Consider the following 121896-nt stretch of genomic DNA (forward strand, 5'->3'; position numbering starts at 1 on the left):
AGCAGAATTGATTTTCATTCAAAGGTTTAGTAAAGATATCTGCTAACTGCTTTTCTGTAGGAACGAACTCAATCACTATGTTGCCTTTATGTACATGATCACGTATGAAGTGATGTCTGAGTTCTATGTGCTTGGTTCTAAAATGCTGAACTGGATTTTTAGATAAATTGATGGCGCTTATCTTGTCACACTTTATTGGCACTGTTTCTAATTTCAGTCCATAGTCTGCCAGCTGTTGCTTGATCCATAGAACTTGTGCAACACAGCTTCCAGCAGCAACATATTCTGCTTCTGCAATAGAGAGAGCAACGGATATCTGTTTCTTGCTAAACCATGATACAAGGGTGCTACCTAGAAACTGGCAAGTTCCAGACGTGCTTTTTGTATCTATTCTACTTCCTGCAAAATTAGAATCACTATACCCAACAAGATCAAATGTATCTCCTTTAGAATACCACAGACCCAGATTAGAAGTTCCACAAAGATATCTCAAAATTCTTTTTACAGCAATTAAATGAGATTCTTTGGGACATGATTGAAATCTAGCACATAGACAAACACTAAAGTGTATGTCTGGTCTGCTTGCCGTTAGATATAGTAAAGAACCAATCATACTTCTAAACAATTTGATATCCACATTCTTACCTTTTTCGTCTTTTTCTAATTTTGAGGATGGACTCATTGGTGTACTACATACCTTGGCATTTTCCATTTTGAATTGCTTCAACAGTTCTCTAGTATATTTTTCTTGATTTATGAAAATTCCATTTTCACACTGTTTGTTTTGAAGTCCAAGGAAGAAGTATTCTCCCATCATACTCATTTCGGACTCACCCTGCATAATCTTAGAAAATTCCTTACAAATGAGATTATTAGTAGATCCAAAGATTATGTCATCAACATAAATTTGTACAACTAGAATGTCATATGCTTTATTTTTGATAGATAGTTTTGTATCAACCTTTCCTCTTGAAAAACCATTTTCTAATAGAAACTTACTTAATCTTTCATACCAAGCTCTAGGAGCTTGCTTCAAACCATAAAGAGCTTTAGTAAGTTTGTAAACATGATTAGGTTTATCAAAAATTTCAAAACCAGGAGGTTGTTCTACATACACTTCTTCATTTAGAAAACCATTTAGAAAAGCACTTTTCACATCCATTTGATACAACATGAAGTTTTTAAAACATGCAAATGCACAAAGCATTCTAATGGCCTTAAGTCTAGCAACCGAGGCAAAGGTCTCATCAAAATCGATGCCTTCCTCTTGGTTGTACCCTTGAGCCACTAATCTTGCTTTATTTCTCACAACATTACCTTGTTCATCAAGCTTATTTCTAAACACCCATTTTGTTCTAATAACAAAATGATTTTTAGGTCTAGAAACAAGTTTCCAAACTTGGTTTATCTCAAATTGATTTAGTTCTTCTTGCATAGCAAGAATCCAACTTTCATCTTCTAAATTTTTGGGTTCTAATTGAGAAACGAAAGGAACATTACAAAAATATCTTTTATATTGAGTTCTAGTCATCATCCTTTCCGAAGGATTATCCATAATGTCTTCTTGGGGATGATACTTATGGAATCGCCATTCTTTTGGTAATTGAGAATCTTCATTTTCTGTTTCTAGCATTTGATTTTCAACAATATTCTGATCTTCATGTTCAACTTTTGGTTCAGCCTGATTTTCAATATTCTGCTCACTTTCTGGCCATTCTAGTTGTTCTGATTGTTCATTCTGCTTTTCTTGATTAGAATCTATAACATCATCACTTTCTAAAGTTCTAGATGTAGAGTCAGATTCATCAAACACAACATGAATAGATTCTTCTACAACTAGAGTCTTTTTATTAAATACTCTATATGCTTTACTATTATTAGAATATCCCAGAAAAATATCTTCATAAGATTTAGCATCAAATTTAGCAAGATGATTTTTCTTGTTATCTAGAATAAAGCATTTACACCCAAAAATGTGAAAATAACCAATATTTGGTTTTCTACCTTTGTATAGCTCATATGGAGTCTTTTTAAGTTTAGATCTTACCAAAGCCCTGTTTAGAATAGAACAAGTAATGTTAACTGCTTCTGCCCAGAAATACTTTGGTAGTTTAGAATCACTTAGCATAGTTCTGGCCATTTCTTGAAGTGTTCTATTATTGCGTTCCACTACTCCATTTTGTTGAGGTGCTCTAGTTGCTGAGAAGTTATGGAAGATTCCTGACTCGTTGCAAAAAGCATCGAATTTCTGATTTTCAAATTCTCCTCCATGATCACTTTTAATTGCTGAGATGTTGTATCCTTTCTCATTTTGTATTCTCTTGCAAAGATGAACAAACATGTCATATGACTCATCTTTATTTCTAAGGAAGAGTGTCCAGGTGAATCTAGAGTAATCATCTACAATAACAAAAGCATAGAATTTTCCTCCAAGACTAGAAGGGGTAATTGGACCGAATAGATCAAGGTGTAGCAATTCTAAAGGTCTAGAAGTAGAAACCATGCCCTTGGATTTAAAAGATGTTCTGGTTTGTTTCCCCATTTGACAAGGATCACACATGTGATCTTTTTCAAATTTCAATTTTGGCAAACCTCGAACCAAATCTTTCTTAGACAGTTTAGAAATAAGGTGCATGCTTGCATGACCAAGTCTTCTATGCCATAACCAACTAGAATTATCAATAGAAACTAAACAGATATCTTGGTTATGCATATTAGAGAGATCTACTAGGTATATATTTCCAAACCTTTTTCCAACAAATAAAGTTCTATTATCATGCATGTTCTGAACTTCACAATGAGAAGGTTCAAAGATCACTCTTCTATTTTTATCACAAATCTGACTAACACTTAACAAATTATAATATAATCCTTCTACTAAGCATATATCTTCTAATGAAGGATTAGAACCTATGACACCAATACCAATGATTTTACCTTTTGCTTTGTCTCCAAAGCTTACTGTACCTCCCTTTTTCTTTTCTAATCTGGTAAACTTCTTTCTATCACCAGTCATATGCCTAGAGCAAGCGCTATCCATGTACCACATTTCTGTTTTCAGCTCACTCCTTAGGCACATCTAAAAAGATCAAGCAGATTTAGGTACCCAACTCATATTGGGTCCTGGAGGGTTAGTGGTTACCCAACTCATATTGGGTCCTGGAGGGTTAGTGGTAACAAGTGCATTTAGCTTACTATGATTTTTCTTTCTGTTGAAACTTTGATGTTCTAAAGTCACAACATTAGAAACAACATTTTTCTTATTAGAAACATGATTCAGTTTAGAAATGCCATCATAGTTAGAACTTGTCTTTTCTTTAGAAAACGATTCTGAAATTGATTTTAGAATTCTATTCTCAGTTTTTAAAGATTCATTTTCAGAATTCAGATTTTTACATTTTTCTTCAAGATGCGTCAGATTTTCAGAAAATCTATTATTACAATTTTTAAGATCTTTGATCTCTGTGATAAGATCTTTGCATGTAACTTCTTAATAAAAAGCATCTTTTAAATGATTACTTTTAGATTTTAATTTTCTGAAATCTTTCTTTAGAACTTTATGCTTTCTAACAAGCTTTTCAAACTCATTGCAAAGGTTATTATAAGTATCTAGAAGATCATTTTCTGATTCAGGTTCAGAAATACTTACAATACTTTCTTCATGCTTCTGGACCGTTACATCTGTTTCATCAATTTCAACTTTCTGTGGTGAAGTCAGAGTGTTAATTTCTTTAGAGTCAGTATCGATAGTAGCCATTAAACAAAGATTAGCTATTTCTTCTTGATCACTTTGGCTATCAGAATTAGAATTATTTGAATCACCCCAAGCAGCTACAAATGCCTGCTTCAGCTTCTCTTTTGTTGACTTCTTTTTCAATTTAGGACAATTGGGTTTGATATGTCCGGGTTTGTTGCATTCATAACAAACCACCTCAAAAGGTTCTTTCTTAGGCAAGTTGCTATTTTTAGGTGGAAAATTCTTTTTGATAAACTTTTTCTGTGGCCTTCCACTCTTTCTATAGAACTTTTTAAATCTTTTAGCAACAAGTGCTAAATCATCACTATCAAGATCGGAAGAACTTTCTTCACTTGAAACTACTTTTAAAGCTAGTCCTTTCTTTTTCTTAACTTCTACAGTCAAAGAAGATTTCATTTCTTCTGAAACAAGAGCTCTTATAAGATAATCATGAGTGACGGGAGTCTCTTTGTAATTCATAACAGTTCCTATAGAATCCCATTTTTTAGGTAGAATTCTAAGGATTTTCTTGACAAGCTCATCTTCTGAAATTTCCTTTCCGAGAGTTCTCAAAGGATATAACTATATTAGTAAATCTAGAATTTAACTCTGCAATAGTTTCACATTCCTTCATACTAAACATTTCACATTCTCTCCAAAGGATATTTATTCTGGATTCCTTTACTCTATCTGTACCTTCATAGGTAACTCTAAGTTTTTTATAAACTTCTATTGCAGATTTACATCCAAACACTTTGTTGTATTCTATTGCGTCTAAAGCACAATGAAGAATATTAATAGCTTTTGCATTTATAGAAATATCATTCCAATCAGCATCTGTATATTCTTCTTCTGTTTTTCTAATACTCTCATTTTCTACAATTTTCATAGGAATATGACGACCAGTAATAACATTTCTCCAGCAGTTTATATCAACTGATTTCATGAAATTTTCCATTCTGGTTTTCCAATAAGAGTAATTAGAACCATTGAACAAAAGAGGTCTAGAAACAGATTGACCTTTGAAAGAAGTAAGAGGAAGTGGGGTTGCCATGGGATCTTATCTCTCAAATTGTTAAGCTTTGGTAAGTCAAGAGCCAATGCTCTGACACCAGATTGTGGGTCCCATATATCTATGGCACAACCCAAGAGGGGGGTGAATTGGGTTTTTTTTAAAAAATTAAAAATTTTAGAATTAAAAACAAAACTCAGAATTCTAAGTGCAGCGGAAAAATTAATGAACTTGTGAAAATAAGTTATGGATTAGAACTTCCTCACAATGTACTATTTAGGAAAAGTAAAAAGACTACAAAGTGCAGCTATTAGTTAGAACTGCTTCACAATGTCTTATTGAGTATCAGAACTACTTTATGACGAAAAACTATTATAATTAGAACTTACTCATAAAGTTTAGCAAATCAGAAAAGACTGTGTGAGAGACAGTTATCGAAATCAGAACTGCTTCACAAAGCTTTAATCAAGTTTAAAAGACTAATTAGAAACCCAAATAGTGAATTATACTGAATATAAAAGAACTGTTTAGAACTTGGTATATTCACTTTAGCTGAATTCCAAAGTTCTAATGTTCAGAGAAGATAAGACTTATTTCAGTTTTAGAACATCAAAACCATTCACAACTTTGGCATTTCTAGAGTATAAATAGAAGTGTGAGTAAAATAGTATCAAGCAAAATTTCAGGATTTAAAAAGATCAACACAGTGATTTATAGTGGTTCGGCACTAACTCGCCTACATCCACTCCCCAAGACTCATCTTGAGATCCTCAACTATGTTATCTCTTTTCAAGGGTAAGAGACAAACCAACAGTACAAGTCAATAGATCAACACCTAGATCTACCCTTTTTCCCACTAGATTTACCAAAGGTTCTAGTTAACCTCAACCCTTTCTGTTTTTGGCAGAGTACAGAAACTCAATTCAAGACATTAGAATCTCTCTCACGGAGAAGGTTGCTTGATAACCTCTTTCACAATAGCTTCTCATCTAAGCTATTACACAAATGTTTATCAAATAAAAACTTGTCTACTAAAGATTACAGAATCTAAATAGACAGACAGAAATGCAAATATAAGCACAGGAAAAACAGTTTTTTAGATTAGAAAATCGTTTAGAAAACAGAACTGTTTTTCAAAAGAAGCTGTTAAAAAAATTCTTTTCTCTTTTAAAGATAAAAGCGTAAAGTATAAAGATGAAAAGAGATAAGGGGGTAGAGAGTAAGTTTTGAGAGATAAAAGATATGATCAATAGATAAATACTCTTAAAACGAAAAATCTTTCTTCCACATTTTTCAAGAATGAAAACACCTTTTTAAAGAGAGGTCTGTGACTCTCGTTTTTAGAAAGTGAAAATTTCTTTTCCAAATCAGAATATTTGCTTTCCTTATATAGAAGATACGGAAATCTTAGTTACTAAAAAGTCAATCATTTTATCCTTTTGGTAAGTAAATAAGAGACGATCTTTCTTTCCTTTAAAATAAAGATTTTCGAAAGCAATTATTCGAAAAATATTTTTCAAAAAGATTCTACTTACTAAAACGAATTAAAATAAGATCTTTCTTCCTTTTAGGTACGAAAATAAATCAAGATTCTTAGATCTTCAAAAAGGTTTTGTTTCCAAAATTGAAATGTATTAGGTCTTCATTCGATTTATTCTTATTACCAAAATTGTTAGAGACAAGGTCTCTTTAATTTAGGTAATTCGAATATTTCGAATCTTTAAGAGAATTCGAAAAGTAATTTTTAACGAAAAGATTTATTTTGAAGAATCTATTTTTTGAAAAATAATTTTGATGAGAGAGAAATTGGTTTTTGTGCTTATAATTGAATTTTCTCTCTATCCTACAATGAATCCTAAAAGTCTAACCACTAGGGTCTTCGGATGTCTTCATAAACTTTGGATTTGTAGGACTTGCCTTGTTTATTACTTTCCATATGTATTCTGCATAAAATTTTGTTAGCACAAATAATATAATTTAAATTTATTTATTTTGTTTTAATCATCAAAATTTCGAGATTAGAATTTGACCCTTGAGCCAACAACAACAGTAGCAAATGACTGCCGGACACAGCTGCAATAGAATCACAGCAAACAAACCTATTGAATAAGCCCAAGAATGACGATGCAACTCACTGGGTTGGACGTCTCTCTTGAGCCAATGTCGGAGAGAGGAACCGAAGTGAAAAAGACCATTGGACATGCGCCAGCGCGTAAACTAGAGCACGAAGAAAGAGGGGGCGAGTGGTGGCCATTCGCTTGGAATCCGGCGACCGGATTTTGGGGAGTCACTGATCGGCGGCTGGAGAATATCCTGGGGTGTGAGGCAAAATACTAACCCTAGAAAGGCTTCCTAGGGTGGCAGTGGCTTCTCATAAGGGAAGTTTCGGGAAATTTCATTTTTTTTTTTTTTTTTGAATGGAAGGCTCTGATACCATGTTAAGAGATTATATTGTAATTGTATTTCTTGTATCTCATCAATCAATTACATAGGTGTATATATAAGGAATTCCTATGCTACCTAGCTATTTAGGAATACAAATCATAAACTAATTAGGAATCTAACTCCTAATAGAACTCTATTTACAACTAATTCTTAACCATTACTAACAAAGGAATCTACTGCTATCAGGTAATGCCCTTTAGACTAAAAAATACATAAGCCATATACCAGAGTTTGGTCAATAGCATGTTCCGACACGAGATAGGGCGAACAATAGAGGTGTATGTGGAAGATATGATCATTAAGAGTACTCAAGTCGCTAACCACCCAAACACTTACAAGAAACATTTGAAATTTTAAATAAGTTCAATAGGAAGCTCAACACAGACAAGTGTACATTCAGGGTAAAAGCAAGCAAGTTCCTAGGCTTCATGATATCACAAAGGGGAATTGGGGCGAACCCTGAAAAGATTAAAGCAATTTTAGATATGCAAGCACCTACCAACATCCATGAAGTCCAATAGTTGAACGGCCGAATCACAGCTTTGGGATGGTTCATCTCATCCTCGGCTAAGAGATGCATGCCTTTCTATCGAGCCTTGAAACAATTGAAGAGCTTTCAATAGGAGAACGCATGCCAGAACGCCTTTGACAAAATAAAAGATTTCATGTCTTCAGCGCCTCTCCTAAGCAGGCCCAAGAAGGATGAGCCCCTTTACTTATACCTAGCTACTATTGAAAGCACAGTTGCATCTGCCCTAGTTAAAGAAGAGGTTGGAGAGCAGTACCCCATTTATTACACCAGCAAAGTCCCCCGAGGACTCGAGCTATGATACCCAAACATAAAAAAACTGGCATTCGCCGTCCTCACACCAGCGAACAGGCTATACCATTATTTCTAATCTCATCCAATACTTATTCGGACTAACCATCCCTTGAAGAAGATCTTATACTGAGTAGAAACCTTCAGAAGGATTAGTGGAATGGTCAATCAGGCTGGGCGAGCTCGACATAAGGTATGTCTTGCGTACAACCATGAAAGCACAAGTACTTGCAGATTTTGTAGCTAAGTTCTCCAATGAACACAAAGAGGGTGAACCGGAAGGCCAAACACAAAACCCAGATAGCAATATGTGGCAGCTACATACTGATGGGGCCTCAGGAGGTTCCAGAGCTACTATAGGGGTCATATTGTAAGGACTAAGAAAGCTAAGGATATAATATGTTGTATGCCTAGACTTTACTACGACAAAATAATGGTGCAGAGTACGAGGGTCTAATTACAGGACTTAATCTAGCCCTTGAAGTACGAGCTACAGTACTTCATATCTTCCTATATTCACAACCGGTGGTCAATCAGATAACAGGTGCATTAATAACTAAGGAGATGAGCTTAACTAGGTATCATTCTTTAGCCTTATCACTATTACACAAGTTAGGTGAAGAGGGCTGCATTTGTAAGATAACCTATATAGATCAGACGGATAATAAAGAAGCAGATGCCATAGCCAAAACCACAGCTCAGAAAGAAGAATTACCTAAAGAAGTATTGTTCGAACAGCAGAGACAGCCGAGCTATGAACTGTATGAAATCCTTATGTCTTAGCCTAATAATAGTTGGATGGCCCAATCATTGACTTCATAAACAATGATGTCCAACCAAACAATAGGCAAAGACTGATTAAACTTAGCAAAAAAGCTGCAAACTATGCACTTGAAAATGGAGAACTCTACAAGAGGTCAAAATCACATCCTTGGGCGAAGTGCCTCACAAAAGAAGTGATAGACTTTTTCGCAAGTGTACGAAATCGCAAACAAGTAATAACGAGTAACCAGAGTATCATCCCACAGAGATTATGTACCAAGTACCAAAATTGTGTTAACCTACTATTATTTAAACGATAATAAAGAGAATATATTTAAAAATAAAAGAGTTAAAGTAAAAATAATAGGTACGAGATCAAGCAAGTTGTTGAAAAGAAATCAAGGTTTAAAAGTTACTAGGAATTTTGACTTCACTTAATTCTATTCAGTTTATCCTATTAGTTCGATAATCAATTTTAACTATTCAAGAAGGAGAAATAATCCTAAATTTGCTAATAAGCTCTCTCAATGTTTTTATTAGCTATTTTAACCTACTTCAATTACCCATCTCTCAATGTCGCAACCAAATATAGATTAAATCATTAAGTTCTTGTGATTATTCAGGAATTCATAAATTAAGACTTTTAATTTTATGAAAACCTCCCATGAGTCAAACCGTCTAACTCTAGCATCAAGTTGTTATTCCCATAAAATTTATTATCCTGTTCATTTCAAAAACCCTTCTCTCGACAGTGATTAACGAAATAAATCAATCCAGGGGAGAAACTCTGTCTGGAAACATTAAGATCAATAATAAATTTTACTTGAATAAAGAAAATCAAATCTAATATTATGAACTGGAGTTGAATTTAAGCTACATCATATCTCTAGTAAAGAGATTTAGTTCGACATAGTGAATAAATCAAACTCAATTAAATTTGTAATGAATCCCATAAAGAATAATACACTAAAAAAGAGTTTAGAAATAAAAACTAGTCAACGATTGGCTCGAATGGCTTCCTTGAATTTTGACACTAACTAGAGTACTTGAAGTCTTAAAGAGAGAGAAAACTATCTAGAGAACAAGAGAATCAGAGATCAAAAGATGATCATATCCTAGCTAATCTCTCTCTTATTATAAACTCCTTGGGAAATCTCCAAACTTGATTAGGAAATAGAATCTTTAATGAGGAAGAAATTGATTTGATGTAGGAAACTTTTTAGGCTTTGTATTTCTTCCAATTTAGGATTCTTCTAGCGGTGATAGGATTAAAACTTGATTGACACGTTAGAAAAACATCTTATATGGGTCCATGCAAGCGGCACGGGTAGAATTATCATTTTCAGCCCAATATAAAGTTAGGCAATCAGCACAGGCGTGCTAGAAAGCACGGTCTGGGAGTGATAGGCTTTGAGTCTCCAGGGTGGATGCAGCACAGGCCGTGCTCAGGTGAGCACACCCCTGGATCGACATTCTCTTGAGGCACAAGCGTGACAGATGGCGTGGATGGGGCATGCTAAGCTCTGAGTCTCCATGATAATTTCCTTGAATTTAGCACGGGTGTGCTAGATTGCACGCCCAGGGCATGTTAGACTTTGAGAGTTTTGCTTAACTTCACTCTTTTCTATATTTTTTACTGGTTTCCTATCAAAATCCTATAAAATTTCTCAAGATCAAGTGATATTTGATTCAAGGAAGCTTTATTGAAAAACATAAATAAATTAGCTGAAATAAAATAAAAATTAACAAAAACTAAATGAAAACCTAAATAAAATTGCTAAAAGTAACTATAAAAATAAAACCTATCAAGAAAAAGGCAACTACATCATAAGAGAGACCTATGAAGGTGTGTGTGGAGCAATGAAGGTTCAGACACAATGCTAAGGAAGATAATGCTTCTGTGATGTTACTGGCCAACGATGAAAAGGGATGTTTGCCAATATGTTTGCAACTACATCACTTGCCAAAAATATGATCGAGTACCCAAAAAACCTTGCTCAGAACTACAACCGTTGAGCTCGGCCTGGCCTTTTGCTCAATGGAGGATAGACATATTAGGACCTTTCCCTGTAACAACTAGGCAGAGAAAGTTTGTAATAGCAGCAATCGATCACTTCTCCAAGTGGGTAGAAGCCAAGGCACTTAGCACCATTACTCCAGCTCAGATTATTAGCTTTGTTAGGAATAATGTAATATTCAAATATGGCATACCCCATAAGATTGTTACTAATAATGGTAAGTAATTCAACTCAGAAGCCTTCATATCCTTTTGTGAAGATTGGCACATTGGACTCTATTTCCTTCAGTGGCTCGTCCCCAAACTAATGGCCTGACTCAAGTTACAAATAGAACCATACTACAAGGGTTAAAGAAGAGGTTAGATGGGGGAAAAGCTAATTGGGCAAAAGAACTAAATAGTGTGCTATGGGCTTACAAGACCACACCTCGACAAGCAGTAAGCCAAACCCCCTTTTCCCTTGTATATAGGACCGAAGCATTAGTACCAGTAGAAATAGGCATCCCCAGCAAAAGAAAAGTCGAACACGAAGAGCTCGGTAGCAATGAGAGCTTGAAAATCAACTTGGACTTAGTAGAAGAGCTTAGAGAAGATGTTGCAGTCCGAGCTAAGCAAACAAAGGATGTGAAGGTACTTAAACAAGTATGTTCAAAGCAGGCAGTTCAATGAGGGAGACAGGGTATTGCGGAAAGCAGAAGTAACAAAAGGCTCGACAGGAATAGGCAAGCTGAGACAGAGCTGGCAAGGACCGTATGAAATAACCAAGAAGCTGAGCCCAAGTATATAAAAGCTGAGGAAAATAGATGGGTCTGAGCTACCCCCGTATATGGAATGAAGATAATCTAAAGAGAGCATATTGTGTTTTCACCCAGTAAGATGTAAAGTAACTTTAAGTTAAAAACAGAACATGGTTGTTTTTAAAACTTAACTACGAGCAACATATATTCGTTCCTGACGTTAACGGTTGTGGCCAAATTTACAATGATAAGAGTGGACATATATTCATCAAACACACAAATAAGGGTTATCTATGTATTTATATGGCCATTATTTTGACTTTTAATATCAAAACTTTAATTTTGTGGCCAAATTTATAAAAACGACTACTATTACTATAAAACGAAATAATAAAATTAGTTGATATCTTGTCTCTTGAAACACACGTACATTAAATGCTGAGCATATTTGTGTTTGTCACTTTCCTTAATTGTTAAGCTTCAATCTTAAAACAAATACATACACTCCAAGAGCTTTCTAGTCTTTTTAATTTGGCTTGCATCCTAAAGTTACTATTTAGAGTAAAATTCTCTATATAAAAAAATATACCCAAAAAGGAAATTTTCTCTAAATAAAAAGGACAAAGGGAGTCTAATAATTTATTCAAAACAAAATCACCTTAATTGTGTTTAAATATTTTTTAATTGATTTACACAATTCTTCATGTTTATAATTGGGTTTATATTGGATTTTCTAACAAACTTATTTGCACAGCTAAAAAAATTGGAACACTTTTTCAGATTTCAAGCTTTGGAATTTCTATTTGAAAAGAGAGTAGTGAACTGCTTAAATGCAAATGGGAGAAGACTACGGATTATGATTGGTGTCCAAATTTTTAAAAAAAAAAAAAAATTTATAGAAAAAGAATTTTAGGAATAATATTTCATCATGTTATGGTGTGGACTAATCATCTAGAAATGTCATATATTGCAACTCATAAGTCTAGCAATCTTTCCGAAAAAAAGTCTAGCAATAGTCATTCTCTTATCAATAAACATGCTAATAAGTCTTCCATTTCTAATATAAAAAGAATCATTTTGGTCTTTAATGTATTTAAAACATAACTTTCATTGACCAATTTACAAAAACAAAAACTTCCTAATGGACATAAACTTATATATACATTATTATTATTATTATTATTATTATTATTATTTATATAACTTTACAATAAAATTAAAAATAGTAATTCACTATCTTTAGGTAAATTACTATTTGATCCTTATAGTTTGGCGAAATAGACTATTTAATTTTAATTTTAAAAATACATGAACAAGTCCTTGTACTTTTACTCACTTTGAGTAAAAATACATTGCCTCCAAAATTTGTTTTTTTTTTTAAGAAAGCACAAACAGTCGGTTTGGTTCAAAATTGAACTGAATCAATGTAAATCAAGCAAAACAGAACCTGTTAAAGAAAATTTGTTTTTTAATCGAAATTGAGTTCAAAAATGAATTGGTTTAATCAATTTTTGTAGTCATTTTTAGAGTTGGTTTGATTTTAAGTATTTTTTAGTTTCATCAAATCGAAACTGAACCAAAGAAAACTTCATTTCATCCATTTAAATTGCAAATCAAACTTCTTGAAGTCAAATCAACCAATCGAAGCTGATTCGACTTTGTCGGTTTAGTTAGTTAAACTCAAATTTTGCTCGACCCTATTTTTTGCCTTTAAATGCTAAGTGAAAAGATAATAATAATCTTTAATATAAGAAAACTGAAAAATATAAATGTTTTTTTTTTGTTTGTTTGTGAATTTTTGTATCGTGGATTTTTTTGTAGTATCTAATTAAGACTTTTTTTTTTTTTTTTTTTTTTTTGTATCTTCATGTGACAGAGAGAGTTTTAGCAAAAGTACACATTGGAAATATTTTGATATTTTTGTTAGGCATTTAACATAAAATAAATAAATATAAATAAATAAAATGTTCAAAGTAAGGATTAAATAAGGTGGAATTTTATATGCAATAATATTTTTAGCATATATTGGAGGCCAAATGAGCCAGAATATTATTACGGATTACAATAATAGAAAGTAGTTTTTCCCCGTATATAATATCCTCCAAACTCAAGACTTCTTCCTCTACACATCTATTAGAGAACGTGAAAAGATAAGTCATACATTATTGACTCATTTACATTAATATTTCAATTAGTCTTGGTCAAACGTACGTATACATGACTAGAAAAATTTTTAGCTAACAAATCAGATACTTGTTAGCCCTTCTAAACGAATGTAATCATACATTGCGCCATGAAAAAGTGCGGCAACTCTTGTCTGAATCAAATAAATTGTATTTTTTCCATCGACAATTACATCATTAGGCACATCAACGGTGTAAAATCAGTACATCCCTTGGTTTGTACCTAACAATGTCCCAGTTTGAGTATTAACTATTCAAAAAAAAATTTCAAATTTTACATCCTTGGCCTTATATTTAGAGAGCCTAGACAATGGTATAGGGAAAACAAACAATATTTTGTTAATGTTAGGACATATATTGAACGTGGTCTAAAATTTTTAATGTTTCATCTTTCAATTTCAACTCTTTTTTTTTTTTTTTTTTTGTTTGATCAAATTCTTCAATTCCCACAAGCCAACCACAATTTCAGGCCAATGATAAATACTACCCAGACTCACTCATGAAACGGCTTAGGTTTGGGCAGATGTAGTTTGATCAAATCCAATAATCAAAGTGAAAAGGAAAAGGTAATATCAACTTGGTTGCATCTTGTTTGGTAAATATATTGATTAGCTATGTTAAACCATTTAGTTCTCGTTCTAAAAAATGTTATTTTAGTTGTTAAATAAGAGACCAAATAATAGCAACATGATATTAAAAGCGAAGAATTAAATAGTTACATATTGGGACATGTAACCTCTAAAAATATACTTTTTGGACGATATGACTAAATAGTTTAATAAGATTAAATCTTAAAAATTAATCCGTAAATCTTATCTATCTTTGGAGAATTATGCCATTGTTGATGGAAATATCCAATTTTTTATTGAAAGAAACTTTCACTTGGTTTTCATTTTCCATTATCACACTAAATTTTGCTCATTGTAACCTGTAACTATGCCCAGTTCAAAATCCAACACAATGGAACCATTCCCATTGTCTGGATACACAGGAAACTATTTATACGAGGAAAACGAAGTACACACATTCAACTATTTACATGGAGCTTATTTGATATGAAATTATGAAAATTGATAATCATATGAACATGAATAGGGATATGGATAAACCTGCTGGATCCAATAGTTTCTCCTAAAAGGTAGAACTAGGGGGTGGTTACAGTGGGCCGCCCTCTAATTTTTTTTTTTTTTTTGAAGTTACGTCGTAAAATATAGAAAAATATACCATTTACCTATAATATAATAATTTTTTTTGATATCACCCCTTCTAAATATTGAAAAAAAAATTTCTCCCCTCTAATTACTTTTTCTGATTCCGCCACTACTGAACCTAAAAAAAATAGTTGGCGGATATGAATGCTAAACTCAGTGAATAATATTAGAAAAATACATATATACAATATCATATGAACCCTAATGTCATGGAATACGCAGAGACATGTAAACTAGTTGGTTTTTAGAAGTTAATTTTAAATTAAATTAATAAAAATCATTAATAAGCACTCTATTCTCAGCCTCTGTCTTGATCAATTGTCTCTCACTCTTTCTATAATAACAATTATTCATCACTAAAAGCAAATGCCTACTGAAAATCTTAAGAAATAAAAAAAATATCAAACATCACAAAGCCATAGACACCACATCAGATAAATAGAAAAACTAGCAATCCCAAATTGATTCTTCTATTTAATCTGTTGATTATTAAAGGATGTGAATTTTTGCAGACGATCGAAGATGGAGATTAAGATAAAAGGAAGGAGATGCTTGATTGATTAAAGTAAAAAATTTCAAAAATGAATGTGTTCAGGAACCCTCACTTGAGAGAGGAAAATTTGTGAAATAGAAATTTCGATAAAAATGGGACTTTGTGAGCCCCCTTTCAAGCGCCATGGGAAAGAGCCGAAAGACGAAGTCAATCCGGACGGGCCCTTTGGTTGGTTCGTCACGGAAACTGGGAGGAACTCCTTACGGTTCCTTAGTTTGTTTGATTAGTCATGGCTCGATTTAACGCTTATGTGATATCGGGTTAGCTCTTTGGAGCGATTTAACAAGTTTGTGTTGTGTTAGATTCACCACCTTAATTTTTTTTTTTTTTTTTGAGGAAAAGATTAAGGAAAAAATCCTATGATTGACTCCATTTTGAGTTTCCCTTTTGGATAAAATGCACTAACCTCGAATCATTAGGTTTGGAGACTAGGTTTTCAGCTTGATTTGAATTAATAGTTTGGGTCATAAGTGAGAAATCAAAATATTGTTTTGCATGAACATCAGTTTATCAATGCATGGAGATACTTATAATGCATGGCAATATCAAAAATATAGTGCATTAAAAGTAATAAATAGATAAATGGTGTAATTTGAAAGGGAGTCCAACTCTAGCCTCGTTTATCGAGAATTCTAAATCGTGCGACACATTTCCCTAAGTTCCGACCAGTCAGTTTGGTCGGGGGGTCTGCTACCTAGGCTGAAATCCATAGGTATGCCTTCACACCTTATTTGTATGAGGATCAGGGCGCACGAAGTTCTACTATCAATTAGGTTGGTAGGCCTTTTCAGATGCTACTCGAGGAGTGGGCTTTAAAGGGGTTTGCCGAGCAGATTGAGCTTAATTTGGAAAACTAATTTTATGGTTTTGCCAGACAGACCCTGCTTCAGAACTTGTTATGTGCCGGACAGATCGGGCTTAACAGTTTATAAGGTGCTGGATGGACCGGGATGAATTAACAAAGTTTGAGTTGAGTGATTATACCCTAGAGTGCATGATACGGCCGGATCGGAGTTCCACGGTTGTTAACAACCAAAGAGGTGGAGTCTTCCTCCAAATCAAGCAAAGGTTGGGCACGAGAACCCTATTATAGTCTTATAATATTGTTAATTAACAAATTATTAATTAATCCTCGGATTAAATAATAATGAATTAGTTAACTAGTAGCTTTAGTTTAAGGAAGACCAAAGTGTTAATTAAAGTCGAAAGGATTGACTTTTAAGAACCAAGTCGGGCCTTAACTCAACTAAAGAAGAAGAGCAAGGTCGGACTATATAGCCTTAAAATCATTCACAAGGGAGAAACAGAGTCACTGATGTTGAGAAGCGCTCGATCAAGCAACAAGAGGTGTGTAAAAATGAAGGGGAGAGTGCCCTTTTATAGGTCAAGGAGCTATTGGGCCAAGGACATGACAATATCGAGATCCTCCTTTTTGGTATCGCCATGCTCTTTTTCGATACTGATTAAGGCCTTCGACATGCCATAAGTCGGCATCAAAAAGGGGATATTAGCGCAGGCTAGGGGCTGGTCAGCACCGATCGAGGCAAATTATTGCCCTACCCCTTCCATTTGTTTTTAGGGTTTTCGGGCTTTCGGAGGTCCTTCGAGACACAAACGACATCCGATCAAGCTAATTTTTGAGCTAATGGAACCATAATGGAATTTCCTAAAACTCAGTTCATGGTCAACAGACTTGCGAGCAAAAGTTTTAGGATAAGATTTAATTTCAGTCACAAACAACCATCAATGACGAAAAAAATTTTCAACAAAGATGGATTCAATCGTTGGAAGATGTCGTGATTCAAAGAGGGATGGGAGATGTAAGGAGAGAGAGAAATTTTATTATTTTTGGTTTATGCGTGATCGAAACGGAGCATTTGGTGTCTTGGGTTAAGTTAATGGAAGGTTGTGTAACGGGACCATTAAAATATTTTTGGAAAAATTATGATTTTATCCTTATTTTTTGTCAAAATTAACTAACATACCTCGTATTTTGAATATTATACTAAAATCTCCCTATGTTTTGCCTCCGTTAAACTCTCGTACCCTTTTATCTAATTTATATACTTTTTTCTCAAAATATGGGCCTCCTAAAACTTTAGCTACTGATTTTTTTAGTTTTTGAACCTCTTTATTTCTAAGCTCAAAGGCTTAATTTGTTAATTAAAACAACGAAATTGCCGAACTTTAAACTCAATTTGAAAGATATCTTAATTTTATGGTCAAGAAAATCTCTTTTGAAACAAGAGAATGCTAATAAAGTTTTAAGGTCTGACTAATTCTTTTGGTTCATGAGATTAGGTTTTTCTTTGAAATCAGCTACTTTGTTTATTTTAGATTATTGTTATAAGCAATTGATTAAAGATTTATTTCAGAAAATTTTTTTTTTCCTTTTTCCTTTTTGTATATCAGAATTAGAGTTTAGTGTTTGATGTTATATTATGATATCATAAATTAAACCGTCTCTCTTCACATAGTTTTTATATAATTAATAAATTGAATAACAAAAATGATAAATTTGATACATTATAACATTTTTTTAAAAAAAAAAAAAGAAGAAGAAGACTGAGTATTAATTATCTAAAAAATTTTGGAAATTTTACATCCTTGGTCTTATATTCAGAGAGCCTAGACAATGGTATGGAAAAAGAAAAATTTTATTAGTGTTAGGACATATTTTGAACGTGGTCTAAAATTTTTTATTTTTCATCTTTCAATTTTCAACTCATTTTTTTTTGGTTTGATTAAGTTCTTCAATTTCCACAAGCCTGTCAAATATTCAGGCTAGTGAAAAATACTACCCGGTCTCACTCATGAAACAGTTTAGGCTTGGACCAAATCCAATTTGATCAAGTCCAACAATCAAAGGGGCAAAAAAAAAAAAAAAAAAAAAAAAAAAAAAAAAAAAAAATGAGAAGGTAATATCAACTTGGTTCCGTCTTGTTTGGTAAATATACCAAGTATCTTTTAAAGTTTAGCTACATTAAACCATTCAGTCCTCGTTTTAAAGGTTGTTATTTCAATTGTTAAACAAGAGACTGAATAATAGTAATGCGAATAATTAAATAGTTACATATTGAGATACTTAATCTCTAAAAAGGTATTTTTTTGGGCGATATAACTAAATAGTTTAATGGGATTAGATCTTATAGATTAATCAATAAATCTTATTTATATTTGGGAAATTATGTCATTGTTAATGGAAGTATCAAATTTTTTATTGAAAGAAACTTCCACTTGATTTTCATTTTCTATTATCACACTACATTTTGTTCATTGTAACCTGTAAAACTATGCCCAATTCAAAATCCAACACAATGAAAACATTCCTGTTGTTTGGATATATAGGAAACTACTTATATGAGGAAAACTAAGGACTTACGTCCAATTATTTATACGGAGTTTATTTGATATGAAATTATAAAAGTTGATCATCATAAGAACATGAATAGAGATATAAATAAATCTGTTGGATTGAATGATTTCTCCTTCAACGGCGGAACTAGAGAATGATCTTAATTTAAATTTGTTTTTGAAAGTTACCTTATAAAATATAAAAAATTTTACTTTTTACCGATAAAATAATGATTTTTTTTATATTGCCTTTTATGAATATGGAAAAAAAAAAAATTCCCCCTCTCTAATTATTTTTTCTATTCCACCACAGAACATGAATATTCAAATTTTAGATAGAATGACTTATTAGTTGAAAGGGACCAAATCATAGGGATACATTCAATGTATTTTTCAAAAGACAAGTAATCGATTCCATCATATCATAGGGCCTAAATAATAATTTGTCTTTTATTTTCTTAAAAGGTTTTTGAATCACAACATATATATCATCATGACTTAGTTTTTAATATTTTAAATTAAGTTAACATTTTCAATTGTTGATATATCTCAATCTCAATTATTAAATTTTAAATCCACTCAAACTTGTATTTATTTTTTTCTTGGCTGATGGTAGTATAGGAGAATTGCTGATTTGGAAATAATAGCAACAATAATTATAATTAAAATTAGAAGAAAATTACATTTTTATCCTCATATTTTGATATAATTAATTATTTTGTTTTTATATTTTAAAAATTACAGTATCACTATAATTTGGATCCATTAAATGAAATTGTCATTCTATCCCATATTTGAGATTTAAATTGTTAAGTGCTAATAAAATTACAGGACAACTCTATACACATATAACTTTAAAGAGAAAAATTACAATTGTGTCCTTCTATTTTGACATAATTAATTAATTTGTCTTTATATTTTAAAAATTATACTATTTATTCTAGTTTGGATCCATTTATGAGTTATGAAAAGATAATTTTGTATAATGGAAAGAAATAAGATAAAATAGTTGACGTAGGGAAACCATTAGCTTAGCGTGGATATGGTATACTGTTGACGTAGGAACAGTGATGTGGCAAGTTGCGTACGATAAAGACAATATTGCCCTAACTTTAGTATTACTTTTTTTTTTCTTAATAAAATATTTAAAGAAAAATCAATTGCCTTCTTTTGACCACAAATCTGCTGTAATAACAGTGAAAACCTTTTCATCGATTTCTTGAAGGAGTCTTCTGTGAATTCAGAGGTAGTGTCTCGATTTGTTGATTTCTTCCTTCTGATTTTGATCCCTGATTTTCTTGTTTTCTTCCAGTTTAACCAACTGAAAATGTAATAAAGCGAGTTTTCTTTTAGATTTTCTTGGAAAGGATTTTCGCTGGAAACAGACAGGAAATGAGGTTCACTGAGCAAGGCAGTTTCCTTTTGAGCTAAGTTATGGGTTTGTTTAAGAGTTGTAAATTCTTTTTTATTTTGAGCTAATCATTCATTTTTCTGGTCTTAGCAGCTTTCAATTTATCATTTTTATTATGCTTTTTCTATTTCCTGAATAGTTGAGCCAGATTTTAATATTACTGGGCTTAATTTTGCTTATTTGGTAATGGGTATCTTTATTGTTACCCTTTCTCTACAGTTGGAGATTGGTTTATGTAATTTGTTTCTAGATTTCTAGATTGTGGTCTGTGGACTTTAGAAAATGCTTTGAATTCCAAGTGAAATTTCTGTTTGATTGCCAATAAAACTTTATAAATAGTGTGAACGGTTAATTTACGTGCCCTTTTACATGGACTTCATTTTAGAGAATGCTTTGACTTAGCAAGTAGATTGATACTGATAGTTCTCCTTGTTCTACACGTTCAGATGTGAAGTAGACTTAATAAGATAAAAGCTGGACAAGTACTATAGTTGGGTAGAAATCTGTAATGATCTGAAAGTTATCAATGGGCTCTCTATTAAGTGTGAATGGTTCCAAGACTGTAGCTGGCGAGGTTTTTGAGTTATTACAGAGTGAAGCTTGCAAGAGACAGAGGGTGTTATCGGCTTCTTGCGAGGGGAATCCAAGATTGATTCCTAGCCTTCCTGATGAGATATCAATTCAGATTCTTGCTAGACTTAATAGAATTTGTTACTTAAAAGTTAGATTAGTGTCTCGTGCTTGGAAATCAGCCATTATGAGTTCTGAACTGTTCAATGTGAGAAAAGAGCTTGGAACAACTGAGGAATGGCTTTATATATTAACAAAGGTCGAAGATGAAAAGTTTTTATGGTATGCCTTTGATCCATTGTCTAGAATATGGCAAAGGTTACCAACAATGCCCGGTGTTGTTTCTGAAGATGAGCCCAGAAAGGGTGTAGCAGCACTTCGAATGTTTGGTTCGAGTACCAAAATTGCTGACACAGTAAGAGGTTGGCTCAGGAAGAAAGGCACACTGGATCCATTACCCTTTCATGGCAGTGCCGTTGGAGCTGTTGATGGCTGCCTCTATGTGTTAGGGGGACTTTCTAAAGCTTCTGCTATGAGATGTGTGTGGCAATATAATCCAATACTAAATGTTTGGACTGAGATGAGCCCGATGTCCATTGGTAGAGCCTTTTGTAAGACAGGCATCTTAAACAACAAACTTTATGTTGTTGGAGGAGTTGCTAGAGACCGTGTTGGATTGACCTCGCTTCAATCTGCTGAAGTATTTGATCCTCAAACTGGTGTCTGGTCTGAAATTCCGAGTATGCCATTTTCGAAAGCTCAGGTGCTGCCTACTGCTTTTCTAGCTGATTTGCTCAAGCCTATTGCAACTGGAATGACATCATATCGTGGAAGGTTATTTGTAGCTCAGAGTTTATATTGTTGGCCTTTCTTTGTTGATGTTGGAGGAGAGGTTTATGATCCAGAGATAAATTCATGGGATCAAATGCCAACTGGCATGGGTGAGGGTTGGCCTGTAAAGCAGGCAGGAACAAAATTGAGTGTCACTGTTGAAGGCGAGTTGTATGCACTTGAACCATCTACTTCTCTTGATAGTGCTAGAATTAAGGTATATGATTACCAAAATGATACATGGAAAGTTCTGTTTGGAGATATTCCGATTTCTGACTGTAGTAACTCAGAATCTTCCTATTTACTAGCTAGTTTACTTGGACAGCTCCATATAATCACTAAAGATGCCAACAGTATCACAATTATGCAGACAGATACACGCAATCATTTAACTTCCTCTGTACCATCTTCATCATTTTCATGCAATGGCTCCTTTTGTGAACCAGCTGAGTCTTCGGCAGTATCAGAAACACATATTTGGAGGATCATTGCCACTAGGAATGGCCGGTCTACTGATCTGGTTAGTTGCCAGACCCTTGATCTTTAGTTTCCTACGTGGCTAGAACTTTCTTGTAATTTATTATGCCTATGAATGCTCTATTTATATTACTACATTCTTATTTCCACTATAAAGAGATTTTACTTGACAGAAAAGAAATAAATCATATATATATAATATTATCTTGGTATTGAAACCTTGGTTAAGAGATAGCACTTAACATTTTATACATTCCTATGTGGTTGTGTGTTGAAAAAATAAGGTAGTTTACTGAAAAGTAATAAGATAGATAGGGGATTTTTTTTTTTTTCTCCCTTTCATTTTTCCCTTTTGAGTGAATATACTTTATGCTTGCTACTTGAATGCTCTCTTCTTCGAGTACATTTGGTTTTTAATGGCTCATATTAGCAGCTAATGATGCTTGATTTGCTTATCTATTTGACTGGCAACATGTTTGATATTGAGGACTAGGATACAAGAAACATAGTTGAAAGTTACAATTGTAGAGTCATTTCTTATCAATAGAATGTTTCTATCCTATTCATCTGATGCTAGGGTTAAAGTTTGATGTCAAATCAGGCAATTCACATAAGAAAGTAGCCACAATCTCATTGAAAATAAAATGAGTGAAAAAAATTGTTAAAAAAAAAATTATTATAGCTCATAAACACAAGGTAAGGGTAACATTGTCATTTTAATTAGTGAAGAAAGGTTATCGAGTATATTTAAGAATTTTGGACTGGATTTTTAACCAATCCTAAACAGATGATGAACAGCAAGAACTATTATTATTATTATTTAAAGACTTGAGTTTCTAAAATCCAATTAAAATATGTGAAATTTTGTCATTTATCACAGCATTTCTGCAGCTGCCACAACCTCGATGGCTACTTTAGATTGTGATATGGCGATTCACCATTTCTATTATTTAGTTGAGAAATTTGTAGAACAAACAGTAAGGTTTTCTTTTTCCTAAGAGGAAAGGTTTTTAAGCCTCTTTGAAGCTTCCAGGATAGTTTCTGTGTCCAAAAGCACTAATTCTCAAAAACTCTTCACCACGGGGACCAAATCCAGAACCTGGTACAGTTATAATATTTGTCTTATCTAGAATCTCATCAAACAAATCCCATGATTTTGAACCAGGAAAATGCACCCAAACATATGGGGCATTTTCACCTCCATATGCCTTTGGACCAATAAAAGCAAGAGTGTCGAGTAATAATTTTGCATTCTCCATATAGTACTTAACCATGGAATGAACAGCCTGCAAGAAGTTTCCAAACTTTAGGTCAGTTACATAACTTTATTGTACTAGAAGGCATTCTTGTAGGAAACTAAGTGCTGTATCCAATCTTACCATAAAACCTTCTGAGGAAAGGCATGCCAGTCCCCCAGCCTGAGCTATATTTGATGCTCCATTGAAGCAAGTGCATACAACACGATTGAAGTCATTTATTACTGAAAAGTACAGTTCTTACGGAATATTTGTCCAACCCAGGCGAACACCGGTGAAGCCAGCAAATTTAGAGAAAGATGAGATTTCAATTGCAACCTGGAAGAGAAATAATAGGAAAAAAATGTGCTTTAATAACATAAATCTATTTCATAATAAGCTTCAAGCAGATTCATTATGTCTTATGTAGGCAGAATTGACATATTTAGTGTAGATAGATTTTGCACATAGCAATTAGTAAATAGAAACAACAATTCTGAAATTCAACGACTTAGAATAAACAGATGGATTAAGCATATAAATTGCTTTTTAATCAATACTCCAATAAACACAACCACAGTGTCGGCTCTTACCTCTTTAGCTCCCGGAATTTCGAAGATTGATCAAGATGAATCATTGCTACCATAAAGTGCATAAGCAGAGTCAAAAATTATAATCGAACCATTCTCCTTTGCGAACTTCACAAGATCCTCCAATTGCTGTCGCGTTGCTGCATGACCAGTGGGATTATTTGGAGAACAAAAGAAGATTAAATCTGTTCTTTTTGGATAATTCAGGAAAAAAGTTATTTTCCGGCTCACTTTTCATGTACTCAAATGTTCTTATACGTCCCACTTTTTTTTTCAAAATCACCAGCTTGACCAATTATGACACTTGTATCTATATAAGCCTGTCTCAGATCAATTTTACATTTAAAATATATATTTTATATATATATATATATATATATATATATATATATATATATATATATCAGCAAAGTTAACATGCCAATAAAAATGAAAATCGATAACTTAAAACTACCATCATCTGGAAATGCTAAAACAAAAAAAGAAATCATATTGAAAGGTAATAGAAAGGAAAAAAAAAAAATATCGCCGGAAATGATGGATCCTGCACTGCTATTGTCACGCTGGAACCAAAAAGCAGCTGTAAAGAAATTATAATTTAGTGTTTAAGTAAGCTGAGTTTAATAAAATCTACAGATTATTTCCAGTTGTAGGTTGGAGGTTGTAAAGCATATCAAATATAAAGGCCACTGTTCATACAGAAGAAGAAAAAGTTAAATGATTGGATACCTGAAGGCGAGCAATGTCACACTGTGAACCGTCTGATATAAAAATTTCTGCATCTTTTACCTGCACATCTTTGTAAAATGTTTCTGCAATTGCTTTTCTCAATGCCTGCCAATGACAAACATGTTTAACCTTTTGCAGACTTTGTTGCACACAGTACACGTAAAGAAATTGCAGGAAATAACAGATTGCTTATTGAAATATATAAGTTGCTACTTAAAGATCAACAGCATGGTAGACTTTAAAATTTTCCATTTATGCAAAAACTGTAGACAGCCATAAAATGTACTTGGATGCAGAAACAGAATGGTATTACCACCAACACTTGCAAAATTAAGAACCGAGCAAATACAATAGAATCAAGAAAAATACAGCACGCAAAAAACAGATAAATTTTCAAAAAGTAACAGTCATACTCCTACCTTATTCCCCTGCTCAGCTCCATATCCCCTATAACCTTCTACTGTAGAAAGGGCACGAGCATGCTGCAAAAGAAAATTTTTTCATTATCTGTCAGGATGAAAAAAAATTTCATTTTCTTCTATCCTGAAGCTATTATTCCACATCATTTAGAATCAACTCCTAACCTTCTTTTCTCGAGCAATTTAGAGATAAGAGCATGGAACAATAAGATAAGAGAGATACTGAACTTTAAATCATTAATAACATCAACAACTATATGCACATCGTATACTGTTTACCATTGGTCTTTGCTATTCAGCTCATTAACATGTCCAGAAAACTGATATTGATATGAGGATAGCTAAAGTAGGGCATGTTTCAAACAGTTTGCACTTGTTTGTTCAAGGTTAAGATTAGGAAATTTGCACCAGTGAATTTGAAAAAATTACAGGAGGCAGAAAATAAAAGCCAACTGTGAACAGTGCACACATATTCAATTCTGGTCTCAATTAATAATTGTTCTGTGAAGCTCTGGTTGCTAACTTCCAGAACTGCCTCCTGAGTTTGTCGAGGAATCCAGTTAAGCTTTTATTATTTAATATATATCACTCTCTTCACAGAAGAGTGGAAAAAGTTTTTACCAGTTCCTAGGGCCGTTAGTGGACCGGTTTGGTTCTGTTTGAGGTAAGAATCGAACCAAACCTAAAGTGGTGGTTTGAAAAAAATTAAAACTAAACCAAGCTAAACCATGAATATTTCAAATCAAACCAAACCTTTAATGGTGATTTGATTTTGTTTGGGCGGTTTAAAAGAAGAGAAATTAAACTTATTCATCTATTTAATAAGAAAAAAAATAAAAGATTAAGACTATACTAAATATAGAAAATGACTTTAAGTAGCTATTCAAAGTTTTCAAATTAATTTTTTTAAATGTTTATTGTAAGTTTGGTCTAAAAAAGATTATATATTCAATGAGACGTTGATTAAGCAACGACAACAACAACCAAAGCTTTAATCCCAAACTAGTGGGGGTCGACTATATAAATCTCTTTATTTCAAATATTCATTTTGATTAGGTTAAAGTCAATGCAAAGTAAAATATAAGTCAAGAAAAAAGTTTTAAAATACTTTTTGTAAAAATATTTTTGAAGAGAAATTTTAAAACAACAAGACATTGATTAAGCAATTTATAAATATAGAATTTAAATGTTAATTTATTTCTATATTTAGTACGAACAAAATTACAAAAAACTATAGTTTTGCTCATGTATAAATTGTCCACAATTTATACGAATCTATTTTCCATGAATCTTAACATTTGAATTTTTTATAAATAATTATATAATTTACTTAATTAATATGATATTAAGTTTTAATTATTATCCAATATAAACTAATCCCACAATTTACTATCCAATATAAATTAATCAATGAAAAGGAAATATATATATACAGTTTGATTTAGTTTGGGCGGTTTTGACTCCAAAACTGGAAACCATACTAAAAGCTCAGTTAAATTTCATAAACCAAAGTAAACTATCAATTTTTTAAAACCGCAGTTTTGGATCGATTTGGATCGGCTTGAGCGGTTTGGGTAGTTTAATGAACACCTCTACCAATTTCTATATGCAAACTAGACTTCTTCAACTCAAGCAGAATTGCTTTATTCCAGACTCTTCAAACCAAACACCAAATAAAATTAGGCATATTTCATATTTCAGCACTATTGGGAGTTAAGGAACAAAATTTGAATTTAAAAGGGCAGGAAGCAATGATTACTTCTGCCATGCTGACTGCTATGATGTCTGGTATAGGCTCTGTGGCGTCACCGATTCCTAGGCTTATCAACTTTGCATCTGGGTATTTCTCAACATGTTGAAGCTATCTGGTTCAAAGCCAAACAAAACCATTAGCATAAGGAATGTGAGTAGTCCACCAATTGCATTAAACTACAAACTAAGCAAAAATCTTGACATATTACTCTGGAAATAAGAAAGAAAAGCTAGAGAACTGTTTATAAGAGTAAAAAGAAAATCCAAAACTAATTAACGAGAGGGAAATATGAGATCTTATGAGGAACCTCAGGAAACAAATAGCCATTATGTAACTTCACCATGCTGTGGTACCTCGGTTTGAAAAGCTATGCTCACACAACGTTAGCTATTCATGGATTCATCTAAAGATCATTAAAAGAATATAGGCCTTAAGCAGTCATAATACAAGCACATACCAGCTCGCTCCTTCTGAATTTTCAATCTGTGTAACAATCCACACTCAAATGGAGAAGTACAATAAGCACAACAAAGGAATAAGTATGCACAAATGAAAAGGAAAGCAACACACTTTTCATTCATAGTCAAGAGATCATAGCAGTACCTGGCATGGGGAATCATAGGCCACAAAAAATTTCTATATGGCATAGAATTGCAAGTTGAAAAGTTGTACATTTTGAGTTCGAAATTTTACTTATGGAAAGACTTCTAAAATATTCACTGTGATGTGAGATGAGGAGTGGCAACAATTTTAGTCTCCCGCATTGACAGATATATATAGATGCTAACAGCAGTCAATTAACACTCAAAAAACTTTCATAAAAAAAGCATGTGATTCTTAACCTGGATTTAATTCAAATTTCAAAAAGGTGACAAATGCAGATTTATGCACTGGAAGATGACAACGTGTAAAAATCAGTCGGTTCACATGACATGTCAATATCTTATTTGTTGATAATAGTGGTTGAGATTGGAGTATTCATGTACACGGTTGTTTATTAGCAAACTACCATTATTCCACATATCCACCTACTTTGTTTCTTTTTCCAAGTTTTTATTGGTGTGATCATCTTGACTAGTATAATTGGAAAACTGACAAAAGTTCCTGCCTTCATACCACTAGTGTTAAGCCCTACAATTTCCTTGAAAAATACAAAGTGAATGATACCAGTTGAAAGAAGTATATTTACTTTCTACATTTTCAGTGCAAGTGCCCGTGATACCAGTTGCATCTTATACAATTCTGGGAACTCCAGAGTGCACACACACACATAAACAGGTAGTCCAATGGATATCATTCCCCATTCCACATTTCATAAAGCAAATTGTCAACAAAGAGTAAAATGCTTTGTTCCTTTATTAACACAATGCAGCCTTGCGGCTAGCATTTCTCGCACAACCCTCCAAACTATTATTAGACAACTCAACCCCTTGAATTTTGGCAATTAAGGAGAAAGCTTATCACCACTAGAAAAAAATGTTATAATGCAGCATGGGTTTCTTAACAATAAATTTGAAGTTCAAGCCAAAAAAAAAACAAAAGACAAGTCAAAAATCAGAATGAAATAAATATGTATGTCCCCTTCAATAAGGCAAGATAGTATTTCCTCTGTCAGGTCTTCCATCAGACAATGGAAAATTAAGGACAATTCTAACTTCAAAAGTCTTTGATGAACAGAATTAAACAATATCTGAAGTCAAAAACAATGAATTTCCACACATGATTCCAATATCAGCTCACCTAATCCTGAGTAATATGCATAGAATTTTCTGAAATTTTATGGCATTTATATGGGAATATCCTGAAAAGAAAAAAAGACATTCATAAAGGTGCAAATACAGCTACATACATGCAGGAACATTCAGAGTAACTAGTCTCATAATGTCAAGAATGCCAAATTGACTAATACCATTGCATAGAATTGAAGTTCAATCACATTTTAATGGGTAAAATAAGAAAAAGTTAAGCAAACAAAACCAATTTCACTTGGAAGCTGCAAAATAATTACAGTGAAAAAGACTACTGCCTATTGCCCAGTATGAAACATGAAAAAGCTTGTCATAAAAACAAAAAAGGCTAGCTAAAAGCTCAGCAATTAAAAAAGAACAGGATTTGACAAAATAAAAAACTCGGACCTTTCTCCTGAACTTAGTTTTGCAATACCTTGATAAAAAAACAAACAATAAAAACACAAGTCAAAGGAGACCCGTAACCATAAACAATATTCCATTAAAAGACATCTCTATGACCTTGACATTCACATTGGGTCAACAAAATCAAAGGTTCAATGAACACAAAACTTTTCTTTCTTCAATTTAAAAATCAAGCAAAAGCAGTCAAGAATCAAAATTTTAATATATGCCAAGAAGATGAGAATAATAACAATAAGCATACAGAACAGCTCAACACCTAACCTCAGACTTGGAATTGCAACAAAAAACCAAATTTCACAAAAAACAAAAAAAAAAAAAAAGGCAAAGAGTAGAAAGCAGAAAATAAAAATGCAGGGCTACCCTTTTCAGCACAGGTCACCAAAAGCAATGGAGAAAGAAAAAGATGTTGTGGAACGAAGGACACTACCATCCTCATTAATTACTCCACCTCCGTTCGGTAAAAGCCCAGTTTAGACTTTGGACAAGGGAGAAATAAAACGGAAGGTTAAACTGGAATAAGTGGTTGAATTTTGATATTTCAAAACTCATCTTAGAGACTTATAGTCTGTTTACTTATTGAAGAAACATTGCCCATTTGTCCTAGTGGAGAGGCCGGTGTTAGTTCTTTGTTTCTTAAAATGTAAAAATTTTTATTTTTATTTTTATTTTTAAATGTTTAAAAAAAATTTTCTATAATAAGGAAATAGCTTAAAAAGTAATTTTTATTTGTTTTTATATCGTTTTTTTTTTTTTTTTCGAAAGGTAATGTTTTTATATCGTGTTTGGTTTACTGTGTTTCTGGTTATTGATATCCATCGACTATTTGCAGATTTTTTTTTTTTTTTTTTTTTTTTTTTTGCCTATAACCACCGGTAATTTGTGGTTGTTGATATGGTAAAGTTTTTTTTTTTGCTTCCGGATCTATAACCACCATATTCAAAGTCCACAAGTGGCAATTTTTATATCAAAGATTTAAACTGGAAATTTATAATTAAAGGAAAAAAAAATTTCGAACATTCTATCTAGCCAATATTGATGACTCTTGCAAATTATTAGTAGTTAGTGATCGATAATTGTTATGAAATGGCTATTGCTAAAATGCAAAATGGCTATTTTAATAAATACGTATATGTGTATATATTAATGTATATATTATTTTTTTACTTTAATGTAGTAGATAAATAAAAATATTAATTTATAATTATATCTAATTTTTATTTATTATTTTTAAAAGTTATCATAAAATGATCACATAAAAATAAGTTTTCTTGTAAGTTTAAACTTATTATAAATAAATGATAGTGAAAATGGTGAACTTGTGAACTCTGAGATGGTTTCTGATGATAAGCAATTCAGGATTAAAACAATCAAAAAATTGTAATGATATTCGGGCTGATGGAAATGATCATTGTTTGGTTATAGGTATTGAATAATCAAATAGAAGAATAACGATAACTAACATTAGATTGTAAACACATTTGATGATTGCTTGGATATATGTACTTATTTTCACGATCCATCACGAATTGTCCCCTTGTTTGGAGGGGACTATTTGAAAAAAAAAAAAAAAGAAAATAACTATGAAAAACATTTATGAAAACATTTTCTCTTGTTTGGGAAAGCAGAGGAAAATATTAAAGGAAATAATATTTTTTTATTTTTTATCCACGTCCACATATTTTGGACCTCCCCAATTTGAAAAGAAAATAATGGAGGAAAGTTAAAATTTTATTCATTTTTATTGAATTACCCAAATGCTCCAATTAATTAATAAATTATAACTGTTTTTAAAATACCTTATTGTTTAAGTGAGGACATAATTGTCAATTTTCAATAATAATATTTTCTTTCCTGTAAAATTTTATTTTTGCAAATAAAGGAAAATAAATCTATTTTCTTGCTTCATTTTATCTACACACAAGGATGAAAAATAACTATAGGACGAAAATTAATAATTCCTCGTTATTTTTCTCTAATATTTTCCTTTCTCTCCTTTCCAAATAAAGGGTGAAAGTTTAGGGTTAACAGAGATGACGAGTGTTTGATTATAAATAATAATAATTATAAATAATAATTAACGTTAAATATAAACGAGGCTAAGTGTACAGATTAAAAAATTGAATTACAAACTGAATTAATTTTATTTAATTTAGTTCGACTCAAGTTAGTAATTTGTTTTGCTTTGACTTTACATATTCAAACATTTATTCTTCAATCTTAAAATTCATAAAAATGTAATTGAAATAATTAAATTTCTTCAAATGCCATAATTAAATCTTAAAACTCATAAAAATGAAAAGAAAATCATCATTTAATAATAAATTATGGGAGAGAAAAAAAAGTGATTAAAAAAAGAAGAAATGTTGAAAAATTTCTCAAAGTGAGATAAAAGCAAATGCTAAAATATTAGTCTTCCTCTCTTAAAGAAAGTGCCATATCAACATATTCTAAAAACAAGAACTGAATTCAAAGCAAATTTGTCTTATTTGTTTAATTTCAGCATTATTTTGCATTTTCAACTTATGTATATTCAATTCATTAGTAATATATTGGAAACGCAAGCCAAGATTTTCATAACCGAGTAGAAAAAGAAATTAATTTCATAATATTGAGGGCTCATTTTATTGTTACGGCCTCATAAAATTTGTCTTAAAAAAGAGGAGTTAATTGCATTTCAAATAACATGCAACTGTCATACACAACACAGAAGATATGTAGATGAAAACAGAGCAACAACAAATCATGATATAGCTTTAAGGATTTCATATATATATATATATATATATATATATATATATATATTAAAAAAAAAGTGAAAGAATAATAAAAGAAGAGCAATGGAGGGATATTAAAATCTTGCCAAACTCATGTAATATACAATCTCCAGATAGCAGGGGTGACTTCAGCCCTGGAATGGATTTAGTAGAATCATATTACTAGTTTTTGGAAGAAGAAGAGAGGTGGTCAGAGAGAAAGAGAACGAACATGAAGGGAAAGGGAAGATATAGGATAATTGACAAAAGGGTATCATAGTATTTTCTTTAAATTTAAAGACAAAAAATGAAAATATTGAGGGAAAGACAATATAGATGAACATAATCAAGATATGGGACAAAATAATTTATTTTAAAAACCAACAAATAAAGTAGTTATATTTTAACATAACCCAAAAATAAACTCTTTTGACTTGCCTTCTCTTTTTATTTTTGAGGCCATGGTTTGGAAACCTTTAACATCACCTGAGTATGGCAATAAAGTATGTAGAACACCAGAAATTATAATAAATACTTATATTCTGTTATATATAGGTTAAAAGAGAAGGCAAGTTCTATTCTGTAGTTGAAAATAAAAAGGGTAATACAGGCACTTGTTGACATCTCTATTTTCACGTGAATAATTTCCTTTTGCACTAGGATAATCACTCCAATACACTATACATCTCTCTCTCTCTCTCTCTCTCTCTCTCTCAATAATAAGAAAACTTTATTTGAGCTAATGCATTTCATAGGGCACAGTTTCACCTATTATCACAAAATTTGCCACACAGCCATGCACTTCATGTCCTACACAAATTCACAGTTCAATTAAACAAAATTAATTCTCTAGTCCCAATTACCTGTTGGCATTGAATAGAATGAGTCAATCACATGCAGCAAATTACAGAGACTACAGCATGAAAATTTCACTTGATCAGAAAAGGGAAAGTTAGATACAAGTCATGCAATTTCAAGATTAGATGAGAGCAACTCAGAGTTGAACAGCAAATTCCACAAGAAAAATGAAAAAAAAAAATCCGTAAGTATGCCAAATTATAGAAATTTCATAATAAAGCTTTCTAATTTAGCTCTTTGGTCAGTAGCTACATAGTAAACAATAAATGTCATTGTATCTTAAGCACATCAAACCAGTCACCTACTCTCAAGCTGATATTAATGTGAGAAAGTTTTAAAAGATTTTTAGGACTGCATGGAAATTCTCTTAAAGAGAATGAACCATAAAAAAGGGTGGTTGTTTGTTTCCATAATTTTTATCACAATATTTCCATGGGAAATAGTCTCTGTTCCCATGTTTGTGTGTCACAACCTAAAACATGTGGAAAAATTACGATCTTTACTAACTAGATGAAAGTAGCTTAAAAAAACCTGTTGCTTGCCGATTTAAGAAATGGGAAATACTGCCGGATAATTACAACAAACTCAAAAGTCATTAAATACCTCATAAATTCATGTCTTGGATCGATATATCTGCATAAGCAATCGCCAAATCCAGTAAAAGTTAATGATTACAATGAATTCTATTCTGGCTGCTGGAATTCAAGATCTAGTTTTCTCTTTAGATGTGATCTGTCAGCGCTGCATAAGGGTAATATAAGGATCACTAATATGAATAAAGCACTAAGGAGAGAGAGAGAGAAGAAATAATTAATCATGGAGAAAATGTATTAAAGAGCACCTATAAGATACTGACAGAAATTTTGATATTTTACATCTTTTATTGTAATTCTTCTGTGTTAAATTGTCTCCTATGTAAAATCGTCCTAATTAGAAACGTCGAATTTCAAATTTAACAAAAAACTTTTAGTTTCTTATCTAGGAGTACTAATCTTTATAGGTGTTAGCATTTGAGTTTCCATGACCTATATCATTTAGCTAATTTCATATGATTCTGAAAATAGATAATTTGGTGAAGGTATCCACATCTAGTGAAAACAATTACCATTCATAAGTATAAAAGGCCACCAAATTCCCCTACTATATTCAATCTAATCAGCCCCTAAAATTCACCTTATAACAAGGTCAGTAAATGTTTACTGTCCACCTCATTCATAACTATTAAACACTCTACAAAAACTATCTCAACCTTAAGTTTTTGAATTGGAGTCTCCTTTAATCATACCCAATTATTACAGTCACCATATAGCCATTATTTTTCCTTAACATCCATAAATTCAACCTCAGTTCAATTTAAGAACCCATAACCTTCTCAAATCTATACATCCAAACCCTGAAATTCATTATGATTTTCCTCAATAAAAGTGGTAGGAGGCCAATTACTCAATCTGTCCTCTTCATCCATTCTACCCTAACACAATGTTTAGAAATCATATGCGAATAAGAAAAGAATCCATAATATTTAATCCATTGCATACTAGAGAGAGTGAAAATGAGGGGATAAGCAACTAAATACATGATGTTTGAAAGGATAAAAAAGGAATTTAGGTATTAATGGTAAAATATCCTTATAGTTATTAAAATTATTAGTTAAGAATAACAGATAATCTCTTATTCAATCAATTTTGAAGGGAAATAAAAATGGGATTTGGAAGGATAACTAGTCCTCAGTATCCCTACCCGCGCTCGAGCGATAAAGTAATAAGAATCATATGCAAGAACCAAATACTTGCTTCCTCCTTACCTGCTCCCATGCCAATCAATAATATTTTTTCCCTCTAGTACCACTCGGTGCATAGATCTTAAACACGAATGATTTTTTATATCTAATATGCCCAAAATTTTTAACAGGAATTCTTCTTTACATGTTTTTTTTTTTTTCAACAGCTGTACAGGCCAACTTGCCGCCAGCAAAAGCACACAAAGAAGAGCAAGCACTGTTTAAATTCTCCCTCTACATTAAAAATTATCTAACTTTCCTTTTTATGCAAATGATTCAAAAAACAAGTTCATCTCTTTTCCACATTATCCTTAAAACACAATTTAAATTACATGCTATAATGAGCTTTTTATTTGTAAATCTGCAGGAAAACTTGAGGGCAAAGTTGGAAACCCAGTTGTGGAAGTATGCATTTGCATTTTCCTTGAACATCATCATCAATAAAATTTGCAAAGGGAAAGCTGCAAGAGAATTTACAAATATTTTCAAAAAGGGAAAAACTTGAGACAGTTTCTTTTCCACAACCAAGGCAAGATATGAGGATTGAAGTGCAAGGGGTAAGCCCCATAAAGTTTTAATAAAAGACATTTTCCCAAACAATGAAGTGCTTTGGGGAAAATTTTTTTTGACAATTATATGAATATGATCTATCTTGTATTAAATGTGAATCAAATGGATTTGTAATCTGATTCATTTATTTTTAATATAATGGTTAAAGTATAATGACGATCTACATCCCACTCCATTTATTATCAATTAAAAGTATGATGTAATCTGGCAATAATATGAACACGTTAAGCTATAGATATTATTTATTGTCAATATGTTTTTCATAGCAAATTATGATAAGTTAACTTCACTTGATATAATTGTAGCAGAACAGATAACTAGTCTGGATTTGTGGTTAAAATTTTTTTCCTTGAGATGCTTTAAAAAAGAAAAGCAGAAAATAACCATTGAAATAATTATAACCTAAGTGGTGAATATTTGATTTTCAGAACAACTTTTATGCAATGCATTATGCTTGAAAGCTAGAAGGAATATAGAAATAATAAGCCAATCAAAGAGATAATTGAAGAACAAAAGCAAACTGCAGAAGGTTACTAATTGTGGGTCCTTAATCTATTCATAGAAGCAACCTTCAAAGGAAAAACAAAAAAAAAAATGCTTCTGTAGCCTGTCATGGAAAATTCATAATACTTGTATGATAGGCAGTGAGATGATTGTTATTCACCAATGAAACTCATTTTCCAGTGTCAAATCAGTAACTTCGAAAACAAGCTTCAACGCTTTTTAAGATTATACTGAATTCAAGTAACAGGCCATATCCCATTCATCTACGAGCTATACGATGTTTTTTTCTAATTTTTAATTAACCCTTTCGGGTGCCACGGATATTCTCTTTTGCATTCCTACTGTCAATAAGTAAGGCCCTCTTAGCTTACACCAAAGCTTTATTTAATTATCATCTTCCCCTATCTCCTTGCACCAAGACCGACTCCTACCTCCATTCTAAAGTAAAAAAAGGTCAGTGCCAATAAAAATTATTCCTAGGTATGTGGTAATTTCATAAGGAGGCATGCTTCCATGGAACCATTTGTTCACATCAGGTCATTATTATGAAATATGCTTTATATTCTTGGCTCAGAACGAGAACCCCTCAAGTCCTTATCATGAAGTCAGCGCACGTATTTCTCCTCACCCTGGACAGTTGAATTTTGAGAAAGATAAGAACACGAGTTAATCAGGTGAAGTAGAAGTGATATGCTCTGTGTTAATTGTATCACACTAAAATTTTCACTGAATTTTCTTTTAAATGATATTTCAACTTCTGCAGCTTCTACAGGTATAATCTTCATCAAATATTTCAACTTTCCCCTGTTCAGGGTATTTTTGTTTGGTTTTTATATCCAGCAATGAATGGTCAGTGGTGAAATTTCTAACACATTTATGCAACTCGTTCAGTCCAAACTAGGCCTAAGCACTACAATATCTGCCAATTGCATTTGAAACCTGAAATTTTAATCAAACAAAGACTTTTTAAACTGAAAGCCACTGAAGATATCATATTAATGACATTAAAGTACAAAGAACTGATACTAAATTCCACTACAAATGCCCATAATCTGATTCACTTCAATGTGTTCTGAGAAGCTTGTCAGGTTTTAAACCATTATGATTAGAAGAGCAGTTGGTGAGGGCTCTGATCCTAATTTATTAGTTTCTATTCAAATTCCTGATTTTTATGAATATCTCACTGCTGAAATAGATCGGAAAAGTAGCAACTGGAAAAGAACGATATCGATAGATGTCGATGACCCTAAGAAGGGTCAAAAGGAGAAAGAAGTCTCTTATTTGAATGCTCAAAACAGTGAAGGCACCAACAAGGACTTTATGGAACCAATCTACAACAAGGATAATGGTGAGGTAGTTAAAGAAATTGACCCAGTACCTATCCAAGGAGAAAGTGTTGTTATTCAACAGGTTCTTACTACACCTAAAATAGAAGAAGAAAGATTGGAGCATTGAAATTGAGAAAACAACCATAACTAAGTTTTAGTCCCAAACTTGTTGAAGTCGACTATAGAATCCTTTGTTTCCAATATCTACTCTGATCAATATCAATGCAAAGCAAAGTTTAGTCAGAAACAAAAAGTTAAATAATTTTTGTAGAAAAGGTTTTTGAAGGAAAACTTAAAATCATTTCATATATTGAGAAAACAAAGGAAGATTATTGTTCTTCAATAAGTATTTGCTTATGGATATTTATAGCAATGAATTACCAAAAGAATAAGCAACAATAAGGAATGTCTGTCATGCAACTTATTCCTAGTGCAACTTTAGCTAACCAAGCAAATTGTTTGATGCAAGTAGCTCATGCAGTTGACATACATCTCATGCAAAATACCTAATTAATGGAAGGCTTAAAAAGTTTTTTGTTTAATCAACTTTCCTTGCCCAGAAAAAGTATACATTATTTCAATGGCTTATGATGTTGTTTGCTCTTTCAAAAGCTCTAAAGCATATAGATTTCTGGGAAGAGCTGAATCGAGTTGATCCAGCCATACATGAGGACTGGGTCAAGGTTTCTTTTCTGATCCAAGGAGAATGATGCAGGAGCATACAACATAATTAAGTAGGAGTTTCAATTTTTTTTTTTTTCCCTTTTTCTTCCCTTCCTTTAACATTCCTATTTAATGAAGTATGTGAATAGCTTTTAATCTTTTGTGTTTCCTAATTAATTATGTTAATTAATTAATGAGAAATAGTAAGAGTCCTTGATTTGCTAAGCTTCTAACTACAATAAATAGGACAATAGCAATCAGCCTATGTATTGTATTTTCTATTTCAATTCAGAATTTTAATTCTAAAGCTTTCTCTAAAACCAATTATTTTATATTGTTTCAACTTTCAACCACAATCATCCTATTCCACCCCTAATTGTTGAGAACTGCCTGGCCTAAGCTCTTCCCCAGCATCAAATATAACGGAACTGATTAAATGATATAGTTTTACCTGTTAATTGTGGGTCTGCCCATTGGTCTTGTTCCAAACACAGAAAAATCTATTGACATTGGCACCTGATCATTCCTGCCTGTGTAATTCCCAGCTGCCTGTCTGCTTTCACCATGTTCGTCAATCTTATCAGCTAGTTGTGCATTTCCATCAAATACCTCACGATCTGGCATCACTCTCCTAGCCTTCCTTGGGGGTGACAACACAGTGGGTCCATCTGGTGGATTAAAATCTGAAGCCCTAGGATTCAGAGATTCCCGCTTTGGGGCAGGTCTAGGGAGCTTAGCTGGCACGGTGGGCAAGGGCGCAGATGAGAAGTACCTAGAAGAAAATACATATGAGAAAAAGACAAACTGTAACGTAGATTTCCCCTTCACAATGTTCTTCATACCTGTGCTCTAATGCCTGTTCTACTGAAATTCTGGATTTTGGATCATAAGTGAACATCTTTGATAGCAGATCCAAAGCATCATCACTAGCCATTGGAAACAATTTACGCCAAGGTTGTGCAGGAACAGATTGGTATTCCACATAATCAGGGAGGTATACTAAATCTGGCCACTGAGAAGGTGTTGGAGTCCCAAAAGCTTGAAATATCTTTCCTAATTGGTCAATGTCACTTGTCCCCTGTTACATTTCAAATGAAATGTTATTCCATAAGAAAATGAGTCATAAATATAAAAATAATTAGCCAGATAAAGTGACAAAAAAAAAATGTGCTGTAATCATCAAAAACTTACCAGGCAAAAACATATTTCACAAAAAAAAAAAAAAAAAAAAAAAAAAAAGATATATTTACCAGCTACTTATATGTAATGACAAATTGTAGCACTAGTTAAGACTAAAAAGTAAAAGCTAAGTGAGATTGACAGCATTAGCTCTGAATTCTTCAATTAGAAAAATGTTTTCTTCACCAATGGTTAACCCAAAAATATGCCAGGAACACAACAGGTAGGAGATGCCAGCTATTTCAGTCACAATATTCTCACACATTTTGAGTGATGCCTCAAAAGCAACAAGATTATTGAAGCATTGAAAGATGTCCTTAAGAGTACAAAAGCCTAGATTTAAATCTCTTTCACATTAGAAAACATTAGTAGCCTAGATTTACCTAATACCTTCCTGTATGTTCTTGAAGTATAGGTTCCACCAAATACGGAATGATTCTATTCGTCTTGACCATATGTTGTCTCCATTGAAGATACTACCTAATTGTCAAAACGTTTCAGCAATCTTATCCAATTGGAAAAGGGTTGATACAATGATGCCAAACCATGTTTAACTTTTCTCCGTATCTAAGCCATACTTAGTTAAGTTGTTATCTACCTTTTTTTGCACTCTCTCTATTGTAACTCGAGCCATATAAAATCAAAATAAATCAATAAAAGTTACTACCCTATCAAGGTTCATTTTGCAGAAACTGAGTTGTGTTCTTTGCCTTACCATTTTGATTTTCGGTATAATAATGAATTCTAAATTATAATCATTGAAAATATGTATCACAATCAAATAAACATATACACATTGCAAGAAGTACAACACATAACACGGAGGAGTTGCACCTACAATCCACAGGGATGCTGCAACTCAGTTTGACAATCAGCTACAACTCCAGTCTACAGACACCGACAGCAGGAAATTAAGCACATTAACATACTGCAACTGGCCATCAACAGCACCATCAAGTTGGCCGTCAACATTTGCAAGAAAGATGATGTTGGAAAACCTGACGGTGTTGTTGATGATGCCCAAGTTGAGTACTATCAGTATATTGGTGTACTAGATGTGCAGTCTCTTCGTGGTGTTAATGGACTGGCGTTGCAACTGATTGGCAGACTGGAGTTTCTCATCTTAGTGAACTGCAGGTGCAATCTTTTCATACAATTAACAGCGTCTTTCTTAATAATGTGTAAGCCTATTTGAATGTGATACACATCCTTCAATGCAATGCAGGTTCTGTAAAATGAACCTCAATAAAGTTGCAACTCTTTTGATTCCTTTAGAGTTCATATAGCTCTAGTTACAAGAGATAGTACAAAAATTATAGATTATATTAATGTCTAAACATGCCAGCTTTTTTCCACGTCTAAGTCATACTTCGTTTGCTTTTAACACTCAAACTAACATATCTTCCCCATCTCAAAAATAATAATAATAATAATAATAATGATGATAATAATAATAAACTGGCTAATCCTGCAAGTTCTTAACATAAACCGAAAAACAAGATCTCTCCAAAAAATATCAAATAACTGAAGATCTAAGCAAATTCTCAAACCTTACAGTTATGAGGAACTTCAACTGAAATCCGATTAAAAAACTTCAACCAACTACAACAATCAAGATAAATGTGGATGTAGACACAAACTGAATAGATAATAGAAAAAAAAACCATCCTTCATAGAAATTATTATTCATCAACCACAAGATGACAAAGATATCGGTGCCCAACATTTACTCCCATATAGCATTGTCAGTCTCACCACTGTCCCATAGAACTTACCTTTAACCTTGTTAGATATCTTCCTGTCACAAAGTACACCTGTAGCACTTCTCCATTAGCGATTCATTAGTGATTCCCAAATATCTATCTTGAAACAGCCCATGGCATAATGACCGGCTAAAAATAACATAATGGCTGTTATGTAGAACCCACTATTAAAAAATCTAAGCCACAAGATCCCAAGTCAAACTTAACCTGGAATTTTCCACCCAACAAAACACCTAGAGGTGTCAAAGCTCAATTCTAAAACACACATCTAACCAAGGAAGTCAACCTAGAAACATCATCTATTACGATACATGTCGTCTCACTTCTTGAGAAGCTAATGCTTAAAGTAAGCACTGGCTCAAAAATCTTGACCTATCTAAAACATTAAAAAAATCTCCCCACAATCAAATTAGAAAATAATCATTGATGATCTATAGATGAAGCAAATGACTTCACCAAATTCCAACTCTGATGACCTGAGCCAAAACCTATAAACATCACGTCAATCATTTGGTTGGCCAATGCATAACGGGTAAACAAAGGTTTGCATTCACCATCAACAAAGATATAAACTGCAACCATTGTCGTAAAAAAATCACATAACAACTTGTACTAGTTATGTGTATAGTAGATAGAATCTAGCACTGTGAGTTAAAATTAGTAAATCACCTTGCGATGGAATCTGATATAAAGTTGAGTAAACACAGCAAAATCAATAAAAAGGCAAGTATACAAATGTGTTAATACATTCAAATTTCACATTTTCAAAGTCTAGTTTCACTTAACGTGTTGTTCAATGGATTTCTGAAGCGCCAGAGGGAAGGAAAAGGTAAAAATTCAGTCCACAACCTTACCAAAATATGTTGTTTAAACCTCCATGTTAAAAAGAAAAAACAAAATAAGCCACTGGAAATATAAATCCTGCCTTCAGCATCCATAGAGTAGCATGTACATATTAGTTGGAGAATGCATGCATGCATAATGATATCCAAATTGTCCATCTAATACTATCAATTCGATTCTATTTTACCCAAAACCTTTCAGAGAATTCAAAGTCTAGTTTCACTTAATGTAGAGGACTTCTGAAGCCCAAGGAAAAGGAAAAGGTAAAAGCTCAGTCCACAACGTTACAAAAAAATGTTGTTTAAACCTTAAAATGTTAAAAGGAAAATACAAAATAAGCCACTGGAATTATAAATCCTGCCTTCAGCATCCATACAGTAACGTGTACATAGTAGTTCGAGCATGCATGCGTAATGATGTTAAAATTTTTCCAACTATCAATCTGAATGTATTTCAAACAGTGATCTAATGCTACCATTATAGTTGCATTCTATCAAAACGTTTCAAAGAATATGCAGGCATGCTAAGGAGATGAGTTCCTTTTGGAATGAATGTCAAATCACAATAAAATATGTATAGAGCAATTCAAGAGCATTTGTTCTATTTTCCAATGGTTCAATAAGCCCTCAGAATTTAAAATAAGAAAAAAAAAGGACAAAGAGATATATATATATATATATATAATTTCGGAAGTGACAAAGCCTCAAAGCTTCAGTTCAGAAAATTTCCATTTAAATTGATGGGTTTTTTTTCTGTTTATTCTCTTTGTAATCATTATTCTCATGCACTGAATAATAATATTTGCATTGATTGTTAGGCTTGCAATAGTTCAATTATAAATCTAGCAATGACTAATTGTTTGAGAACTTTTATTTCATGTATTCTAAATAAGCAATTGGAAATCCGTTCTATATCTTATCATATGTATAAAATTTTACATAGAACTAAATCTAGAAGCCTGGTTTCCTGCCATATTAGGAACCGCATTCCAAACCTCTTACTTACCAAAAGATCTCTCTAACCACCACTACTCACAAAAACAGGAGACCCCTCTTATATCTAAATCAAGAGTCAACAACAATATCATTGAAGTAAAGATTTTGTATGGATGTTGTTTCATCTACAAACAAATAGGCTTTAGCCTATTCTAAAATCTAAGAATTCAACTAGGATCAGAGCGATAATACAACACGCATTCTCAAATTTAAAAGAGAAAGATCCAACCAAGCTATTCAGAAACTAATCAAATAGTACAATGATCAGACTCAAGTTTTTAAGAATATTCTCTACTAGGTCTAAGCAAACATTTCTCTGCTCAACAGGAAGCAAAAAGTATGATCTACAAAAACAGAAATAGAAACTGTACAAAGCAAGTTAAGAGACCAAATTCGAAGAAAAAGCACTAGTGAAAACACATGATGAAATTCTAAGAGAAGAACCAAACACAGAATATATACCTGCAGAAATGGTCGGCGCAGGAGAAGTTCAGCAAATATACAGGCTGCAGCCCAGACATCAACTCCAGCACCATATTGCTTGGTGCCAAACAATAGTTCCGGTGCTCTATACCATCGAGCAAAGACCTGTCCATTGGTGATTCAAGTTGCAAGTTTAATTTTCTAAATTATTAATGATTAATAAGTTAAATTAAGGTAAGTTAAGGCAACGAACTTTTTTTAGAAAATAACTACAATAGAATATGCAAAGTCAAGTCCATCTACAGAACAATAAACAATAAAAGGAATATAGTTTCTGCCTTCAAAGCTTAATCAACTAAAGTATGTAACAAAATAGTAAGATGAAGAAGAATGTCAGCGCTCCTGATTGAATAATACAATGAAGAAGAACTTTAGTGTTCCAGATTGAACATTTATTGTTAACATGAAGCTTTCAAAACAGATTATGCATTGTTCCACTATGTCAATAAGCAGCAGCATTTTCTGCTGCTAAGTATGTGAAGGAAAATATTAACTTGAGTCAGAATATGGGTTTTACTTATTAAAATCCTTTTAAATAAAAAAGCTTGCGCTTGCACACTGAAAAGGATAAGCAGAAACAACACAAGAAGAAGCAGACTTGGTGAGTGAACTTGCGATCTGGGCTTCCAAATATACGTGCTAAACCAAAGTCACCAAGTTTAAGCTGTCCATTAGAAGCTATCAACAAGTTGTTTGGTTTCATATCCCTGTAAATCACAATTACAAAATATCAAGATGATATCTAGCAACTATTAATCCCACAAACTAGCTTTTCAGAACAAAGCCAATACCTATGCAAGACCCATTTCCTATGGCAAAAAGCTAGTCCCTTCAATGTCATCTGAAAGTATGATTTTATATCAGCTGGTGAAAGAAATATGTTTCGATCACGAATAACTGCTTCAAGATCAGTCTCCATGAACTCGAACACAAGATGTAAGTTCCCCTTGTGAGGGAATGCATCAACCAACTCAATTATATTTGGGTCTTTAAGCTCTTTAAGCAGTTTAATTTCTCTAAGTGCTGTAAAATTAACTCCTTCCTTTTGCTTCCCGATCCGAATTTTCTTAATTGCCACTGTTTGTCCAGTCTGCACACTCACAAAACTTATCAATCAGATAAAATACATTGTCATACAACTTTTAATGGCTACTGGAGTTCTGAAAATTAGCATATATTAATACTTAGTATCTGAAATCCATATAAAACTTATTTAGTGCAATTAGATGAAACAAAAATATGTACAAATAACATTATACAGAGCGGAAGATGAAAATCCTGAAGAAGGCAATGAAAGATTGCATTTTGCGTCTTCAAAATCCATTTGAAGTCAAACTAGAAGTAAGTTGCAAAAGAGACATTTGAAATACACTGCTCTATTTGATGAATGAATAGAAGCAGCTAAAGATTCAAAAAATTCCACAATGAGCCTCTCGAAATAAACAAAAGTAGAATTACTACGCTTAGTTGATTGCCCAAAAGCACATTAATAACTTATTCCAATCTATTGCAATACTTAATGGCAATTTATTCTCAATACCCAGAAATAAAAATGAAAAAAGACCAGAGATTGAACAAATTGTAGTATCATCAGCCAAATTAAAGAGTAATTAAAACCTCTAGAGCTGACAAATTACGAATTATATGTTACAAATCTCTCCAACCTTAGCTGAAGTAATAACAATAACCATAATAGCAGATGCAAAAGCAAACACAAATACGGGTGCAGTGAAGAGAAACCATAGCGTTACCTTAGTATCAATAGCTTTGTAGACGACACCATAGGTACCTTCCCCAAGCACTTCACGCTTTAGATACCTATCGGCCACCTTCTTTTCTGTATCGTTTTCTGACATTGTCGCTTCTTTTTTCCTTTTCTTCTGTACTGTGATGTATCTTTATATTACAAATACCATTGCAATTGAAAATTCTATAATCAGATTTTAAGAATTTATGTTCTTGAATCCTGAAAATAGGGTTTGGTTCTTTTAGGCTGTGGTTCTATACACTGAAAATAGTTCAAAGAATTATACCAAAAAAAAAAAAGAAAAGAATAGTTCAAAGAATCTGAGAAGCTACTGTGAAAGAAACAGAGGGAGAGAAGATGCTTCAAGCGTGTGGAGAAAAACGGAAAGGAAATAAATCTGCTCGGTTGGAAGGAAGGAAATTTATAGCGAAAGAAAGAGATTAAGGTAGAAAGAATGGAAAGGCAAATGTCAGTTTAGCCCTTTAATTATTTCGGATGTTCAGTTAGAAGTGAAATTAAGTTTCAAATCAATTTTAACCCTTAATTATTTTTCTTGTCCAATTAAACAAAAAATTACTAAGCTTTAATCAATTTAGGATATAAATATTTATGCAAATCAATCCTATTTTAGATTTTCTTTTCATGTTACTGTTGTCTTCCCTTAATAAATAAAGAGTCAATTTAGAAAAGAGGAGTAGTTGTGAAGAAAAGAGGAGTGTTTGAGTGGAAAGAAAATGAGAGTAAGAAGTTGAATAAAAAGAAATAAGAGTAGATCAAAGGCAAAGGGACTAGTCCGGGAGTTTATGTTGTGAAGAATTAAATTCATAACTTAAGCTATAGTGATTAGCCTCACAAATACTCTTTGCTACTGAGCTACCTCATTCAGATTAAGTTGAAATCTTTTTACCATATTATATCAAAATTAAACATATAATTTAAATTTAATATAAGTTCAATGTATCAAACTGAACAATCTCTTAAGAGGAGGCCCAATAACCATGGATCGAACTTATCTAATGTTTTACTCATGAATTTACTCATGTATTTTATCAGAAAAAAAAAATTTATGACCTTCTCAATTTTTACTTTAACTAATTGAATGCTTCAATTTATAAAATTTCACTTATTGAACGCTCAATTTGCAAAATTATTTTATTGAATAATTCTATAAAAATAGATCTATTAAACACTTATTGGATTGTAAAAAAATGTGAAAATTATTATTTTAAAAGTTATATTAACTACGTACTAAATTAATATTTTATATATATAAGTCAAAAACACCTAAAAATTTTTGTTGTTAGTATGGAGAGATATAAAATGTTATTAAAGTTTGCAACTTATAAATCTTCTGTAAAGTGCAGAGTACTATAAGATTTTTTTTAATAAAGAACACGGATGGATTTATGCATTTAAATGATTATTTAAACTAAATTTGGAGCATACCACTAATCATTTTTTTTTAACATATGGTTGGCCATCCTATTTTCAGAATTTTGACATCATGAATTTTCAAATGTTGATTTAGCCAAAACTTGAAAGTTTGAATAAAATTAGCCTATGTTTCCAGAATTAGTTGCATGAGTAGATTTGAGTGCGAGGAAGATTTTAGGTAACACTTGTTATTTAAATACTTGCCAATTATCTATATACCTTACAAATATTCATTGTTCTACTCTTGTTACGTCACGACCCAAATCCAGGAGCATGTAGCTAGACCAAAATCTTTCCATATAAGCTTTCGTTAATCAAATAACTCTACTTGAAAAAACTATATGTACAAAAATATAAATCTGAAAATTCATTTTTTCCATATACAACATTACATACTCTACATTTAAATACTTCACTAAATTTAGGAGTTTAGACCTAAGCCTAATCCTACAAAAGTGAAAATCATTCAGGAGAATCGTTTCCGAGTCCTGTAATCCAACGATTTAAATGATTCAACTTAGAAGGAATGAAGAAGCCTCACCAAATACTTAGGAGAACTCACAAAATTGAGATGCTGGAGGGTTGAACAACCTAAAGATGCTCAATGGAAATTTTGCATAGCAGAGAACTCCTAACATCTTAATTCACATTACAATGAATAACAATATATGCATTAATATTGACAAGTATCATCGTATTGTATAGTTTTCATTGAAGTACTATTTTATATTATCATCGATCAAGGCTTAATTTCACCTGTCATTCCTCAATTATAGCCTATATTCCATTAGAGTATCTAGACAGTTAGGTAGAAATAACTAGTCATATCAATTAAATCACATTTATTTGCTTACCAAAAATAATCAACTTATATGGAGATGTTATGGCATAATAATACAATTGTCAATCAATAATTTTGTCTCCACAGCTTATGTAGACTCAATTTGAAGGACCATCAGTGTCTAATGTGCACATCTAGACCTGCTATCTACAATCTCAATCTGTGACATGATTTCAACATAAGAGGGAGCAATCTACAACCTCAACATGGAGGGAGAATTTCATTTCCATATCAATCACAATATCAACTTCAACAAATAAAGTGATATCGACAGGGCAATAACTATATCATAATATCAACTTTAACAAATGAAGTAATATCAGGTAATAACCATGTTATGCATTTAACTGTGAGACTTTTAAAACATCTCTATTACACATCAATCATTAGCCATAATGAGCAGTATTTCATTTTGCTCAAACATTTCTATGTCCATTTAAATGAATACTTTGAAATTCATTTCCAACTATTATAAAAAAATTTAACATTAGCTCTTTATTATTTTGTAATAATCACATTCGAATTCAATTTCTTTGATATAAACATTTGATATAATAAATCGACTTTTTCTCTTGTAAAAGCTTATAAAATAGTAAGCTTAGCATATTGCTTTTTTACCTTATAAATTTTCATAAAACATTTCTTTAAAACTATTTTATTTATCACTTTAACAACATAAATTATAGATATAGTGCACTAACCTGAATTGGAAGGCTCTCTTAGCCTTACTCTCTACTACTGACTTATCTTCCAATCATTTTCTTTCAAATATTGTACTATGAAATTAATATTCATATTAACTCCATGCTACTCAATAAACACACACATATTATCATAGAAATGTAAATTAAGTATTGAAATATAGTATTCATGTTTTCCTTCAATTTCACTATGCTTAACCAACTACCATATGACTTTAATTTAGGCATGAATTACTTTATTTCCACACTTAATCACATACTAGAAATATTAAAATAATAACTAAAATAATGGGACTTAATAACATATTAAAGTATGTTAAACTCTTTACAAACTAGTGGAATACAATGTTTCCATCATATGAGTAGTCTGCCTTCCTTTGGCTATATCTCTAGTTTCTTAAATTCATTTGTCCTAAAATTTTAACAGCATATTCTCCATATCTCAGGCTACTCCCATACAAAATTTCATGAATTTTAAAGCTCATTTGCATAGCTAAATAACCTAAACACAGTACCTAATTTTCAATCATTTGGTCCACTGAGCAGTCTGCATTCATTTAACTAAAACTCCATTTCTCTTCACCCATTGCACTAGCCTTTTTACCACAGCCTTCCTAACATCCTAAAATAGTTGTTTGTATTTCATAATTTTTGTAGCTCATTTACCTATTTAATCAAGTCCATTTTAGTGATTAAATTTCAGGATACTCAATTGTAAGCAATACTTTACATCCTTAAGCCTTCTTAACTTACCTCCATCACTAATTCTTGCATAACAACTCTTGTAACACTCAAATAATAAAATTAACTTTCATATATCAGAATATCTAATCCATAGATTATAAATAAAAAGACTAAAATTATCCAAGTTGATCAATTATGCAAACTTGATATCAAATTCATGCTTAACCATGCTCAACCACTTTAAATCACCTAAAAGTACTTTTAATCACTTCATTCTCACCATGTCAGCAATAATAAGCAAGCACCTTATACTAAAGTTTATGAAAATCAAAAATTAAATGATGGAAAAGAAAGAGGAAGAGAAGATAACCAAGCTTTCCTTAAGGATCACTTGAAAATTTCTAAATTTTCATGCACTTTTAGCTTGCTTTAAGAGTTTTCTCTCTCCCTTTTCATGGAGCTTTGACCATTGTTAGCAAAAAATGACCAAGAGGTGCCATATGACTCATCATAAATAGGTGGCAATCAAAGCCTTTCATGGTAATTCCTCTCGTGTCCTTTGGTTGCCCTTTTACAACTTAATCCTTCCTTTGTTTCTCTTCTCATACAATTGTACCTAAATATTTTTTATTACTTTAGTTTAGTCCCAATTAGGTCTAAACCAAGTATATTTAATAATCCCAGTCATGTTTAAGCAACATCATACCAAAATTATCGATTTTCCGAACTTTCGGATAAAATTGTGTTACCGAGAAATCATTCTTCTTTAACTCATTTTCAATTCCCTTTAATCTTTCAAATTGATTCATAAATACTTTAATTTCTATTTAATTAATAATAATATACTCTAACTATAATGTTTCTCGTTGTTCCCAATTTTTAGATTACTCAGATAACCGAAATTATTGAATATAAAATACCGAGAACTACCAAATTGATGATATAAATACACAATTAAACCTTAATTAAATGTCTTAGGTGATTTAATATTAATCCATTAAATGCTGAATCAAGATGCTAGGTTAAGGAGTTTCTCATGCTAGCTTCTCATCATCAAGGCTTAAATTTAGTTAACATTCTTCTAATTTAATTTTCATAACAAAATTGATTTCCATTAAATATCGTATGTTATAATTAACCTCGTTAACAAATTAAGATAATTGAAATTATTCTATCCTTCTAAATAGCAATAATTACTATAGAAATCAGAATATTCAAAACTGTCAAATTGAAGGTATTACAAAGATAAAGGGAGATAGGAAAGTAAGGGAAAAGAGACGAAAATTCAGGGTGCGGATGTTTTCATCTTTTCATTATTGAGTAACAGTGATAAGATGTCTTTTTTGATAGAGGAACCTTTTAGTTGGATGGAAATAAACTACGACCTTTTAATTGGTTCTTTGAAATAGGGAAACGGAATAGTAAATTTGATAAAACTAGAGGGACTAAATAATAATTTTTTCAATTGATAATTAATATAGATGGGTGAGTTTTTATCATCTTGTTTGGATTACTGATAAATTTATTATACTTTTGAGAAAAAATAATATTTATTTAATACTTTTAAAATAATAAAAGGCTTAGTTAAAATTTCCATAAAGCCTCTTTTTGTTATTTGTTTTCTTTCACCAATAAAATTCCATATAGCACCCACTCCACATTAATTTTTACCCTCATCGTATAAAATGATTGAAATACCCTTCATATTAAATTATTAATTAAATGCCTTCAAAACTATCAAAGTACCTTTAGAAGCAATATATTATTTATGTTATACTTAAAATGCTCTCTATAACTTTTAAATCATTAACAGTGAGTCTTATTTTGAGCCAAAGGTGAAGTTTGACATGTCACACAGGCAAAAAAACCCTGATTAGAAAATTTTTTGACCTTCGTGCACTTGATTGAAAAATTTTTCTATTTAAATATCACAATAATAAAAATTAAAAGTACATATGGTTAATTAATACGGTAAAAAGAAAGATATCTTCCATTCGAAAAATGATAGGATATTATTTTGTTTATACCGATTCATTTTTTATTTTGTTTTAGAACAAACAGAGAAACTTCCTTTGTCCAAAGAAGCCCCTCAATATGAGGAGAGAAAGCTTTATTAGCTAGAGCACGAGATATTGTTTTAGAGACAAGGGATAATCATATGTTCGGTGTCCGACCTTTGAATTTTTTTATTTTTTATTTTGATGTTTAAACGGAAATACTAATAATTTAGTATATGGATATTTTAAAATTTATAATTAGATATCTCCAATTGAGTTGACAAATCAGAAAAGTGAATGTGCAATTGTGGAAATAACGTTTAAGACGTGGCAATTGACGTGGATAAAATAATTAACCAAATCAATGAAATTTGACATGAACTTTATAGAAATTGTCTTTTTTTAATCTTCATTTTATTGTTTCTTCCTAGCAAAAAAAATGATCAAAAGGGTAGATTTTTTTGGGAAATTTGGCTGTTGGACAATAATAAATGAATGTTAAAAAAAGATAATTTTTATAAATCCATGTTAGATTTGGTTGATTTGACTAATTCGAGGTTATTTTTGTTCACCTCAGCTACCACATATAAAAAAGCCAGTTATACAATTTAACGCACTCTTTTTCAGTTTTCAGCTCGTTTAGAGATATCTAATTACAAATTAAAAAATGTTCATACACTCAATCACTTGCGTTGTCTATTCAGACATTAAAATAAAAAAGATGTGCAAAGTTTGGGCACTAAAAATATAATAATTCCCTAAAAATATGAGAGCAATTAAAAGAAACACACGACTCGACAATCAAGTATGCCCTGTTGGATTTAATTTTCTATTGTAGGCTTAATATGTAAAATAAATACGTACAGCAGTCTAATTGTAAAGTCAATTTCAAATGTGGTCTTGATTGTGAATAATTGACTATTGAGGTATCAACTAATTATAGATATTAAGTGTAGAGACTATTATATAATTTCTATTTCGTTAAAGGACCGAAATAGGAATTGTACTAATGCTACAGGTATATAAAGGTCGTGGTCCCCAGAGGAGTTGAATACGATTCAGTTTTACGTTCCTTTCGTACTGCTTCCGCTAAATCGATTCTTCAATTCTCTGGAAGGCTGCAAACCTAATTTCACATATCAAGATCGACGAACAACTATGTCAGGTACGCAACCTTTTCTTATTCAATCTATTTTGTTAAATCTAGTGGTTTGCACGATCTAGGTTATTGTGGAATTATTTGAGATTAATTCATAACAAGTGGTATCAGAGCCTTGTGCATAATTGCTAGATTTTAGATTGATTTTCGTATGTTTTTTTTTTTATTTGTTTTCCCTACTGTACGGATTGAGGGTTTTGTTTAATAAAAAAAAAAATTTTTGTTCTCACTGGGGAATACGAAGAACAGGTAAGAGGTTTTGATATTTAGTGTTTTGTGTTTTCTTTTGATTCAATCATGTGTTGGACCCTGTTTTTCACGTCGGTGGTATTTTATTTTTGCTGGCCGGATATTGATTAAAAAAAAAAAAAACTTACATGTAAGTTGCTGCTGATCACCGGTTTTGACTCCCTTGGCTGCCGTTCACCGTCCAATGGCGACCGGAGCTTGTCTTCGGTTGGAACTGGTGGTGTTGTCGGCGGAAAGGGGCTGGAACGTCAGGTGGAGAGAGTCGGCGGCCTAATTTTCTGGTTTCTTTGGAGAGAGTCGGCGGACCTGTTATTTCCATCTCTAATCGTTTTTGGTTTTAAGGTTAGGGATGGAAAATAACGGTTAGGTCCTTGGAAAACTTCAGATTAGGTCCCTAATTTTCTGTAACTTCAGATTAGGCCCCTAATTTTCTGTAACTTCAGATTAGGCCCCTAATTTTTTGTTTTTTTTCGTCTAGACCCGTGGACATATATTTAATTATATTAGAACCCCGAACTTTATTTATTCAAATTTATTTAGTCCAATTTTATAACTTAGTCTCTAATTTAGTGACTTAAAGACTAGATTATAATTTTTTTTAAAATTTTTTTTTGGGCTAAATAATTTTAGATTATTAAATATTTAGACAATCAATTCATTTAATTGCAATTGTTTTGTTTTAATTACAATTAAATGAATTAATTTGTCGACTCGAGATTAAATTTTGGAGTGATTAAATCCCTATTGTGTTTGATATTTGTTAAAATAAATTGATTTGATCAATAAGTCACCAAAGTGACCTCTATTGCTTGAATTGATTTATTTTAGAATATTAGACAGGTGTATTAGAATTCGTCGCGGATAGTTAATCGGCCCAAAGGAAGGTTGCTATCTGGCTGAGTTTTGAATACATGTTTGGCAATAAGTATGTGATAATTGTTTGATTATTTTCCATGACAATGATATATCGGCCCAAAGGAAGATTTATTATTTGTCAGGACTATGTTATCAATATTTGATTGCTACGTTGAGATACTAATTACAAGTTAATGTTTTACATCCAAAGATGAGAATATTAATGTTGTGTCTGTATCTTATTTCCATTTTTGATCTCTACTTATGTGAATTGTTTCATTTGTGGATTGTGAGCTTATACTTATCTATTTGTTTATTTTCTCTGACGTCAGCTAACATGTCATTTAATCCTGATTGTGTCCCTAAACTTGAGGGATCAAATTTTGAGTCTTGGAAATCAGACATTATGATCTTTCTGGGCTGTATGGATTTGGATCTTGCATTCAGGATGGACGAACCTGCTCCTCTTACTGATACGAGCACTGATGTTCAAAGGGTTCAGTATGAGAAGTGGGAGCGTTCTAACCGGTTAGGTCTGATGATCATGCAGAAAGGAGTCCTAGAACATGTGCGAGACTCTGTCTCAGCTGAAAACGACAATGCTCAAAACTATCTTGCCGAGCTGGAGAGGGCTTATGTCAAGAATGACAAAGCCGAAGTGGGAACACTTTTAGGAAAATTAACCTCCATGAAATTTGCTGGCAATGGTGGTGTTCGGGAGCATATTCTTAGCATGTCTCAGATTGCAAAGAGACTGAAGGCGCTGGGTATGGCTTTACCAGATGACCTTTTAGTCCATTTGGTTATAAATCCTCTTCCTTCTCAGTATGGACAAATTAGGACTTCCTATAATTGTCAGCCGAATAAATGGACTCTTAACGAGCTCATTTCTCATTGTGTTGATGAGGAGGAAAAGATGAATTCTAAAAAAAGAGAGAGTGCTCATTTTGTTTCTTCAGCTGGGAAGGGCAAGAACAAGAAAAGAAAGAGGCCTTCTGCAAAGACTGTTGAAAAGGCTATTGAGAAACCTGCTGCTACTACTGCTGTAGATCCAGTACAAAAGAAGCCTTATGTGCCAAAATGCTTCTTTTGTGGAAAGACGGATCACCTGAGAAAGGACTGTCCTAAATTTGCTATTTGGCTTGCAAAGAAGGGTAAGTACCTTGATTTAGTCTGTTGTGAAGTTAATTTAACTTCAGCTCCTAAAAACACTTATTGGATGGATTCTGGTGCTACCGCTTATATAAGTGTTTCATTGCAGGGCTGCCTCAACTACAGAAAGCCAACTGACGGTGAAAGATACGTCTATGTAGGAAATGGCGATCCGGTTGAAGTAGAGGCAATTGGACATTTTAGATTATGTTTAAGTACTGGTTATTTTTTGGATCTTATAGATACTTTTGTTATTCCCTCTTTTAGAAGGAATTTGATTTCTGTTTCTTTTTTGGACAAATCTGGTTTTCATTGTTCATTTGGAGACAGTGTATTTACTTTATCTATGAATTCAAAAGTTTTGGGTACTGGTTGCTTGAATGAATGTGATAATCTATATATGTTAGACATTGATACTAGTTATCATGAATCCCTACATGTTACTACAAGAGGTACCAAAAGAAAGTTGAATATTGATAGCTCAGCTGTACTTTGGCATAGACGTTTGGGTCATGCATCCAAATCAAGAATTGAGCGTCTTGTTTCTGATGGTATCTTAGATACACTTGATTACACAGGATTGGATTCTTGTATTGAGTGTATTAAAGGAAAACAGACTAAACAAAAGAGACTAGGTGTCATTCGGTCATCCAATGTTTTAGAACTGATTCATACAGATATTTGCGATCCATTCCATATTGCAGCTAGAAATGGCCAAAGATATTTTATATCATTCATTGATGACTATTCTCGTTATGGTTACTTATATCTCATTCATGAAAAATCTAAGTCTTTGGACGTGTTTAAATCTTATAAAGCCGAAGTTGAAAATCAACTAGGAAAGAAGATTAAATCTGTTCGATCTGACTGTGGTGGTGAATATTATGGTAAATATGACGGTTCAGGCAAACAACATCCAGGACCTTTTGCGCTTTTCCTACAGGAATGTGGAATTGTCCCTCAATATACAATGCCTGGTACTGCCAGCATGAATGGTGTATCTGAGAGACGTAATAGGACTCTTATGGATATGGTAAGGAGTATGATTAGTCATTCTACTTTACCAGAGTCTCTGTGGGGTGAAGCGTTAAAGACAACAGCTTATCTTCTCAATAGGATTCCATCTAAAGCAGTTGCTAAAACACCTTATGAACTTTGGACTGGACGTAAGCCTAGTCTAAAGCATCTTCATGTTTGGGGATGTCCAGCTGAAGCAAGGCCTTACAAGCCGAATTAAACAAAACTAGACTCCAAAACTATCAGCAGCTACTTTGTTGGATATTCTGAGCGGTCTAGGGGTTACAAGTTTTATAATCCTACTTCCAGAACTTTTTTTGAAACGAGAATTGCAACATTTTCTGAGGATGTTGATTTTGGAGGGAGAAATAAAGAAAGAAACATTGTCTTTGAAGAGGAACCAAGTAAGGATGATTCGATTCTCATTCCTTTTGTTGTTTCTGATAGCGTACAGACTCCAGTTGCTCTTGTCGCTATTCAAGATCCAATTCAAGACAATGCTATTCTTCCTCAAGAACAAATTCAACAACCTTAAGAATTATAGTTGGCATGTTAGGCAAATATCTCAGCAATCCAGGAATGGATCATTGGAAAGCAGCCAAAAGAGTCATGAGATATCTTCAGAGGACTAAGGGACATATGCTCACATATAGGAGATTAGATCAGCTTGAGATCATTGGGTATACTGATTCTGATTTCGCTGGATGCCAAGACAGTAGAAAATCCACATCTGGTTACGTTTTTCTATTGGCTGGCGGTGCTATTTCTTGGAAGAGTGTAAAACAAACTCTAGTGGCAACCTCCACCATGGAAGGTGAATTTGTAGCATCTTATGAGGCATCCAATCAAGCTATTTGGCTAAGAAACCTTTGTAAGCGGATCCGCAATCATAGAGTTTGTTCCAATATGCTCTAAGGATATCTGTCCACTCTGTACCCTCTCCTTCACAGCCAAGAACTTAATCTCAATGTGTTTTGATCGAGAAGAGTTCCTGTTGTTGTTGGAGAATAAAACGGCTGACCTGCTGTCACAATACAACTTCAGTGGTCTTTCTATTCCACCGACTACACGCAGCTCAGTGACAAGGTTTCTCAGCCAAATAGCTTGATTGGATGCCTCATAAGATGCTACAAATTCACCTTCCATGGTGGAGGTTGCCACTAGAGTTTGTTTCACACTCTTCCAAGAAATAGCACCGCCAGCCAATAGAAAAACGTAGCCAGATGTGGATTTTCTACTGTCTTGGCATCTAGCGAAATCAGAATCAGTATACCCAATGATCTCAAGCTGATCTGATCTCCTATATGTGAGCATATGTCCCTTAGTCCTCTGAAGATATCTCATGACTCTTTTGGCTGCTTTCCAATGATCCATTCCTAGATTGCTGAGATATCTGCCTAAAATGTCAACTATAAAAGAAATGTCTGGACGAGTACAAACTTGAACATACATAAGACTTCCTACAGTTGACGCATAAGGAACCTTTTGCATTTCCTGAATTTCAAGTTCACTCTTTGGACATTGTTGATTACTAAATTTATCACCTTTTGCAATAGGGGTATCCAATGGTCTAGAATTCTGCATACTAAATCTCTTGAGCACTTTATCAATATAGCTCTTTTGTGATAATCCAAGAATACCTCGAGAACGGTCTCGATGTATCTGAATCCCTAAAACAAAAGAAGCTTCACCTAAATTTTTCATCTCAAAATGCTTTGAAAGAAAAACTTTGGTTTCATGCAGCAAGACTTTACAATTAGTAGCAAGAAGTATGTCATCCACATATAAGACCAAAAAGATGAACCTACTCCCACTGAACTTATGATACACACAATTTTCAACAGCATTTGCCTCAAAACCAAACGAGACAATTACTTGGTTGAACTTAAAGTACCATTGACGAGAAGCTTGCTTGAGTCCATAAATGGATTTCTTTAATTTGCATACCAGATGTTTTGGATCTCCAATTACAAAATTTTTTGGTTGCGCCATATATATTGTTTCATCAATGTCGCCATTGAGAAACGCAGTCTTAACATCCATTTGATGAAGCTCAAGATCAAGATTTGCAACTAAGGCCATGATTGTCCTAAAAGAATCCTTCCAAGAAACTGGAGAGAAGGTTTCTTTATAGTCAATCCCTTCCTTTTGAGTAAAGCCTTTTGCTACAAGACGTGCTTTATATCTTTCCACATTACCTTGAGAATCCCTTTTGGTTTTAAATATCCATTTGCAACCAATGGGTTTCTTTCCTTCAGGTAATTGAACAAGATCCCAAACTTGATTGTCTTGCATAGACTTATACTCTTCGTTCATTGCCTCAATCCACTTATGAGAGTCAGAACTCTGCATGGCATGATAGAAACTAACTGGATCATCATCTATCATGTCTACAGTATCCTCATGTTCCTGAAGAAACACTATATAATCATCTGGAATAGCACTTATTCTTTCCCTAGTAGATCTCCTCAAATCCACATCTGGCTACGTTTTTCTATTGGCTGGCGGTGCTATTTCTTGGAAGAGTATGAAACAAACTCTAGTGGCAACCTCCACCATGGAAGGTGAATTTGTAGCATCTTATAAGGCATCCAATCAAGCTATTTGGCTGAGAAACCTTGTCACTGGGCTGCGTGTAGTCGGTGGAATAGAAAGACCACTAAAGTTGTATTGTGACAGCAGGTCAGCCGTTTTATTCTCCAACAACAACAGGAGCTCTTCTCGATCAAAACACATTGAGATTAAGTTCTTGGCTGTGAAGGAGAGGGTACAGAGTGGATAGATATCCTTAGAGCATGTTGGAACAAACTCTATGATTGCGGATCCGCTTACAAAGGCAGTGATACCGAAAGTTTTCCATGAGCACACCGCTCATATGGGTATCGTTTTGCTTGAGACTCTCTAGTTTTAGTGGGAGTTTGCTCTTTATGTATACATTATGTTTTTGAATGCTCTATTTTGTTTTGGATATGTTTTATTATGAAATTTTGTTGAGTACTCATTTTGGTTGATGGTTACACTCTGTATTATTATTATTGTTTTGCTTGATCTCACTTTTGTTGGTGACCAGTTGGAAACAGACATGATGATCACATTGCATGTAGTTTTCATACTACACTTCTATAATGAATCTATGTCATTTAGGGGTATTGGTAATGTAGTTGATGATGAACTTAGTCATGAGATCTATGGCGAATGTTTCTTCAGTTTTTTATCAATATAACTAATGGACGAGATTGTTTTTGGATACCTTGTATGACTGCGTTTGTTGAGCTCATTTTGGTGTATGTATTTTATTTAACATATGTTCGTCCAAGTGGGAGATTGTTGGATTTAATTTTCTATTGTGGGCTTAATATGTAAAATAAATACGTACAGCAGTCTAATTGAAAAGTCAATTTCAAATGTGGTCTTGATTGTGAATAATTGACTATTGAGGTATCAACTAATTATAGATATTAAGTGTAGAGACCATTATATAATTTCTATTTCGTTAAAGGACCGAAATAGGAATTGTACTAACGCTACAGGTATATAAAGGTCGTGGTCCCCAGAGGAGTTGAATACGATTCAGTTTTACGTCCCTTTCGTACTGCTTCCGCTAAATCGATTCTTCAATTCTCTGGAAGGCTGCAAACCTAATTCCACACATCAAGATCGACGAACAACGATGTCAGGTACGCAACATTTTCTTATTCAATCTATTTTGTTGAATCTAGTGGTTTGCACGATCTAGGTTATTGAGGAATTATTTGAGATTAATTCATAACATGTCCTAGTTGGTCTTTTCACTGACATGAGAAGTGAAAGGTGTTGAATTTTAGTCCTCCCGATTATAATAGTTTTCACCAATTGGATAAGTTAAGGGAATACTACTTTTATTGTATAGTCAAAAATATTATTTTTATCCGTTAAACCTCTCAATAAATTTTTTCTTTAAAAAAAAGGAGTCAACCCAAGTTTTCAGCTTCAAAACTCTAGTACCCAGCTCGGACAATGGGACTTCATTAACGTGCAAGTTGACAGATCATCGAAAGACAATCTGATTCAACCACCACCAAATCAAGGCTTATACCGATTTAATTTTGGAAGGAAAGATGGCTCTTGGATGGTTTAATTTTAAAAGATGTTGCTAGTTCCAATATCCCTTTCCATTTGCTTGATGATTATACAGTAGCAATGGAGTTTGGGATTGGAATAAATTTAGTTGTTTTTTGCCCATTTCTATTCTAACCTGTATTGATGTCGTCCTTCCTCCTTCACAGGATAGAGGTGAAGCTCAAATTTATTGGTTTACAGTTGGCTTTCTAGAGTTAACGAAGCAAATAATAATGGTAGTTGGTCTCTGATCTGGAGGTGGTCTGGTCACCAACGAATCAGAGTTTTTCTCTGAGTTAGCCTACCATAATAGATTACTTACCAACGGTGAATGAAACAGGAGGCATCTTTGCTCCTCTTCGGTAACTCCATGGGCAGCATTTTGGGAGTCGCTTGTTGGAAAATCTGGTTTGATGAGGTTTTATCCCACCTAGCTAGTCTCTCCTATTCCTGGTAGAATGGCAAATAAGGACTTATTGTGCTTATACATATACATAGAAGAGACATTGAAAGAGAGAGTTCAATAGTCTTTCTCAGTATAAGCATAACACACAAAATGAGTTTTCTACTGAAATTTCTCAGAATTTGGAGGCATAGCCACCTGACATCCATTAATATATACAGTTCATAAAAATAGCAACAATTCTTTGTAGTATATCATTTTTAGTAAAATTAGCATTACTTCAAGGAAATATATTAATTACACTTGCACACTTAGCAATATTACCATTCTAATACTGACAAGGAATATAAAATAGAAGTGCATAACTGAGAAGTTATAGTTGAATCAAGTAGTCACTCTATGACATCGACACCAAAATGCAGTTCCCCCGCTCCGGCCTCGAGCAACTGCGATTTCTTCATCAATGTAAAACCAGATAAAGAAAGGATCCTTTGTGTTTGGTTCTCTATCTTCTTTCTGGCCAAGACTTATCTCCAAGGGGTTCAGAGGTCCAATTTTGATTCGAATGCGCTCGAAAATGAAGGCTAGTATCCTCTTCTTCCATGTAAATCTGCCTTCAAATGTTAAGCATCCAATTGGCCCAAGATATACTCCATTTTCAATTCTTTTTCCCTGGAAATCGCAGAGTGAACTCATAAGAACTATCTAAAGCTGAACTATTAAAAAAGAAAGAATTTAAGTAACAAAAGTCATCTTTCTGTCTCTAACCATAGTTCATATAAACAGTTGAAATTTTTTACTGTTCTCTTCAAATGGGAAAAAGGTGAAAGCAAGGGAAAGTTCATACTCAAAGAATCCTTCAGAAATTTTGAAAAATGAAACAAAATGTATATAATTGAATTGTGTATCTAGATAAGTGTTCAAGGAAGGGAGAAATAGAGGAAACATGAAAACATGATAACAAAAGTGTACAAAGCATGGGACAAGAAAAGCTCATATCAGGTAATCATTTTCCAATTTTCACAGAATTTTCATTTCAAAAATATAATCATTACGGTTTTACAGTAATAAAAAAGTCATTCTTGAGTTTTAATGTAGAAGTTCCAATGGATTATATTAAGGTCCAAAGGAGGAATAGTTGCTTATTATTTCTTCAAAAAGAAAATCCACCAAAAAAAAAAAAAAAGAACACTTCAAAAAATGAGATATGTGCATTCTGATTCTCAACACATCGGAATTTTTGTTGTCAGTTAATTAGTTTTCGATTAGGGTTCAAACTTGCCACTTGACAATCCTATAATTTACTCTAATACGACTAAACCAAAGATCATTGTTTTAATTACAAAAAACAAGAACTCATATTAAGGCTAAAAAGAGCTTACAGCAGCATCAAATCTCTGAACAGCAGTGAGAGGAAAGTATCTTCCACCCTTTAATTGCTTCTATAAATCAGAGAAAGAAAAAGGAAAATTAAAATAAGCACAATTTAATGATGGAGATAAAATTACCAACCAGAAACAAATTAAATGAATTATATTTATATGAACCTCAGCAGTGAAAACAAGCATCCAAGTTCTTCCAGGGGATTCGGATCCACCAAGTGTATCAAGAAACCCAGAAGGATCAATTTTAGCCTTCTCAATCACTGACATAGCTGACAAAACCTCATCTTTTGCAACCTTTCTTGTCTTTGCAGCATTCTTTAGCACTTTCACACTCTTCTCTACCTCCTAAACCAAAAAATCCACATAGAAATTACCCGAATCAGTTCAAATATTTCCAAAAGATTTCAAGAAATCAAATAAGAAGAGGAAAATACATACTAAGTTGCTTCTAGCCTGCATTTTTTCTTCTTCTTCTTGTTCTTGGATAAGAAGTGGGTTAGGGGCATTTTGCTCTTTCTCATCAAGGGTAGCTCTGGTTTTCAATCTTTGGAATTTAAGGAGATGATGACTGGTGGGTTTGGCATTAGCATGAAGAGGAAGTACAGAAAGCTTTATGGGCAATCGTGCTTGAAATGAATTTAGAGCCACAAAGCTCAAGCAAGAGAAATAAGAAGATGATATTACTGCTTGAGAGCCCATTTTGATTCTAATCCATTTGATGGGTCTTGACCCATTTTACCATTGTTTCTTGCTTTTTTTCCTTTTGCATTCTAATTCTTTGGATTGCATTTTTAAGAAAATTTTGAAAAATTGCCACCTGAATGATATGATTAAATTTGAAAAGCTATTTTACAAATTGCTTTAATAACAATCAATATTTTAAAAATTTTATTATCAAAAAATAAAAGATTATTAAAATTAGCAAAAATTCCAAAATTTGCAACGTTTTTACAAATTATGAATTTCTACCTCTCAAACTTTGCTCAAAAATTATAAAAATAATTATCACAAATGCATTATTTAATTTCATAGAATTTTTATTCAAATTAAATATAAAATAATTTTTGTAATTTTGATAGTTACTGAATGCAAAAACCTTTAGATTTTCTTTGTTACTAAATCCACTCTTTTAGTCATAACTCCTTTTACAGATAAAATTTCAAAAAAATCTTGATATTATTGGAATCTAGACTAAAAGAAATTCTAACGATGTATGACATGTCAAAATCCGAGTTGAAACGGGCCATAAACTGATTAAACCATGCATCACCGACCCATGCTCGGGGGTCACCACAGAGGGCCCTGCAATCACCGCTTAGGCCAAGTTTGGTGATCATCCAGATTTGAGCGAAGAAATCTCATTTCCACATTGAAATGTGTGAAGTTTTAGCTTAAATCTTCTCCTATATAAACTAGTCGCTCCTTCGTTCAAAAACACAATTATACAATAATCGACAATATCAATACTCTCTTTTACATTTTAGAGGCTTTAATTGAAATGTTCCTAAGGCTTTTTAAGCTTTTTCTATCTTTTCCATTCATTCGAGTGTTCTAAGTAATTGAGACGATATTCTTTCGAAATTACTTCCCTCATTCGCTCTATTTCTTCTTTTGGAGGCTCTCCTCGAGCGAAATTTCTCTTAGTTTAAATTTTCTCCATTCTTAGATTAACGTCTCTTTGATAAGCTAAACCTCACTTCAAAATTGTGTTTGAAGTTTGGAGCCTCTTTGCTAAATCCAAACTTTAAGACCACAGATTTGGATTCTTCTTGAAGTCTAAATTTCCAACCTAAAGCCCCTCACCGAGAAGATAATGTGCTTTATAGGAGATATTATTTAAGTCACAGTCTGCACATATTAAATATCACAGCACCATTGTCAAATAATCATCACAGCTCAGTATACTTAGCCAAACCCATAGTTAGTTACTTGTACACCAGATCATATATACTCTCTTGTAAATAGATATTTTGATAAAAAAATGAGAATTACAGTTTCCAGATGCAGCAGAGAATCAAAAATCTCTCTGCTACTTTCATTCGTTCTTTCCTTTATTCATTTCCGTACTGATATTGTCCATTGTTTTCTTGAGCTTGCTTAATCCTGTTCATGGTATCAGAGCAGGTTAACTGATCTGTTTCTTGAATTTCTACAATTCAAGAGTAAACTTTGTTTTAGATCTGGTTGAACATCAAAATGATCACTCCAGAAGATGTGGCGAGGCTTATCGCTGTAGTTACTAGCAAAAATCATGATAATGATCCTTTACATGTGAATAACTCAGAATCTCCTGGATTTCGATTGGTGAATTCTTCATTAAAAGGGCCAGAGAATTATCTTTCATGGAGCAGATCTGTAATGGTAGCTCTCAGGGCGAAGAACAAGCTAGGGTTTATTAATGGAACCATAGCTCAACCTGATTCACAGTCAGAGGAATATGAGAGGTGGTTACAAGCAGATAGCATGGTAGCTTCGTGGATCATTAATGTTGTATCCAAGGAGATATCATATGCCTTTGTATTTTGCAAAACTGCAAAAATACTTTGGGATGAGCTAAAACAGAGGTATGGAGAGTGTAATGGCCTGATGATATATAAGATTGAGAGAGAAATTGCAAGTTACAAGCAAGGAAACGAGTCTGTAACAAGTTTTTATACAAATCTCAAAAGAAAATGGGATGAATTACTATGTTTGGCACCTTTGCCTACATGTTGTGGTCAAACAAATGCAATTACAGAATATGACAACAATAGAAGGTTAATGCAGTTTCTAATGGGACTAGGTGATGAATATGACAATGTAAAGAATCAGATCCTTTTAATGGATACATTTCCTTCAATTAATAAAGCTTATTCCATGATTTTGAGTGTTGAGAAGCAAAGAGAGGTAAATACATTGAATGTGGAATCCAGTGAAACTTCAACAGTATTGTTAGCTAGAAGGAACTACAACAGCAATTACAACAATCCAGGTGCAACTGGTAACAGGAAACCATACTACAATAGAAAGGAAGACAAGAAAGACAAGTATTGCCCCAAATGCAAAATGAATGGCCATACCATAGAAAACTGCTTCAAAATCCATGGATATCCAGACTGGTTCATTGAGTTACAAAAGAAAAGAGGAGTCAACATGACTGGAACAAACACGGTGAATGCAGTTCAGATGGATGATACACCTCTGCAGCAGCAGTCCACACCTTTGCAGCAACAAATTGATTATCAGATGGAGCAAGTTGATGCCGACATCAAGAATGTTCATTTTGCAGGTACTTTACTCAATTCTGTCATTTATAGCATTGATTTTAACTGCAAAAGTAACTGGATAATAGACTCAAGTGCAACAGACCATATCACTACTAATCTATCATTTTTTGACCTTGTACATAAATTGAACCCTCCTAAAACCATTAGACTACCTAACAACTCTACCAGACAAGTTACTCACATTGGAAATGTTAAATTGAACAATAGAATTACTCTATACAATGTGTTGTATGTGCCTTCCTTCAGCTGCAACCTCATTTCAGTAAACTTACTCACCAAAACATGTCATTTGTCTGTGCACTCATTTCCTGAATACTGCTTATTCCAGGATTTACAGACTGAGGAATTACTAGAGTGGGAAAAGTATATGAAGATCTATACTACATGACAAAAGACTCTTTCATTCAAAATAAGGGAAACAATATGACAGCTCAATGTAATAGTCATAATAAACATCTAGCAATGTTGTGGCATGCTAGATTAGGTCATATCTCAAATAAGAGATTGAAACATGTGAATGATGTACATGACTGTGATTTTTGTGGATATGGCATGTCCTGTTTGCCCTATTGCTAAACAAACCAGATTACCTTTTTTCACTAGTCAAATTTCTACCTTAAAACCTTTTGAGATTGTACATATAGATTTATGGGGACCATACAGTGTTAAATCTGTTACAAATGCAGTGTATATGTTGACCTTGGTGGATGATTACAGCAGATACTGCTGGACTTACATGCTAACAACCAAGATTCAAGTACCATATGCCTTGAAATCCTTTTACCAGTTAATTCTTACCCAATTCCAACAAAATATCAAGATCTTCACATCTGATAATGGCTCAGAATTCATAAATTCTGAATGTGTGAAGTTTTTCCTTGAAAAATGCATTATTCAGCAAAGAACTTGTGTATATACTCCTCAGCAGAATGGAGTAGTGGAAAGGAAACACAGAACCTTAATAAATATTGTCGAGCTATATTCCACCAAGCCAAATTTCCAACCCAATTCTGGTTTGAAACCTTGTTATCTGCAACCTACATATCCAATAGAATTCCTTCTGAAAATCTCAAATGGCAAACACCTTATGAAAGATTATATAATAAACCTCCAGATTATTCTCACTTCAGAGTAATTGGATTTTAATGTTACTCAACTAATACACTGCCACACAAACTGAAGTTTGCACGCCGAGGACATCCTTGAGTGTTCCTTGGTTATTCTCAACAGCATAAAGGGTATAAATTGTACAATCTCAGTACCAAAACTTTATTCCATTCTAGAGATGTGATCTTTATTGAAGCCACTTTCCCTTTTCACCACAAAAGACCTGAAACCATAATAAATTTTACACTACCAGCTTGCATTTCTAATGCATATCTATCCCCGATTTCATTTCCCACAACAACATTTGATGTTTCTCAGCAAGGTTCACCCAGAAATACTTCACAAATACACCCTCCTTCCCCACCAATCACAGAAAATGATACAGCTCCCTCATCCTCAGCTAATAGAACACCTAATTTGTCTCCACAAGGCACATCACAACCAATTCTACTGAACCAACTAATATACAACCAAACATTCTTGAATCATTATTAGCAGATCAAATACATGCTCTTGTTTTAAGAAGAAGCATAAGAACCAAACATACACCAACTTGGTTACAAGACTTTGTGGTTTCTCATATCTCCTCCACTCACACACCAGCTTCTATTCATTTCACACCCTCACACCAAAACTTTGTTGCACATGTGTCTAAAGTCCAGGAACCTAGCAATTATAATCAAGATAAAAATGATAAAAATTGGGTAGATGCCATGAATGAAGAATTAACTGCTCTTGAAAACAACAATACATGGATACTAACTGATTTACCCCCTAATGTAAAACCTGTGGGGTGTAAGTGGATATACAGGATAAAGTAAAAACCAGATGGAAGCATTGATAGATACAAGGCCAGACTTGTGGCAAAGGGCTACAGCCAGTTGCTGGGTCTAGATTACAACCAGACCTTCTCTCATGTGGCAAAGTTAATAACTGTAAGAGTTTTCTTAACTCTGGCAGTAGCCAAAGCTTGGCCTGTTCATCAACAATGCCTACTTGCATGGGTCCATTGATGAAACTATATACATGCAAGTACCACCAGGTTATGATAAAGCTCACAAAGGTCAAGTATGTAAATTGCAAAGATCTCTCTATGGATTGAAGTAGGCAGGGAGATAATGGAATAAGGAACTTTCTGCGAGCTTAATTTCTACAGGTTTTCAACCGTCCATGTTTGACAACTGCATGTTCACAAAGGGCAAAGGAGATTCTTTTCTTGCTATTTTGGTCTATGTTGATGATTGTATTATAACAGGACCATCCGAGGAGCTAATTCAAGACCTCAAAGACTATCTTCATCATAAATTTACTATAAAAGACCTGGGATATGCCAAATATTTTCTAGGTATTGAAATTGCCAGATCAAATGAAGGAATTCTTCTCACTCAACACAAGTTCATCACAGATATCATCAAAGATTCTAGATTGCAGAATGCAAAAACAAGCTCCAATCCTTTCATTCAGGGACTAAAGCTCAGTTCAGACATGGGATCTCCTCTCCAAACTCCAGATGTTTTCAGGAGACTTTTTGGCAGACTTCTGTATTTGTCACTTACCAGACCTGACATTAGCTTTGCTGTCCAGCAGCTAAGTCAATTCATGCAAACACTTGATCAACAACACCTTAAGGATGCATTGACATTGGTCAAGTATTTGAAGGGCACCAGTTATAGAGGACTCTTCCTCCCATCACAGAATGACATGAAGCTAAGAGCTTTTTCTGATGCAAACTGGGCATCATGTGCTGATACTAGAAAATCTACCACAGGATACTGTATTTTCCTAGGCACTACTTTGGTGTCATGGAAATCAAAGAAACAGAACACAGTAAGCAAGTCCTCTGCAGAATCCGAGTACAGGTCCATGGCTACAACAGTTTGTGAGATAAAATGGCTGCATCCCCTTCTCTCTGATTTCCATATTGAAATTCCCAAACCAATACCACTTCATTGTGACAACAAAGCAGCAATTCACATAACTGCAAACCCAGTTTTTCATGAAAGAACCAAACACATTGACATTGATTGTCATGTTGTCAGATCCCAGCTTCTCTTAGGCTTCGTTAGCACACCTTACCTACCTTCAACCTTGCAACTTGCAGATGTGTTCACTAAACCCCTATCCACAACCACATTTCAGTCATTTTCTTCCAAGCTTGGGTTGGTTGACTTCTCCCCAACACCAGCTTGAGGAGGGGGTATAGGAGATATTATTTAAGTCACAGTCTGCACATATTAAATATCACAGCACCATTGTCAAATAATCGTCACAGCCCACTATACTTAGCCAAACCCATAGTTAGTTACTTGTACACCAGATCATATATACTCTCTTGTAAATAGATATTTTGATAAAAAAAATGAGAATTACAGTTTACAGATGCAGCAGAGAATCAAAAATCTCTCTGCTACTTTCATTCGTTCTTTCCTTTATTCATTTTCGTACTGATATTGTCCATTGTTTTCTTGAGCTTGCTTAATCCTATTCATGCTTGCCTATTTATCCGAGGAAGAAGCAAGCCAAGACTCGGCCCATCGCTCACCAAAAGACTAAGGTATGGACCCCCGAATACCATAAGTCTTTCAATACAATGTCTATTCAATTTCAAAATTAATCATCTCCTTCTTACACTCGTTAAAATTGGTAATTAAAGTCAAAACATGATAAGAGAAGGTTAAAATTAATATTTCAGAATCAATCAATCAATCAATCCCCATTTTACAGTGGGAAAAATTGCATGATCTGATTCCCATTCAAAAGGATATGTAGATAGACTCACGTCGGCATCAAGTTACGAACTAAATCACTAAAAACCTCTCTTTTTTTTTCTTTTTCTTTATTTGCTTTCTTTTAAGAGTTATGTGATTGCCCTAAAATTTCCTAAAAACGACTACAGGTGATACTCCCTATTTCAATTTATTTCTTTTCCTTACTTTAATTTACCGTTCTTTGCTTTATCGCACTTTAATTATTTTATTTTGCTTTAAATAATATTTCTGTTATGCATAATCTGATTATTCATATTAAATCAATTTTAATGAATCAAGCATTAACTAAGGTCAAATTTGAAACAATTTCAAACTAAAAATCTAGTCACAAAATCCTCATTAGTTTTGCGAACTATTCTACTTTTTTCAATTGGACAAAATTGGAGATTAGTATTTTTCTTAGATTTTCCCTCAAAGTTAAAATTTAAGTCGCAGCTCCTTTTTAAAACAAGCAACATATTAAATAGGTATTTCTCCATGAACCCAATCTAAATGAGTGTTCTGATCTCTTTAACGGACCAGATATGACATCGGATCAGGGCTTCGTACTATTGGTTTTAAGGGACTCAAATAATAATTGTTGCAAGTGATAAGCTTGTGTAGCTTTACATCTTGCTACATGGTTAGTTTCCTATATTTTTATAGTTTTTATTAATGTTTTTTGGTTTTTTTTTCATTTCTTTTATGCTCCATTTGTTTCCATAAAATAATTTTTAGAAAAATAACTTGCTAAAAAATATTTTCCATGAAAAATATTTTCCTTGAATAATATTTTCAAATGACTTATTTTCCATTGTTTGGTTTTAATATTGAAAATTAGTTAAAAGTATTAAAGTTTATCTCATAAGACCATAAAAATATTAATAATAATAGAAATTTTAAAATTCTAAAATTTATTGCTAAAAATGAGAAGAATGCAAAAAAAAAAAATGTAAATTATGAAAGCCACCAATGGCCCGTGGTGGTGGCTGCCAGTGGCCAGTGATGGTGGCTGGTGGTGATAGCTGGTAGTGGTAGTCAGTGATAAATGGTGACTGGTGATAGTGACTACGAGATGATTAATAAATTAAAAAAATATGGATTTATAAGGTTTGTTAATGTCCAGAAAATGTTTTACTCTCTTGAAAATGAGAAGTTTTCCTTAAAAAAAAACTTAATTTTCCTTTGACTAGGAAAATATTTTCCATTGATTTTTTTCCTGAACGCAAAAATAACGGAAAATTGTGAAAAATATTTTTCTACAAATTATTTTATAGAAACAAACGTAGCCTTATTATAAAGCGTATATTTTCACTTTAATTTTACTTCTTGAGTTTTGCATGTTTACTAATAGGGAAAATTATGATATCATCTCCGTATTTTACTGTAATGTACAACATTACCAAATACATAATTTTATTCTTATCTTTTGCCTCTAATACTCTGTTATATCTTTCTGTCAATTTTTTATATTTTTTTCAATAAATTACTATTTTTATTCTTGTATTTTACCAAAATTAACTATATTGTCCATGTATTTATTGACTATGTTGTCTCTGTATTTTATCAAAATTAATTGATTTGCCCCTATATTTTCCGGCGCGATCCAATTCCTTTCAGTGACATCGAGTTAGCTTTAACAAAAAAGTACAAAAAAAATTGATAGAAAGATATAACAATGTAATGAATGCAAAAAATAGAGACCAAACAATATATTTTTAAAAATACAAGGATAAATCATATATTTTGATAAAATAATAATTTTTCCTTACTAATTTTTTGGCTTGATTTTTATAAATATTAACATAAGTATATGAAATTAATCCAATATACATATATGCATAAATCAATCATCACTATGAGATCCCGTTTCAAAAATTTGAGCATAAAAAGTTTAATTTCTTTGAAAAACTAGATAATTGATATATATGTTATACATTGTTGTTGTTGCTATGTTTAAAATTTTTATTATGTTTCTTTTTTTCAATACCATTGAATAAGTTATTATTATTTTTTAAATTATTATATTGTGGAAACTCCATTCTCAGTTGTGCATTTCAATTTGATTTTTAATTGATAAGCCCCTCATTTTATGTATAAACTATGTACAGTCATAAATTACTTGGATTGATGGTTTTGTGTTTATAATCCTAAGATATATGTTCATCGTAAAGAAAAAAAAAAGTGAAAGAATGATTAAAATTACAATAAGTATAATACTCCCTCGTCTCATTTTGTTTGCATGGTTTGACAAAACACGCATGTTAAGAATTTAGTCAACAAAAGTTATTTTGTCATTCTTTACCCTTAATAATTCATTATAGATACTAAAAGTCCTTCATTCAATGAACAATTATAAATGTTATTATGGAAAAAATAATTATTTATATTTCTAAATTTAGAAATCTTGCAAACATTTTTGAACATCCAAAAAAAGAATAACAAGCAAACAAAATGAGACGGAGGGAATATATGAAACTAAAGAAACAAATTAGCAATATTAAAAATTGAAATATTACATTTTTCTAATAATTTGCTTTGCGTTTAATTAGTAAAAACAAATTACAAGCTACCCCAAATTGAAAAACTGTAGAGTTTTGGATTTTCATAACAAAAGAGTCAAAGAGCTCATCCATGATGTCTTGTCCAAATTGGTCCTTAAGAAGTGGCTCTAAGCCTGCCCTGGTATGAGATGATATCATTCTTGCTTTTGTTAGAATACTGTCTTGGGTCTTCTTTAAGGGTATGCTCACTGATCTTTCTACATTGAAACATCCATTGCGTTCTATACCTTCTTCTAATTCTTCTGCAGAGGGAAAATATATTGGAATGTTGAAGGAATCCACTTTTTCTTTACTTATGATTCCCTGCCTCATCAAATAGATCAATTAGAAAAGATTTATAGTGACTTGTGGCCTAACTATTTGTGATTAACTATATTGTATATTATGATTAACTGATGGATTTTATCAGTATTTGTAAATAAATCTTATACTAAGCAGGACTTAGGGTATGTTATTTTAGTAGCGTTTAGCTATTAGTTATTTAAGTATTTTTTCATAAAATGTTAAAAGCTAAACGTTATATAAATTAACTTTTTATAAAACGTTAACTTAATCTCTAAAAGTTAGTTTAAATATTATGTTACTGGTTTAGATATTATGTTACCAAATATTATAAAAAATAGTTTTTAGCATTTTGATTTAAAGCTACTACCGAAGACAGCCTTAATTGATAAAAGAACCTGTAATATATAGTTTTAAATATGAGAGTCCTAACCTTATTAGCCAAGTCCATGAGGCAAGAACCCAAAAGATCATATGCCACATTGGAGAAAACTTGAGAATGAGGAATTCCACCCAACCGCCCTGGAAATGTAAGTATAACTAACCCGCCGGCAATTACTTCTTTTGCCCTAAAATCAAGAAAGCAATCCATGTCTCTGTCAAACTGGTCTTTGAAGGCCTTCACAGTTTGATCTCCTGAATCGGAATAGTGAATCCTCCCTTTATTCCAAGCAGGAGAGCTTTTGTCCACTATCTCTTTTGGCACTTGAGAAAGCCATTGAAGAGCATAGGAAGAATGGACAATGTGAAGTGAGGCATTAGGAAATAAGCGGCCGTGGAAGGAACCTGTGATGGTATATATAATTGCATCAAACTCTATTATGATTAACTATATTTTTTAAAGAATATACTTCCAGTAAATTAAAATAAGGCATTTATTTATATTTATATATAAAATAACTTATTTGTTTCAATAAAAAGAGTAGTACTATTTCTTTAATTTTTTAATAACCTGGCACTCCAATGGCATAGTATTGCCTGTTGGTAGGAAGAGAAGAGAAGAGAGTGTTGAAATCATTGGAAGAATGATCATTCAGGAAAACTTGGAACTCTACTTGTACGCCTTCCAATGTCTCATACTTAATCTCTATAGCTTCAATTATGTTTTGAACTGCAACAAATGTGTTAGGCCCTGTAGAGCAACCCATGTCTGTGATTTGAAAAGTATTGTTTGATGCAGAATTAATTTTGATATCAAGCTTTTCAATAATTGCCTCTTTGATAAGTTCCTTTACTGAATCTACTGCTCCTCTCTGCCAAAAAAATTTTTTTTAAAATGAAATAATTTTTTTACAAAAAAACTCGATGTAGTTAATTTGTCTTTGAACGTACTACTACGAATATAACATTTAACATGATCATGAATCGATAATAAATCTAACTTACAAAATGAGTATTCTATTGAGCCCCTCTCTCCTTTTTCTTTTTAAAAAATTTTGCACCCCTGTTAATAAATATATTTGTCTAAATTAACGCATTTAGACTTCGTTTATTTCTAAAATAACTTATATTTGGAAAAATATTTTCAAATGACTTATTTTCCATTATTTAGTTGCAATATTAAAAATTAATTAAAAATATTAAAATTTTTTAACTCACTGTAAAAATATTAATCTTCTATATAATCTATATTTTTATCATATATAAAAGCAGGGAGTTTGTCTTACATAGCCAAGTGTACGTATCATAATTTGTCACTTACCATTATTTTGGATTATAAAATGACGAATGATAGAATTATAATATAATTTAACACAATTTAAAAAATTATAAGAAGATTTGTTTTATATTTCAGATAATCCCTTGTCAAGATAATGTTTATAAAAAAGATTATCTCTAGCATTTAATATATTAATATAAATTATTTTTTTCTTAGAAAACAATTAACAAGTAATCCACATAAATAAAAAAGTGTGAATAAACAATATATTACTATTAAATAAACAATATATAAATAATTTAAAAAATATAAATTAAAACATATGGGATATGATAATTTTTAAAAAAGTAGGACATCTATATGCTTAGGACACATTACACTAAATAAGTAATACATTAATATTTTAAATAAATAAATAATCTTTTATAATAAATTATAAACATAAAACAAAAAAAAAAAAGCTTAATTTCTTATTTCAACGAACAAAAACAAATTTAAAAAAAAACACATCATTTTTTATTTGTAATAAAAAAATTGGTTGATTAGCTTGGTGTATAGAGTAGTCTCATATATCAGAAACTAGGTTGTATAGAAGTAAGACACGAGATACGAGAACGTACAAATACGAAAATCTTTAAAAAGTAGGACATTTATTTGCTTAGGACATGCTATATTAAATAAGTAATATATTCATATTTCAATTATAAACATATTAAAAAAACACTTCATTAATAAATTATAAACATAAAATAAAAAAACTTAATTTTTTATTTCAATGACACAAAAAAAAAATAAAAAAAACACTTCATTTTTTATTGGTTTATAAAAAAAAACCTTGGTTGATTAGATTGTTATATTGAGTAGTTTCATATACCAGGAGCTAGATTGCGTGAACACGGGACACGAGATACAGGAACGTACGGGCATGACAATTTTTAAAAAGTAGGATATCCACACGCTTAGGACACACTGCACTAAATAAGTAATACATTAATATTTCAAAGAAATAAATAATCATTTATAATAAATCATAAACATAAAATAAAAATATTTAATTTCTTATTTCAACGAAACAAAATAAATTTAGAAAAAACACTTCATTTTTTATTGGTAATAAAAAAATATTGATTGATTAGTTTGATGTATGGAGTAGTCTTATTTACTAGGAGCTAGATTGCACGGACATGTTACACGAGATACGATATTTTTTAAAAAAGTAGGACATCCACACGCTTAGAACATATTATACTAAATAAGTAATACATTAATATTTTAAATAAATAAACAATCATTTATAATAAATTATGAACATAAAAATACTTAATTTCTTATTTAATTACACAAATAAATTTTTAAAAAAAGTTTTATTTTTATTGGTAATAAGAAAAAATCTTGGTTGATTAGCTTTGTGTATGGAATAGTCTCATATACTAAGAGCTAGGTTGCACGAACACATGATGCAAGCTACGAGAATATACGAGATGCAATAATTTAAAAAAAAAAAAGAACATTCACACGCTTAGGACACATTACACTAAATAAGTAATACATTAATATTTCAAATAAATTATAAACATAAAATAAAAAAGACTTAATTTTTTATTTCAATGAGACAAAAATAAATTAAAAAAAACACTTCATTTTTATTGGCAATAAAAAAAATCTTGGTTGATTAGCTTGGTATATAGAATAGTCTCATATACTAGGAACTAGATTGCACGAACACAGGATGCAAGATACGAGAATATACTGGATACAATAATCTAAAAAAAGTAGAACATCCACACGCTTAGGACACACTACATTAAATAAGTAATACATTAATATTTCAAATAAATAAACAATCATTTATAATAAATTATAAACATAAAATAACAAAGACTTAATTTTTTATTTCAATGAGACAAAAATAAACTTAAAAAAACACTTCATTTTTTATTGATAATAATAAAAAAAAAATCTTGGTTGATTAGCTTAGTGTATGGTGTAGTCTCATATACCAAGAGTTAAGTTGCATAGATATGGTACACGAGATACGAGAATATATATGATACGATAATTTTTAAAAAATTAGGACGTTCACACGCTTAGGATACATTAAATAAGTAATATATTGATATTTCAAATAAGTAAACGATCATTTATAATAAATCATAAGTATAAAATAAAAACACTTAATAAATCATAAAAAATACTTAATTTTTTATTTCAATATAATTAGTTAAATTCTTAAAATTATTGTCACTATTGAAAAATACTTTCAGTGTGTATGCATTTTTTTTATATAAGTCATACCGTATATGACTTTTACTATTGTATACCTTATAAAAGACTTTGCAGGATATTTAAGAAGGCATCTCTTAGCATTGCAACTTTTCAGCATATCTCAATGAGATACAATTTATCATTTTATTATATAATTTTACTATTTTTGAATGATGTTATAAAATATTATTTCATTCTTTAATAGTATTCCGAATATCGCGCGGGTTCTAACACTAGTAATATATAAAAGCAGAGAAGTCTATCTTAAATAACAGCCAAGTGTAAGTCTCTCAAATTGCCAAGTGTAAGGAGATCAGTTATTCAGCGTAATTGTAAAGAGATGAATTGTAATGACATCAATTATAAGAAGATTAGTTCTTTTATATTTTCAGATAATATCATATAAGGGGAAAAAAAAAAAGAAAACTAAATTAATATTAATAAACCAAAACTATTTTATTTGAAAATAAAAAAATATAAGGAAAATAATTTCGATAATTTTCTCTTCAAATTACAAGAAAAATAAAAACATTAAAATAAATTTGTGGAGAAACATTAATTTTATTTTTCTTTTATATCCAACATAAAAAGTAACATAAGTTTTTTTGCGAAAAAAAATTTAGTTTCTTCTTATTTTTCTAATCATTCATTAATAAAAAAAAGATACAAAAATAAATTAAAAAAAAAACTTTATTTTTTTTAGTAATAAAAAAATCTTGGTTGATTAGTTTGATATATGAAGTAGTCTCATATACCAGGAGTTAAGTTGTACGAACACGGGATACGAGATACAAAAACGTATGTGATACGATAATTTTTAAAAAAGTAGTACATCTATACGCTTAGAACACACTACATTAAACAAGTATCATACATTAATATTTTAAATAAATAAACAATCATTTATAATAAATCATAAACATAAAATAAAAAATATTTAATTTCTTATTTCAATATAATTAGTTAAATTCTCAAAATTATTATCAGTAGTGAAAAATACATTAATATTGTGTATGTATTTTTTTATGTAGGTCATACTAGAAGTGTCAAAATCAGTCATGACAGGTGAGCACGATTCGCCTAACACACAAAATAAATGGGTTAGGGTTGAGGTTAAACAAGTTCGTGTCATAAACGAGTTACCCATTTTTGATACAAATATAAACGTGTCGTGTCACGGGTTGACACGCAGTTTAGGGGAGTGACCATTTTATTTAAGAGTAAAGAAGTAATTTTAGTGTAAGATATAAATACTTCAACTAAAACCTATTTAAATTTTATTGTTGTATTACTTTTTTGTTTTAGTTATGAATCTTGAAGAATTTATGCATTTTATGTGTGAAAATTTATTTTTAAATATGATTGAGATAAATAGATTAAAATTTAAAAATACTATAAACAGGTTAAGTGAGTTGTATATAGGTCAACATGACCCACTTAACCTATTTATAATATCAAGTGGTTATATGTGTTGTATATGGGTCAACACGACCCACTTAACCTGTTTATAATATTTGACGGGTTAAATATGTTGTGTTCATGTTACCTGCCTAATTTTCGTGTCGTGTTCATGTCGATTTTATAAAAGATTATTTCATCATTTAATATTGCTCCACACATGGCGCGAGTTCTAACACTAGTAATAATAGAAATTTTGTATTTTAAAAATTTTATGGTTAAATATGAGAAGAATGCAAAAAGATAGTAAATTATGAAAGTCGCCAGTGATCTCCAGTGGTGGTTAGTGGTGAACAGTGACTGGTGGTAATGGCTATCGATGATTAATAAATTAAAAAAAAAAAAAGATTTATAAGATTACAATAAGTTTGTCGATGTCGGGAAAATGTTTTACTCTCCTGAAATGAGAAATCATTTTCTTTAAAAATGATTTAATTTTCCTTTGATCAGGAAAATATTTCCCGTTGATTTATTTTCTTGAACAGCCCAAATAATAAAAAATTGTGAAAAATATTTTTCTACAAGTGATTTTACGGAAACAAATGGACCTTAATTCAATACCAATTTAAAAAACCTAATTCGATTATTAGCTATCTCTTCCTCAAATGAATAAATAAATAAAAATACTATCTATTTAAAATTCAGAAAGAAATATAATTTAAGGAGATTCCTAATTCTTGTAACCTTTCTTGGAATGACTGATTTACGCTTTTTTTTAATTGGAAATATTCTATTTCTACTCAAAAAAAAAAAAAAAAAAAAACAAAAAAGGGGTCTTTGCACTCTAAAAGCTCGAAGTAACCTTACAAGAAATATACAATATGAAAAATAACCATAATTAAGTTTATAACCAAGAGATAAATATATACCTGGCTACTGGAGTTATTAGCATAGCTATGAAGGCCATGTCCACCATTCATTGGATATGCCTTTGACAAATTCCCATTCTCCATAATGCTAATCTTGGCTCAGATCTCTCCCTCACAATCTTTCTTTTACAACTAGGCTCTCTTATACTGATTATACTGGCTTTAATTATATATACACACAGTCTTCAACTCTAGCTTGGTTGATCAAAAAATTTCACATTATATTATATCGATAGAGATTGAAAATTTTTGAATTCGAGTCTTGAAATTTAATATAATAAATTTTTATTAATTTATTGTGAATTATTAGAGGGAGAATCACCTCTATTTGTATATCACAATTCTTTAATTCAATTCAAAAATTATATAAAGAAGCATACAAAAGTGGTCCAATGTGAGATTTAGGTTTTGACAAATGATGTGTTGATGAAGAAGTTTTCTGCTAAAACCAAATGTTAATTTTTTTTAATTTAAATTTAAATTTAAATTTTTTATTTTTTATTTTTATTTTATTTTTAAACCAAATGATGTGTTGTAGGTATGTTTGCTAGTGGAATTCAATTATTTCTACATAAAATATATAATAACTTCATAACACATGAAGAAGATCTGTTTGTCCAAAGTTGTTTAACAATTGCATTTGGATGGTACTTGTACAGAAAGATGGAGTTTTCTACATGGTATATTCCCTTCCTAATTTTATTTCGTTTCAAATTACTGTAATTGATTATGGGTTCGAGAATTTAAAAAAAAAAAAAAAAAAAAAAAAAAAAAAAAAAAAAAAAAAAGAAGAAGAAGAAGAAGAAGAAGAAGGAGAAGAAGAGAACATGTACTTCCAACATTAAACTAACTTTATTATCGATTGACATACATAATACTCCCTCGTTCTATTTTGTTTGTTTATTATTCCTTTTTAGATGTCCCAAATGTTTCAAGGTTTCTAAATTTAGATATATAAATAATTATTTTTCTCATAGTAACTTTTATGATTGCTTCTTAAATAAAGAACTTTTATTAATATCTTAATGAATTAAGAGTAAAAAATGACAAAATAATTTTTATCGATTAAATTCTTAATATGCATGTTTTATTAATCAATGTAAACAAAATGAGACGAAAGGAGTAGTTAAATTCACATCTGTTTACATAAATACAATGTTTTAATTGATCCAAAATTTTGAATTTATATGAAATATGACCATATATATATATATATATATATATATATATATATATATATATATATATATATATATATATTCCAGAGCTCCGATGAAATTTTAAAATAAAAAATTTAAATTGAAATATATTTTTTATAATATTGGTATGTAGAATTTGAATGTAAATATAAAATAAAATTTCACATTTTAATCCAAATAACAAATTTTAATTTTCTTAATTTTTTATTTATTAATCATATAGTTTAATAAAAATATTAAATTATTAAATTATTTTTTGTTACATTTTTTTAAAATTTAATAATTTGTAAAAGAAATCTCCTATGTAATTTTTAAATTAAGTAGTTTAGATGTATTTAGAACTATTAAATTAGTAAATAATTATTTTCTTTTTGGAATAATGTTGAAGTAAATTGTATAAATTTACAAGATAGTTTGATTATTTTCTGTAGTTTCTGATTTTGTATTGTAATTTTTATGAACTTTTGGGGAAAAAAAAATACCTCTTACTGGGCTAGAATTTCAAATTTGCGACAAGGAAGGAAACTTATCAAATACTATATAAACTTAACTTTTTGAATAAAAAAATATTTATTTGTATTTAGATAAGTATATATTTGAAAAAATAGTGAATTTAAATTTGTTAAATTTATATTTTAAGTGATCTTTGAAATTCAAATGGTAATGAATTTGAATTTAAATTTTAAGTTATTATTATTTTTTTAAAAATAAAATGGAACCTCATTAAGCAATATAGATAACAATGCTTCAACAAAAAATGGAGAAAGGATTGCTCTCGTGCTTCAAGAATAAATGGAGAAAGGATTGCTCTCCCATCCTAGGATTTTACATTTGCACTCTGTTTAGAACAAATAAATTTTAATGATTTTGTAGAATTTATTTAAAAATACACGTTTGTATTTAGAATGAAAAAAATATAGATTTCAATTTTATGAATTCAATTTCATAGAATGAACATAACTGTACTAAATCCCAAAAAAATAGGTGGAATTTTCAAATGAATTCTACAAAACTATAAGCAACTCAAATTTTTATGACAAAACTACCCTTCTCATTCTATAAAGTGAAATTTTCAATTATTTTACTTATGTAACTTATTTATTTTATCAAATTTGACAAAAATCATTTAAATATTTTATTTTTTTCAGAAAAATATTTTCTTATTATTTTTTATTTTAATATTTCTCATCTTTTGTTTTAATATTTTTTAGCATGTCTTTTACTATTAAGGAGACAGAATGATTCAAGTTAAATATATATTTATCACCCAATTAAATGTAATAATTTTATTAATATTATTTTTATTTTATATATTTATTTTAATAAAAATATAAAAAAATTATGTAGCATAACATAAATATAATTGGTATTTATTATTTATTTTTGTGAAATTACTATTTCAAGAATATTTTAGGAAACAAAAGCAAATGAATTTTCAATTATGATTTATTCCATACATGATTATATGGAATTCAATTGAATTATGTGTTTTAAATTAACCATACTAAACATGAATAATTCATTTACAAATGAATTCATTCACAAATTAATTTCATATTTTGAATTTATTTATACCAAACAGAGTGTTAACAAATTGAAAGCAAATACTAGAAATCTTAGAAGTTATAGATACAAAATAAGAAAAATTATAAAACAACACTTAGTTGTTAATTACTCTTCCTCCAAGGAAGAAAGCCATAGGGTGCAAGTGGATATTCAAAGTTAAATACTTATCTGATGGAACTATAGAATGATATAAATCCAAACTAGCAGTCAAAGGCTATAGCCAATTACTTGCCTTAGCGCTAATGAGAATATTCTTAGCTATTACCATAGCTAGAGGTTTAGCATCTTCATCAATTAGATATAAACATGCATATTTGCAAGGTTATATTGATGAAGAGATATATGTCTCCTCCTAAAGGGTATACAAAAGCAAACTCAGGTCAAGTTTGCCAACTCCTGTAGTCTTTCTGTGGGTTAAAACAAGCTGGGAGATAGTGAAATAAAGAGTTTACTTCCAAGTTGAAAATTTATGGTTTTCAACAATCTCTATATGATTATTATATTTACAAAAGGGTCAGGACCACTTTCATAGCGTTATTAGTTTATGTAGATGATGTACTTCTAACTTGTGCTTATCCAGCTCTTCTTATATTTACAAAAGGGTCAGGACCACTTTCTGATTTTTGATTTAATAAAAATTCAAAGTTTTCGAAAATAAAAATTTAAAATATTTCATTATGGCACGCTGATTTTGTAAATGACCAATCATATAAATTTTGATAACATTATACACATATTTCATACTAATAGCAATAGTTTTTAGGATTTTTTGGCTTTATATACAAAATATTAATTAGGTGCGTAATTAGTATAATTTTTAAAATAATAATTTTCACATTTTTTAACTATATAGTAAATGTTAAATTTATCTAATTTTGCAAATTGAAGTATTCAATAAAATAATTTTACACATTGAAGTGTTTAATAACTGTAATTTTATAAATTGAAGTATTTAATAGGTCAAAGTAAAAATTGAGAGTGTCACAAAATTAAAGTGACAAAACTTAAAGGTGAATTTATGTATTGAGCCGTTTTGAATTTTATTTTTTTTCAAATCAAATTACTGTAATTGATTATGGGTATTGAATTCTTAGTTTTCGACATGGTGTTGGAGAATTGAAAGTAAAAACGAGAAGAAGGAGAAGACGATAACATGGGTCCAACATAAAAACAATTTTATTATCAATTGAGGTATAGCCAAATCCATAGATTGAACTCTTGTAATAAATATACTCCTAAAATGTAAAAGTACAAGTTCACAATTGAATTTTATAAAATTATTTCATTTTAAGGAGGATATAGTTATCATTGAAATGAGAAAGTATAGGGTACAAGAACGGAAGTTAGAATTTATAAAAGAGGAGGGCAAACTACTATAAAAATTTATTAAGAGAATATTATGAAAAAAAGGAGGGGGCAAAATGGTTAAATATGTTTTAAAATTTTCTCTATGCCAAGGTTAGAATCACAAAGTTGTAAAGGGAAATTTAAAATAAAAAAAAAAAAAAAAGAAAAGAAAAAGCAATTGCCCCTCTCCTCCACTGTGTAGTTTCGTCTTTGATAGGATAATGATAGGCCCTCTGCAAATTTAAGGGTGCTACAAAGCAAATCGCACAAACTTTAATGGCAAAATTATGCATTAGGCCATTGAGATCTATAATGGTTAAATTCACATCTATTTACATAAATAAAAGTTTTGATTGACCAAAAATTTTGAATTTATATGAAATATGGCCATATATATTATCAATTCAAATATAAATTCTTCCAAAGCTTTCGAATGAAACTTTAAAATACAAACTTTAAATTGAAATATATTTTTTATAATATTGATATATAGAATATGAAATGTAAATATAAAATAAAATTTCACATTTTAGTACAAATATCGAAATTTCCTTTTCTTATTTTTTTATTTTTTAATTATATAGTTTATTAAAAATATTAAAATAAAAACTTCCTATGTAATTTTTTAAACTATGTAGTTAAGATGTATTTAGAACTATTAAATTAGTAAATAATTATGTTTCTTTTTGGAATAGTGTTGGGTTAAAGTGTGTTTAGAAGAAAAATTTTTGTATTTTTTATTTTGTATTGTTATTATTATGAACTTTTGAAAAAAAAAATTGCTCTTACTAGTCTAGATTTCAAATTTGCCACCATCAGTAAAGGAAGGAAACTTATCAAAAAACTATATTAGCTTAATTTTTTAATAAAAAAAATATTTATTTGTATTTAGATAAGTTTATATTTGAAATAATAGTGAATTTAAATTTGTTTAAATTTATATTTTAAGTGATATTTAAATTTGAAATGGTGGTGATTTTGGAAAATAATGGAGGAATGCTTGCTCTCCCAGGATTTGACACTAAATGAGCAGCCGTAGCAAGTAAGTGCGCTACCACATTTACAAACCACTTTAGCAAATTGAAAGCAAATGCTAGAAATCTTAGAAGTCAAAGAGACAAAATCAGAAAAAAAGAAAAAAAAAAATTGTTTGAGCACTGTAAAGGGCTAAAATGACAAGCAGGTCTACTTCATTTTTTGTTGACTTGGCATGGTGACGTGGTATTAACGGTGTCAAACATGGACCCCAATAGTTATAATGTCAATAATTTTTAACACACATATAATGGACGCCGTAATTGCAAACTGCCACAATTGCCGAAATTAGGACGGACGGACTAAAATTGTAAAAATAATCAAAGTTGAAGGTTTTTTTTTTATCATTTAGCCTGTTATTAAGGTAGTCCACAGTTGATGTGGTAAACTATATTGACTTATATTTCTTTTTTTTTTTTTTTAAATCTTTATTAGGAAAAATGAAGGAGGGAAGAAGGAAGAATTAGATTTCTTTCTCACTTATACATTAAAGGATCCTATACTCTAAATCTAGTTGCAACTTAACTTCTAGATCAAAATTGTCTACTCAATCTTCCCCACGTTTGTGTTTTCATCTTAACTACAAACTATCTACTTACATATTATCATTGTTATCATCATCAGTGCCACCCCTTTAGCTTACTCTTCTTTTCAGATCTTTTCTATTCATGATCATTTCACTTTGCTATCTCATCCATTTAGCCCCATGATATAATAGACAACTTTTGAAAAAAAAAAATCTATATAAATAGTCATTTTAAATTATTTATCATAATACAATTCAAATTCAAGATGAGATTTTAAATTCAAATAAAAAGTAAATAAAATGACATAAAATTTATATTTTGGATAATCTCAAAAAAATTCAGTAGCTGAGCTGACTATTTGGTTACATACTCCTAATCCTTAAAATTACTATCTATGTTTATGAATCTGCCCCACCAATGAAAATCCTATTATATTCAACACAATCCTACCTACCGATAGGAACATAGGTCACATGAAAAGTAGTGTACTGGGTGATCAGGCCAATCCACTACTATCCAAATATTACTCTATTCCCTAGCCTAAAGATTGATACTAGCTCTGGCCCCTATAAGTATTGTGATAGACTTATCTTATTGTTCACTACTTTCACTTCAAACCTCTAATTACTTCTTCTATAATCACTGATATGCGTAATAGGTGTGGATTTTCCCACCTCATAAGGTCTAGTGCGTCCACCATCCCTAGGAAGGAAAATCACAAAGTGTCTTTCCTTATGTTGGTTACGGCCGATCCCAACAAAAGAAATTCCCTATGCTCCTTAGTTGTGTCCTAAAATTCTAACCTAAGCCGTTATACCAACTTTGTCACGACCCGAAACCATCGGCCGGAACGGCACTAGGACCCAGGTAAGTTTAAGGCCCCGAGGCCTGTAGTAAGCCTAACTAAAAAAAAAAAAAAATCAATTATATCAATGTAAATTCTAAGTATTAAGCCCATATTGCCATGCGAAAATAAACCTCATATTTATATTATAATTCGGCCCCAAATTATAACATCTTAAACATTTACAAATTGGCACAACTTACAATACACCACATTTATAATATGCGTTCACAGAATTATTTCATCTATATTAATACATGACTAAATGAAAGAGTTATTTCACAATAGAATTTCCTAAAATTTATATATATATATATATATATATATATATATATATATATATGAAATCTGAAAGAAAATGCAGAGCAAAGCTTCTTCTTATTTAATGGCGTCGCTTGAGAAGGATGAACAACCCAACGGCAAAAGGATCAGCAGTTCTTTCTGAGTAAAGCTCTGCAAATCTTACCTCATATCTCTTGAATAGCTCTTCTGTAAGTTCATTTCCAAAGTGGGCTTTGAGAATGGTTTCAAAGCCAGACCTAGTCTCTCTTGGATTAGGTATTGGGATGGCAGATTTTGCAGGTATTTTTTCCAGTTTTGTGATGCTAAATTGACCATTTTTTTGTATTAAATTTATTACCTCTTCTATTGAGGGGTTGTACATAGGCAAGTTGAACGAGTCTATTTTATCCCAGCTTAGTATTCCCTGAAGAGTTAAAAACCAAAAAACAAAAGAAAAAAAAAAAGTTATGATAAACCCAAATGAATGGAGGGAAAGAGTAATTAAAAAAAAGGAATAATATTTAGAATCTCAAACTTGAACAAATATTTTATGTTTTCACTTTTCTATAACTATGGCCACCTATATATAATCATTTTTAAAATTGCCTTACTTTTTCATATCTCATTTTTAGGGATGAAAGTAGAACGGGTATTTAAGGATGTTCAATCCGATCCGTTTATTATAGATTTTGATAGTTATAAACGGAAATGGATATAGACAGTAAAATTACAAACCGTGATGGATTTGAATAAGATACGGATTTCGGTCAATGAATATTCATTACCCGCTACGATTCATTTAATTAAACAGATTAAACTTTTAATTTTTATATGTATCATGTTCATATTGAAATTATTAAATGATTACTATTCATGTTGACCCTAATTAAGTTAGGGAGTTAAATAGATTTGTGTCAAACTTCACGTGCTAACCCATTTTAATACCCCTAGATTTACTCATATATTAAGTCACCTAATGAAGGTATATATGACAAAGGAGCGATCTTTATCTTTTTTACGAGAAAAAAAAATGGATAAACAAATAATAATTGGTGATAATTTTTTAAAATAGTAATTTTTTTTTTTTTTTTTTTGTATTAAGAGAGGGTATTCAAATCTCGATCTACCGTCAGATTGTATATGCATATGTATTTATCACTAGGTTATGCATTAATGTGCAAAATAGCAATTAATTATTAACAATACAAATTAAGTGATGTTGATATATAAAGTGAAAAGTCAGAAATAGTAGATGCTAAAGAAGTCATCTTCAAAGATGTCATCAAAATTGTTAATTTGGATAAATTTTTTAGATTTATTTCATGATTAACAAATAATCTTTCAAATGATTCCTATATGAGGTTGTGTGTATATATATATATATATTCAAATGAAATGATAAATAACATTTAAAATTGCATCATTTTGGCATACCTCATTGGCCATATCAACCAGGCAAGATTCCAATGGAAGAAACAGTTGTCCAAGTGAAAATTCTGAAGGAAGAGTTCCATTAGGCCTTCCTGGAATAAGCAAAGCCATTAATCCACCAGGAACAATCTCTTCTGCTCTACCACTTAAAAATGATTCCATATCTGATCCATATTGAGCAGAATATGCCTCACAAACTTCATTTGGTGCATTTGCATAATGAATTCTTCCTTTATTGCAAATTCCGGAACTCAAGTCACTTAACTCTGGTGGTGCCCTGGAAAGCCAATGGAGTGCAAAAGCTGAATAGGCAAAGTTTAAAGATGATCTTGGAAATAATCTGCCATGAAAGGAGCCTGGAACTCCATAACCAAAATATTTCCTATCTGAAGGAAAATTGGTAAAAAGGGTATTGAAATCATTAGAAAGATGATCATTGAAATACACTTGAAATTCTGGTAGGAGATTGTCATTATAGCCTTTGGTTTTGGTTTTGTATGCGTTAATGACTCCTCCTATTATGTTGTTGACTGAAATGAATGTATTTGGCCCAGTTGAACAACCCAGATCAGCAACTGTAAATAGATTTGAAGAATTGTGTTCTATTTCAAGATTTTCAATAATTCCTTCAAGCAACATTGATTTTGCTGCTTCTGCTCCTTCTTTCTATATGGGAAATGCACGAGATTCAGAATTCAACAGTGATTAATCCAATAATAATATAATTAATATCCAATTAATCCTAATAATTCAGAATTCAATAGACTGAAATAATATTATCGACTATACAACAACAGTAATCATCCCATATAGGGGCATATGTGAGCCGAGCCGGCTGGATAGCTATTCAAGCTCAGCTCGAGAAAAGTTGAAAAAAATTTGGTTTGAATCGAGCTCGAGCCCAAAATTTTCAGGCTCATCGAGTTTCGAGCCTAGCTTCAAGCCTTGTTCACACTCTTAATCCTCTTGGGTCACAAAATTGGTGAAAACTCTTGTGGTCGAAGACTTAAACTTGATACCTCTCACCCCCGGAGATTTGATCTCAAGACTTCTCACTCGTTACAGAAGTGAGAATATTAACCAGACCACATTTAATTGCCAGAAAAATATTTTTAACCTTTGAAATTAAACTTACCTGTTTAGTAGAGTTGTTAGTGTAGCTGTAAAGGCCAGTGCCACCGGTCATGGGGAACGTCTCTGCCATATTTCTTGTAATCTGCAGGAGAGATTACAACGTTTATCTATTTACTTGGAAACTAAAATAAATAGACACACAAAGTCAGAGCCGTCCTAAGGGTAACGAGGTTGTAGTATTGTTTCAGAACAATGATTTTGGAATCTGGTTTTCGTCATTTAATAATTGTTTTACTCTAATATTTAAATAATTAGTTACAATCATAGCAGTATTGACCATTGACAAAAATCCATGAAGAAAGTTGTGGTGGAGGTGAGTGATGGGAAAAGTTGGATTTAGTGATGAATTGTTACAGGTCAAATGCATCAATTTATCTATGAATTTTATGAAAAGAGTTTTTATGACACTTTAAATTTTATGAAGGAACTTATTATGTTTTTAAAATTACGAATTTTGGCAATATTGTATTCTTCTCCATACTAATAATAATAAATTTTTTGTGTTTTTGATATTTATATGCGAAATATTTACTTGATATGTGGTTATTATAATTTTTTCTATAGTAATTTTCACATTTTTTTTACATATACAATAAATATTTAATTGATCTAATTTTACAAGTTTAAACGTTCAATAGAATAATTTTTACATGTTAAAATATTTAATGGTTGTAAGTATTGAAGTGTTGAATAGTTCAAAATAAAAGTTGAGGTTGTCATAATTTATTTTTATAAAATATATGGATGAATTTATGCATTATGCTAGTAATTACAAAATAACTAGTTTCCAATGTTGATATTTTTCAAAAAGTTGTTATTTTTTTGTAACTAGTTATGCATCCAGTATGCGAATTATATAATTTTATATTTTTAATCAATTTGAATGGAGTATTATAATTCAACTCATATAATTATTTACTTTTTTTATGAAATTCTCATATATTCAATTGAAATATTTATTAATTTATTGATTTTTTATAATTAGATAAGATATAAGAAGATTTAATTATAATGCAATAAATTTTAATAATGAATTGAAATTATATTTTTTCATTAATTAACCGCATTATTATAACTCTATTATTTAATTAATATTTATTAATGATAACTCTGTTAGATTTCATTAGTTTATAACTCGATTATTTAATAAAAAAATTATTTTTTATTAAATGTGAACTCCATTAGATTCCATTAACTTAATATTTATTAAATGAAAAAAAAATAGTAATGTCATATCATTATTTTCATACTCCAATATCATTTTCATACTCCACTATGCTGTCACATCGTCACTCTATACTCTAATATGTTATCACGTCATCATCCATATTTAAAAATTATATATTTATATGGTATAGATATATGGCTTGAACTGTCAATATTTTATTTATTTTTTAAGAATTTGTAAAAAGTGAATATTTTTTGTAAAGTTGTTGGATTACAAAATAATAGCTTTGGCTGCTAATATTTTATAAGACTTTCTAATAATTTGTAAAAAATTGTTATTGTTTAGAAAATGATTGGATTACAAAATACTAGCTCTGGCTCTCAAAATTTTATAATAGTTTCAAATATCTTTTAATGTATGATTATTATTTTTGGTTCTAACTTTTAATTTCACTCCGAATTTTTTGAACAGTTATAATTTCACTCTAAATTGTCCTTTTTACTTTGGGCACATGAACTTATCAGAAATTACACTCTAATTTGAATTAATATTCAACTCAATATTTTTACATCTTAAAATTGGTTGAATTGTAAAATCAAATACTCAATCTTGATTTTTTTATTTATTATATAAATATTTAAGTTTGATTTTATTATTTTTTTGTTTAATTGATTAGGTATGGAATCCAATTTTTTAAATTAATTTAATCAAAAATCAAACCTTAGTTTTTTTAGAGTGCAATTATAACAAATTGACTCAGGGTGTTGTAATTTACTTTTAGGGTGTAATTATACTCTAAAAATAAATTAGGATATAATTACAACTAAGTTGATAAGTTCAGGATGATGCTCAAGATACAAAAATCAATTTAGATGAAATTGCAATTAGTCTAAAAGGTTAGGTGAAATTAGAGATTGATTGCCAATGACTTGGGTTTAATTTCACTTGTTGTCCGTCAATTATACATAATTTCTCAGACATCTATCAGATGGACTCTCCCATGTGAACACAATTTCTCTTTTCTGCCCAAACATTAATCATCTTCGCCCCAAAAAATGAAGTTCTTAAGCCACCATCTCCCAAACCTCACTGACCCACCAAGAAAATTTTGCAAAGAGTAATAATAGATAGATATCAACTTTTTTGACCAATAGAAAAAGTTAGGAAAAACAAAAAAGCATTTAAATCTATTTCTTTGTGTTGGCATCAACAGAAGTGTTAATTTTTGTGCAAAAAGATAAAAGAAGCACAGATCTCTATAGACATAGAAAATCAAGTGATAAAAAAAAAAGTTAGAAAATCTAATAATCATGCTCTACCAGCCTATCAAGGCAACAAAAGAATGAAGAACAGAAAACTTTTAATTTTTGTTTTTTGTTCTCTATCTATGCAGGCTTGTTTCTTTTATGGCTAGCTTTGCCATTAGATTTCAAAATCTTAGACAAGCCATGTACTAGTGATACTCTCGAATCCGTAGTCAATCAAGTTACATGCTTACCTCAACGCAAGCTTGGTCTGGATGCATGTGGATCAGACGAGCTTGTTCCATGGTTCGAAAATCACCTAGTAGTCGCTGCCGCGGCCTGTTCGACTACCATGACTATGGACGCTTAGTCCTTTGCTCTAATCGGACTACTGGTGACCGCAAAAAGCGAGTGGAGTCTATGCCGGCACTAAGCAACTGTTTGGTAGTAGCAGAGACCAAAACGTGAGTTGTGGCTCATGAGGCTGACGGGAAGGCGTTGATGATTTGAAAGCTCCACTTTAATGTTAATGTTTGATATTTTCAAAGCTCCACGTAAAATTATCTGACTCAGGCCTGACATAAATGTTAATGTTCGCAAAGCTCCACGTTAGCTTTCCTTCCAACGTCAAATAGTTAAATTGACGGGTGCATTAAGGCTTGATATTTTCGTATAACAAATTGAAATTTGGCACGCAGATATAATGGAGTGTGTACTTGAGAACGGATGAAATTAAGTCCAATGTCTTGTAATGTTTTTAAATTTTTCGTGAAAGGTATCTATTTGTTATAAAAGCTGGTGGTCTACAAAATAATAAGTTTGATCCGCAAGTCAAACTACATCGCTGATGTAAATGCGCATATATGATTTGATAATATATTATATTTAAATTTACTTTCTAATACTCAAAAAAAAAGTTTAATTGTATATTTTCAAATATTTTTTAAATATATCTTTTTTATATAAAGATTGGTGGTTTACAAAATAATAGATCAAGTTGCTAATAACTTTTTTGTGAAGCTGTTGACTTATAAAATAACTAGACGAAGGTCTGTGCATTATAATAATTTTGTTGTAGTTTAATTATTCTTACACAATTACGAAACGCTTTTGTATCTTTCAAAAGATAAGATTCATCCTTTCATGTCTTTATCTACGAAGATTTAGTAATTTTATTTTTTAATTTCTCGTCCAATTACCATTTACCATTCAAAGAAGCAATATCTTTAATTTAATTTTGCTTACTCAAAACTGGTTGCCATTACAATGGTGATAGCTGGGATTAGACAAGTCATTACACTTGTTGCAGTTGAGAAGGTTAAGTAAAATCCATCAAAATATGTATTTTGATGGGCTGTTATGCTGCAATTCACATGAAACATCATAACAAACTGAGATAATATTAACTAAAAAGAGGAGTAATTAATTATTGACATACCCAATAATAAAAGCAATTAAAATACAAGAAATATTCTTTAACCAATGAAGATTTGCATGAACTTCTCTAAACAAAATTAACAAATCGATTTAGATTTATTGGGAGTAAGATTAAGAAGTTCTTAATTATTTATCTAAATATGTCTTATTTAAAAAATTTAAAAAAATTTTGAAGCCCTAATTTTAAGCTTTAATATTATATATGTAAAAAATGTATAAATTGATTTTATATATATATATATATATATATATATATATATATATATATATATATATAAAATATAGTAGATTATATATATATATATATATATATATATATATAAAATATAGTAGATTATATTTTTCACTAATTTATTAATTCAATTTTAGTTAAACTCTAACTCTCGCACTATATGAAAATTAAAAATTATTTTTAATTCATTTTTTTTAACTCTAACTCTTGCATTACACTAATCTTGATCGTGTTTTTGAATCTTAATATATATCAATTAAGTTGCGATAATCAAGTTAATGATAACTGCAATAAGATATATCCTAACTTTCAGTAGCGGATCAGTTCAAATAGTTAGGGGGTCAAAAAATAATTTTACTTAATTATGGGTGGCAAAGTTAAATTTTTTTTTTCAAAAATTTTACATTAAAAATTAATTGTTTTATTTTATTTTGGGCGGCCACAGTCCCTTGTCCCTTGGCCCTGGCCAGCATCCGCCCCTGCTAACTTTTGCATCACACATCTCTGCTTGATGACTATCATTTCAAGAAATCATATGAACTAAGATTCAAAATAATACAAAAATTCGATTAAATCAAAAAAATCATTTGAAAAATAATGAAAAATTGATTTAAGAGGATGAATATCTTTATAGTCCAAATAAAATTAAAAGAACCAGCCCAAAAAAAATTTTAAAAAAAATAAAAAAATATATAAAAAAGTGATACATAAGTGGATTGAAGTTTCATATTTTTTCCAACCTTTTTTTGTTTAGCAATGGTATGAATGAAAAAAAAAAGTGAGCCAATAAAAATAGAAACAAAGATAAACGAAATAGGATAAGAAGGAAAAGAATTTTACAGAAAAAAATAAAAGTTAAATCTTTATGGTCCAAATAAAATTAAAAAAAATATATAAAAAGACAAAAAAGAAAAAATATATGAAAGAGCTAATGTTATCTTTAATGAAGAAAAAATTATTCTGCAGTTTATAATCTGAAAAACAAAAATAGTAAAATTTAATATGAATATTAATAAATATATCAAAATAAAAAGAAACAATACAAACGAAGAAGCCAAAAATTAAAAACGGTTGTTGAATCAAATTGTGAGTGATTTGAAGAGAGAATAGTTAAAAGTCCAGAGTTACATAAATAATGTTCAACTAATAGACAAAGAGATCGCAAGTGAGTTTTTTTTTTTAAAAAATATTTTTAGATGATACCTGTAGTAAAGAAATTGGATTAGTTAAAGAGATTTAGAATTTGAATTTTTTTCAAATAGATTATTAGTGATAACAATGCAAATCATATTATTTTTAATCGATAAATAATTATATTTTGTCGTTAAAAATGAATTAAGAGTCTAGAAAATTTTTAAAAAAAGAAAAAAAGAAATTCTGAAACCAGAGGATGCCAATTCGGCATTTACAAAATATTTTTTGCTTAAGGATTATATATATGTGTGTGTGTGTGTCTTGTTACAGATGTTTGTAATACTTTCTACAATTTTTGAAATGTGACTTTTTTATTGTTGTAAAGGTTGGTTTACAAAATGATTTGTCTTGTAAAATAAATACCTATTTTATTTTGTGAAAGAATTATTCATAAAATAATAGATCCAATCATTAATTGTGGAAATGAAGAGAAATAATAAGATTTTCGATAATATTTTTATTTAAATTTAAAATATCTTAAGATAACTTTAGTGATGTCCAATTAAAAAAATTTTTAACTTAAAAATAAATATAATATTTCTAGATTTGATTGGATGTTTTTTCAAGAGATAGATATACATGGGTTATGTTCAGCAACAATTTTTTAAATAGCTTTCCGCGTTTTAACCGATTAATTACTTTTTAATATTCGGTAACATAACGTTTTAACTAGCTATTAAAGATTAAAAAACAGTTAACTCATACAATATTAACTTTTAGCGTTTTATGAAAAACTACTCAAATAACTAAATCCATACAACATTTAACTTTTAACATTCGTGAAAAGTTATTAAAACAGCTAATTAAAAACTGCTAGCAAACCAACTAATTTTACTGAATGGTCCCATAAATATAAATAATTAAGCTTTTCAAATTATTTTTTAAAATGGTAAGGAGGCATTCAATAAATATTAATATCCTTCCATATTTTGATTTTATATAATTAATTAAAATTGACACTTCATGTTTGATTATTTATTCAATTCATAATCAATAAAATAATTATCTTTCCAGATTTAATAAGAACTCGAAATTGAATAATTAATCGGAATTGTCTTCTAACATTTTATGTTTTTCAAAATTGACATTTGATATTCGATTAAAAATTAAATAATTAATAAAAGATTCGGATAAGTTTGCTAAAATTAGAAATTCGCAATAGAACTCTACAAAAGAATTTCTAAATTTCAGAACACTTTGCTTTTTTTTATTATAAGACCTAAGAAAAATGGAAATAATGAATTAAAAGCAATAAAACTTCCCAAAATGCAATGGAAAATTGAACACCAAGCCAAACTTACGGAATTAAGTAAGCTAAATTACAATCAAGTTGAGAAAGCTTTAATAGATAAAACTGATTATAATAAATATGATGTGGGTAAATCAGGTATATACTCTACATTCAGAACATCTAAAGCATCAATGCCTATGAAATGGGTATTAAGAACACACCGCACCAGCAACAATAGTACGTCTCTCCATATAACAACTACCCGATCCTCCACAAAATATCTGAATCGACTTATATTTTGAACGAGTTGTGGACATGCCGGCGCTCAAAAGTACACAAAAAAAAGAAGCTATCATTTTGACTCAGCCTGCAAGTCGAAAAAAGTTGATACAATGACGCCACAACAATATACTATGATCAAATTAACTTAGAAATGAGATTACTGAACATAAAATTTAAGAAGAATAGGTAAAATTGAAATTTGGAACAAATAAACATAGACTTATTCCTTAGTGCCAGTGTCAGTAGAAATGTTTATCTAACAAAAGAAAATACAGGCCAAATGACATTATTCAGTCCCTACATTAAGCAACCAATAGAGTCCTGAAAAGTGCATTGCATATCAAACAAGTTGAATACTATCCAAATTAAGTAATTTCAAGAAGCCTACTCCTACCGTACTACGGAATGATAAATTGATCTTGATCAAGACCAATTGGCTTATACTAACGAAGATTAAACTCTCAATCAAGTCATGACCCGTGACATTCATTTCCCAACATCCAAGACCAGGATATTTTATGTTCTCAATTTTGTTCCACATGCTAAAGCAATCAACACTCCAAATAACCTAGTCTTGTTAAACCTTTAAAATTATAAAAAGTTAAATTATCGTGTTTGGATGACAATAAAAGTTTCCAGGTAAAGTAGCAGAACCGTTGCAATAAATGTTATAATATAATTTAAAATTTCATTTTGTTTGCATATTATTTCTTTTTTAGATGTCCCAAAATGTTTGCAAAATTTCCAAATTGAAATATTTAAACTATTATTTTTCTTATAATAACATTTATGATTGTTCAATAAATAAATTTCTATTAATATCTTAATTAATGAGTTAAGAGTAAAAAAAAGACAAAATAACTTTTGTTAACTAAATTCTTAATATGAGTGTTTTGTCAAACCATGCAAACAAAATGGAATGGAGGAAGTATTAGCTTGTCTAGAAATCCAATTTTCCCACCCTTTCAGACAGGAAACTACTTTCCTATATACATGGGAAAGTAGGGCTGGTCCTACATGTCAGAAATTTAATATTCCTGGAAAAGTACCAATCAAATATCGGACTCCAACTTTCCCGACTCTAATTTTACTTGCTCACTTTCCCGTGAAATCTCAGCAATCAAACACCTTAAAAGGAAAAAATATGAGGAAAGGGCATAATTACCTCTAATTTCAAAATTGTTTAATATCTAGAACCTGAAGAAAGTTCTGTGACTTTCCCCACAGCAACTGTTTTCCCTGTAAGAACCAACACTCCAATTAAAGATGAAACCTAAAGAATAGGAAATAGCATGCATCAGCATTGCAATAAAGATATTCAGACATACCCTCAGTTCGAAGAGTGAACCGGCCAAGTTGTGGAAAATCAGCAAACGGCTCGATGCATATCATGTTATTTACCTGATAAAAAAATAAACAAACAAGGATAAGAAATAAGTATACACATTAATGAATAATTTTTTAACACCAACTTTGTATGAATTGGAAATATGAATATTGTTTATATTTGAATGTTCATACAGCCATGAGTGTTTGTATGCTACAGACATAAAAATTAATCATTGTTCACCCTTGAGAGAAAAATGCTGTAAGTGCTGAATCAAATACCTGAACACGGCACACAACAACAGCACCATTCTTCACGAAGAGAACTCTCTTCTTCATAGGTTTCTTTGTTTTTGGATCAATTTGTTGAAGCAGCTCAACTATCTCACATTCCTCAACTACAGAATGAATGTGCAGAACAGCCTTATAGCCAGCTGTAAAAATTGCCTAGAACAACAGAAAAGTATCATAATTTAGTCATTATAATCATCAGTAAGGATAATATTAGAAAAAATCAGCATAATGATTATCCACAATGAGAAGGAAATAGAAGATGAAAGATGGACCAAAAAATTTAAACTCAAGCATACATTGTCGAGCAGTTCAAGAATCTGCAATTGAGCAACAAATTCTGTAACTGCAGCTATCGGCCTTGCTGCACAATGAAAATATAAAAGAACTGTGAATTACATAAAAGTAACGCCAGTGACCAAATTATAGTAAAATAAAAATCGCAGCACAAATCAGAGGGAAAATATTTTACATTCATGCAAGCAGACACATTAATGTACATACTATCACACACAAGGTAGCTTCTTATACACACCCTCCTTAGGCACTTCAATGGATCGACATTCAGATCAACTTACCAATGCTTGACAAGACAAAACCTGCCAATATATCTTCATCATCAATTCCAGTTAATCTGATGCGCAGATTTTCTCCTGGCCCTGCACGTCTAGTCTTATTTTCATCGATGTATATAGCAACGACTTTCACCTGAGTCTGCAGTCGGATATGTATAGCATAAACCTCAGGCACCAGCAGAACAGCAACAACAAAAAAAATTTATAAAGAGAAGAGCAAAGATCAAATTTAACCTTATTTGGCATGACCAGCAAGGAATCACCCTCAGCTACAGTACCAGATTCTACTTTGCCCATGACTACAGTTCCCATGTCTTTAAATTTGTCAATAATGGGCATCCTGCAATTTTCAAAATTAAGATTAACAATAGCTCATGGATCAGGAAAAGCAGTTCACATCAATCAACTACATGAAGTCCAAAATGATAAAAAAATTCTTCTTCATTGTACATAGTTAAAAATATTCAAATATGACAGGCAAAATAACTCTTTAACTGATAGAGTAGCATTTTTACCAATGTTCAAAAGCCTTGCAAGCATTAGAAGATCAGTATTTTACCTAGCTAGAAGTTGCACAACATTTTTTCAACTCTCATCAGGAAAAAATAATTTGCCGTTTGCACTCACAACAATGCTCTTGTAGTTCAATTTAAAATTTAACAATTATACGTTAAAAAAAGAAAAAGTGTGAAGCTCAGTTAACTTAAATCTTCTGTGATGCAAAATGAAACAAAAAAAAAAATGGAAATTCTGGAATACTAAAACAAATGATAAATCATTTTCCAATTACTAAGATAAGAGGCAAACAGAAATACAACCAAGCTCTTATAGCAAGTATAAATAAGAATGATTGACTATTTAGAAACCGCCAAGGATTGACCAAGTAACACTAAGAACATAAGACTGGGCTTGTTAATAAAGTAACAATAAAACCAGAAAGAACCAAAAGAATTAAAACATGCACTAGGTTAAGCTGAAAAGTGGAAACAAACACCAATGAGCTTTGACTCAATGGTACTCTAGGTGTCCCCAGAGTTATGAGGTTGCGAGTTGCCAAGTTCAAATCCCAAATGAAGCCTAATTAACCAAAGGGAAAAAAGAGAAACAGAGCAACAGCTAGAGGAAAGAAAAAGAACAAGAATGAATCTCACCTGAAAGGACCTTTTGGATCTCGTAGAGGAACTTCAATAGCATCAAGAGCTTCAAAAAGACATGGGCCATCCCACCATGAACATACCTTACTATCCATTCTTGTTTTCATGTTTGTACCAAGCAGACCAGATATTGGTAGGAACTGGACATCTGCAAATTTAAAATAACAACAATGTCCAAACAAAAATAGTAAAAAGAAATCAGATAATCTTGTAGCTCAACCATTATGTGCACTATATCATAAAAGATCAATCACTCATACAAATTCAGTTAAATTCCAACATGTCAGACATGCTTTTGAAAAATAGCGGCCAAATTTAGAACATAACTAGACAATAACCCGTGCAGTGGATGGAATTAACATCAGACAATTTCATTGTTTGCAAATATACTTGTAATTTAAAATCGTATATCATCAAATTTTAGAGAGTATTCAGTGGCTTTTAAGTTTGGTCAAAACTATTTCTAAGTAGAAAGTCAAGTAGAATGGTGTTTGGTTTGGATTATAAATTTAAAAAAAATATATATTACTTAAAATAAGTCAAAAGTCACAAGTACCTGTTACTTCTGATTATCTACTTATTTTAAAACTACTATTGGATTAAGTAAAAGACTATATTATCCTAATAAGCTTCAAAAATACCAAAACCATCCTCATTTTTAATGAACCTTTTGACTTTCTATTTAAATGAAGTATCCTTTTCCGTATCTGTAATGAATTAACTAACTTGTAAATACCTATTAACCGAACACATAAACTATTTAAAAATAACCGTTTACCAAATACTTAACTACTTACTTTCTCCGTCTCATTTTATTTACATGGTTTGACAAAACACACATGTTAAGAATTCAATCAACAAAAATCATTTTGCCCTTTTTTACCCTTAACTCATTAAAATATTAATAGAAGTCATTCATTTAATGACAATCATAAAGACTATTACGGAAAAAATAATTTTTTAAGCATATAAATTTAGAAAACTTGTAAACATTTTGAGATATCTAAAAAAAAGAATAATAAGTAAACAAAATGGGACGAAGTGAGTATTTTTTAAATTGACTGATAAAATAAAAATACATTTTAAGTTAAAAGTTAATCGTTAGTAGCCAAACCAGACCCCCACTTAAAAGAAAGTAAGTTATTTAGGTTTCTAATTTTTTTTTTTTTTTTTTTGGGTCAATTCTAGAACAATTAAGAACATATAGTCCTAATGTCTAATGAATTAAAAGGTCTACATAAACACGTTCAAGAAAAAAGAAGGAAAACAAGTTATCTTTAGAATGAGCAAATATTTGCTCAATATGACATTCATTTAGCAAAATGTTGTTAATCCTATGCAACATACAATACATATATAGATTATGAATTTGTTCAAACTGTAAGAATCATCATAGAAGCACTGCAAGGCAATTTTCCAATATCTCCCTAATTCATTCTATTGAGCATCATTCACACATTCCATCAACTACTTAATGTTACCCTATAGTGAAAATGTATTAAATTTTAACAGATCTATCCAGTATCAAGTGAAAATTGTATTATTAAAGAGAAAATTGTATCCCAATTAAAGCGTAAAACATTATAGGAATAAAAATTTGTTCAATAGGCCAAAGTCATCAAATAAAAATTCACAATTACCTTTCTTCACATTGTAGCCTGAAGCCCTTAGAAATGGTATCATCTTTGATTCAATTTCATCATACCTGGGAAGAAAAATAAATACCCAAATAAAGAAAGTACAAGACAATAAACACCGAGTGGTGGTGAACCAGTTTCATGTGCAGATCCAATGAAGTCAACCCAAGAAGAAGTCTATTCAACTGGTTACATGGTGGAAGCACACAACATAAAACACTTCTCGTGGACGCATGCTAATACCTTTCCTTTGACCAATTGACGGTGGGATCATCCATTTTATTAACAACAACAAGAAGCTTAGACACCCCCAATGTCTTTGCAAGCTGAACATGCTCACGGGTCTGCCCACCTCTCTCATACCCAGTTTCAAATTCTCCTTTCCGAGCAGAAATCACCTAATTAGACGAAAAGATAAAGAGATACATCAAAAACACACAAGCAGAACCCTCAAAATGACAAGCAGGAACAAATATCTTACCAGTACACCAATATCAGCTTGAGATGCTCCACTAATCATATTTGGTACATAACTCTTGTGACCCTGAAGATATAATGAAAGAAAAATTGCAAATGGTTCCAACAGAAATAAAATAAAATGAAGCATAAAAACAGAAACTGATAACAATAAGAGTGAGAACCACAATATATAATTTTTTTACTACAGGGAAAATTGTACATCTACTCATACAATATCAGAATGCTCGCATACATACATAAGGAACTACAGACATTTTATTTCAGTATAAATAGTTATCAAGAGCAACCATATCGCTAAATCAGCACCATAAATAGGGAACATGATGCAAGCTTGATTCTTGGATTAGATATAGATTCTCATCTACAGGCCTCATCCCCCATTTTTCAAGGATAGTTTATAGCATCCATTCGGTCAATTTCATAAGTTATGTTGGCCAATTGAACATTGACGACTATTTTCAGTACATTGTTGGTGCCCGCCTCAGCTGCATGCATATATTGCCAAACTTTAACAAGATGGTAGCCTAGTTCCTTCAAAAGTTCTTCTACATGCCACAACCAATAGGAAGGATGCATGTGCACATATCAAGAAGCATGTAAAAGAGAAAAGGATGGACAACAAAGGAGTGATCTCACTCAGAGTGAGGAAGAACCAAAGTGGCAAAAGAAAGAATGTAATTCAACTGCCTATGAGAACATGCAGCCAAAAAATGGTTCTTTCCAGAACTCCGCCCCTCAAAAAATAAATGTCATGCAAATTATGCTTTTTGGACATAATTGATTAGCTAGTCCAGCAAACCTGATTTAGCATAGCTACTTTAAAATATAAACAATTAGAATAAATAATTTGGACATAAGGTTTGGAGATATAATCTCTTACAGGTGCATCTAAAATTGTAAATCTAGTTGTCTCTGTTTCAAAATGTGCTCGTCCAACTTCAACTGTTTTACCCTACAATCAGCAGTTCACATCTATATTGTTAGCTTCCAGTTTGTAAACCAGTCCTTGAAACAGATGAGCAGTAGCAACAAACTGCATCGGGTAGGAAATAACAATATATAGCCTCAGAAAAAAAAATTTCCAAAGAAAATTAAAAGGCTACCTTAACCCTCTCCTCTTCATTAGTGTCCATAATATACGCCATATACCTGGCACAGGGAAGTAAAATTTATAAAATTATTGAAAGTAGTCAACAGGTGAACAATTAAAACAAAAGAACTAGAACTAGAACACGTTATATCAAATTATAGAGCAGGAAATGTAACTGAATTTCCACAGTATCAACAAGTTGAGAACAGGAAGAATGGCAGAGAATTTCCTAGTTATGAAGATCTTTAGCAATGAATTTGAGAGCAAGAAGTTGGATCTAGGATAGTCTGAGATTCTGATACAAGAATATATAACAAGTATGACCAAACTAAAATATGAGAAGATGTATGCAGAATTACCAGGACAATAAGCACACGACACAGTAATAAAAAATATCCAAAAATTCGTGAAATCAGTTTACACAAATGAGTCTTTTGTACACGAATTTTATGATGATGAAGATAAAACAACCATTCTCTTCTCAAATAGAAAGTTTTAGCATAAGTACATTAACTCAACTGCAGTAGCACCGCTACCCTAACACTTAAAACTATGATTGGTTCAACCTACTAAATGTTTCAAAACTAGATGAAAGGAGTAGTGAGGTTAAAAACCTTAGATTGTTCAAATAATTATTTCCAAAATTATAACAATTAAATACCAAATCCAGGTTGGGAACAAACTTCTGATTGGCTAGTTCATGTATCCAAAACCAAATATATTTCAGTGTTAGTGACATGCCAGATTCAACACGATTTTCATCGCTTTACAGTTTTCCACAATAATTGTTTCCATTTCCAAATTAAGATGAGAAATATATAAAACATACATATGTCACAAACCAATGCAAAATCATCAAAAATATATATATATATATAGCTTGAGCTTAACACAGAAAAACTAGGATTGTTTTAAGCTGATCAAAATATTAATTAATACACCCACAAATCAGTTTCTACAGTCCAAATATCCAAATAAAAAATAAAAGGTCTTACCAGCTTTCTCTACTTTTGTCCTTAGCTTCTTTCTCATATTTTTGGATTGTCCGATCATCAACCTGACCGCTTAGGAAAAGTATCTGACCTCCAGTTGTGGACTTGCCAGCGTCTGCAATTCAAACACAACATGACCCAGATATAATCATGGAAAGAACAAATTTATCTAAAGAAAGATGATTCAAGTAACCAAATGCAAAATAATGCTATATATTTACAAATACACACAGAAAAGGAAGAAAATCACCCTCTAAAAAACCTATAAACAATGATTACACCACAATTTTACCACTGGCAAGTGAAACGACAAATATCAGTTTTTGTTAATACTAATGAATATTATGAAGATTAAAGCAACTTAAAATGTTTCCAATAAGATATTGAGGAACATGCCAACCTCAGATACATACAAACCATATTCTTAAGCAATGGCAATTATGTAATGATTTCTTGGATTTTTGTTATATTCACACAATTTTGTAACAGTTATTAGGAATGACCAGTGAAACAGGCTATTACAAACATTACAATCCCCATTGGCCCTTGCAATGTATTGTTACAACCAATGCATTACATGCAATACCCCTCCATTGCAACCTATTTTTTAAATAATAAATTAAAAGAAAATCAACTGCAAAGATTTTTTGATTGGACGTAATTGCAATTTAGAACCTTGATCCAAATAAATACAGGAACCACAAAGAACCTATTATAGCAAGGATACACCCCTCTTAAACAACCAATTATTCTAAAAAGCTATAAGAAAGCAGCAAATGAGATAATAGCATATGCACAAACAGTCCAAAAAAATGACGAGGACAGGATTAGCTCTTATTGGAACAACCAAATATGACAGCATAATACAGTGAACAGACTGAACCAACAATAGTTGCTTAACAGCCAACAGGATTACATAACAGTTCAGTGGACACAAAAAATAAAATAAACTTCATGATATTGAATCTTAATACGGAAAATTCATTAAGTTGATCAACCTACCAACATGCCCAATAAAAACCACATTCAAATGCCGCTTTTTATTGTCCTCTTCCACCTCATCTGGTATTTCAACATCTACAGAAACTTCCTTGTCTTTTACTGTGAGAACAGACCAAAAATAAATATAGGAAAGCAACAAAGAAACAAGTTGAATATTGCAACAAGTTTAAAATGAAACGAAAAAAGAAAATAAAATTAAACGTGGTACCTTTCAACTCAGCCTGTTCTTCCTTAGGTTGTAGAGTAATATTATCTTTTGAATCTGAAAATAAACAAAGTTAGACTTCTCAAGCAAAGACTCAATTGATACTCCATTAAAAGATATCGTACTTCCATAACACACTAAAAAGAATACGAATAGCCATACTTTACACTTTCTTTTATGCAAACAAAACAAGGGATGCATTGACAATGATCGATTATTCAGAGAAACTAAGATAGAAGCAACTCACTATGTTTTCTTTTTTCTTCTCAGAGTTGTTTAAGAGAGAGACGTAAGTTTATAGCAGTTACAGACTCATTTACAGCAGTTACAGACTCGTTCTTCATAGTACGTGTGCATCTCTATTTAAAAATTAAAAAAAAAAAAAAAAAACAGGGGCAATTTATTCTTTTAAATATAGCATGGTTGTGTGTAAGGAGAGGGAGAGGGAGAGAGAGAGAGAGAGGAGGCAACAAGGAACAAAGGCGAAAAATGCAAAGGGAATACAAGAAATTAACAATACAGGCTCTTTTGCCATCTAATCTTGGCTAACTAATCAAAAAGACATACCGACTCACATGGAGAAAGAAAGGAGAGGAAGGAGCAGTAATCAAGTTATCAATTCATGCAATGGTAAAGGGCAGAAAGTTCACCTATTAAATTGCATGTTGTTGAGGTGAATGCCAGAAAAAGAAATAAATAAATAAAACAAATAAAAACTAAATTTAACATCCAAAGAAAAACTAGGCCATGGCATAAGCTGCCGCTGTCAAATATAAGTTTCAAGGTGCAGAACATATTGCATCTGAACAACTTCAAGTCATCACAGAAAAGGTTAGCATGCCATGTGTAAGGAGGGGAATTCACAAATTACAAAAGAAACTTGACCATTCTTCATCAAGTGTTGGAAAGCTGACAAAATCAGCAATTGGATACAATTCATAATAATTTGATTATACTTAGAATTCAAATTGCTGCCTAGAAATTAATAATATCAAAGGTGGAAATTTTGAATTATTCCCAATCATGAACTTTTCACTTTCATAAATCAAATTTAATAGTAAGCACCCTCCAAAATTATAACCTTAGCATTTAGTGCAATCTTTAAGTTCCAACATAGATATTATAATTGCAAGAGTTCAAAACACTAATTTGATTACCACCAACCTTCCTCCATATTATCCACCTTCTCCACTTCTTCTGGCAGTGCATCTTCTGTATTAACCACCCCATTACTCTCTTCTGCTAGGATTTAATCAAAGCATCCAATATAAGATTGCAAAACAAAGATAGTTATTAATTGTTAGAATATGCGCATTGAGTTACTTATAATTCCACCTGTCGAGTCAAGCTGCAGTTCCCGAATCTCAGCTTCAATATCTATCATTAAACCAAAGAAATTCTCAAACAAGTTAAGCACAACCCATTTTCCAATTTAATAAAAAATAAAACCCTAATAACATAAAAAGAAACAATGAATTTAGCTTCTCAAATGCAAATGCGTCCAATAAATTTGCTAAAGTTTATTGAAGCTCAATGAGAACTCCACAATAATCATAACTATAAAGAGAAACTACTTACTGATCCCCTCTAGAAAATCAAAATTCTATAAACTCAAATGCTCGTAAACAAAGATACAACTAAAAATCAACTAAAAGTATATCCATCAAATGAAATTCAACAGGAACTTCAATAAGCACTAAAGAGAAACTTTAGATCGGAACATAGACTACAAATGAAAATAAATCAACTTCGAATTAGCAGATCCATAGCAGATAACGAAAATCCAAAAAAATTCATAGATTCAAAGCCTGTAATTACAAAAAAAAAAAAAAAATTAGAATTATTAGAAGGCAAATTAGGAGATGTACCCATGGTTAGGAGATTCGACCAGTGCTTGCTAGGGTTTTTGATTGAAAGAGCGACCGTAAATGAGAAGAGGAGAGAGAAAGGCGCGTATGGATAGTTCGCTTTCCTTAAGCCACTTAGCGGGGAGTCGACAAATGTTTTTTGGGTGCGTAAAAGAATATATAATTATATCGTAAATGATTTTTGGCCTAGGACACGTAAGTTTTTGTTTGATACTGGACAAAAGAGTAAATGCCATCATCAAGTCATTGGTGGCCATTCTGCGGGTTGGTATATTTGTACATTGTTACTCGTAATTATTGTAATTGAATTATATTTTATTTTAAGAAGGTTACTTATTTGCAACTCTACATTGTTAAACTTAGGATTGTGCATGGTTTCCCGAGAACTTAACCAGACCAAATTTCATAAAGGAAAAAAAAAAAAAAAAAAAAAAAACCAAATTGGAATCGAAAAAACCGCTATATAAGAACTAGAATCGAAGACGAAAAGATTTACATGTTGGTTCTTATTAAGATCGAATTGGAACTAAATCGAAACCGAATTGGAACTGATTGGAAAAACCAATTAATAGTACATATTTTTTCGTTCTCGATATATTATTTAATTTAAAACGCTAAAACAATTATATACTTTTATTATTTAAATTAAAAATTATATTACATTTATTTAACAAATATTAAAGTAATGTGACGCTCTAAGGTTGTGTTCGGCGATAGTTTTTTAAATAAATTTTAGCATTTTAATTTGTCAAAATGCTAAACGCTACTTAAACAGTTGGTCGGTAACATAGCGATTGAACTAGTTTTTAGAGGTTATGACAGCGTTTTGTAAAAAATTTAAGGCTCTGTTCGGCAAGAGCAAGAGTAGTGTTTAGTGTTTTGATTGGGAGGAGTAGTATTTAGTGTTTTGATTGGATAAAAACACGGTTTTAATTAATTATTCTGTTTGGTAATGTTACATTTATCCTAACTTTTAAAGTTTGAGGTAGTGTTTCATTAAACATTATCCTCATTAACATTCAACGTTTTATAAATTTTTTATGATGTTTATGCCTATCACTTGCCTTCGCTCTTATTCAATATGACCTTAGCCTTTTTTTTTTTTTTTTTTGTCTTTTTATATTAAACAACTAATAAAATACTTATTTTTTCCAAACACTTCTATTTTAAACCGCTATATAAACAACTACCCACTAACAACTAATATCTAACGGCTAAAAACTAGTAAAGCTATTACAACAGCGAACATCTATTAGAACAACCGCTAAAATTACCGAACTTGCCCTAACTCATGTAACATTTAGCTTTTAGCGAAATCACAACTAACAGCTAAACGCCACTAAAACAACTAACAGCTATCAAAGCAGTTAATTTTGCTAAATAGCTCCTAAGTACAATTGATTGAAGTACTCTTCATTTATTAATAATGAATTTAATATTTAGGAAGGAAACTTAAATTTAACTTAATTTTTAATTTAGATATACATTTTTTCCTATATTAATTTTGTAACATTATCACTTATAAATTATTAAACAATACTATCAATTACAAGTATTCTAATTATAATTAACATTTTAATAGCGTTATAGTTTACAATTCAACGTAATTATATGTACTTAGTATTATATCTAACATTATTGTAATAAATAATTTTAATAATATTATATTATTATTAATAGTATAGTTATTAAACATTAATAACTAAACATTAAGTTTTTGTACTTGAGCTTAAGTTAACTAACATTAAAATTACGTCACTCTAGTAAGGTTTTAATCATAATATAAAGTTTCAATGTTTTATTATTTAAAACAAAATAAAAATTATCAATACTTGTCAATTATTAGTTATGATTAAGTAATGCATTGTAATTTTATACTATTATTATAATTATCTTATAGATGATTTTTTTGCAATTACCATATATTTAATTTTAATCTAATATTAGAATTCTTTTAATTTAAAGAAATATAGTAACAATATGGACAATAGCATATATTAGTTTTAAATGAGAAAACTCGAATTGTAACTAGAACCAGAACCAAATTATGTTTCAATTCTAATTCTAATTCTAATTTCTAAGTCTGATTTCGGCTCTGACTCTAAATTTGAAAAGAATCAAACTATAATTTTGATTTTGGTTCTTATCAAAAACCGAACCGAAATCAAAACCGCACAACCTTAGTTAAAACTAAGTTAATTTACTTGTGGCATATTGTAGGTAAATATTTATACATTTTAAAAAATTGTCAAGTTTGATTTTACTTTTAATTTTAATTTTATATATAAATTTTTCATTTTTTGTTGTTAATTTTTCTAATCTTTTCATATTTTTTATCTATACTTGCTATAAATAAATCGGGTATATTTTTATTTCTGTTACTAGGTTTCTTTTTTTCCATACAATCTATTTAATTGTTTTGTATGAAAGGAAAAAAATATATTTTTATACTATGTCTATTGAAAGCAAGTAACTGGCACGATCTGTCATCTTAGGCCGGACTAACATTAGGATAAAGACCTATGGTAAGCCTTAAACAATATAAATCAACTTTCTTGTTCACATAGCTAGCCTCAAATCCTTGTAGCATCAAAATAATATCTCAAACAGAGGCTCACTAGGCCATCTCATCTTAGTAAGCAACTTTATATCAATAACTCACTAGACCACATTATTGCATTACATATTATTAAATTATAAATCCAAATATCAACTTTCAATAGCGTATATCTCAATACACATACCTATCTCAATTGCGGAACTAATTAAAAGTACATGATTCTTAAACACAATAATCTTTATAGATATTCTTCAATGCATTGTCTATATGATTAGTTGAAGAAAGATTTGAAGTAAGGTTAAACCTGCAATATGAAAAAATAATTGAGACAAGGGTGAGTGCCTCAACTCAACAAGCAAAGCTAGATAACTTTCACCTTACACAATCACATGATATGAGGATTCTTATATAATATTTTTAATCTTTACATGGCGATATGCCTATTTGCATAATGGCACGCAAAAATATTCATAAGCAATAACACCTCATAAGGAATCAATCATTAATAACCAATCACATCACAAGATGATTTAGTCCACCAGAATCACTTTTGGAAGTCAAGCCACTTGACAAGGACATTAGTCCCTCGCCACTTCCAAAGTTTGATAACCAAGTATTTAATAAGAGTGTTAAAATGGATCATCACATGGAAATATGATTCGTTTAACATGGAAATTAAACGGGTTAACGTTGAGTCTAAATGGATTCGTGTCATAAATGAGTAGTCTATATATGACATGAGTTTAAATGGTATCGTTTTACGGATTGACTCATCTAACCCGTTTTTTTAAGGATAAAAATATAATTTCATATAATACACACACACATATTTATATTAAGCGGATTATGCGAATTATACATATTATATGTGTCGTGTTTCTAACTTGTATATGACTCATTTAATTAAATGGGTTACACGTGTCATGTTCGTGTCACTCATTTAATTTTGTGTCATATTTATTTTTAAAAATATTTGACATGATTATTAAACAGATCATGTTTGTGTTGACCATAATCATATTATATGTTAGACGAATTTGTGTCGAACCTAATATGACAACACATTTTGACACCCCTGGTATTTAACCTTTGTCATTTTAAGGTCTTTCATATATCAAACTAAGCTACATGTCAGGATTTTTAACCCTCGCCACTTTCAGGTCTAATATACATTTGGTCGAGCCATCTACTAGGGTATTTAATTCCTGCTACTTTCAAGCTTCGCATATCTAGTGATTCTGATTCATCTCCAACCATCCAAACACAACTAATAACACATCTCATACAATAATATTAATGGCACTACGCATCATGTATGCATGGAATCATAATTATCCGTGTATGCATGCAATCGACAGTCGCTAGCATTAATTTGCAACTACTCCTATTTTCGAACATCCCATAAGCTAATAAAACTTTCCTGAAAGTCTATAAAAGTGTTTAAGAAAACTATATTAGGAAATCCTAAAATATGATTCTAGTCAAGCTTTTACCTCATCATTATCATAACTTATTTTCTTTATTCTAAATATTTATTATTTTATTACCATTTTTTTTCAAATTTTATTATAATTACTTTGTCAAAAATAAGACAGCACCTTGCTTGTAAAATGGGTTAACTACCTATTCAAGAATCAAGAAAATTTAACACAAATACACAGCCATCCAACGAGCAAATCAAAAACCAATCATATCCCAACCCCCATTTTCACACTATCAACACAATCTGTAATAAATACTTTTCTTGATCCAGTGTTCAATTTAAACAATAGCTCAATCATCCACAAGTCATTTATGAGTTGTTACCCAAATCCATCCATAATAAGCCATACACGTCTCATAGTAAATCACAAACAAATCTCAAAATTATATCTCGCAAACCCAAGTTTTATTTCACATCTAGAAATAAAATAGCTACCCCTTTTTACCTATTTTCAGTTAGTTAATTCCACCTAGGTAGTTCAAATCATTAATTCCTTTGCGAGTTAACTAACTATATCATGCTAGCATTGAAGTAATCATAAAAGTATCAATTTCTATTCAATTTCAATATAATTATTCTAATTGTAAAACCCCAAAACTTATAAACATCGCTATTAAAAACTCACCCGAATTTGATTTATTAAAAACTCACCTGAATTTGATTTAGATTACGTGGTGTGAGATCTTGCCCAAGCACCATTCCAATTAAGAAAATTGAAATGCTCAATTTGGACTAGAACTATATTGAAAAAGTCTGCTAATCTATTGTTGCATTTAAGGAAATAGAATCGCCACCTTAGATTTAATTATTAAGGGGAAAACTTCAGGAAAATCCTTAATTTGTCCAATGAAAAATACATTAAAATTTGAAATTAAAGAGCATTGGGGGACTAGATTTTTGGTATGAAAGCAACAATTTACTTGGCTTAAAATTAAAACAAGATTCGCATTAACACAATTTTTGTGAACAATTATATTATGCATGAACAAATATTATAAGCAAAAATCAATGATATTCATTCATAAAAAATAAATCAATTTAATTTAATTTAATTAGAGAGTATTATCTCTAGCCTCTTGATGAGAATTATAGGATAATCACTCATCTCCTAAATAAAAAATAAATAAAAATAAAAGCAATTAATCAAAATAATCAATCCAAATAATTATAATTCAAAATAGAGAATATCAACTCTATCTCCTTGATGGAGATTCTAGGCTGATCATACATTTTCCCACAAAAATAAAAATAATAATTAATTATCCAAAATCAATGCCAATAATAAAAATTATCCCAAAATAACAAAAAGATGATGAGCAAGGAGAAGATGGATTTTTATTAATTTGGTTCCCAATTTTTAAATCCCAAAATCTGTTTGCATATTCTTTAACTTCATAATTAGATCAATAATTAAAACCATTAAATTCTACGGTTGATTTTAACTTTTATTTATCATGTTTTCATAGGTCCGATTTGCAAAGGAGTAAAAGGAGAGAGATTTTTAGGTTTTAAAGACTCATACCTTTGTCTTACGAGTCTTGGAAACCTTGGGCACTGCTTGAACGATTCAACCGGATCTCAATTTCGTTGTGCCCTCATGAGAGCAATGAAATTATAATTAAGTCCTTAGAACGTTTGCAAAACTTCAATTTAACACTAGAAACTTCAATTAGGTCCTAAAACACAATTTTGACTTTTTGACCCTATTTTGACTTCTTCAGCTACCCTTGATTCACCTCACCTAAAAGATTTTATTTACTTAAAATAATATTTTACAATCTTTTTCACAAATTGTATTTCAAATTTTAAATTTTCCATATTGTGATCTAAAAAGATTTGTGAATCTTTGATTTGAAATCTTCTTTGGGAAATAATTTTTCAAATCCTTCCATCTTTTCTCCAAAATCTGCCATCAACTTCTCCACTTCTTATTTTTCCTATCTAACATTTTTTTGTCTCTATCTAATGGGAAGAAAAGAATCTTTAGTTACAAAACATGGCTTGGCAGAAACTTTAAAGGTACGGGAGATGAAACTAATTTTGTATTTTCATCTTATAAACTTTCTCATTTTGATATCCTTCTTCTTCCTTCTTTCATTGCATAAATTTTAAAAGAAGGTTACAATCAATCTTTAGATTTTTAGTTTTTTTATTACTATGAATATGTTATTTCCTTAAAAAAGTTATCTAATTATTCAATTCTTTTTACAAACTGTCTTTTTTTTTTTTTCAATTTTGTGAATGCTCTTAGATTTTAATAATATAAATTGTTCATAAAATTGTAATTTATAATAAAAATGTATAAAAAGATATATATATTACAATTACTTACAACGTGTAAAAATCAACAAGTACATACAACATGCAACACATGTTCAAAAAAACTAATAACTATAAATGTAGAAATAGTAAGAGAAATATTGAGATAACAAAAATATCCTTGATAAATTTAGGCATGGCCAAAAATATTTTTAGCGATTTTAATTTTATTACTTTAAAATATAAAGAAAACATTCTTTAATTAAATAGAGTAGTAAACTAATTGTAACGTCCCATTTTTCTATTGAATCGAGTCGTTGCTTAGAGTCGAGTCGGGCTGCTCCAAAACCCGGTTCGAGCCATTAGAGTCTAGAGTGGGCTAGAATGAAATAAGGAGAAGAAGTGGACTTACTTGAAGAAAACAAAAAGATCAAAGTATAAGGATTAGGACTTGCTTGCACTAAAATATAAAGTTGAGGTATTAAGTTGTACCATTTTGACACTTGAGGTACCATTTGGTAATTTTCACATAAAAATCCATGATATTTGGAGATGTACCCGTGAGTTCCATTCCTTGTCATTTCTTCATCCTTATCTTCATCTTCTTCCTCTACTTTCCTCTTCCACTTTCCTTTCTCCATCACTTTTAATGGTAGTGAAGATGTTAATGGGATTCAAACATTAATTCAACTTCTATTCTATCCAAGTAAGTAAACCTTCTTGAATTTCATACTTGAATCATTTGGTGATATTTTTAGATGATTCATAAGAATTCCCATGTATAGGAGAGGTGAGCTCAAAGGTAAAAAGGAAGCTAAGAAGAAGATTCCAAGCTTGTTAAGTGAAGGTGTGCTATCTCTTTTCGTTTAATTAATTTCCTTGCATGAGAATTTGTGTGGTGTGTTGATAATGAGAAAATATGTTGTTTCATGTTGAGTAAGATGACTGAAAATGGTGAAAAAGCATGAGATGAAATGAATAAATGAAGTAGATATTGAGTTCATGCTGAAACAAGTTTTGCTGGAAAAGTTACCAGTAACATCACCTTGATTTTTACCCCATTTAATGATGGAATTAGGAAGCGTCATAGAAGAGTTATTTGTTCCTCTATGTGTTAGCTTTACATGGGTTTTTGATCACCCAAATCGGAGTTATATATTGAGAGATATGGCCAAAAGCGTACAGACTGCGCAGGCTGGAAAACACGTCGCGCGCTCGCGAATTTCATTTGCGCGCTCGCGACTTGGCATGTAAACTCACTGACTCTCTTTCGGTGCTTTGCGCGCTCGCGAATTTCATTTGCGTGCTCGCGACTTATGTTTTTATGCTCTTTTAACTTCATTTTCAATGCAATTGTATTCCTTTGCTCAACTTATATGCCTCCAATCATTTTAAAACAAAAAGACAACATTAGAACATGCATCAAAACAACATGCAAGCATGCAAATGATGTGAAATGAGGTAAACACAACTTGTAATTGTATTCTATGCAATTGTGAAATGATGTGAAATGGTGTATGAAGTTATGAATTCTATGCAATTGTATTCATTTGCTCAACTTATATGCCTCCAATCATTTTAAAACAAAAAGACAACATTAGAACATGCATCAAAACAACATGCAAGCATGCAAATGATGTGAAATGAGGTAAACACAACTTGTAATTGTATTCTATGCAATTGTGAAATGATGTGAAATGGTGTATGAAGTTATGAATTCTATGCAATTGTATTCCTTTTCTCAACTTGTATGTCTTCAACCACTTTAAAGCAAAAAGACAACATGAACACATGTATAAACACAAAATGCAAGCATGCAAATTACGACACAGTTACTATGCTTTTGTTTTATCTATTGTCATTCCATTAATATGCTCCATTGAGGTTAGGTAGAAACCATGTAGATAAGGCTATGTCGCGACATAGAATAGCAGATCTGCGCCCCATACAGTTTGGTACTCCGGCTACAGGCCGTTGAGTGGATATGATTAAGTAGGCCATAGCAGCCAAGCATACAGTTTCATCCAGTTTCACACAGTTTTTCTTATCACTTCGGTTTCACTATAACCTTATGGAGCCATACAGATATCTTGACATAACATTGCATGAATCATACAGTATACTAAACAGCAAGAAAGATCATCAAGGTAAAATGAAAGTATCATGATATGTGTGCTTACATTCCATATGTGAGTACATGTTTATTTCTACATATGTATGTGCTTATATGTTTCTTTATTCATTGTGATATTCACTGAGTTTAATCAAAGTTGCAGAATTCATACAGCATAAAGAACATCAGGTAAGATCATGAAAGTATAATGCTATATATGCTTACAAGTTTAGTTATTGAATCTTTAAGGAGCCATATAATCATGAGATGTTATTAATCATAACTTATATGATGTGACTAAAAGTGCATAAGTCATACAACATAACGAATAGCAAGTAAGACAATGAACACATACTGTTATGTATTCTTACTTGTTTATTGATCTCATCCATACAACACAATGAACAGCAGGTAAGATTATGCTAGTATCATAATGTGTGATTACAGGTTCATGTAAAGGAGTTATGAGATAATTAGAACTAAATTATTGATGTTTATGAATTAGAAGTTTATTCGTTGCTATAAAGAGACATTTATGTTGAAATTTACTGATTCTATGATGATCAATGCTTTATGAAATTTGTATTTTAAGTTAATTGCCACCACACTTTGTTAAGTATGTGAATTATGAGCACCACTGAGTTTTATACTCAGCGCGTCGATTTTTATCACGCGCAGGTTGAAGATCGTGGTTGCTACTTGAAGACTAAAAGAGTACCATCAAAACAGAAGTGACTATTTTAGTCATAGTAGATTGAGAGTTGTATAATTAAGAATTATGGCATGTATTAAGATTTATGGCATGTATGATTATTACATTTGTTAGAGCTTATGTAATTGGAAATATAATTGAAGCATGAAATTATTATGGTGTAAGTATTTGGAGGAAATGATTGAATATGAAATATTTTACTATAGTTGGTATGATTAGGTCATGAAGACTTGATAGAGATCATGAATGCAAATATTTTGCTGGATATTAAATGCTATTGAGGATTTATACAGTTATGACTATCTATATAAAGTGTTGTTGTGTTATGATGATTAGTTGGAGATATTGGAAGTCTGAAATTTTAATTGGGAGTGTTTTATATTCATATTTCGCATACAGGATAATATCAGCATGACAGGATATAAGTTCAACCAGATTGTAGCGTCTCGGCTCGGTTCATTCGGGTTAACGGGTGGACCGGAAAGGGATGTTACAATTTTTGGTATCAGAGCCTAGGTTTAGGCGGTTCTCGGACTGTATGTGTATATATGTAGGAAGTTATATATTTTGCAGTGAGAATAGGAGTAATTGAAGTTAAAGACATGCCATATTGGTTTGCTTAGAAACAACCAGCCATTGGAGAATGGTGTTGTGGTAAGCGGAGTATATATTGAGGTTCCTATTGATGATTACTGGTTATATCCTTCTAGATCATTATGCATGGAGGATATTCTTAGAGAATAATGAATAGGGAATTCGAGGTAGTGGTTATTAGAGATGAAATATTATTGAGGTGTTAAGGATTTGTGTATTTTCGTAAGTTGATATGAGTTCTTAATGTTATAAGTATTATGAGATGTATTTTGAAACTGATTTTTTATCCATGATTGTGATAGCGTGAATGACTTGTAAAAATGTTTGTTCATGTTGACTCCAGAAGAAGCATAGTTTATGCTGCTTATGAACAAATGATTTTGCTATGAAAATTCTTCTTCTCTGAACACTTTGAAAAAAAAAAAAAAATTTCAAGTGTGGTTTTCTAAAGTTTTGATAAATGAAGGATTGTTTTATACATGACAATGAAGTTACTTGTATAAATTCATGAGCTATGAAGCATATTGGTTTATGGCTTAAACAAGAAAATAACATATATGTAGATACAGATGTAAGATGAAGTGTACACTTGTATGGTTGTGTAAGCACAAAGCTATATTAAGTTATGCATGATTAAGAGTATAAAGGTGAAATGATGTTAATGTGAAATGCATGCATAAAATGCATGAATGTGTATACATGTGCCTATGGAAGGAGTATGTTGAGGATGAGATGCTAGTCTTATATAATAAGAAAATGAACTGATTCGGATTTAAGGACATTAGAATCTAGTTAAGAACAGTATTGATGTTTACATGATTTTGGTTAATGGAACTTATTATGACTATTGAGATAAGCATTTTGCTGGATAGAATACATATATACATATATTCGTTGGTGTATTTACATATATGATCTTAATGATGAATGATTCGATGTGATTTGCTATAAGAATGAGTGATGAGTAGTTTTCATAAGAACTAATGTCATTATTTCAAGCCATTTATGAGAAGTGATTTCTTTTTATGAGAGATACTTACTATTTGGTGGAGTCAAGTATATTGTGGTGTTCATAAGCTATTTTGCAAATGTATGACTATCAGGAATCATATAAAGTACTATGGTTATAAGAAAAGTATGGTGATTCTTAGGATGAAGTCAATTATTTAACTCTTGATGAGCCTAGTAGTGAAGCTGTATGAATTGTGGCACCTTGTGGGTTAATATGGTATAAGTGTGAATTATATTGAACAAGATTTAATTTTTGAGGTTTAAAATATTTGTTGAATGCTAGATATTATGTAAGTTATACATAAGAATTTGTGTTTATTGAGAGAGTCTATGATCCGAGGAAAAAGGTAAACGACTCCTAAACACCAAATGAAGATAATGATGTTATATAAATATTGGACCATGATGATTAAGTGAAATGATGAATGACATTGGACATGGAGAGATAGTTGTCCAACTATTGAATTGACGTTATACCAAGACATTAGGTAAGTACGAATGGATCTAGTCATAAAAGCATCAATTAAAGAGGTGAAGGAATATGAATTCGGATGATTTAAATGAGATGATAATCATTCAGAGTTTTTGTGACAAATTAGGAATCATGGTTATTAAGATTTGATGGAAATAAAGTAATGATGCATCAGAGTATATACAAGATCAGACTTACTATACTTTGAGAGTTCATGAATATGTACAAATTATGGTTCGTGTTGATCTCACTATGTTTTTATAAGTGATCATTCTTCAAACAGAAAAGATTGGTTACTTGTTAATAGAAGTATTTATAAGTCACAGATGATTTATGGATTTATGTGAGCTATCTATGAGTCAAAAAAAAAAAAAAAAAGGTGGAATTGCTATCACTTAGTGAATTCTAATTGGATGCAACTACCAAATCATTATGGATAAATGGTCAAGTTGAGATAATCTATATGGCACATTGCATGATTTGCATAACTTTGTGATTGTGTATAATCACTTTCATGTATTGACATTTGGAACTTTGGTTTCATTTTGTTTTGTTCTTGAGTGAAACTTGCAAGTATGCATGTATGACTATATGTATATATGCATGACAGTGGATGAGAAGAAGTACCATGATAAAAGTAAGTACCATGACGACATGAAGTTATTCACACAGTTATGAACATAAACTATGTGATCTCAGGATATGTTTCTATAATCTCATCATGCTTTATGAGAATTTACTTTATGCAAATCTTTGAATAGGCTATTGCAATGAAATGCCTTGATATGTATATGAGATGATGATATGATATGTATATGATATGTCTATGATATGCTGATATGTTTAGAATGGGCAATATATAGGTCTTTTGATTGAGTGTTGATATGGACTGGATATATTAGCTAGTATGGATGTTCATTTGGGAGAATCATGTGGAGAACATAAGGCTAGTAAGTGCTAGCCGATGAACGAAGAATCAAATTGAGTTGGAAACTATTAGGAGAGTTGTGAGTGTTTAATGTAAGTGAATTTCGAGGATGAAATTCTTTAAGGGGGGTAGAACTGTAACGTCCCATTTTTCTATTGAATCGAGTCGTTGCTTAGAGTCGAGTCGGGCTGCTCCAAAACCCGGTTCGAGCCATTAGAGTCTAGAGTGGGCTAGAATGAAATAAGGAGAAGAAGTGGACTTACTTGAAGGAAACAAAAAGATCAAAGTATAAGGATTAGGACTTGGTTGCACTAAAATATAAAGTTGAGGTATTAAGTTGTACCATTTTGACACTTGAGGTACCATTTGGTAATTTTCACATAAAAATCCATGATATTTGGAGATGTACCCGTGAGTTCCATTCCTTGTCATTTCTTCATCCTTATCTTCATCTTCTTCCTCTACTTTCCTCTTCCACTTTCCTTTCTCCATCACTTTTAATGGTAGTGAAGATGTTAATGGGATTCAAACATTAATTCAACTTCTATTCTATCCAAGTAAGTAAACCTTCTTGAATTTCATACTTGAATCATTTGGTGATATTTTTAGATGATTCATAAGAATTCCCATGTATAGGAGAGGTGAGCTCAAAGGTAAAAAGGAAGCTAAGAAGAAGATTCCAAGCTTGTTAAGTGAAGGTGTGCTATCTCTTTTCGTTTAATTAATTCCTTGCATGAGAATTTATGTGGTGTGTTGATAATGAGAAAATATGTTGTTTCATGTTGAGTAAGATGACTGAAAATGGTGAAAAAGCATGAGATGAAATGAATAAATGAAGTAGATATTGAGTTCATGCTGAAACAAGTTTTGCTGGAAAAGTTACCAGTAACTTCACCTTGATTTTTGCCCCATTTAATGATGGAATTAGGAAGTGTCATAGAAGAGTTATTTGTTCCTCTATGTGTTAGATTTACATGGGTTTTTGAATCACCCAAATCGGAGTTATATATTGAGAGATATGGCCAAAAGAGTACAGACTGCGCAGGCTGGAAAACACGTCGCGCGCTCGCGAATTTCATTTGCGCGCTCGCGACTTGGCATGTAAACTCACTGACTCTCTTTCGGTGCTTTGCGCGCTCGCGAATTTCATTTGCGTGCTCGCGACTTATGTTTTTATGCTCTTTTGACTTCATTTTCAATGCAATTGTATTCCTTTGCTCAACTTATATGCCTCCAATCATTTTAAAACAAAAAGACAACATTAGAACATGCATCAAAACAACATGCAAGCATGCAAATGATGTGAAATGAGGTAAACACAACTTGTAATTGTATTCTATGCAATTGTGAAATGATGTGAAATGGTGTATGAAGTTATGAATTCTATGCAATTGTATTCCTTTGCTCAACTTATATGCCTCCAATCATTTTAAAACAAAAAGACAACATTAGAACATGCATCAAAACAACATGCAAGCATGCAAATGATGTGAAATGAGGTAAACACAACTTGTAATTGTATTCTATGCAATTGTGAAATGATGTGAAATGGTGTATGAAGTTATGAATTCTATGCAATTGTATTCCTTTGCTCAACTTATATGCCTCCAATCATTTTAAAACAAAAAGACAACATTAGAACATGCATCAAAACAACATGCAAGCATGCAAATGATGTGAAATGAGGTAAACACAACTTGTAATTGTATTCTATGCAATTGTGAAATGATGTGAAATGGTGTATGAAGTTATGAATTCTATGCAATTGTATTCCTTTTCTCAACTTGTATGTCTTCAACCACTTTAAAGCAAAAAGACAACATGAACACATGTATAAACACAAAATGCAAAAATGCAAATTACGACACAGTTACTATGCTTTTGTTTTATCTATTGTCATTCCATTAATATGCTCCATTGAGGTTAGGTAGAAACCATGTAGATAAGGCTATGTCGCGACATAGAATAGCAGATCTGCGCCCCATACAGTTTGGTACTCCGGCTACAGGCCGTTGAGTGGATATGATTAAATAGGCCATAGCAGCCAAGCATACAGTTTCATCCAGTTTCACACAGTTTTTCTTATCACTTCGGTTTCACTATAACCTTATGGAGCCATACAGATATCTTGACATAACATTGCATGAATCATACAGTATACTAAACAGCAAGAAAGATCATCAAGGTAAAATGAAAGTATCATGATATGTGTGCTTACATTCCATATGTGAGTACATGTTTATTTCTACATATGTATGTGCTTATATGTTTCTTTATTCATTGTGATATTCACTGAGTTTAATCAAAGTTGCAAAATTCATACAGCATAAAGAACATCAGGTAAGATCATGAAAGTATAATGCTATATATGCTTACAAGTTTAGTTATTGAATCTTTAAGGAGCCATACAATCATGAGATGTTATTAATCATAACTTATATGATGTGACTAAAAGTGCATAAGTCATACAACATAATGAATAGCAAGTAAGACAATGAACACATACTGTTATGTATTCTTACTTGTTTATTGATCTCATCCATACAACACAATGAACAGCAGGTAAGATTATGCTAGTATCATAATGTGTGATTACAGGTTCATGTAAAGGAGTTATGAGATAATTAGAACTAAATTATTGATGTTTATAAATTAGAAGTTTATTCGCTGCTATAAAGAGACATTTATGTTGAAATTTACTGATTCTATGATGATCAATGCTTTATGAAATTTGTATTTTAAGTTAATTGCCACCACACTTTGTTAAGTATGTGAATTATGAGCACCACTGAGTTTTATACTCAGCGCGTCGATTTTTATCACGCGCAGGTTGAAGATCGTGGTTGCTACTTGAAAACTAAAAGAGTACCATCAAAACAGAAGTGACTATTTTAGTCATAGTAGATTGAGAGTTGTATAATTAAGAATTATGGCATGTATTAAGATTTATGGCATGTATGATTATTACATTTGTTAGAGCTTATGTAATTGGAAATATAATTGAAGCATGAAATTATTATGGTGTAAGTATTTGGAGGAAATGATTGAATATGAAATATTTTACTATAGTTGGTATGATTAGGTCATGAAGACTTGATAGAGATCATGAATGCAAATATTTTGCTGGATATTAAATGCTATTGAGGATTTATACAGTTATGACTATCTATATAAAGTGTTGTTGTGTTATGATGATTAGTTGGAGATATTGGAAGTCTGAAATTTTAATTGGGAGTGTTTTATATTCATATTTCGCATACAGGATGATATCAGCATGACAGGATATAAGTTCAACCAGATTGTAGCGTCTCGGCTCGGTTCATTCGGGTTAACGGGTGGACCGGGAAGGGATGTTACACTAATAATTAAAATTGAAATACTTTCCTTGATTAAAGAGATTACTAGTTGGATATGAATTTTAATTTGAAATTAAAGTGCCTTCCTTGATTGAATAGACTAGTAATTGAATTTTAAATTCTTTTAAAAATATGAATTTTTTATTTTATTTTCATAATAACAAATGAAAAGGGAAACAAATATTTTATTTTTATATTCCTATTGAACAAGTTTTGTTATATCTTAGTTAGGAATTACCCTATTGTGTTTTGTCCCACCTCTTAATTTGGAATTATAACTGTATTGAAATAGTTTTTCATATATATTTATATATATATATATATATATATATATATATATATATAAATTGACCCGTTCGATCAATTTAACTGAGAATTGGACGATGATTTGGGTTGAGTAATAAAAATGGAGGCTTTAAAAATCAGTGTGAACTGGTTAAAATCAGATAAAAATTTGAAAAAAATCGGCAAACTGAACCAGTAATTAGTATGGTTTGATTCAAAATCTTGGTTTTCTTCGAAACATAGCCTCTTTAAAATTTGAGCCTCTTAAAAATCTGGTGCTACTAATTTTTTTAACTTCTAGGCTTCTTTATTTCTAAGGCCAAAGCCTTATTTTGTTAGTGAAAATAACTAAATTACCCAATTTCAAAGCAAGATGTGACAAAAATAATAGTACATTTTTGTGGTAATTAATTGATTTTTTTTGTTTAGCATTAAATTTAATCATTTTTTATTATTTTTGTTTAATATTATTTACTATTTTGTTTATTGTTTTTTAAAAAGAAAGTTAAGCCTTTTTTTAGCGTATTTTAAATTGTATTTACAAATATATTTTAAAATATTATATATTAATTTCAATTTTTATTAATATTAATTTGATAACAAGTATGTGTTATCAATGTTATATGGTATTGATTGTAATTAAACTTCCAAATTCTCTAAATTTTATTTGTGTTTATGCATAAAATATTGTAATCTTTAAGTCTAATCATCATTTCATTTATTTGATCTTTACTTGTATTATCCACTCCCATAAGTTAGTCTAACTTTATTTTATTATAATTACTATTGCTTATTTTTTAATAGAAAAATATTATTTTTATTTTTATTATTTAGTGAATATTTTCTTATTTTATAATAAAATTAAATTTTATAATGGTTATTAATTTTTTAATTTGGATGCATGAATATTCTTATTAAGTTCTGTAGAAAAAAAGTTATAAATTAAACCGAGTACCCACGGTGAGAACCAACATATGCAATGCAAGTCCTTCAATAGTATATATAAAAGTGTGAAAATAGGAAAGAGAAATATTGAGGTTGACAAAAATATTTCTACTAAATTTATGGATTAACATTCTTTGAAAAAAAAATTATGGATTAATAAAAATATCTTTAAGGTTCTTTTAAATAGTGAAAAATAAAGGTAATTTAATCGATTCCATTGATTTTCTATTTAAATCTAAATTCTGTTGGCTAACTAATAAATAAAAATTATCATTACAAAATATATATACATATTTATATTTATCTATCTATCTATATATGTATCTATATAATATTATAAAGCCGAACAAATGGACGATGACTTGGCACTCTCTCCATCCAACATTCTCTTTTTTTTCTTTTTCTTTTTTTAAATTTTTAAAAATTTTCTTTTATTTATTTATGTTATGATCGGACAATTTAAGTATTTTAGCATTTTAAATTTTAATAATAGATGAGGTTATTGTTTCCCTCGATTAGTCCTTATAAGATCGAATCATTCCTTGCCTGTGGTGAAATTATTAGTTTTGATCAAATCATTCCTTGCCCGTCGTGAAATCATTAGTTTTCATCAATGCTTTATTGTACATCTTTAAGGTATCCATTTAAACTGAAAAAATTTTATAGTTCGTTTATAACAAATGAATTTCACAAAATTTTGTAAAATTCATTTGGAAAACTAAAATTTTGTATTTAGAATGAAAAAATACAAATTTGAATTCTACAAATTGAATTCAATGAAATTGGCGTGTCTTACTCAAAATTCTACTAAAATTGATGAAATTTTCAAATGAATTCCATAAAATTAAACCATTGAAATTTTAATTGACAAAATTACCCTCCACTATAAATTCAATTGTTTTTACTCTTTTTTTCCCTCTGTGTTTTTTTTTTTTTTTTTGATAAATTCCTACTAACGTTGTTTTTCTTTTCCTGGTAATAACTAATTTTATATTTTTACTTTTTTTTCCTTTTATTTTTTTGGAAAATTCTTACTAACTTTTTTTTTTTTAAACCTAGTAATAATTAACTTCATATTTTTACTTTTTTTTCCTTTTTGTTTTTTTTTTTCGAAATTCTTACTAACGTTTTTTTTTTAAAATCTGGTAATGACTAACTTTATATTTTTACTCTTTTTCCTTTTTGTTTTTTTTTTTGGAAATTCCTACTGCCGTTATTTTCTTTTGGAAATTCTGGTAATAATTATTTACTTTTCCTTCCTTTTTATTTTTTTTTAAATTCCAAACTATTAATAATGTTATTTTTTAAAAATATTATAATAATATTACTATGAAACTATAAAAATTGATTATCAGCGGTTGTTTTTAAATACAATTGAAAATAGTAATAACCTGTTTAAATATTTTTGTAGTTTTCAAATTAATTACTTAAATTAATAAGACTTTAACAATTAAAATAATTATTACCATGAATGTTAATATTTATATAATTAATTAATTAATTAGTAAAAAATAAAGTTATTTTGTTGTATATAATAAATTGGTGTTTGTTTTTTATTTTTATTAATTATTATGTCAAAGGTAGTATAAGAAGTAATGAGAAATGGATTTTCATTTAAGAAATTTTTTTAAACATAATTTTGTAGAATTCAATTGAAATCTTCATTTTAAATTATAACATACCAAACATAAGAAATTCATTTATAAATGAATTCTATATTAATGATTCATTTGTTCCAAGTATTAATG

At 30.9% G+C, this 121896-nt stretch overlaps 6 protein-coding genes, 1 long non-coding RNA gene and 1 pseudogene across 15 annotated transcripts; 1 reads left to right on the top strand and 7 right to left on the bottom strand.

Moving 5' to 3' along the window:
- Window positions 1-19938: 19938 nt before the first annotated feature.
- LOC105634330 (F-box/kelch-repeat protein At1g22040) lies at window positions 19939-22337 on the top strand. 3 transcript variants are annotated; one of them, XM_020679376.3, is made up of 3 exons: window positions 19939-20076; window positions 20184-20261; window positions 20688-22337. In XM_020679376.3, the coding sequence occupies exon 3, from the start codon at window positions 20768-20770 to the stop codon at window positions 22187-22189; it is 1422 nt and encodes a 473-aa protein (XP_020535035.1). In that variant the 5' UTR covers window positions 19939-20076; window positions 20184-20261; window positions 20688-20767; the 3' UTR covers window positions 22190-22337. The 3 variants fall into 3 exon arrangements, with proteins under 3 accessions (XP_020535035.1, XP_089581452.1, XP_089581451.1); XM_089725326.1 differs by having other exon boundaries at window positions 20045-20076; window positions 20143-20261; XM_089725325.1 differs by lacking the exon at window positions 19939-20076 and having other exon boundaries at window positions 20083-20260; window positions 20686-22337.
- A 692-nt stretch (window positions 22338-23029) lies between these two features.
- On the bottom strand, window positions 23030-27534 carry LOC105634338 (putative LL-diaminopimelate aminotransferase, chloroplastic; annotated as a pseudogene). The gene is made up of 9 exons (XR_016322250.1): window positions 27416-27534; window positions 27153-27189; window positions 26852-26953; window positions 25093-25155; window positions 24674-24778; window positions 24474-24524; window positions 23948-24264; window positions 23499-23693; window positions 23030-23405 (listed from the first exon to the last, which is right to left on the bottom strand). The product of XR_016322250.1 is annotated as a putative LL-diaminopimelate aminotransferase, chloroplastic (transcript).
- A 4739-nt stretch (window positions 27535-32273) lies between these two features.
- CDKD1;3 (cyclin-dependent kinase D1;3) lies at window positions 32274-44872 on the bottom strand. 5 transcript variants are annotated; one of them, XR_001046869.3, is made up of 8 exons: window positions 44469-44870; window positions 43509-43807; window positions 43316-43424; window positions 42697-42822; window positions 38297-38532; window positions 37906-38226; window positions 33213-33350; window positions 32274-32561 (listed from the first exon to the last, which is right to left on the bottom strand). XR_001046869.3 is itself a non-coding variant. In XM_012217173.3 (7 exons), exons 1-7 carry the CDS (start codon window positions 44571-44573, stop codon window positions 32555-32557), a joined length of 1203 nt encoding a protein of 400 aa, XP_012072563.1. In that variant the 5' UTR covers window positions 44574-44871; the 3' UTR covers window positions 32274-32554. The 5 variants fall into 5 exon arrangements, 4 of the variants coding, with proteins under 4 accessions (XP_012072563.1, XP_012072561.1, XP_020535036.1 ...); XM_012217173.3 differs by lacking the exon at window positions 33213-33350 and having other exon boundaries at window positions 44469-44871; XM_012217171.4 differs by lacking the exon at window positions 32274-32561 and having other exon boundaries at window positions 33127-33350.
- LOC119371268 (uncharacterized) lies at window positions 36699-37899 on the bottom strand. The gene is made up of 2 exons (XR_005178847.1): window positions 36934-37899; window positions 36699-36841 (listed from the first exon to the last, which is right to left on the bottom strand). It is a non-coding gene; the product is annotated as an uncharacterized LOC119371268 (long non-coding RNA).
- Window positions 44873-59196: 14324 nt separating the features above from the next.
- On the bottom strand, window positions 59197-61170 carry LOC105634328 (microbial collagenase). Of its 2 annotated transcripts, none has more exons than XM_089724656.1 (4): window positions 60878-61170; window positions 60602-60781; window positions 60437-60496; window positions 59197-59726 (listed from the first exon to the last, which is right to left on the bottom strand). In XM_089724656.1, exons 1-4 carry the CDS (start codon window positions 61136-61138, stop codon window positions 59439-59441), a joined length of 789 nt encoding a protein of 262 aa, XP_089580782.1. In that variant the 5' UTR covers window positions 61139-61170; the 3' UTR covers window positions 59197-59438. The 2 variants fall into 2 exon arrangements, with proteins under 2 accessions (XP_089580782.1, XP_089580781.1); XM_089724655.1 differs by having other exon boundaries at window positions 60602-60784; window positions 60878-61166.
- An 8914-nt stretch (window positions 61171-70084) lies between these two features.
- Window positions 70085-76761, bottom strand: LOC105634337 (loganic acid O-methyltransferase-like). Its single transcript, XM_012217183.4, has 4 exons — window positions 76658-76761; window positions 71358-71658; window positions 70839-71191; window positions 70085-70426 (listed from the first exon to the last, which is right to left on the bottom strand). The coding sequence occupies exons 1-4, from the start codon at window positions 76739-76741 to the stop codon at window positions 70085-70087; spliced, it is 1080 nt and encodes a 359-aa protein (XP_012072573.3). The 5' UTR covers window positions 76742-76761.
- A 6529-nt stretch (window positions 76762-83290) lies between these two features.
- Window positions 83291-89013, bottom strand: LOC105634336 (loganic acid O-methyltransferase). Its single transcript, XM_012217182.4, has 4 exons — window positions 88689-89013; window positions 86024-86104; window positions 84892-85554; window positions 83291-83881 (listed from the first exon to the last, which is right to left on the bottom strand). The coding sequence occupies exons 1-4, from the start codon at window positions 88737-88739 to the stop codon at window positions 83558-83560; spliced, it is 1119 nt and encodes a 372-aa protein (XP_012072572.2). The 5' UTR covers window positions 88740-89013; the 3' UTR covers window positions 83291-83557.
- A 3805-nt stretch (window positions 89014-92818) lies between these two features.
- Window positions 92819-103586, bottom strand: LOC105634327 (Translation elongation factor EF1A/initiation factor IF2gamma family protein). Its single transcript, XM_089724981.1, has 19 exons — window positions 103431-103586; window positions 102898-102939; window positions 102727-102801; window positions 101566-101619; window positions 101358-101456; window positions 100359-100470; window positions 99377-99422; window positions 99154-99225; window positions 98275-98337; window positions 98037-98191; window positions 97797-97861; window positions 96154-96304; window positions 95237-95342; window positions 95006-95141; window positions 94727-94791; window positions 94419-94583; window positions 94139-94211; window positions 93976-94049; window positions 92819-92895 (listed from the first exon to the last, which is right to left on the bottom strand). The coding sequence occupies exons 1-18, from the start codon at window positions 103432-103434 to the stop codon at window positions 93994-93996; spliced, it is 1539 nt and encodes a 512-aa protein (XP_089581107.1). The 5' UTR covers window positions 103435-103586; the 3' UTR covers window positions 92819-92895; window positions 93976-93993.
- Window positions 103587-121896: the final 18310 nt, after the last annotated feature.

This window comes from Jatropha curcas, chromosome 8, assembly GCF_041381405.1.
Source record: "Jatropha curcas cultivar XTBG-Jc1 chromosome 8, XTBG_Jcur_1.0, whole genome shotgun sequence".
NCBI lineage: Eukaryota > Viridiplantae > Streptophyta > Magnoliopsida > Malpighiales > Euphorbiaceae > Jatropha > Jatropha curcas.

Excerpts from the sequence above, each read along its gene's own strand:
- LOC105634330 (XM_020679376.3), top strand. The coding sequence starts at position 20,768 with ATGGGCTCTCTATTAAGTGTGAATGGTTCCAAGACTGTAGCTGGCGAG.
- LOC105634328 (XM_089724655.1), bottom strand. The coding sequence starts at position 61,138 with ATGGGCTCTCAAGCAGTAATATCATCTTCTTATTTCTCTTGCTTGAGC. Across the intron at positions 60,785-60,877 it reads TGCAGGCTAGAAGCAACTTA|GAGGTAGAGAAGAGTGTGAA; the intron begins GTATGTATTTTC and ends TTTTTGGTTTAG. Across the intron at positions 59,727-60,436 it reads TTCAGAGATTTGATGCTGCT|GGAAAAAGAATTGAAAATGG; the intron begins GTAAGCTCTTTT and ends TGCGATTTCCAG.
- LOC105634337 (XM_012217183.4), bottom strand. The coding sequence starts at position 76,741 with ATGGAGAATGGGAATTTGTCAAAGGCATATCCAATGAATGGTGGACAT. Across the intron at positions 71,192-71,357 it reads CTATGCCATTGGAGTGCCAG|GTTCCTTCCACGGCCGCTTA; the intron begins GTTATTAAAAAA and ends ATACCATCACAG. Across the intron at positions 70,427-70,838 it reads TCATGGACTTGGCTAATAAG|GGAATCATAAGTAAAGAAAA; the intron begins GTTAGGACTCTC and ends TTGATGAGGCAG.
- LOC105634336 (XM_012217182.4), bottom strand. The coding sequence starts at position 88,739 with ATGGAACAAGCTCGTCTGATCCACATGCATCCAGACCAAGCTTGCGTT. Across the intron at positions 86,105-88,688 it reads CAGACCAAGCTTGCGTTGAG|ATTACAAGAAATATGGCAGA; the intron begins GTAAGCATGTAA and ends TCTCTCCTGCAG. Across the intron at positions 85,555-86,023 it reads CTAACAACTCTACTAAACAG|AAAGAAGGAGCAGAAGCAGC; the intron begins GTAAGTTTAATT and ends TTTCCCATATAG.
- LOC105634327 (XM_089724981.1), bottom strand. Across the intron at positions 96,305-97,796 it reads AGGCTACAATGTGAAGAAAG|ATGTCCAGTTCCTACCAATA; the intron begins GTAATTGTGAAT and ends TTAAATTTGCAG. Across the intron at positions 94,212-94,418 it reads TTGTTGTGTGCCGTGTTCAG|GTAAATAACATGATATGCAT; the intron begins GTATTTGATTCA and ends TTTTTTTATCAG.